Below are 144179 nucleotides of genomic sequence, written 5' to 3'. Positions count from 1 at the left end.
AGGAAATGCTGTAACCTAGTCCTTAAAAGGACTGCAATCACAACTATTCCCTACTCCCAAGCTATCTGTATATTTGTGCGAAAATTGGCTTGAAATTAACAAGGTATAGCGCACACAGCAACAGCGGTGCCGTCTAACACGCAGCTGCAGCAGTGAGAAAATGGTGGCGACGGGGAAAATGGCTTGGTCTTATAGGGCAAGGACATGTGACATACACTGACATGCCCTTGCTTGTGTGAAAAAAAGCACTTCGCTCCGTGTGTGCGCTGCTGATAGGCTGACAGATTGCACCTCCCCACTGCAATAGCGGGAAAGAGAAAAAAAAATGGAGATCTTCATTGTTCCTGCAGAGATCCATCCCCTGCCCCTCCCCCCGCCCCGCTGTACACTCAAACTGCGTATTAACATTAATTTTCATCATTACTGAGAAAAAATCCAGTTATGATTTTGGTGCACGAACAGTTATCGAACATAACCTCGAACAGCCGAATTTTTCTCAAATTGTTCGTGTTCGCCGACCGGCTCGAACACCGCCCAAAACAGCTCGAATTTGAGATTGGCGAACAGTTCGAGTAGAACAACGCTCATCTCTAGTGACTACCTCTTGAAGCTCATCAAGAGAATGCCAAGATTGTGCAGAAAGATCTCATCAAAGCAAAAGAAACTAGAATATAAGACATATTTTCAGTTGTTTCACACTTTTTTGTTAAGCATATAATTCCACATGTGTTAATTCATAGTTTTGATGCCTTCAGTGTGAATGTACAATTTTCAAAGTCATGAAAATACAGAAAAATCTTTAAATGAGAAGGTGTGTCCAAACTTTTGGTCTGTACTGTATATGTGATCTGTGTGACGGAGAAAACAGAGTTTTAAATAGCTGGATTTCTAGCGCTCTAATATGGAAAGGACCTGGCTGTATTCTGCAATGCCAACAAGCAAATGGCGCAGAAAAAACGGGGTTCTCTGGAATGCTTTTTAAGCAAATAATGAGGATTAAGATCCAAAGAAAAGTGTTCCTGGCCCCTGAGACCTGGGCCTTTGTATAGAAATATCTAACATCAGCAGAAGGCTGAATTGGAATGGAGCCTCATGTGCTATATGCACTGCAATCTGATATATACACTGCCTGCCTATACACCCTGCCTGCCTGATGTCTCTGTAGATGGATTAGTCCTCAGAAGGACTGTTTGTTAAGATGGATATGTGTAATGTATGGTTTTTCTCCCTACACTACCTAATACACAATCAAATCTCTCCCTAATGCAGCAGCAGCTCTCCCTACACTGTCTGATCCGGAGTGACTGTGACGAGCATGGCGGCGCCAGGTCTGATATAGACCTGATGACGCTGTGCGGCCAGCCTATCGCTGAAATGCCCACAACCAACATGGCTACGGCATTACAGTGCATGGCAGGCAATCCCTGCATGTTCTTTGGCTCTCTAAAAAGCGCCAAACATGCAGGGAGGGGACCCAAGTTCCCGCCCCCGAGCTACCCGGAAATACTCGGCGAGCGCCGAGCATCTCGAGCATTGAGATGCTCGGGTGAGCACCGAGCAGTAGCGAGTATGCTCGCTCATCACTAATACTTATATACTGTAAGTATATACATACAGTTGTGGGGGGAAAAGTGTTGAACATGTCACTAATTTTCTAAGTAAATATGTTTCTAAAGGTGCTATTGACATAAAATTATCATTAGATGTTAATAACATTCCATACAGGAAAGGAAATCAAACCATAAATGTCGATAAAGTTATGTGTAATAATGAGAAATGACACAGGGAAAAAAGTATTGAACATACTAAAATTTAATAAATGCATCATTCAAAAGCCTTTGTTGGTGATGAGAGCTTTAAAAAGCCTCTTGTATGGAGAAACTAGTCGCATGCACTGCTCAGGTGTGATTTTGGCCCATGGTTCCACTCCATCTATGAACTCTGAGCTTTATTTCCTTCCATAAATTTCCTATGGGATTCAGGTCAGGAGATTGGCTGGGCCATACTAGCAGCTTTATTTTCTTTCTCTGAAACCAATTGAGAGTTTCCTTGGCTGTATATTTGGGATCATTGTCTTACTGAAATGTCAACTTTCAGTTCATCTTCAACATCCTTGTAGATGGCAGCAGATTTTTTTCAAGAATGTCTATGTACATTTGTGAAAATCTTGTGTGTGCCGCGCTGTGCGACCTCGAGCGCTCCACGAACATGGCCAGCGCTGATGATGCCATCATCAGCGTTACTATCCCACTTCTATGACTCCTTGAAAAAATGATTCAGGCGATGATGGATGAGGTGGTGACACAGGAGGAAGCAGAAGAGGAAATGGATTATTCACACCATTATCAGGCCAGTCATCCACACATGGCTTTGAGGATGGGTTCCTGTACCAACAGCAGCCAGGTCCAGAACTGTCCAGCCAAGGGAAAGTGTTGGAGGATGAGGATGATGATAAGGAGGTGGAACCATATTCACAGCAGGAACTCAAAGCAGTTCATAGGCATCACTGAAGCATTGTTCGGGGATACAGAGGCCACAGAAGATACACCTCCCATCGAAAACAGCTTATTGTTGCTTCTAGGCAGCCTGGCACACATGAGCAAATGCATGCTGCGGGGCCTGGGCAATGACCGCTGAACTGCCTGGATTGTTACCAGTGCTGATTATTGGGTGGCCAACCTGCTGGATCCCCACTACAAGGACAATGTGCCATCATTACATCTGTCACTGGAGCGTGATCTGAAAATGCTGGAATACATGTGCCCACTGGTAGATTAACTACTGACAGCGTTCCCACCTGACAGTGGGGGCTCAGTGGAAGCATGAGGCAAAGGAGGAGGAGGAAGTCGCCAACACAGCTGGGGCACTGGCACCACCTCAGAAGGGTTGGTTAGCCTGGCCAAAATGTGGAAAACCTTCCTTAGCACGCCACAACATCCAGCACCATCATCTGATATGGTCCGTATTAGTAAAAGGCAGCATTTCAACAACATTGTGGAAGAGTTTATGTACACACGTCTCCATGTACTGAGCGATGGGTCTGCCTCATTTAATTTCTGGATCTCCAGATTCGACACAAGGCCTGAGCTTATTCTCTACCATTTGGAGGTGCCGGCAGGGGATGTGATCACAGACAGGCGCATTTGTCTGTCCACTGAAATCGTGGGGAAGCTAACAAACATAAAAAATGGACCTGGCATGGATCTTTGGCTGCCTAGACAACTATGCCAGCCAAATCCAGCCATTATTATACTCTATTTGCCATTTTTAAATTTTGGGGCCTCCCCAGATAAAAAAAAAACATCAAAAACAAAGAACAAAACTAAAAGCAAAATAAAAAAAACAAAAACAGTTTTGGCGACCTCCTCCACCTCTTCCACCTACACCGCCACTTTCACGTCCACCTCCAACGAAAAAAACAAACATGGCCTGAGCTTGCCCTTTACACCATGGAGGCACTGGCCTACCCTGAGGCAAGTGTTAGAATATGTTTAGCACGGCATGGTGGTGATCACAGACAGGCATATCCGCCTGTCCACAGCTAACGTGGGTAAGCTCACATCTATTAAAATTAAATAGGCATGGATCCCACAGGACTTGTCTGTACTTTTGGCTGAATAAAGAAGTATACCAGCCATACCCAGCCATTTTTATACTCCATTGCCATTCCCAATGTTTTGGCGCCTCCCCAAATTGAAACAAAAACAGTGTTGGATACTTCCTCCTCCCCCCGCCTCTTACACCTACCTCGTCACATCCACCTCCACCTCCTCTTCAACCTCCTCCTCCGCTTGGACCTTTAGCTCTGGCAGTATGTTTAGGATTGTTGTCCTGCTGGAAGTTGAACTTACCCTCCAGTCTCAAGTCTTTTGCTGCCTCTAACAGGTTTTCCTCTAGGATTGCATTGTATTTAGCACCATCCATATTCCCCTAAACTATGAACAGCTTCCCTATCTCTTCAGAAGAAAAGCATTTCCAAACATCATGCTGCCAACATGTTTGATGGTGGAGATGGTATTTTCAAGGTGACGTGCAGTGTTAGTTTTCTGCTACACATAGCGCTTTGTATTTAGCCCAAAAAGTTTTATTTTGGCCTCATCTGACCAGTGCATTATATATGAGGGGAGATATATAGCACTGAGATTGTTAGCTCTAGTAATATAATAATTACTGAAAAAAGAATATTATAATAATAGGAAAAATGTTCCATCACACAAAGTGATGAGGGTTTAATCAGCCATGTTTAGTGCTAGTGTGATTAAACACCAGTAGAGAGAGAGGAGGTCAGGAGCCTTTTAGAGCATTAGGTGTGGAGTGGGATTGGAGGCACAAGCTCTTGAGCGGTTTTGTCATGTGAAGGAAAACTAAACCTTTGGTTGTTTGTTGCTGAAGCAGCGGTTACCCGTAGCAATAAGAACTGTGCCATACTTGTTTTGATTTTCCTGTTTGGCCGGGAAGGCCATATTTGTTTTGCTAACATTGCCGTGGTTTATGCACTGCTCTTAAAAAAACACAGAAGATTTAAAGAAACAGTGTTCCTCTGTCTACATCTATGTGCAAACAAATGAGCCAATTTACCACAGTATATACACTGTATGTATATACAGTGGGGTGAAAAAGTGTTAGCCTTCTTCCTGATTTCTTATTCTTTTGCATGTTTGTCACACTTAAATATTTCAGATCACAAAAAAATTTTAAATATTAGACAAAGATAACACAAGTAACACAAAATGCAGTTTTTAAATGAAGGTCTTTATTATTAAGGGAAACAGAAATCCAAATCTACAGGGCCCTGAGAGAAAAAGTGATTGTCCCCTAAACCTTAAACTTTTGTCTTGTCAGTCCACAGAGTATTCTCCCAAAAGTTTTAGCGATCATCAAGAAGTTTTCTGGCAAAGCTGAGATGAGCGTTTATGTTCTTTTTGCTTAGCTGTGGTTTTCGTCTTGGAACTCTGCCATGTATGCCATTTTTGCCCAGTCTCTTTCTAATGGTGGAGTCATGAACACAGATCTTGACTGAGGCTAGTGAGGCCTGAAGATGTTTGGATGCTATTGTAGTGTCTTTTATGAACTCTTGGAAGAGTCATCACTGTGCTCTTGAGCTAATTTTGGTCGGCCGGCCACTTCTGGTAAGTTTTACCCCTGTTCCATGTTTTTGCCATTTGTGGATAATACCTGTCACTGTGGTTTGCTGGAGTCCCAAGCTTTAGAAATGTCTTTATAACTAGAGATGAGCGTTGTTCGACTCGAACTGTTCGCCAATCTCAAGTTCGAGCTGTTTTGGGCATAGTTCGAGCCGTTCGGCGAACATGAACGATTTGAAAAAAATTTGGCTGCTCGAGGTTATGTTCGATAACTGTTCGTGCACCAAAATCATAACTGGATTTTTTCTCAGTAATGATGAAAATTAATGTTAATATGCAGTTTGTGTGTACAGCGGGGCGGGGGGAGGGGCAGGGGATGGATCTCTGCAGGAATAATGAAGATCTCCATTTTTTTTTCTCTTTCCCGCATTTACAGTGGGGAGGTGCAATCCGTCAGCCTATCAGCAGCGCACACATGGAGCGAAGTGCTTTTTTTCACACAAGCATGGGCATGTGTCATTGGCAGTGTATGTCACAAGTCCTTGCCCTATAAGACCCAGCCATTTTGCCCGTCGTCACCATTTTCTCACTGCTGCAGCTGTGTGTTAGACAGCACCGCTGTTGCTGTGTGCGCTATACCTTGTTAATTTCAAGCCAATTTTCGCACAAATCTGCAGATAGCTTGGGAGTAGGGAATAGTTGTGATTGCAGTCCTTTTAAGGACTAGGTTACAGCATTTCCTACGAAATTATCAGGCAGGTCTGTGCTCTTAAATAGATAGGTTGTGGGAGTAAAGACTAATTGTAATTGCAGTCCTTTTCAGGACAAAGTTACATCAGTTCCTATTAGTTTTTGCCAGACAGGTCTGTGCCAGTGCTGTGCACGTTTTTTTCACAGCATTTGGCTAAATCTAGCAAAGCTAATCCTTTTTGGCCTATTGCAGAGTGTGTTAGTCAGTGGAGTAGCCTATCTGTGTTGCAAGCTACACAACCTGTGTATAGAATACCAATTTTTTTACTGCACCTAGTGAAGTAAAACCTTTTGGGCAGAGCATCATTCTATTAGTCCATCTATACTAACCTCCATCAGGTTGCAAATTGAATATAATTATTTTCTGCTTCTAGCTCTGAAAAAATATTTGGGTTTCTAGCAGTGTGTGGGACTTGTTCTATTAGTCCATCTATACTGACCTCCACCAGGTTGCAAATTTAATATAATTTTTTCTGCATCTAGCTCTAAAAAAATATTTGGGTTTCTAGCAGTGTGTGGGACTTGGTCTATTAGTCCATCTATACTGACCTCCATCAGGTTGCAAATTAAAAATAATTTTTATCTGCATCTAGCTCTGAAAAAATATTTGGGCTTCTAGCAGTGTGTGGGACTTGGTCTATTAGTCCATCTATACTGACCTCCATCAGGTTGCAAATTGAATATAATTTTTTTCTGCATCTAGCTCAGAAAAAATATTTGTGCTTCTAGAAGTGTGTTGGACTTGTTCTATTAGTCCATCTATACTGACCTCCATCAGGTTGCAAATTAAAAATAATTTTTATCTGCATCTAGCTCTGAAAAAATACTTGGGCTTCTAGCAGTGTGTGGGACTTGGTCTATTAGGCCATCTATACTGACCTCCATCAGGTTGCAAATTAAAAATAATTTTTTTCTGCATCTAGCGCTGAAAAAATATTTGGCCGTCTAGCAGTGTGTGGGACTTGGTCTATTAGTCCATCTATACTGACCTCCATCAGGTTGCAAATTGAATAAAATTTATTTCTGCATCTACCACTGAAAAAATATTTGGGCTTCTAGCAGTGTGTTGGACTTGGTCTATTAGTCCATCTATACTGACCTCCATCAGGTTGCAAATTGAGTATAATTTTTTTCTGCATCTAGCTCTGAAAAAAATATTTGGGCTTCTAGCAGTGTGTGGGACTTGGTCTATTAGTCCATCTATACTGACGTCCATCTGGTTGTAAATTGAATATAATTTTTTTCTGCATCTAACCCAGCCAATAGTTTTGGCCTAATACCACAGTTTGGCCACTCAGCTCTGCTCGGTTCCCATCCATTGTTTTTTTGTGCAAACAACTCCAGAGTTGTGAATTAGTTAACCACCAAAAATGAGTGGAAAAAGGCCTGCTGCTGGTGGAAAGGGGAATAGGCGTGTTGGGAAGGGGAAAAAAGGTTGTGTCCGTGGGGTAGGTGTTAAAGCAACAGTAACATCTGCAGAAGAAAGACCATCTTCCAGCCAAACTAAAATGTCTACTTCTTTTAGCGGACAATGTGATAAGATCCCTTTCTTATGGCCACGCCAATCGCTACAAATTCCAGATGAGGCACAAAAACAGCAGGTGCTTCAACGGATATCAAGTGCTCCTTTAAGTGGGCTCTCCTCCACATCAACTTCAACATCACAAATACTCCAGTCCTCAGAGGTGTCACCTCAATCGCACTTGCTTCCTCACAGCTCCCAAATCTCCAGCTGCCCTTCTGAGTATGAGGTAGAACAGATGGTTGAGTCTGCAGAGCTGTTTACTCATACTATAGCCTGGGAATCAGAGGTCGGCTCCAGCGCTTCTGTGAATCCAGACGAGGAAATGATCTGCACTGATGCCCAGAATCTTTATGAGTAGGATCCAGGACCAGACGCAGAAGGCTCTGACCATAATGTAGACCCTCATTCCCAAACTGTAACTTCTGTTGGTGGAGACAATGAGGAAGACGATGATGAGACTCAAATACCTGATTGAAGCCACAACTTTAGTTTTTTGTCAGGGCAGGAACAGGTTGGCTCTGAGGACGACGGGTGTGATAACACACAGGTTGATGATAATGAGGTTGGAGATCCCACTTACTGTCAACCCACAGTCAGCCAAGAGATGAGGTCAGCATAGGATTTGGAGGAGAATGCTAGTGATGACGAGGTCAGGTTGAGCCTTCCTGGACAGAGACGTAGTACTGGAAGCACGTCAACAACTGCATCCTCAAACACAACTCTGCCTCTCACCACAAGTCGTGGTGGCTCTTGAGGTCGCATGGGTGCTAAGCCTTGCATAGCCTGGGCATTTTTTCAGATGGATAAAGATGACCCAACTCGTGTTATCTGTAACATTTGTCAGCAAAAGCTAAGCAGAGGCCAAAAAATGCATAGTTTGAGTAGTTCATGCATGAAACGACACATGGACATGAAGCATAAGTTGCAGTGGGAAGCTCACTGTGCTACAATGCGGCCTAGCCGGACGGGCCAACCACCGTCTGCCACATCTTGTGCATCCGCGGCCTCTTCATCCTCTGTGACTGGGGGGACAGCAGTCACACCTGTTTTGGGACGCAGACCTGCCACCTCTTTACCCGCAACAGCCAGGCAGGTCATCATTTTCTTTGGAGGTGGTAACACCAGCTGGTGTTGAGCGCTGTCCGACATCGATAGCACCACCTTTGGATCAAGGCATCTTAACCAACTGCATCTTCCTCACAGACCGGCAGTTTGCTGGGGATACCCTTATCAACCCCGTCTAAGCACAACTGCCAGCCCTCGGTCCCTCAGATACGGACAAGTAAAAGACCATATCCTCCTAGCCATGAAAAGCTAAGAGGTTGAATTTCACCATCTGCAAGCTCTTGGCTACAGAAATGCTGACTTTCTGCCTGGTGGACACAGAGGATTTTCGAGACCTTATTTCCGTCGCAGTGCCCCAGTACCAGATGCCCAGTCGGCACTACTTCTCAAAGAAAGGTGTGCCTGCGCTCCACCAGCATGTCGCACACAACATCACCGCTTCTTTGAGAAACTCTGTGTGTGACAGGGTGCATTTCACCACAGACACTTGGACGAGTAGGCATGGACAGGGGCGTTACATGTCGCTGACTGGGTACTGGGTAACTATGGTGACAGCAGGACAAGGGTCTGTTGTCCAAGTCTTGCCGTCCCCACGAGTTGTGCGTCAATCCTCTTTATCTCAAAGTTACTGCACTGCTTCTGCCTCCTCAACCTCCTCTCGGTCCTCCACCTGCACCCAAAGCCTGTCTGGTCATGCCACAAGCTTTCTAACTGCGCAGAAGGGATCCTGCACACCTCCTTACTATGCTGGCAGTAGGGCTCAACGTCATCAGGCGGTTTTTACTTTGAAATGTCTGGGAAATGTGAGTCACACAGCTGAGGAGTTGTGGTCAGCTCTGGAGTACCAATTTCATGAATGGTTGTCTCCACTGGACCTGAAACCAGGGAAGGCCGTGTGCGACAATGCTGCAAACCTGGGTGCGGCCCTTTGCCGGGGCAATGTCACACACGTGCCTTGTTTGGCTCACGTGTTGAACCTGGTTGTCCAGCAATTTTTAGCCCACTATCCCGGACTAGATGGCCTTCTGCAGAGGGCACGGTCGCTGTGTGCTCACTTTCGCCGTTCGCATCCCGCAGCTCAGCGACTTACATCTCTACAGAAGTCGTTGGGCCTGCCACTTCACTGGCTAAAATGCGATGTGCCTACCTGCTGGAATTCAACTCTTCTCATGTTGCAGCGACTGTGGCAGCACTGACAAGCCCTGGTGCAATACGCTCTGACGTATAGCCTGGGCCAACGAGATCCAGAGGTGGGGCAAATCACGCTGGAGGAGTGGTCTCAGATCAGGGACCTATGCACCCTACTGCACAGTTTTGAAATGGCGACGAAGATGTTTAGTGCTGACGATGCCATTATCAGCATGACTATTCCGGTGATTTACAAGCTGGAGCACATGTTAAACAGAATTTGGAGTCAGGTGGTGGCACAAGAGGAGGTGGAGGAAGTAGAGGAGGAGGAGTTGTATGCGGAAGGGCTAACATCTGCAAGGTCCAGACGGTCGGCAGCACCAAGGCGGCAGGCATGTGAGGGTGGGGGAGATGGTTTTACCAGGGCGCATGGTAGCAGCCAAACTAGTGAGGAAGTTGCAGGAGCCCAGGAAGAAGTGGAGGACGAACTGATGGAAGACTCATCAGATGAGGAAGACCTTGATCACAATTCTGTTGTGCGAGGTTGGGGGGAGAGGGCAGAGGAAGGAAGAATGATTGTTACCTCGCCACCAACACAACAGGGACTTGGTGCTCCTGGATGCGAAAGACACATGAGTGCCTTCTTGCTGCACTACCTGCAACATGACCCTTGAATTGTGAGAATTAGAAATAATCCTGACTACTGGGTTGCCACACTGTTAGATCCCCGGTACAAAAGTAAATTTGCAGAAATTATTATAGAAAGGGATGCACGCATGCAGAAGTATCAGCAGAGACTGTTGCAGAATCTTACATGTCCTTTTCCACAAAACCCCAGTGGTGCACGTAGTGAATCTCACAGTTCCAACTTGCCAACCGTGGGACCGTCGAGTGTTCAGCACTCAAACCGTAACAGAAACACAGTATCTGCTGGTAACATCAATTTTGCGGAATCATTTCACCACTTTTTTAGCCCATACTTTGCAAGGCCACAGGAGACAAGAAGTCTGACACATAGTCAACGCCTAGAGAGGATGGTACAGGAGTATCTCCAAGTAAACATTGAAGACATGACTGTGTCACTGGACCCTTGCTCTTTTTGAACTTCCAATCTGGATAAATGGCCGGAGCTAGCCACTTACGCCTTGGAGATATTGTCATGCCCCGCAGCCAGCGTTCTGTCTGAACGTGTGTTCAGCGCTGCTGGTGGTGTGCTGACAGATAAGCGCACGCGGCTCTCCACTGATAATGTAGACAGACTCACGTTCATAAAGATGAACAAATCATGGATCCGAAACGACTTTTCTACACCTGTGTCATCCTGGGGAAAGTAAAAGCTTGATGATTGGTTAAAATTACCTCACCAACCGTTTTAAGCTTTCAAATTACTAATCATGTTTATCTGTATCTTGGCTGGAAAATAATTTGGGCTTTGTAGCAGTGTGCAGCACTGATTCTATTAGGCCATCTATACTAAGCTCCACTAGATTTAAAATTATTAATAATTTTTACCTGCATCTAGCCCGGAAAATTATTTTGGGGTTCCAAGATGCGCAAGACACATAAGTGCCTTCTTGCTGCACTACCTGCAACATGACCCTCAGATTGTCAGAATTCGAAGTAATCCTGACTACTGGATTGCCACACTCTTAGATCCCCCACACTCTTCGATCAACCTTTTCATTTTAATAAAGACCAAAAAAATGGTCATTTTTGAAATTATAAGCATTAGCAGGTTATTAGAAACTGAAATCAAACAGTTTTCAACTCAAAACTTTATTCTAGGTGATGTTACATTTGCACATAGGACCCCTTGTTCGAAAGGAGCTTCTGAACTCTCTCGTTCATTGAATTTGTCAGGTTTTGGATGGTTTCTGCTTCAATTGTTTTGCAGGAGGACAGAATACCCTCCCAGAGCTGTTGCTTTGATGTGAACTGCCTCCCGCCATTATAGACACTCCTTTTGATGATGCTCCAGAGGTTCTGAATGGGGTAGAGGTCAGGGGAGCATGGGGGTCATACCATAAGTTTGTCCCCTTTCATGCCCATATCATTCAGAGATGCAGATGTGTTATGTGCAGCATGAGATGGTCTATTAGCATGCATGAAAATGATCTTGCTGTGGAATACACGGTTCTTCTTCTTGAACCATGGCAGGAAGTGTTGTTTGAGAAACTCCACATACATTATGGAGTTCATCTTTACCCCTTCAGGGATCCTAAAGGGGCTGACAATCTCTCTCCCCATGATTCTACCCCAAAACATTACTCCACCTCCTCCTTATTGGCGCTGTAGCCGTGTTTACGTTGGGTGTCCATCAACCAGCCATCCTCCACTCCAACCATGTGGACCATCGAGCGTTGCACGGCACTCATCCGTGAAAAAAACAGTTTTGAAATCAGTTTTCATGTAATGTTTGGCCCACTGGAGCCATTTCTGCTTGTGTGCAGTGGATAGAGGAGGTCGACAGGATGGCGTACGCACAGCTGCAAACCTCTGAAGGACCCTGCATCTTGTTGTTCGGGTGACGTTGGAGGCAACAGCAGCTTCAAAAACTTGACTGCTGCTATGACAAGGCTTTTTTGCCGCTGCTCTTTTAACCTGACGTAATTGCCTGTAGGAAAGAGTCCTCAGTTTGCCCTTATCAGCACGCACACGTGTGTACTGTGAATCAGCTACATACTTCTTGATTGCCAAGACACTTCATCCTGATCATCGCACAATGTTGATTGTAGTCATGCCTTGACCTAAACACTCCACAATTTGTTGCTTCTCAGCTGCCGACACAGCCTTTTTCTTTCCCATTTTGGCAGAAAATGTAGGCTGCTTAATAATGTGGGACAGCCTTCTTAAGTAGTCTTGCCGTTCATTGGACATACCTGCCAAACTAATTAGCACAGGTGTCTGCAATTTCTTACAGTGATATAAAGAGCCCTGACACACATCACCATCAATGAGTTTAACTGACAAACAAACAAATTCTTCCCTTATCACTCCTAAACACTTTTTGCATAATAATTTGGAACACAGTGTACATGTGCTTTTCCACAAAACACCAGTGGTTCACGTAGTGAATCTTACAGTTCTAACTTGCCAACCGTGGTCTGTATGGAGTTGTTCAATAAAGAGCCCAAAATTAAGATAACATAGACGGGAGAGGACTCTATGAATAGGAATTCCTAAGTATTTGATACCCTGTGAGGGCCAGGCAAAGGGAAAGTTGGACTGGATGGAATCCTGTATGGATTTGGGGAGGGAGACATCGAGGGCCTCAGACTTCGCTGCATTGATTTTAAAATTTGACCATGTAACAAAGTGATCTATTTCAGCCATAACAGCAGGGATGGATATATGTGATTGAGTGATATATACTAGGACATCATCAGCAAATAGAGAGCACTTGTACTCGGTGCCTCCCACCTCAATCCACCTAATATTGGGGTTATAACGAATTGATGAGAGCAGGTGCTCCGTCTCTAGGATGTATAAGAGAGGAGACAGAGGACATCCCTGCCTTATCCCATTGGTGATTATGAAAGGTGATGAAAATGTTCTGACGCGCCCCCTGGGCCTCGGGACACCCGGAGCCGGACCCTTTTTGGTGGATGCTGGTGTTTGTAGTCTCTGTGGCGGCGACCCGGTTCCGTGGCTCAGGGCGGTCAAACCAGTGGCGGAACTATTTATGTGGTTTTGATGTTTAAATGTCCGACTACGCCACCCATGGATTACGGTCAGAGTGAACCGCCTCTGCAGGGCAGACCGCTGAGGCTGGTGTTGTGGGTGCAGCAGAGCATAGCATAACTCCCCACAGGAGGAGTATAGCCTCAGGGCAGTGTATGCGGAGGATGGGGGTGATGGTGCAGGGCAGCAGCAGTAAAGACACGGAGTCAGTGATGCAGTCCAGGGCATTTTCTCACAGTTCTTATTATCCAGACCACTTCTGCAGGTAACGGCTGCCCACGGCGTACTGTGCTCACCAGGTGAGGGGCTCAGACAACTCCCAGATAACTTTGCAGCGCTTCACAGGACCCCCTTTGTGTGTCCTTTGTCTGGCCTTTCTTACCAACCCTTCTGTCCGGCTGCCTCGGGCCTCCTCTTCGTAAACTTGGCGCCAGTTTCCCTGACACTATGTGGTGCCTTCCTAGCAGGTGTAGCGAGGGGCTGCGCCACATAAAATGTCACAGCCTCCGGTTTGAGGCTGAGGGTCGTTTCCCGCATCCACTTGTTTCGGGGACCGGTCTCCCCCTTTGGCCTGACCCCTCCACGCAGCTGGATTCCGGCGTGCGGTGGCGACTCGCCCCTCCGCACCCCTGGGATCCCTTTGTTCCTGGTTCCTGGAGCCTTCTCTGCTCCTCTTCCTTCCTTCTCCCTCTTCCAGGCCTGGGCCTCTGTTACTAGGCCCGCCTCCGGAGCAGAGCTCTTGCAGAGTCCCTGCTCCTTGTCACTTCTGCTCAGACTTCTCTGCACTGACCTAAGATGGTGCCCACCTTTTATACTCCCTTCTCAATGCACCCAGGAACTGCTTCCTCCCTGCTCCTGCACTACAGGGTTCCCCTTCCTCTGTGTTCTCTCCCCCCACTCCAGCCAGGGACAGGGACTGTCATGCCCATCTCAGGGGCATATTGGTCGCCCTGCCCCACGGCAATGTGGTGTAAAGCATGCAGGTGTCGGGTCCTGATCCACACTCCATCCTTACCTGAGAGTGAGATAGCACACCTCTGGGTGAGGTGCATTACCTCTGTAGCAACCGAGCCCTCAGAGTGCTACAGTTCAATTTATCTTCAGCCTAGGTGACGTATTGCGATACAGGGCCGTGATTTGGGCTATAAAAGGGTCCCCTAGACCCCTACCCCAAGCTTTTTAAGAGAATAATATATGGCGCGCCAGGAGACTCTATGGAATGCTTTCTCAGCATCCAACGAGAGTATCTAATTACAAATTTTTAACTGCATCTAGCCCAGGAAATACTTTGTGCCTAGTAGCAGTGTCTGCTAGTCAGCGGATTATCCCGGCTGTTAAGCAAGCTACACCACCTGTAGTTTGGACACTTAATTTTTTCAAAGGAAATGCTTCGGGACCACGGGATACTCAGTGAAGAGCATCAGGAGGCACCCCAAGGCATAGGGGCTTGGACTGGCGGTAGGATGCCTTGCGGTGGACAGCCGAGCTCGATCCTTATAAAAGCTTTTTAACTGCAGCAGCTTTAGTGGACGCTACTGGAGCTGGAATTACGTGGCTGCTGGCATGAGACTTGCCCTCCAATAGATCCTTGTAAATGGATTTAAAGTGTATTCATTCAAATTAGAGAGACAATTTAAATTAAAAAGCTTAGAGCTGCCTCCACCACAGGGGGGCTCGCTCGACCCACCAGTGGACTGGCACCAATATTGGGAGAGGGGGGCTGGCCGTCAGGGTTCACCGCGGCTCTGGCACAAACCCGGCGACACGGAGGTGGCACGGGGAGGAACGGACTGGCCGTGTCGGCTTCTCACTTTTTGGATTTTAGAAGGGCATGACATGCCTATATCTGTGTCTCCCCCTCCTTTTACTCCTCCACCTCTTTTCTTTTCGCATGACTATATGTACTTCTCACTTTTCCATGTGCTAGTTATGTCTTCTGAGCAGTTTGACAGCTTTTGGACACCTTTGAAGGTGTTTTCTCTGTGTTTCTAAGTGTTTTTGTTAGCCTGCCATTGGTTTTAACGGTGTTAAAAGGTGTTCGACGAACAGTTCGACGAACAGTTCGGCGAACACACGGGTGTTCGACGAACCGAACTGAACTCGAACACTACGGGGGTCGCTCAACACTATTTATAACCTTTTTCAGACTGATAGATCTCAATTACTTTATCATTTGTTCTTGAATTTCTTTGGATCGCAGCATAATGTCTAGCTTTAGAGGATCTTTTGGTCTACTTCACTTTGTCAAGAAGTTCCTATTTAATTTAGATTTCTTGATTGAGAGTAAGAAGTAGTTTAGAAAAACTCCAGCACCTTCTCCGTAACCATCACAAGAAATGTAAAGTTAAAACGTCCATTTTATTAGTTCGATTAAAAAAGCGCCATATGTAAGGCAGACCTTACGCGTTTCGAACCAAACAAGGGTTCTTAATCATAGGTTACATTGCTATAGATAAAAGACATATATATACATATGGACTGAAAACAAAAGAGAAAATAGGGTGGAGACAACAAAGAACAGGAAGTTTATTAGTGAATGAAAATCCTCCTGAGGATAATTGCTCAGTAATATACATAAATTAAACTTATGTGCATGGTATGCTGGCAAATTAAGTACATCATTAGAAAAAAGTATCAAAAAATGTATATTAAATCGTTGTGAAATTTGAGAACATTGGGAATACGAGAGTTAAGTTTAAGAATCCATGAGGCTTCTCTGGCTAGGAGAAGCTTGCCTCTATCTCCTCCACGTATTTGTCTTTGCACCTTGTCTATACCAATAACCTTAAATGTGGAAAGATCACCACAGTGAAAATCAGCAAAATGTTTGCTGAGCCCTGACATGGAGCGACTCACTGCATTAGGATTCGCAGTCGCTCCAGTAACATGCTCTGCAATGCGTCTTTTGAGCATGCGGCTGGTGCAACCCACATAAGTTTTTTTGCAAGATGTGCACAGTGCTTGATAAATGACATATGTACTAGAGCAATTAATAAAGTGCTTGATATTATATATTTTGCTTGCACTGTCAGTAAATGTCTGGGTCTTAAACATAAATTTGCAAATATTACACTTGGTGCCTCCACATTTATAGGATCCATTAATATGAAGCCATGTGTCTGACCTTGGGCTTTTGGTGGACAGAAAACTTGGAGATAATAAATTTCCTATATTGGGGGATTTTTTAGCAACAAAATTAATTCCTTCCTTAAGGATGCTCTGAAGTGTTTTTTCCTGATGTAATATACAAGCATATTTTCGAATTAAATCTGTAATAGCCTGGTAGTCTGTACTATAATGTGGGGAGAAAGTATTTCTCTTACATACTGTGTTATTCTCCAGTAAAGATGTCTGTGCTTTGTGAAAGGCTATATTACGGGCTCTGCAAATATGTGCATTTGAATAACCTCTATGTTTAAACCTGCGCTTCAGTATGTCACATTCATAAATATAGCTCTCATCCGTAGAGCATAGACGTCTGGCTCTAATGTGTTCACCTAGTGGTAAGTTTTTAATAGTATGTGCTGGATGACAGCTGTTTGCCATCAACGTTGCATTGCCACTGGTTGGTTTTCTGTACAGACATGTGTGGATGCAGTTATTGCTGCTATCTCCTGTTAAATATACATCCAAAAAGGTGGTCTCATTATGACAGATGTTAATGGTAAATTGTAAATTAAATGTATTGTCATTTAAAAACTGTAGAAATGTGGATAGCATGTAAAGTGCCTCATCATCAGGGGTACGCCAGATCATGATGACATCATCTATGTATCTGGAGTACCACCTGATGTAAGGCAAAAAAGGATTGTCGAGAGTGTGAATATGAAATACTTCCCACCAAGCTACATATAAATTAGCTAATGATGGGGAAAAAGACGCACCCATGGGGCAACCGCAGATTTGCAGAAAAAAATCTCCATTGAAGTAAAAAAAATTATTTTCAAGTAAGAATTGTATCAAATTTTGTATAAACTCATTTAATTCTTTTGTATAGAGATTGGTGCTGTTAAGGTGATAGGAGATAGATTGTAATGAGAGATGGTCTGGAATGCAATTGTATAATGACACAATATCTGTGGTGACCCATCTATCATTACATTCTCACTCAAAAGATTTCAAAGCAGATAATAAATGCTTGCTGTCCCTGATATATCCTGTAGTGACCAAAACTATAGGCTGTAGTAGCTGATCAATCCATGCTGCAGTTCTTTCAGTAAGTGAACCAATTCCAGCCACAATGGGGCAGAATGGGGGTGGAAATGTTTTTTTGTGCAGTTTAGGAAGGGCGTGCAGTATTGGGCACACTGGTGACTCAGTTAATAGATATTCATACAATTTTTGATTAATGAGTCCCTTTTGCATGCCTCCTCTTAGGATAACATCCAATTTTCCTTTTACGTGACTGGTTGGATCTTCAGCTAGTTTACTATAGGTTTTTACATCCGATAGCATGGAGTTAATTTCTCTGATGTATAATGCCTTATCAAGGTTTACAAGAGAGCCACCTTTGTCAGATGCTCTAATGATAATATTATCATTGTTTTTTAACAATTTTAGTGCTTGTTGTTCTTTGGTGGTCAGATTATCCATTGTGACTGATTCACTATCCAGTATTTTTATGAGTTCTCTTTCAATTATATTTTGAAAACTGTCCATCCTAGGTGTTCTAGAGGCTAATGGATAGAATAGTGGATTTGGAAACAATGTTGTGAATGAGTCTTTTGGTATATCTGTTGCAAAATCAGCTTCCAAAGATTCCAAGGTTTTTACTGATATTTGTTCAAGTAAATTCCTAGAAAGGTCAATGGGAGGTGCTGTGGAGAAAGATTGATCCACAATATGTTGTTCTTTATCCATGTTCTCTGCAAAGAAGTGTCTCTTGACTGTCAAAGATCTTACAAATCTGTTGACATCCTTTGCTTAATAAACGTAATTGAGGCAGAGAAATAATATTCGCAGAGCGTTTAACTACAGCAACCTCCTCATTGTTGATTTTCATTTTAATTTTCTGGTTGGATACCTCCGATATTTTGCAGATTTGTGTTTCCTTCCCGCTCTATGAAGCCCCTGTTTTTTGACAGGTTTCTTTTGGAAATATCATGATTTTCAGCATGAGACTGTTCAGGTGATAAGGAGTAATCAGTGAATTCTCCTGTTGTATCCAAATCAGCCTGTGGAAATCCAACCTATTTTTTCTTATTTGGAGTTTTCAATTTTCGTGCTCGAGTTTTTTTAAGGATTGACTTCAGTTTGTGCAATTTCCTGGTGTAAACCTGGTTAGACTCATAATCTGCACAATCACGAGCAAATTTCTTCCTCTTCACATCAGTGATAGTTTACTCCAGAGAATTAATATGTTTGGAAAGCTTTTCATTCCATTCTTTAAAATTTGTTGAATTCACATGTTCTTTGAGTGACTCCTGTAAGTGGTGATTTGTTCTTCCAATTTATTCAGCTTTTTGTTTTCTTCCTTAATAATAAGTTGCATTAGTTTAGATGAAGATTGGGACAGAATGCTGTTCCTTTCAGCAGTGAATTCCTCTCCATAATTAAAATTTGCAATTTTCTTTAGGCGTAACCCTCTAGGGATCATATCACTATGATACATTTCTTGTGATGGATACGTAGAAGGTGCTGGAGTTTTTCTAAACTACTTCCTACTGCTTCTTATCCCTGGACTTGCTACCAAGGATTTCCGTGCACCAGTGGACCCTTATGGCACATGCATGGTAGGCTGAAATTTCCCTTTTTTCCCTTATATTCTTGATTGAGAACCAAAGTGACAGTAATCAGGCCTGTGTGTGGCTAGGGAAATTGAAATCAGCTTCCCAAAGATGTGATAGACCACCGTTTATTTATGTTTTAAGGGGGGAGCAATCACTTTTTCACACAGGTCCCTGTATGTTTGTTTTTTTTTTTCCCTTAAAAATAAAGACTTTCATTTAAAAACTTAATCTTGAGCTTACTTGTGTTATCATTGTCTAATATTTAAATTTGTTTGTGATCTGAAACATTTAAGTGTGACAAACGAATATAAAATCAGAAAGGGGGCAAACACTTTTTCAAACCACCGTAGATATATATGTAGATATGTGAACACTGCCGCCTTACAGCTTGGTGGAGAATGCGGGCATTGTGACTGAGGCATACCCAACTGGCAGCTGCATGACCACAATCCGGCTTGCCACCTTTCAGCCCCACCCCGTGAACAAAATGGAGGAGCTGTTAAAGCAGTTGGTACTCACCCAGCAGCAGCAGCTGCAGTCTCAGTGGCAACAGTAGGAGCGGGAACAGCAGCATAATCAGCAGCAGCTACTGTTCCAGCAGCAGCAAAAAACGAATGAACTGATGCTACAACAGATTGCTGCCCTGAGGGAAAGAGCCACAATGCCGAGCCCGGAACGTCGAGAGGCCCGGGACAAGGATCGCTCAGCGCTGAGGAAGATGGGACCGGAGGACAACGTGGAAGCCTTCCTGACCATCCAAGAATGCACGGCAGAGCGGGAAAACCTACCAGCCGGCCAGTGGGCAGAAGTGGTGGCTCCATTTTTGGTCGGCGATGCCCAGAAGTCCTATTTCCACCTCAGTCGGGAGGACGCCCAGGACTACCAGAGGCTCAAAGGTGAGATCCTTGCCCGGCTGTTGGTCAATACGTACATGAGGTCTCAGCGCGTATTTTCATGGGCCTTTGTGCAGACCCGACCCGCCTGGTCTCAGGCTTATGACCGTTTTCAGCTGGTCAAGAGGTGGCTCCGGCCTGAGTTTTTGACTCCAGCCCAGATGGTGGAGAGTGTGGTGGTCGACTGGCTGGTGAGGAATCTGCCGGCCACTAGCCAATGCTGGGTGGGGCAAGGGGACCCCAGCACCCTCGAACAGGTGGTCCGCCTGATCTAGCGCTACTCGGCCACTCAGGACTTTATCCGGGACTCTGCCCCATCGCTGCTGTCACGCCGATCCCTGCCAACCCAGGAACCGGGAAAGGGGTCACGTCCCTATGCTGAGGACAGTCAGCACCATAACCCATGCTGAAGGGGTACCCTGGAGTGAGAGTAGCAGGAGACCGGTTCCCTCGCAAATGACCATAAGAACTAACAGTACCCCATTAGGTGCTGGCGGTGTCAGGGGCCGGGACATGTGGTTGCTAACTGCCCCTGACTACGGAGCCCAAGGACTGCGGGTATAACCGCCGGGTCTCAATATATGCCCAGACCATCTTCACTGCGAGTGCCAACCCCTCAGACAGAGAACCCCAACTGTGCCAGGTACTGGTTAATGGGTACTCCACGGAGGCCCCCCTAGACTCGGGGAGCCTAGTAACTTTGGTACATGGGTCGCTGGTGGCAGGAGACAATCCCAGTGGAGGGACAGTCGGGGTTGTGTGTATCCATGGAGACCTCTGAGAGTACCCAACCGCGGAGGTAGTTTTGTCCACGCCATGTAGCGACATAAAACATGTGATGGGGGTGGTAAAACTTATTCCCTATGGGACTGTGTTGGGAAGAGACTTGCCCCTGTTCTGGACTCTGTGGAAACACAAAATCCATTCTCCCCCAGTAAAATTTGTTACAGGTGCTGTACCCGACGAACTCGAGTCAGGAGTACCTGCTGTAGGGGTGTCCAACCTAGGGACAGAGTGTGACCCCGATAGGTCTCCCCTAGAGGTGCTGGCAGGAGAGGTTGAGGAGACCCCATCGATCCCCGAGCTGGAAGTGTTCTGGGACAGGTTTGGGACAGCTCAGCTACTGGATCCCACCCTGACTTGGGTGCGGGAAAGGGTGTTAGAGGTAAATGGCATAGCTCAACAGCCCAGTGCAGATACTGTATTTCCACGCACGGTAGTCAACGGTGAGTTGCTCTATAGGGTAGACAGAATCAGGGACGAGGTCATGGAACAGTTAGTGGTACCTCAGTCGTACCATCGGGCGGTTCTGGAGATGGCACACACACACCTGCTGGGTGGACACTTAGGGGTTAAAAAGACGCAAGAACATATCTTGCAGCGGTTATTTTGGTCTGGGATTTATGCGGAGGTCAAAAAGTACTGCGAATCCTGCCCCGAATGTCAACTGACCACACCCACCGCCAGTTTCCGTAGCCCATTGGTACCTCTGCCAGTGATAGAGGTATGTTTTGAACAGATTGCAATGGACTTGGTAGGGCCCATTGTAAAATCCGCTCGTGGCCACCAACATATACTTGTGGTCGTCGACTATGCTACCTGGTACCCGGAGCCTGTACCGCTACGCCACACCTCGGCGAAACTGATTGAACGGGAGCTGTTTGCCATGTTCTGTCACCTTGGGCTACCTAAGGAGATCCTGATGGACCAAGGGACCCCTTTTATGTCCAAGGTGATGAGGGAACTGTGCAAACTGCTAAAAACAAAACAATTGCGCACCTCGGTGTACCACCCTCAAACCGAAGGGCTAGTAGAACGGTTCAATAAAACCCTCAAGTCCATGTTAAAAAATGTGGTTTCTAAGGACAGAAGGGATTGGGACATTTTGCAACCCTATTTGATGTTTGTCGTCCGTGAGGTACCCCAGGCTTCCATGGGGTTCTCTCCCTTTTAGTTATTGTATGGCAGACACCATAGGGGTCTGTTGGACGTAGCCAAAGAGATGTGGGAACAAGAGCTGACTCCACATATGCGTATAATTGAACACGTGGCTACTATGCAGGACCGGATCGCGGTGGTCATGCCCATCGTGAAAGAACATCTGTTAGGCAGCACAGAAGCGTACATATAAAAAAAGAGCCACAGTCAGGTCTTTTAACAAGGGCGATCGGGTGTTAGTACTGGTACCCACAGCCGAGAGTAAGCTCATAGCCAAGTTTCAAGGGCCATATGAGGTTCGAGAAAAGGTGAGGGAGGTAAATTACCGGGTATATCAGCCCCTAAAGAGGAAACCAGAGTAGCTTTGTCATGTAAACCTGCTAAAACCTTGGAAAGATCAAGAGTGTTTAGTTACAAATATCACTTCGGACATGCCACCAGAGAGTTCTCTACCTTCAGCCAGGGATGCGTCCGGGGGAGAGGTCAGGATAAGTGATGCTCTCACTAAACAGCAGCGACGGGAGGCTCGCTCGCTGGTGCAGCCGAATACCGTTTTCTCAGAGCTACAAGGTAGGGCTACGGTTCTCCAACATGACAGTGTCACCGAACCTGGGTAAGGGTACGAATGAGACCGTACTGGGTACCCAAAGCCTGGAGGCAAGCCATCACAGCTGAGGTAAAACAAATGCTCCAGTTAGGCATCATCGAGGAATCACAGAGTCTCTGAAGGATGACATGCTGGATGGCAGCGTTCTGCTACCATCCAGCCTGCCATCTCAATGCGGTCCCAGCGTGGGAGAATTCTCCTATTCAAGCTGTGACTTCATTTGCCGGCACCGCATGCACAGGAGAATTCTCCCACGCTGTAAGTGACGTGCATGAGGTGAGCTGAGTTCATTGGACATGAACTCGGCTCATCTGGAGCTTCTCAGTGTCTGCGGCATGGCAAGCTGGATGGCAGCATTCTGCTGCGATCCAGTCTGTCATGTCAAAGTAGCAGAGCTGAAGTGGTCCTGGGAACCAAGGAAAGGTAAGGATGAGGTTGGTTTATTATTTTACTTTTATTGCAGGAGATCGTTGGCTTCAGCTGGAATGGGCGTGACACTAAGTAGAGTTTAATTTAGAACATTAAAGAATTGTGTGTTTATTTCAATTAAAGGACTTTATTCTGGGTGTTTGTGTTTTTTTTAACTTTCACTATGGGGTTAGTAATGGGGGTGTCTTATAGATGCCTCTCCATTACTAACCTGGGCTTGATGTCAGCTGGCATTTTAAGCTGACATCAACCCCAACCCTATTACCCCACTGCCACCGCTACAGGGCAGTGGGAAAAGCGAGGCTAAGTGCCAGAATTTGCGAATCCTATTGATGCTCCATTTCTGGGGCGGCTGACGGCTGGTGTTTCTAGCCTGGGAGGGGGCCAATATTCATGGCACCCTTCCTGGGCTATTAATATCAGCCCCCAGCTGTCTGCCTAGCCTTTGCTAGTTATTAAAATAGGTGGGACCCCACGTCATTTTTTTTGTGTCCCCCATTTTAATAGCTGGTAAAGGCTGGATGTTCAGCTGGGGGCTGATATTAGTAGCCTGGAAAGCTCCATGGGTATTACCCCCTTCCAGGATTCAAACATCTGCCCCAGCCATCTACTTAACCTCCGCTAGAGACTAAGATTACTGGGAACCCCATGCCAATTTTTTTTTAATAAATCCTTTATTTTAACACTAAATGACAAGTACAGTAACCAACACTGTCACTTTACTTATTATATATGTGACTGACATTGTTCTATCTATCTAATCTATGTGTGATGCTCTATGCTTTCCTTTCTAAATTGTCGGGTCCCGATGTATGCCGCTGATGAATAGACGGCCGTTTTTTTTAAAGAGACGGGTGCATGAAAACACTATTAATATTTTTTTAGTAAATCCTTTACTTTAACACTAAATAACAAGTACAGTAACCAACACTGTCACTGTGCTCATTATACACTGTGTTCCAAATTATTATGCAAATAATATTTTCTCAGATTTTCCCAAATTACCTATATGAATTGCAGTCATTGTAATTTTCCAGTCAAATAACTATTAGAGTACAATTGAAAGGTTTTTGTACAAACTGCCTATGATAACAGTATATTTTTATAAAAATAAAAAACTCAAACTGCACTCAAAATGCATGTTCCAAATTATTATGTACAGCAGAGTTTTCAACCTTTTCATTTTAATAAAGAACAAAAAAATGGTCATTTTTGAAATTATAAGCATTAGCAGGTTATTACAAACTGAAATCAAACAGTTTTCAACTCAAAACTTTAATCTAGGTGATGTTACATTTGCACATAGCACCCCTTGTTCGAAAGGAGCTTCTGAACTCTCTCGTCCATTGAATTTGTCAGGTTTTGGATGGTTTCTGCTTTAATTGTTTTGCATGAGGACAGAATACCCTCCCAGAGCTGTTGCTTAGATGTGAACTGACTCCCGCCATCATAGACACTCTTTTTGATGATGCTCCAGAGGTTCTCAATGGGGTTGAGGTCAGAGATAGCAGCCAGAGATGCAGATGTGTTATGTGCAGCATGAGACGGAGCATTATCATGCATGAAATGCATAATAATTTGGAACATGTATTTTGAGTTCAATTTGAGTTTTTTATTTTTTTAAAAATATACTGTTATCATAGGCAGTTTGTGCAAAAACCTTTCAATTGTACTCTAATAGTTATTTGACTGGAAAATTACAATGACTGCAATTCATATAGGTAATTTGGGAAAATCTGAGAAAATATTATTTGCATAATAATTTGGAACACAGTGTATATGTGACTGACATGTTTCTATCTATCTAATCTATGTGTGATGCTCTATTCTTTCTGTTCTAAATTGTTGGGTACCGGTGTCTGCTGCTGATGAATTGCCGGCTTTTCATGTTTCACTGTGAGCACTGTTCCCATCGATTTGGGCAATCACTGTAATGCCACAACCATCAGGTGGCCTTTACTATTCTTAAAGGGCCAGCAGTCGGACCTCACTAATCTTAGAGAGCCATCAGCCGGCTATGGTTTGTTGTTCCCATTACTAAAGAGTGGGCCTCCTATACTGTATGCAGTGAGAGGCAGGGCAGCCCAAAATTTGGACGCACCCCAATACCCCTTTGAAAATTTGGATGCACCCCAATACCCCTTTGAAGAGACTTAGAGGAGGGCCTCCTGAAAACAATGTTCCCATTATTAGGAAGTGGGTCTCCCATTATGTTTGCCTATGCAGTGAATGCAAGGGTTGCCAAAAATTGGGAGGCACTCCAATGCCCCTTGGAAGAGACGTAGAGGAGGGCCTCCTGAAAAAATTTTCCCATTATTAGGAAGTGGGTCTCCCATACTGTTTGCCTATGCAGTGAATGCAAGGGCTGCCAAAAATTTGGACTTACTCCAATGCCTCTTGGAAGAGACGTAGAGGAGGGCCTCCTGAAAAAAAATGTTATCATTATTAGGAAGTGGGTCTCCCATTGTATCTGCCTATGCAGTGAATGCAAGGGTAGCTAAAAATTTGGAGGCACTCCAATACCCCTTGGAAGACATGTGGAGGTCAGAAGGCCTCCTGAAAACAATGTTCCCATTATTAGGAAGTGGGTCTCCCATTGTGTTTGCCTGTGCAGTGAATGCAAGGGTTGCCAAAAATTGGGAGGCACTCCAATGTCCCTTGGAAGAGACGTAGAGGGACTCATGAAAAAATATTCCCTTATTAGGAAGTGGGTCTCCCATAGTGTTGGCCTACGCAGTGAATGCAAGGGTTGCCAAAAATTGGGAGACACTCCAATGCACCTAGGAAGAGATGTGGAGGAGGGCCTCATAAAAAAATGTTCCCATTAGTGGACTGACAAACATTTACCGCTGGGCGGTATATATGAACATACTGTATAAAAAGTTTTTTTACGGGCATCATAAACACCCTTTAAAAAAATTATGTGGGTGTTGCATCACGGACCACGGTCACCCTGATGATTTGGTGGTGGAGAATGAGGATGAGGAGAAGGAGGAGGACAAGAGCAAATACCCAAAATCAAGAAGCGTATACCCATGTGTGGGTGTGAAAAGGTGCATGGGAATACACCTCCCAAAAAAAGACACTGGATTTGAGTTTATGTTATGCTGCTATCATTCGGTGGTGTTAAGAAGTCTTGCCCAATCCAGCCCTTGTTCATTTTTATAAGAGTCAGCCTGTCAGCCTTTTCGGTTGACAGGTGGATGCGCTTATCAGTTATAATTCCACCAGCAGCATTAAAAACCCGCTCTGAACCTCCAAGGCATAGAGAGCCAGTTCATTCCACGTATCCAGCTTAGATACCCAATAATTATAAGGCATAGCGGAATCATGTAAGACGCTGTTATGGTCGGCAAGGTACTCCCTCAGCATCTTACGAAACTTGTCCCTCCTTGTCAGAGTACCCCGTGCCTCAGGGTATGTGCGGTGGGAGGGACTGAGAAAATTCTCCCTGGACTTTGATAGTGTTCCCCTGCCTCTGCTGGATTGGAGTGTCTCTCTCGCCTGTAGTCCTTGGTTGTCCAACAAACTATGACCTCTGCCACCAGAGTTTTCAGATGGGAATTTTTTTAATAGTTCCGAAACAAGGGCCTTCTGGTACTGCCACATTTTTGTAGACCTGTCCACCTCAGGAATAAGAGATATAAAGTTCTCCTTGTAGTGTGGGTCTAGAAGTGTTACCAACCAGAAATGACTGTCACCCAAAATTTTGAGAATGCGAGGGTCATGGGAAAGGCATCGTAACCTAAACTCTGCCATGCGTGCCAGAATGCTAACAGGCAAGACTTCCGTGTCATCACCAAGAGGACGACTGACCATGCTCTCCTCCTCCTCCTCTCTGTCCTCAGGCCAGCCACGCTGAATAGACGGTATGACAGTTGTGCAGGTAGTAATGTCTATAGCTCTTGAAACTAGCTCCTGTTCTTCCTCCTCCTTTTTCTCATTGTCACCCAATCCACCTTGGGATGAGATGAGGCTGGGCTGTGTGTAATCACCCTGTATGGTTCCTTGCTCCATCTTATCGTGCTCCGCCTGCAATGCATCCTCTTTGATTGTGAGCAGAGAGCATTTCACCAGGTTCCGGCCATTGTCACACACAACCATGCCTGGCTGTAGGTTAAGCGGTGTGAGCCACAGATCTACCTGCTCTTTCAGAGCTGATAACATCTCTTCAGCATTGTGTGGTTTGTCACCTAAGCATATTAACTTCAGCACAGCCTGTTGCCGCTTGGCCGAGGCAGTGCTGCAGTGCTTCCAGCTTGTGACTGATGTGGTCATTTCGAAGATGGAAGCTGAAGAGGAGGAGGAGGCTGAGGAGGACGAGGCGCGGGAGCTGTAGACTGTGGGGGCAACCCTGATTGACCTAGGGCCCACTATCCTTGGCGTCGGGAGGACGTGTTCCATCCCAAGGTCTGACTGGGTCCCAGCTTTCATGCTAACCCTGTTTTCCATCACTTGCCGTCCCTGCCCACAAGTACTTGTCCACGAGTCCGTGGTTAGGTGGACTTTCCTGATATCTGCGTTGTTCAGGACACAGCTAATGTTTTGGGACATGTGCTTGTGTAATGCGGGGACGGCACACCAGGAGAAATAGAGGCGGCTGGGGACCGAGTACCGAGGGACGGCTGCCTCCATCAGGTTGCGGATTGCTTCCGTATTCACAAGCCTAAATGGCAACATTTTGAGCGCAAGCAGTTGTGAAATGTGAGAATTTAGTAGTGTGGCCTGTGGGGCGATGGCTGCTTATTTGCGCTTGCGTTCCAAGGACTCAGGTATGGACAACTGAATGCTACGCTGGGACAAGGACGTGGATGTGCTCCCTGATGCTGCTACTTGAGAGTGTGCAATGACAGGTGCAGGGCAGGAGGCATCTTCACATGCACCATGGATAGGGGATTGTCTTGAATGCATAACAGGGGAAGAATCAGTGGTACAAACCTCAGACACTTCCTGGATCCTGGGGATCTGCCAACAAAGTCTGGGGCTTTGGTCCCATGTGACTGATCATGCTGGTTTTGGTCAGGCTTGTAGCTTTGCCACCCCTGCTGATGCTGGCATGGCAGGTGGTGCAAATGGCCTTTTTGGGGTTATTGGTAGTGTCTTTAAAAAACAACCAGACTCGGGAAGACCTAACAGATGTACTGGAAACTTCCTTCGTGTTGGTGTTACGGGGAACGGTTGCCTGTCTTCTTTCTGCGGCCACCACACTGTTTCTTCCTGCCTGTTGGGGTGCTCTGCCTCCCTCCCCCTGTGTGCTGATTGTCATTGGCTTTCCTCCTTATGACCACATACACCTTGTCTTCCCAGTACAAACAAAGTTTTCCTGGACCACATTTCTCACGTACAGTGGTGGCCAAAAGTATTGGCACCCCTGCAATTCTGTCAGATAATACTCAGTTTCTTCCTGAAAATGATTGCAATCACATATTCTTTGGTATTATTATCTTCATTTAATTTGTCTTCAATAAAAAAAAAATAAAGAATTGTCCTAAAGCCAAATTGGATATAATTCCACACCAAACCTAAATAAGGGGGTGGACAAAAGTATTGGCACTGTTTGAAAAATCATGTAATGCTTCTCTAATTCGTGTAATTAACAGCACCTGTAACTTACCTGTGGCACCTAACAGGTGTTGGCAATCACTAAATCACATGTGCAGCCAGTTAACATGGATTAAAGTTGACTCAACCTCTGTCCTGTGTCCTTGTGTGTACCACATTGAGCATGGAGAAAAGAAAGAAGACCAAAGAACTGTCTGAGGACTTGAGAAACCAAATTGTGAGGAAGCATGAGCAATCTCAAGGCTACAAGTCCATCTCCAAAGACCTGAACGTTCCTGTGTCTTCCGTGCGCAGTGTCATCACGAAGTTTAAAGCCCATGGCACTGTGGCTAACCTCCCTAGATGTGGACGGAAAAGAAAAATTGATGAGAGATTTCAACGCAAAATTGTGCGGATGGTGGATAAAGAACCTCGACTAAAATCCAAACAAGTTCAAGCTGCCCTGCAGTCCGAGGGTACAACAGTGTCAACCCGTACTATCCGTCGGCGTCTGAATGAAAAGGGACTGTATGGTAGGATACCCAGGAAGACCCCACTTCTTACCCCGAGACATAAAAAGCCAGGCTGGAGTTTGCCAAAACTTACCTGAGAAAGCCTAAAATGTTTTGGAAGAATGTTCTCTGGTCAGATGAGACAAAAGTAGAGCTTTTTGGGAAAAAACATCAACATAGAGTGTACAGGAAAAAAAAAGAGGCATTCAAAGAAAAGAACACGGTCCCTACAGTCAAACATGGTGGAGGTTCCCTGATGTTTTGGGGTTTCTTTGCTACCTCTGGCACTGAACTGCTTGCCCATGTGCATGATATTATGAAGTCTGAAGACTACCAACAAATTTTGCAGCATAATGTAGGGCCCAGTGTGAGAAAGCTGGGTCTCCCTCAGAGGTCATGGGTCTTCCAGCAGGACAATGACCCAAAACACACTTCCAAAAGCACTATAAAATGGTTTGAGAGAAAGCACTGGAGACTTTTAAGGTGGCCAGCAATGAGTCCAGACCTGAATCCCATAGAACTCCTGTGGAGAGATCTCAAAATGGCAGTTTGGAGAAGGCACCCTTCAAATATCAGGGACCTGGAGCAGTTTGCCAAAGAAGAATGGTCTACAATTCCAGCAGAGCATTGTAAGAAACTCATTGATGGTTACCGGAAGCGGTTGTTTGCAGTTATTTTGGCTAAAGGTTGTGCAGCCAAGTATTAGGCTGAGGGTGCCAATACTTTTGTCTGGCCCATTTTTGGAGTTTTGTGTGAAATGATCAATGATTTGATTTTTGCTTCATTCTCTTTTGTGTTTTTTCCTTGCAAGCAAATTAAATGAAGATAATAATACCAAAGAAATTGTGATTGCAATCATTTTCAGGAAGAAACTGAGTATTATCTGAAAGAATTGCAGGGGTGCCAATACTTTTGGCCACCACTGTACATTCTTGACTAGCACTCGGCTTCCCAGTGCCAATTCTGCTCCATAACATTTTCAATCATAGTTCTCCTTACTCTTGCTCTGTCCTTGCGTAACCACTTTGAACGCTATGTTGTATGTCACTGCCATCCATTCCTTCCATTTCCAAACGTACTCCGGATATGTTCTGTAATTCTCTGACACCGGAGTATCGAACATGATGTTGATTGGCAGTCTTGGCGATCGTCCACACCATAGGAAGAAGGGTGAGCTCCCCGTTGCATCCAGTTTGGCTGTAGTGAAGACATAGGTCAAAGGGTTGTTGTCAGTGTACACCTCAAACTCTTTGCTTCAGTAGAGATAATCTCTAAATCGTTCACAGATAGCCCATTTCAATGCCAGAAACTACAATTTTACGAAATGTAGATGGAAATTCTTCTCAGCGTCTGTCAACAACCTAGAACCGTAACTGATAACTTACAATTTTCCATTTTGATGCTGATACAGGACAGCTCCCAATCCAACCTGAGAAGCATGACAATGAAGAGCAAATGGTAAGTTGAAATCAGGATATCCCAAGATGGGTGGTTTTACCAGGTAGTCTACTAGTTCTTCCAATACCTCCTGGTGTTATGATCTGCTACAAGCACTAAGGAAAGAAAGGAGATCTGTCCCTACAATAGAACTAAGCTAGATCCCTACGATGTAACGGGGAACCTGATCCTGCGATCAGACCCGCTAAAGTCCTCGGCTAGTCTGTACGAAGACCTATAGATGCAATGGAGGGATCCCTACAAGAACTAGGGACTGGAATAAAGTTGGACACCTCCTAGCAGAAATTGTAGCAGTAAAAGACAAACACACAACATAGAACATAAAGGTCCGAAGACCTAGCTAAACTGACTGAGAAAGGTAACTAAGCACCAGGCTAGCTTAAGAGTAGAAATTACAATGAAGTCCAGCAAGGCCAGGAGGGCGGAGCAGGATTAAATAGGCTAAAAAGGTCATGTGACCAGCAAGATAGAAAAAACCTAACAGGAGAGTTCTAACACCTGGTGGTCTGCTGTCCAGGGAAAGGGCTTTTGGTACGAAATGGTGTTGTTTCTTTTAAGCCTGTTCCTACTCGCATTCTTCTTTTTCTCTTGTGGGTGTTGAGGACTCTGTCATCCCCCAAGAGGAGGTATAGTGCGGCGGCAATCTTGGAGAAGTTCCGAATGTAAGTACGATAGAACTAGAGGAATCCTAAGATCTGTCTCAACTCCCTGACAGTAGAGGGCCGCTTGCTTTTTAAGGCCAGTACCGGATCGATTTCTGCAGAGTCCATGGTATATCCTTCTCCGGTCACAATTTTCCTTAGAAATCGGACTTGCCTTTTGAACAGTTCACACTTCTTTGGGGTCAACTTAACTCCATGTTGTTGATACCGCTGTTATATGGTCCTCACGTGTTCAACATGCTCCAGGAAGGTTTTGCTGTGTACTACATTGTCATCCAAGTACGGCTGGCAGATTTCGTCCGTCAATCCTTCTAAACAGGTCTCCATGCTCCTCTGAAATTCTGCTGGAGCTGAACTGAGCCCAAATGGTATGCGGATCCACTCATATAACCCCCACGGTGTGATGAATGCTGTCAAAGGGCTACTGGACTCTTCAACAAACCCTTGATGGTATGATTTACCCTGATCGAGGACAGAGAAGCAGGTACTTCCTGATAGGCTATCCAGCATATCTTGAATCTTTGGTATTGGGTGCCAATCAGGTACTGACTTTTGGTTAGTTCAGGGAGTTTATCTGACCCGTGTTTAGTTTCTCTCCTGATCTGAATCCTGTTCAGTTGCCTTCTGTCAGATACAGATAACACACTACCTTTCTCTTCGGCTTCAGCCAGACTACAATAACAAGTTCCCCACAATCCCCCTGGGGCTCTACTAAAACACTCCCTGTCTCCTGTGACTGTGTTAACCCCTCTAGTTGCTGGATGTTTCTGAAGCACAACACTTCATGTATGTCACACATAGGATAGCAGATATCAAGGTATCATTTTATTCAACTTTCTATGACTTACATGCCCATATAGACGGTTTAGTAGGATAAAGTACACATAATAAAGACACATAGATGCCACATCTATATTAGGGCAGTCTGCTGTTAAACTCTTTTTTATCTTTGACATGAACCCTGCCTAATATTTCAAGGTGATTTTTTTTTTGATGGAGGTGAGCCATATATGCAGGCATCTCGAATATGGGAGTTCTTTTGCATGTTGCTGCCAAATGATTCTTTAAGTCTACAGGCTTTGAAAAAGAAAATTAAGTCATGGATGTCCCGGCTAATACAGACAAGTAACTACTGCACATAAAGCAACATCAGGAGCTTATTTGGCAAAGTGCAGTCAGCCAGCAATTAAAGTCTCAAGATACGACCACTGGAGGAGAAAAAGAAAAAAGTCGGCACCAGAAAACATTTCACGCTGACACAATCAAGCCTACTCTGGACAAGTGGATCAGACTATGGCTCTGGGAACTTACCGTAGGTTCTCACCATGAAAAAAAGTACAAATAGCATAGTTCATTAAAAATACAAAAAAAGAGGCACTTGCCATCCTCTTAAAAAACCTTTATTTCTCTTCCTTAAAACAATGCAGCGGTGTGATCATGTGGATGCTGGACGGATGATGGCCGTTTCGCTCTAGCTGCGCTTCAACAGGACTCGATGAAGCCCAGCTAGTGTGAAACGGCTGTCGTCCATCCAGCATCCACATGATCACACTGCTGGAATGTTTTAAGGACATGAAATAAAGGTTTTTAAAGTGGACAGTGAGTGCCACCTTTTTTCTATTTTTCATTGAAAGTTTCAAGATATTCTTTTCACGATGTTTGTCTTTTTGTCTGCCAGTCTTCAAACTCTAGTAGTTCATGGTGGATATCATCATCCCATCCATTATCATTGTCATCCATTACTACTGCATGTTTTACTCCGATGATGCCTCCTCCTCTTTCTCTGTTGCAATAGCAAATATCCATCCTCGATTGTGTGTTGCAGAAACAAGTGTATATTCCGTGTCATCTGCCAGTTTGCCAACTAAACACTCAACACTCAACTAAACCCATCCACCACTATTTCTCACAGAAAGGGGTGTCCCATTTTTTGTTCTCATGTGCAGGAAAATGTACACTGCTCACAGGACTTGTCTTTGGACATGATAGTGCACTGCACTGTAGATATCAGGAGCAACAACTATGGGTAGAGGCAATACGTGACTTTCATAGCTCACTTGTTGAATGTTTTTAGTGGCAGAGATGCAACACCGCAACTGAAATAGATAGTGCAGCCTCTGCGACTGGGAGCTACATTTGTTTACACCATCAGGCAGTGGATATATGTCTCTCAGAACTATTTCTCAACATTCAATCCTGTGTCTCAAAACACAGACAGCCACCCTATGCCCTCTCCTGCTCCCACCTGCTAACACTTTATCTGCTCCTCCTCACTGCCGACGACATCTCTCCAAATCCTGTCCTCCTCACCATATCCCCACAGTCATTTCTACCTCCTATTCACGATCTACCACAAGCTCTCGCAAACTTTCTAATCTCGTACCCATCCACCTAATCCCCACTACCCCAGTTGCACTAACAGGAGCTCTATGGAACACTCTCTATGTCTGCAACAAGCTTTCCTACATCCATGACCTTTTCATTACTAACAAACTTTCCTTCCTCGCCTTCACTGAAACCTGGCTCACCCCCTCTGACACAGCCTCCCCAGCTGCACTTTCATATGGTGGATTCCACCTTTCCCACACAACCCCAGTGGCAAAAATGGTTGAGGCGTAGGTTTCCTCCTGTCAGATACTTTCTATATGCCTTCACCAAATCCTACACCACCCTTCATCACTCTCCCGTCTTTTGAAGTGCACTGTGTGCGCATATACTCCCCCTCCAACCTCCAACTGGCTGTCATTTACCGCCCCCCAGGGCCAGCCACCACTTTCTTGGACCACTTCACCACCTGACTGCTTCACTTCCTTTCCGCTGACATCCCAACTATTATCATGGGTGACTTCAACATCCCCATTGACACATCCCACTCATCTGTCTCTAAGCTCCTATCCCTCACTTCCTCCTTCGACCTTTCTCAATGGTCTTCCGCAGCCACTCATAAAGATGGCCACACACTAGACCTCAACTTCACCCGCCTCTGTTCCCTATCTAACCTCTCTAACTCTCCTCTCCCTCTCTCTGACCAGAACCTACTTACATTCTCTGCCCTCTCCTCTCCAAGTCCAAAATCCCCACTCCACAAACTTGTACACCCTCGCAGAAACCTCAAAAACCTTGACCTACACTCACTCTCTGAATCCCTCTTCCCTCTTAAAGACATAAATACCTTACATGACGTGGATGATGCTTCTTTATATAAAACCACAACAGCTGCAGCTCTCGACTCAGTCACCCCTCTCACACATACCAAAGCTCGCACATTCAATAGACAACCCTTGCACACTAACCTCACTAAAGAACTGTGACAGGCCTCCAGGGTTGCTAAGCGGAGATGAAAAAGGTCACACTCCATCGAGCACTTCTTCAAGTTCACTATCTTCAAGTTCACACTCACAGCAGCAAAACAAACCTACATCTCATTATTATTATTATTATTTATTATTATTGCGCCATTTTTTCAATGGCGCTTTACATGGGAATAAGGGATATACATTAGTGTTGAGCGAACATGCTCGACACTGCTCGGTACTCGCCCCAGTATCACGTTAATCGGGATGTTCGGCGAGCCCCGAGCATTTCCGGGTTACTCAGACGGGAGCTCGGGTCTCCGCCCTGCATGTTTGGCGCTCTTTACAGAGCCAATGAACATGCAGGGATTGCCAGCCAGTCACTGTTATGCTGCAGCCATGTTGGTTGTGGGCATTACAGTGATTGGCTGGCCGCACAGCGTCACCTCGAGTATTTAAAACCGGGCGCCGTCATCTTGGGATCAGACAGTGTAGGGACAGCGCTGCTGATTTAGGGAGAGATATATACTGCGAAATAGTTAGTGTAGGGTCTGTAAAGGCTGCCAGATCAAACAAACAGTCTTTCGCAAGACTAATATCTATCCCAGATATCAGGCAGGCAGGCAGGCTGTATAGGAGATGCAGTGGTTATACCAGCAAACGTTGCATTACAGTCCTGTGTGCTCCTGTTGCTGAAATTGCTGGACTTAGCTCCAGGTCTCGGGGGCCAGGAAAAATCCGTTTTTTACATCTAAATCCTTTTTTTTATTTCCTCCTTCACAATGTACAAATACCCGTCTTATTAACCTTTTGGTGTCCCCCCCCCCAAAAAAAATAAATAAATAAAGTGTGTCTGTGACAGTTCAGACACAAATATATCTGTTGAAAATAGTCTGGTGTAGGCCAGAGAAACAGAAGTATGGTTTTGCAGTTCCACGGTTCAGACCTCTGTATTATCCACTTTTGGGCCATTAGTATCTAAAAAAAAAGAGTTTCAGTGTGTCGCTCACTGTTCAGCCGCAAATATATATATTTAAAAAAGTCTGGTATACACGAGTAAATTATAACTGTGGTTTTGCTATTCCACGGTAAAAAATCTCTATTATCCTGCTTTTGGCATTTTTTGCCGTAAAAATAAAAACTAACAGTGTCTTCCTGATTTTTCAGACACAAATATATCTGTTGAAAATAGTCTGGTGTAGGCTAGAGAAACAGAAGTGTGGTTTTGCAGTTCCACGGTTCAAACCTCTGTATTATCCACTTTTGGGCCATTTGTATCTAAAAAAAAACAGTTTGAGTGTGTCGCTCACTGTTCAGCCGCAAATATATATATTTTAAAAAGTCTGGTATACACCAGTAAATTATAACTGTGGTTTTGTCGTTCCACGGTAAAAAATCTCTATTATCCAGCTTTTGTTATTTTTTCCGTGAAGAAAAACAGTAATAGTTTCTCCCTGATTGTTCGGATTGTTTAAAAGAGTCGGGTGTAGGCCAGAGAAATAGAACTGTGGTTTTCCTCTTCCATGGTTCTAATCTACTTTTTATTACCCCTTTTCCATTGATAGTGCGAGTGTAAGCTATTTTACTTCCTATACAATGGGCAAGGCGCGTGGCAAGGGACGTGGAACTGGACGTTCTGGTGATGGTGCGTGCAGAGGACGGGGCCGTGGCCAAGGTGAAAATGTGCCCGAACCAACAGCCACATCTTCTCGCTCCCACTTCTTGACCGAATTACTAGGGAAGCATAGAACAACACCAGTATTGCAAACTGATCAGTGTGAACAGGTTATTAATTGGATAGCAGATAATACTTCCAGTTACCTGGGCACCACCACCTCCGGTCTGTCTTCCACATGGACAAATCTTAGTAGTCATGAGTCTCGACCGCACACTCCTCCTCACCCTGATGCTCCTTCCTCCCACCATGCCGAGTGTCGTCAGACAGCAACTGATCCCACAGTTGGACACTCTGAAGAGCTGTTCACTGGTCCATTTCCAGATTTGTGCCCCTCGCCTGCTCCGCTTGAAGTGGTGGAAGAGGAGATCCCATGTAGCGATGCCCAAATATTTGAACAGCCACGGCCAACAGGAAGTCGACGCTGGCAATTTGTCACAAGAGGTGGACGATGACGAGACACAATTGCCACGAAGTGAGGAGAAGGATCATGGTGCGCAAGTGGAAGAGGAGGAGGTGGTGGATGACCTAGTAACTGACCCAACGTGGCAGGAGGACATGCAGAGTGAGGCCAGCAGCACACAGGGTGAGGGAGGCAGAGTACCCCAACAAGCAGGAAGAAGCAGTGTGGTGGTCGCACACAGAAGGCAAGCAACAGCTCCCCGTAACACCAACACGAGGGACGTTGCCAGTACAACCTATAGGACTTCCAGAGTCTGGAATTTTTTTAAAGACTCTGCTGATAACCCCAAAAAGGCCATTTGTACCACCTGCCATGCCAGCATCAGCAGGGGTGACAAAACCACCAGCCTGACCACCACCAGCATGATCAGGCACATGGCAGCAAAGCACCCGACTTTTTGGGGCGAACTCCAGGGTCCACGACCAGGGTCAGCGGCTGTCACCACTGCTTCTTCCGCTGTTGTGCGTGCAATAGAACCCCCTGTTGTGTGTGCAAGGCAATCCCCTGTCCATACTGCCTGCAAAGATGCCCCCTCTTCTCAGTCTTCACTTGTTATGGCAGTTTCTCAAGAAACAGCATCAACGTCCACGTCCATGTCCCACCGCAGCGTTCAATTGTCCATATCCCAGACCTTTGAACAAAAGCGGAAATATGCAGCTAACGCCCCACAGGCCACAGTCCTAAATTCACACATTTCACGACTGCTTTCGTTGGAAATGATGCCTTTTAGGCTGGTGGAGACGGAATCCTTCCGCAACCTTATGGCGGTGGCCGTCCCTCGGTTCTCGGCCCCCAGCCGTCACTATTTTGACCGGTGTGCCATCCCCGCACTACACAAGCACGTGTCCCAAAACATCTGCCGTGCCCTCAACAACGCAGTTACTGGGAGAGTCCACCTGACAACGGACACGTGGACAAGTGCTTGTGGCCAGGAACGGTACATCTCCCTGATGGCACACTGGGTAAACATAGTGGAAGCCGGGTCCCAGTCGGACCTTGGGACGGAACAAATCCTCCCCACAGCGAGTATTGCGGGCCCTATGTCAGTCAGAGTTGCCCCCACAGTATACAGCTCCTGCACATCATCCTCCTCCTCATGTTCAGCCTCCAAATCAGATATCACCACATCAGTTACAAGCTGTAAGCACTGCAGTACTGCCTCAGCCAAGCGGCAACATGCTGTGCTGAAACTCAAAAGCTTAGGTGAGAAACCTCACACTACTTTTGAGTTGTGGACAGCTGTGCAAGAGCAGGCAGATCTGTGGCTGAGACCGCTGAACCTACATCCAGGCATGGTCGTGTGTAACAATGGCCGTAACCTGGTGGCGGCTCTGAGGCGAGGCGAGATCATACACGTACCATGCCTGGCTCATGTGCTTAACCTCATAGTTCAGCGGTTTCTTAAATCGTACCCCGAGTTGCCAGATCTGCTTGTCAAAGTACGACGCCTGTCAGCTCATTTTCGAAAGTCGGCTACAGCTTCCGCCGCCCTTGCTGTGTTGCAGCAGCGTTTGCAGCTTCCGTCACACCGACTGGTGTGTGATGTCCCCACACGTTGGAACTCTACCCTCCACATGTTGCAAAGGATTTGTGAGCAGAAGAGAGCAGTTGTGGAGTGCCAGCTGCAACAAGGCCATCGATATTCAGGTCAGACTCCACACATAAGACCTCAGGAGTGGACCTGGATGTCTGACATATGTACCATCTTGACAAACTTTGAGGAGTCCACGAAGTTAGCGTCAGCATTCCACTTGTCTGTCTTTTGCAGCGCTCTCTGCAGAGAACTAAAGAGGAGGCATTGCAGCCAGAGTATGATGAGATGGATCAAGAAGCCATAGCGGTCGATTACACACAGCCCAACCTCATCTCATCCCAACGTGCATTGGGGGGACAATGAGGGAGAGGAGGAGGAGGAAGAACAGGAGCTTGTATCATGCGCTGTAGACGGTAGTACCTGTACAACTGTCATACCGTCGGTTCAGCGTGGGTGGCCAGAGGACAGGGGGGAGGAGGAGGAGGAGGAGAGCATGGTCAATCGTCATCTTGTTGAGGACATGGAAGTCTTGCCCGTTACCACTCTGGCACGCATGGCTGACTTTATGTTACGCTGCCTTAACAGTGACCCTCGCGTTGTCAAAATGTTGGGTGACAGTCATTACTGGTTGGTGACACTTTTAGACCCCCGCTACAAGGAGAACTTTCACTCTCTTATTCCTGAGGTGGAGAGGTCTACAAAAATGGGGCAGTACAAGAAGGCCCTTGCTGCAGAACTGTTAAAAAAATTCACATCTGAACACGCTAGCGGCAGAGGTCACAGTTTGTTGCCCAACCAAGGCGTACATGCGAGAGAGACGCAACTCCAATTCAGCAGAGTCAGGGGAACACTGTCAACATTCTGGGACAGATTTCTCAGACCCTCCCTTCGGACAGACCCTGAGGCGAGGGGTACTCTCACAAGGAGTGGAAAATTTCAAAAGATGGTGAGGGAGTACCTTGCCGATCGTACCAGCGTCCTCCGTGATTCCTCTGTGCCTTTTAATTATTGGGTATCCAAGCTGGACACTTGTAATGAACTCGCTCTTTATGCCTTGGAGGTCCTGGCATGCCCTGCCACTAGCGTGTTATCGGAGCGTGTTTTTAGTGCCGTTGGGGGAATTATAACTGATAAGCGCACTTGCCTGTCAACTGACAGTGCTGACAAGCTGACCCTTATCAAAATGAACAAGGGCTGGATTGGGCCAGACTTCTCATCACCACCAAATGACAACAGAGCAACATAAAGTCAAATCCACTGTGTTATTTCGGGAGGTGTTTTCACATGCACCGCTTCACACCCACACATGGGTATACGCTTCCTTATTTCAGCTGTCTTATGTTCTTCTCCTTTTCCTCAGCCTCCACCACCACTATACCACCAGGGTGACCGTGGTCCGTGTTGCCATTATTGAAAGTTCCTCCGTCCTTATTTTTGTCAGCTTTTGCTTGGAAGGCATAAGCAAAGACTGTGGGAGACCCACTCCCCAATAATGGGAATAATATTTTTAAGATGCTGTACTCTATGGCTCTTGTAAGGGGCATTAAAAAAGTCTTGTTAAGCTACTGCGACCTCCAAATCTCTTCCGATGGGCATTAAAACTGTCTTGTTAAGCTACTGTGACCTCCACGTCTCTTCTGTGGGGCATTAAAACCGTCTTGTTAAGCTACTGTGACCTCCACGACGTTTCCAAGGGGCATTAAAACCGGCTTGTTAAGCTACTGCGACCTCCACCACTTTTCCCATGGGCATTAAAACCGTCTTGTTAAGCTACTGGGACCTCCATGTCTCTTCCAACGGGCTTTAAAACCGTCTTGTTAAGCTACTGGGACCTCCACGTCTCTTCAGAGGGGCATTAAAACGGTCTTGTTAAGCTACTGTGACCTCCACCACTATTCCAAGGGGCATTACAACAGTCTTGTTAAGCTACTGTGACATCCACCACTTTTCCAAAGGGCATTAAAACCATCTTGTTAAGCTACTGCGACCTCTACTACTTTTCCAAGGGGCATTAAAACCATCTTTTTAAGCTACTGGGACCTCCACGTCTCTTCCGAGGGGCATTAAAAACATCTTGTTAAGCTACTGCGACCTCCACGTCTCTTCCGAGGGGCATTCAAACTGTCTTGTTAAGCTACTGGGACCTCCACGTCTCTTCCGAGGGGCATTAAAACCATCTTGTTAAGCTACTGTTACCTCCCCGTCTCTTCAAAGGGGCATTAAAAGCGTCTACTTAAACCACTCTGAACTCCACAGCTCTTCCAAGGGGCATTGAAATGTTGTTTTTAATTACCTCTAATCTCCACGACTCTTCCAACGGGCATTGCATTTCCTCCTAATTTTAGTCAGCTTTTGCTTTTCAATGCAAAGGTGAAAACTAAGGGAGACCCACTCCCGAATAATGGGTAGACGGTTTTTAGTACGCTGTAATCCACATCTGTTTCAAGGGGCATTGCAGTTCCTCATAATTTTTGGAAAGCCTTCCATTCACTGCTTAGGCCAACAGTGTACAGGAGACCCAGTTGCTATAAATGGGAAAAACGGTTTAGTTAAGGCCCTCTGACCTCCATGTCATTTCCAAAGGGCATTGGAGTGCCTCGAAATTTTTGGTAGACATTGCACTCACTGTATGCCCTATAACTGTGTAGCCGATCCGCTCCTTTTGTTACAGAAACATATCCTACAAGACATATGTGGTTGACTGGCCTGATATTGATGTGAATGGTCCCTGTTCCTCCTGCTCTTTCTCCTTTGCCACCACCTCATCCATCATTTATCACCTGAAGCTTTGTTTTAACGGGAGTCATAGAACTGGGATAGTTGCAGGAAAACATCCAGCAATCCTTGGAGGAGGTAGGATATGCGCCAAAACGCTGACCACCTCAGGCCTAGCCGCTACTACATACATGCGCTTGCATTCCATGAAAACAAAGCAGATGCTAACTTCTATCATCATCATCATGCTCCTCACCTTGCCACTCTCAACTCCTCTGATGGAGAAGTCAGGGCCCACCGGAAGAGTCTCTGTTTTTCTGGTGGGCTCGTCCAATGCTGCCCTAAAGTAGGCCAGGCTAAGAAAAGTGTGGGGAATGTTCCCGGGACAAATAGTGGTGGCTGGGGACTGAGTATGGAGACCTCGCCGCCGACGCAGCCTTGAGGTAGTGGCCAGCTTCGGCCTCCTCCAAACTAAAAGGCCCGATTTCTAGTGCAAGCTAGCAGTATGGTATTGCCGCCTGGGGGAGGGTGGGTGGCAGGCTGCACACTTACGCTTGCATTAAAAGAAAACAAAGCAGATGCTAACTTCTATCATCATCATCATGCTCCTCACCTTGGCACTCTCAACTCCCCTGATGGAGAAGCCAGGGCCCACCTGAGGAGTCTGGTTCTCTGGTGGGTTCGTCCAATGCTGCCCTAAAGCAGGCCAGACTAAGAAAAGTGTGTGGGAAGGTGACAGGAGAAATGGGGGCGGCTGAGGGCCATTTATGGACACCCGGCCGCCCCCAAGTGGCTGGGGACCGTGTGTGGACACCCAGCCGAGGGGCGGCTGGGGACCGAGTATAAATACCTCGCTGCTGAAGCAGCCATGAGGTAGTGGCCAGCTTCGGCCTCCTCCAAAGTAAAAGGCCCCATTTCAAGTGCAAGCTAGCAGTATAGTATTGCAGCCTGCGGGTGGGTGGGTGGTTGGCTGTATATTTGCGCTTGCATTGCAAGGAATGGGGGAGGTACAATTGAACTCTGCCATGGGACAAGAACTTGCACGGGGATAGTTGCAAGTCTGCATCTTCTGATGCGGCAAGGATCACTTCTGATGGGCACACTTTTAGGCAGTGACTTTGGTGTCAGAGATGCTTCCAGGGGTCTTCCCCATGCTGTTCCCATGTCTTTTCAGCACTGTATGCATGTGTCATACAGCACATGGCCAGATAAGGTTGTAAAATGTTAAAATGACATTTCCTGGTGAATGCATTTGTCACGGTTGAAAGCAATACGAAAGTGCAAAAACGCATAAAAAATGCTACTTGTGAACATAGCCCAAGGTGTGGAGGAGTATTTTTTTGAACGTTTTATTGTGAGCCCTTAAAAGTGACTTAATACCTCTGACCACGTTGCTGACAGCAGTGACCTGGGGGTCAGAAATGCTTCCTGGGGTGATCCCCATGCTGTCCCCATGTCATTTGAGCACTGTCACTATCATTTTGGCACTTGTAAGGCTATTAAAAGACGGCTGGGTGTGCCGCCGCAAAAATGCTCGGGTCTCCCATAGACTAACATTGGGCTCGTTGCTCGGGTCGAGCACCTGAGTATCACGGCGAGCTCGGCCCGAGCTTCGAGCACCCAAGCATTTTAGTGCTCGCTCAACACTAGTATACATACAAGAACAATTACAATAATCTTGAACAAAACATGACAGTGACTGGTACAGGAGAAGCGAGGACCCTGCCGGCAAGGGCTCACAGTCTGCAAGGAATCTCTCATATCCTCTCTGTCTCACAACCCTAAAGAGCTATTCAACACTTTCAACTCTCTCCTCCATCATCCAGCACCTTCTCCCTCTCCCCTCATCTCAGCTGAAGAGTTTGCCTCATTCTTCAAGCAGAAGATGTACAACATCAGACAAAGCTTTTGCCTAAATTCCCCACAGCCCCTCCTCATATCTACTCAACCTTCCTCCTCCAAACCCCTCTTCTCCAACATTACAGAAGATCAAGTCTCCTCTTTACTCTCCAAATCACACCTCACCTCCTGTGAACCTGACCCAATCCTGTCCCACCTCATCCCTAACCTTACCACAGTCTTCATCCTAACCCACCTTTACAACCTGTCACTAACAACCGGTGTCTTCCCCTCATGTTTCAATCATGCCTCAATCACACCCATCCTCAAAAAGCCCTCCCTATACCCATCCTTTCCGACTAACTATCGCCCCATATCACTTCTCCCCTATGCCTCAAAACTACTGGAACAACATGTCCACCTTGTACTGTTCTCCCACCTCTCCTCATGTTCCCTCTTCAACCGCTTACATTCTGGCTTCCGACTGCATCACTCCACTTAAACTGCTCTGACTAAAGTCACCAACGACCTACTAACCGCCAAATCCAAGCGACACTACTCCGTCCTCCTCCTCCGGGACCTGTCATCTGCCTTCGATACAGTGGACCATTCCCTCTTACTACAGACTCTCTCATCTCTTGGCATCACTGACTTGGCCCTATTTTGGATCTCTTCATACCTAACATACCAGACATTCAGTGTCTCCCACTCACTCACCACCTCCTCATCTCACCCCCTATCTGTCGGTGTCCTCCAATGTTCAGTTTTAGGAGCCCTGCTCTTCTCCATCTACATCTTTGGCCTGGGACAGCTCATAGAGTCACACAGCTTTTCAGTATCACCTCTATGCTGATGACACACAGATCTACCTCTCTGGACCTGATATCTCCTCCCTACTAACCATAATCCCACAATGTCTGTCCGCTATCTCATCCTTCTTCTCTGCCAGATTTCTAAAACTTAACATGGATAAAACAGAATTCATCATCTTTGCACCTTCTCATTCACCCCCCCATCTGACCTATCCATCAACATCAATGGCTGTTCACTCTCCCCAGTCCCGCAAGCTCGCTGCCTTGGGGTAACCCTTGACTCTGAACTCTCCTTCAAACCACATATCCAAGCCCTTTCCTCTTCCTGCCGACTACAACTCAATAATATCTCCCGCATCCGCACGTTCCTCAGCAAAGACTCTGCAAAAACACTAGTACATCCACCTGTCCCCCTGCTATTCCCTGGCCTCTCCTCCCAGTCAATCCCTTCACTGGCTCCCTATTGCCCAGAGACTCAAGTTCAAAACAGTAACCCTGGCATACAAAGCCATCCACAACCTGTCTGATACATCTGTGACCTAGTCTCCCGGTACTTACCTGTACGCAACCTCTGATCCTCACAAGATCTCCTTCTCTACTGCCCTCTTATCTCCTCCTCCCACAATCGCATACAAAATTTCTCCAATGCATCCGCCCTACTCTGGAACTCTCTAACCCAACATAGCAGACTTCACCTACCGTGGAAACCGTCCAAAGAAACCTGAAGACCCGACAAGCCTACAACCTGCAGTAACCACCGCTCCACCATATAGCTGCATGACCAGCTCTACCCCCACCTACTGTATCCTCACCCATCCATTGTAGATTGTGAGCCCTCGCGGGCAGGGTCCTCTCTCCTCCTGTACCAGTCGCCGACTCATTTTGTTATGATTATTGTAAGTGTTTTTGCTATGTATACCCCCTTTTTCACATGTAAAGCACCATGGAATAAATGGCACTTTTATTAACATTCTCCAGTGTAGAACAGTAGTTTCCCAAATTCTGGCATCTATACAGTAATATTGTCCCCAGTTGGCTCAATAAAGTAATAATGTCCTCCAATAGACATCCTATAAAAATTACAACCCCCACTTGCCACAATAGATTAATAATGTATATTTCTTATTCTAGCCTGCATACAGTAATGATGTCACCCTTTCTCTAATTATGTCCCTAATACTGGCCCTATTCTTCATGCCCCCTAATGTATTAATGTTCTTCATCCTTTCCTTCATCCATTGATAATAACCCTGATTCTGGTCTCTTTCTTTAATACTTTCTTACCTTCTGGCCCCTATTTTTAATAATGTCCTCCATCCACTCTTTTTTAATGATATACTCCATTTTGGCCTGCATTCTTTAATAATGTCATCCATCAAGGACCCTGACCTGTATAATGTTCTCTATCCTGGTCCCTTTCTTTAATAAAGTCCCCCATCCTGCCCCATCATGTAACAAAGTCCTTCATCCTGATGCCCATCCTTTAATGCCCTCCGTCCTTTTCCCCATTCTTTAATAATGTCCCTCATCCTTTCCACTATCCTTTATTATTGTCTGCAGTCTGGCACCATCCTTTAATAATTTCCAACATCCTGGCCTCTTACTTTGATAATGTCACCCATCTTGGTCCATTTCATTATCAGGGTCCCCTGTCCTGACTCTTATCCTTCAATAATGTCCTCCATTTTGTCCCATATCCTTTAATATTGTCCCATGTCCTGACCCATTTCTTTAATAAGTCTCAGATTCTGGCTCCTTTTTTTAATAATGTTCTCTGTCCTTGCCAGAATTCTCTCTCTGTTCTGCCATCCTGCAGTCTGCTGTCCGAGGCTCCGCACCTGTTTTTCTCATATTTTTCCATTACAAGCATTCTCTACAGCCTTGACTTCTAGCACATCTAGGTTTTCCAATGTCACTACACACCTAACTTTCACTAAGGCATCGCAAATCATCATAATGTGCACCATATGAGAACTGCACGAAGAGACATCAGAAGGCATAGAAAGCTAGAGCATGGAGTCTAGAGGCTAAAAAAAATGTGTGTGATGGGGTAAATGAAAAGAATAGGCATGCACAGTGTATATACTGTATGTAAAATATAACAATAGTATATGAATACATATATTCAAATATTCAAATATCTTAATTTAATAAAAACATTTTTCAATTGGCTTAAAAAATTGTATAATTTAGCACCAATTAATTATTATATATGCCATGCATAGCCTTTTAAACACAGTCCACTATGATCAATTTTAATTTTTTGTGCTTTCAGCTTTCCTTCTCTTCTTCCACAAGATATAACTTATTCTTCCTGCCATCATTTTTTCTGCCAGACAAGTTGTAGCTTTTAACAATACCATACATTTTATTTTGTAATGTAGTAAAAAACGAGGGAACAAGATTCCAAGAGGGGTGAAATGGAGAAAAAAAATGCAATTGTTTTTGCGTTTTATTTTTATAGCATTTATTGTTGGGGCGGACATACCAAGAGGTCATGGGGCCCACTTCCACTCCCAAGGCAGGTGTATTTGTGAATTATGGCGAGCTATTGGACTGCAAAAGACCTATGAATTGTTCTCCCACAGGAACCTTCTGTTTGTGTGCGCGCTCCTGATTCACTTGGTTATAAAATGACCTAGCAACATGATTCTTCAGGTCAAATATTGCAGTATCAAACTTGTATATGGTTTTGTATTTTAATAGTGAAAAAAATGCAGTATTTAGCTAAAATCATGAATTGTGGCTGGGTTACACAAGAGTACCAACATTGCAGACATTCAGCTGCCACGACAATCCATTGGTACCCCACAAATCATATCACAAGAGGGTCGACTAGTGCTTGGCGTGGTGCTCCTGTGACGGTGCATTTTAAAAGCAACTGTCAGAATTTAACAGCTGCATTGGTAAAATGGAAGAGAGGTACAGAACAAATAGATGTAATTATATATCAAATAAAAAATGAAAAAACGTAAATGACAATAATGTAACTACATACAGTATAGTAATGTAAAGTATATGAAATAGCAAAATAAAGTATGGAACATAAAGCTAAATATGTATTTGCTGTTTAAGAAAGTCTGTTAGCACAAACTGAGTGCTTAAACCATGCATTCACCTTGTAAGAGACATAGCCCCAATAAAAATTTAACCTTTAGTGCCCCCCCAAAAATCATAATTTTATTACCCTAATCTATCTACATTTGTCAGCAATGTTTCTTTATTAAATATAGTAACGAGGAGTTCAGTGCATCATGGGTATAGCAGTTCAGTGCACTATTACACACACTTTTCCATCTATATCCTCCCTTTCCTGGCTCATTTAAATCCAAAGCTGGCAATCAAGGATGAGGGAGGTGCAGATAGATGCAATAGAAAAATGGAAGCAGTGTTAGTAATGCGTGCTGATCCAGAGACTAAATCAAGCTCAAAATGAATATAATTCCAAAAATGGCAGCCCTTCAAAAGTCCAGGTCAGGAAAAAAATGTCTGTCTATCTAGGTATGTATAAATTATCTATCTATCTACAATCTAAATCCCACACACATGCATTCACATACTAATGACATCAAAACTGTCAGATTCTTCATCTCTCCAGAGTTTTTATTTACTATGTGTAATCTCTATAGAAAGTGATGCCTTCAACAGTAGAAAACTTGATTGAAATTCAGAAGAACCTGGAGAGCAGTAAACCTCAATATTTCATGAAATGAATAGGATGAGAGCCAAAGCAGGTGAATTGCAAATCAATTTCTGCATATTCCATGTATATGTTTATAGTACAATATGCAGCAAACTGTCACTAGAGAGCGTATGTTGGTAAAGCTTTAAAAGCCTGTTCCAGATTTCCTGCCATAAACCTTTCATCTTTTCTCTAGGCCTTAAAGGCAGTGTTTGACAAACTTCCACTTTGGAGCCTGATAGATTTGTGTCATTTCTGAATAAATGGCTAGGAAGAAAATAAATCAGTAATGACTGGGGGTTAAATGTTGTTCCTGTGATTAATAATGCCATACCAAATGTCAAGAATTGTATATCAGCATCATACAGTGACATAAAAATGCATTAGCAGGACATCCCGATAGCACAATATAGGTTTATATGACTTGTACATATAGAGTTGGAGAAGTAAATGGGCAGTGACAGGATTTTTATACTTTTACTCTGTATAATAGTACATTGCATTTCATATAAAGCCATAAAGATGCAACTAAAAATTAGACTTTCAGCTCTAATTACTGCGATCTAAGGGGTAACGTTTCTCCTTATGGAGAGTGATAAGCCAGGCCTGGCATGCCAGAGTGAGGAGACTTATATGCCGTGCATGCTCCTTTGGGAAATTAAATATGAAAATTGCTTCTTCAGAGAGGAAAAGGACTTGAACTCTAGTGCTACCTGTGGAGACATGGGGGGTCAGTGGTCGCTCTCATCCGCTGGCCCAAGACCATATGGACCAGGGCTCTTCCCACTGAACACCCGCTCTTCTTTCTCGTGAGTATAATACTACTCAGAAAATCCAGGGTGAGGGTAAAACAGTGTGGCAATATTTTATTGAACCACTAACAGACAATAACATATAGAACAGTACATTATTAGTTTGTTGATACTAAACAAGTATAGGTGCTTTTTTATTTAAGTAGTGAAAAAAAATCTAAAGTTTCTAAAAAAGACCCGTAGCATCTCCATTTTCCATTTTTCTGGATCTGGTGCTGAATTAGGGCTTATTTTTTGCGTGCCAACCTAACATTTTTATTGATACCATTTTGGGAAAGATATAATGTTTAGATCGGCCATTATTGCATTTTATTGCAATGTTGCTGTGACCAAAAAAACTTAATTCTGGCGTTTTTGATTTTTTTTCTCATTACGCCATTTACTGATCAGATTTATTCTTTTTTATATTGATAGTTCGGGCGATTCTGAAAGCGACAATACCAAATATGTATATATTTTTTTTATTTTTATTGTTTTATTTTGAATGGGGGTGAATTGATCTTTTATATTTTTTAAAAAATGTTATATTTTTGCAATTTTTTTTTTTACTTTTCACATCCTTCAATAGTCTCCTTAGGAAACTTTAAGTTGCAATCATCTGATCGCTGAAGCCATGCTATGTGAAACAAAAGTGCTCATCTGAAGAGTGCCGACCATGGGGAACAGTTCAGCAATGACAACTACAGGGGTCTCCTGCAGACCCCGTTTGTCATTACAACCCATCTGTGCCCCGAGATCATGTCACAGGGGCGCAAATAGGTGGAGCTAAGGAGGCGCATCCAGTTTAAATGCTGCTGTCAGAGATTGACAGTGGTATTTAACTAGTTGACAGCCGCGGGTGGATCGCAATTCCACCCGCGGCTGTTAAGGTCATATGACAGCTTACCAGATCATCATCCGTCATAGGTCGCCTCCCCCTCTTTGGTGCAGGCTCCTGCGATGACCACACACCAAAGACGGGGAGGCGACCTATGACCGATAATCATGTCATAGGTAATTAAGGGATTAAGTAGAGGATGATAGTGGTGGTAGTTTGTGCAACCAAGCCTCAATCATGAAGAACCTTTATGAATTTAACCAGAAATCTCTTTAAAAATTATAAATGGGGCAAGTAATTATATACAAACAGGGGCTCTCAATGTGTTTACAATGTACAGGTTACACAAAAATCACAGCATTTGTATGGAATACACTATACATCCGGTATGCAATGGAAATAGCCACTTTATAGAATACCACATGAAAAAGATAATAATTTTGATGGGATTGCTTTTTTAATTGTAAAGCATCACATAAAATTTAATGGACATGTGCTTTTTTGGCTTTTCCAAGAAAATGGTGAATTGATTTTACACTCAACTTTGTGGGATTCTGGTATACAGACTTTCGGCTTCAATAGATGCTGTTAGAAAGATTACACACCAGGTAACCTCTTGTAGTGTGTTCAGGAAGACATTAGTATCTTTTACATAAGACGGAAAATCTTTTAAAATAGAGTTCAACAGCCAGTCCAAATAGCTGGATAGCTGGATAGTGGCTAAGTGACAGAGAAAATTTCAGTTATAATGGGTCTGTCAAGTGAGTTGAACAGAACTTTATTTACCTTGGGTAGGAAGTATCTGACTGTGTTTCTAGGAAACATCGGGTACAGTTTTTCTGCTTCTTTACTTATGTAACATCTAGTGATGAGCGAGCACCAAAGGGCTTGGATGCTCGTTGCTCAGGTCTAGCAAATCGTAATGCTCAGGTGCTCGACCAGAGCAACGAGCCCAATGTAAGTCAATGGGAAACTCGAGTATTTTTCCAGCAGCCCCCCCGGAGGTCTGGAGGGGGCCTATAAATTGGTCAAATCGATGGAAACAATTCTCAAATTACATGGGAACAGCATGGAGAAGACCCCATGGAAGCATCTCTGACTCCCAGGTCACTGCTGTGAACAATGTTGCCAGAAAAGGAACATTCTTTTCAGGGTAATGACTTGTATATAAGGTAAAATAAATAATCATAAAACAAAAATGCTCCTCCACATCTTGGGCTATGTTCACACGTAGCGTTTTTGATGCATTTTTGTACTTTTGCATTGCTTTCAAAGTTGAAAAATACATTCACCAGTAAATTTAATTGTAACATTTTCCTACCTTATCTGGCCATGTGGTGTGTGAGACATGATCAGAGACATCCAGAATGAAAACTAATTTCCAGCTGATAATGCAATCTAGCACGTGTCCCTATTCTAAAAGCAGCTAACAATGTTATCAATAGGGAAAATATTTTTTTTTTTTCAGCACAGAATATAATAGAATAATCCTTGACTAGATGCCTGTAAGACGCTATCCCAACTGCTATAGGTCAACCCTACACAAATCTCAGATAAGAGAGGTACTATATTACAATAGATAATAGAATTTCAGCAGCTCCACAGAGGTTATTTTGGTATGTTGTACCACCAAACTGTGGAGGAAGACAAGCAACTCAGTCTGCTTTCATCATTTTCTAATTACAGATCACCGCTAAAAATTATGACTCGGTCAGCGAGTGCATGGAAAAAAGCTATCAAGTTATGGATTGTTGTACGGATGTATGCGACCAAAATGAACACTCATTTCCAGCTGATATTACCATCAATCCAGCGTTATCAATAAGGATTTTTTTTCAGCACAGAGTATAATACAATAATCCATGACTAGATGCCTGAAAGACTCTATCCCAACTGTTAGAGATCACCCCTACAGGAATCTCAGATAAGAGAGGTAATATAGTACAATTGATAATAGAATTTCCCCGGCTCCAAAGAGGTTTTTTTGATACGTTGCATCACCAAACTGTGAAGGAACGCAAGCAACCCTGTCTGCTTTCATCATTTTCTAATTACAGATCACCGTTAAAATTGTGAATCGGTCAACGAGTGCATGGAAAATATCTACTAATGCACTGTGGAAGAGATGCATTCGACGAAAATGAACAACACTCATCTCCAGCTGACGATACCTTGCACCTGCCCTATTGTAAATGCAGCTAACAGCAGTATCAATAAGGAGTAGAATAGATATTTTTTCTTGCAGCATCAGCAGTACACAGTATAAGGCAATAAAACCTTGCTGGACAGGTGTAATACGCTAGCATACTGTGATAGCTCACCCATAACCAAATTTCAGATAAGAGAAGTAATATTGAAGAATATAGAATCGATTTGAATTTGCCTTCCCATTATTAAGGCACGGCTCTCCTATACTGTTATTGTGTATATATTATAATACTCCCGGTGGCACTAAAACCCATGTCTGACAAAACGCTAGCGGCCAGGACTGATTTGTTTCTCCCTCGCCTGTATTCCTTGGTTGACCAAGAAACTGTGACTTTTGCTGTCAGTTTTGTCAGATGGAATATTTTTTTAATAATTCTTCAACAAGGGCCATCTAGTACTGCAACATAAAACATAGGAGTGGATCTCTTATACTGTTATTGCGTATGCAGTAAGTGCAAGGGCTGCCAAAAATTAGGACGCATTCCAATACCACTTTGAATAGATGTAGTGAATGGTCTCAGTACTTTTTTTTCCCACTTATTAAGAAGTTGGTTTCCTATACTGTTATTGCGTATGCAGTGAGTGAGTGCAAGGACTGGCAAAAATTAAGACGCACTCCAATATCCCTTTGAAGAGATGTAGAGGAGGTCCTCACTAAAAAAATGTTATCATTACTAAGGAATGTGTCTCCTATACTTTTAATGCACATGCACTGGGCATAAAAACATTTACCCCTAGGAGCTATAAATGAACATACTGTATACAGGAATATACCATATAACATACAAAATGTTAGAGGTAGATCTCTAAAAATATTTTCTACGGGCATCATGAACACCCTTAAGAAAATTATGTGGGTGTTGCATTATGGTCACCCTGTTGATATGGTGGTGTAGGATGAGGAGAAGGAGAAAGAGGAGGATTACATAAAATAAACAAAATTATGAAGCGGATACCCATGTCTGGGTGTGAAGAGGTGCATGGGAGTAGACCCCCAAAAAATAACCACTGAATTTGACGTTATGTTCCGCTGCTATCATCCGGTGGTGTCAATAAGTCTATCCCAATCCAGCCCTTGCTCATTTTGATAAGAGTCAGCCTGTCTGCATTTTCAGGCGGATGCACCTATAAGTTATAATACACCCGGCGCACTAAAAACCCGCTCTGACAAAACGCTAGCTATAGGGCAGGCCAGGACCTCCAAGGTGTAGCGAGCCAGTTCATGCCACATGTCAAGCTTGGATACCCAATAGTTATAAGGCACAGAGGAATCACAGAGGACATTGGTATGGTCGGCAAGGTACTCCTTCAGCATCTTCCAAAACGTTTCCCTCCTTGTCAGAGTACCCCGCATATCATGGCCTGGGCACTGGGAGAGTCTGAGAAAACTGTCCCATACCTTTGAGAGTGTTTCCCTGCCTCTGCTGCATCTGGTTTGTGTCTCCCTTGCCTGTACTCCTTGGTTGTTCAAGGAACTGTGACCTTTGCTGCCAGTGTTGTCAGCTGTGAACTTTTTAAATAATTCTTCAACAAGGGCCTTCTGGTACTGCAAAATTTTATTAGTCTGCTCTGCCATGGGAAGGAGAGATAGCGCGGGTCTAGAAGTGTGACCAACCAGTAATTATTGTCGCCCAAAATGCATACAACGCAAGGGTCACGGAAAAGGCAGCAAAACATAAAGTCAGCCATGTGTGCCAGACTGACAGAAGCCAATACTTCCTTGTCCCCACCAAGAGGACAACTGTCCATGTTCTCCACCTTATCTTCCTCTACCTCATTCTGCCTCTCCTCAGGACATCTACGCTGAGCAGATGGTATGAATGTTCTGTGGGTAGTACCGTATGCAGCACAGAAAACCAGCTCCTGTTCCTCCTCCTCCTCATTATCACCCAATCTGCATTGAGATGAGGCTGGGCTGTTTAGCTTCACCCTATAAAGTTCCCTATTCCATCTCATCGTGCTTCACCTGCAATGCCTCCTCTTAAATTGTGAGCAGCGAGCATTTCAGTAGACAAAGAAGCGGAATAATGACGCTAATTATGGCGTCATCGCCGCTCACCATCTTGGTTGAGTCCTCAAAGTTATGGAGGATGGCCCAGATGGCAGACATCGATGCCCAGTCTTCAGCTCTTATGTGTGGAGGCTGACATGAATACCGACGGGCATGTTGAAGCTGGTACTCAACAACTGCCCTCTGCTGCTCGCAAATCCTTCCCAACGTACGCAACGTTGATTTCCAATGCGTGGGGACATCACACACCAGTTGGTGAGCTGGAGGCTGCAAATGCTGCTGAAGCACGGCAAGGTTGGTAGAAGCTGTAGCTGACTTTCTGAAAAGGGCACACACCACTAGGTTGAGCACGTGGACCAGGCATAGTTTGTGTGTGAGGTCACCAAGCTTCAGAGCCGCCACCAGATTCTGGCTATTGTCACACATGACCATGCCTGGCTGTAGGTTCAGCATGGACAGCTACAGATCTGCCTGCTTTGTTACAGCTTTCAACAACTCTGCACTGGTGTGAGGTTTGTCACCTAAGCATATTAGCTTCATCACATCCTGTTGCCGCTTGGCCGAGGCAGTGCTGCAGTGCTTCTAGCTTCCGACTGATGTGGTCATTTTGGAGATGGAGGCTGCAGAGGAGGAGGAGATGCAGGAGCTGTAGAACATGGGGGCAACCATTATTGACCCAGTGCCCACAATCCTCGGCGTCGGAAAGACATTTTCCGCCCCAGGGTCTGACTGTGTCCCGGCTTCCACAATATTAATCCAGTGTGCCGTCAGTGAGATGTACTGTCCCTGGCCACAAGCACTTGTCCACATGTCAGTGGTTAGGTGGACCTTCCCAGTAACTATTTTGTTGAGGGCATGGGTAATGTTCTGAGACACGTTCTTGTGTAAGGCGGGGACAGCACACCGGAAGAAACAGTGATGGCAGGGGACCGAGTACCGAGGGACGGCCGCAGCCATCAAGTTGCGAAAAGCTTGCGTCTCCATGAGCCTAAAAGGCAACATTTCAAGCGGAAGTAGTTGAGAAATGTGCCAGTTTAGTGTTGTGGACAGTGGGTGGTTGGCTGCGCATTTACGCTTGCATTTAAAGGACTGGTGTAGAAACAACTGAACGCGAACGTGGTTGCTGACAGTGATGGTGAAGCATCTTCGCCTGCATCATGGATGGAGGCTTGGCATGCATGTACAACAGGGGAAGAGCCAGTGGTGTCACCCACAGACACTGTTTCTTGACCCTGGCGTTCGGCCCAACTAGTCAGGTGCTTTGCTGTCATTAGCCTGAGCATGCTGTTGGTGGTCAGGCTGGTAGTTTTGCTGTCTCTGCTTATGTCGGCATGACAGATGTTGCAAATGGCTTTTTTTGAGTTAATTGGACAATCTTTAAAAAAGAGCTAGACTCGGGAAGACCTAGCAGTTAGACTGGCAACTTCCCTCGTATTGGTGCTTTGGGGAACAGGGCGAAGAATATGTGGTCCAGACTCATGGCTACTGAGACTGGGCCATGTGGAAGACAGGGTGGTAATGGTGGTGGTAAACTGACTGGAAGCATTATGTGGTGGTGTTCTGAGGCCCCCTAGAAATTGGGACTGGAAGGTAGTTCGACATGATGTGGATGTTAGTTGTGTTCCCTCAGCAGGCACTGTTTCGTTTTGCCCATGGCCTCAGTCTCTGCGTGCGCCATTAGCGTCACATCCAGTTTATGGACTAAAATATTTTGCAGCTTGCAAAAAAAAATTAGGATTAATACCACAGTATGGCCAATTATTTTGCCTAGTGAGGTTATAGCTATGCTAATGGTTATTGAACAAGTGTGAATATATTTTTGACACGCCAGTACCAGACTTTAAATGCAGTATAATATTTTGCAACTTGCAAAAAAAATCAAGAATAATACCGCAGTATTTGATCCCATCTGATGACTAGTGATGAGCGAGCACTAAAATGCTCGGGTACTCGTTGCACGGATCGAGCAAATTGAAATGCTCGATGCTCGGTCTGGGCAACCAGTCAAATGTAAGTCTAAGGGAAATCCGAGCATTTTTCTGGCTGCCCGCCCTGCAGAGGGCCTAAAAATTGCCCATATTGGGAACAGTGCTCAAATGACATGGGAACAGCATGGGGAAGACCACTGGAACCATCTCTGACTCCCAGATCACTGCTATCAACAATGTTGTCAGAGTATTACGCCACTTTTACGGACTTACAATAAAACATACAAAAACAAAACCAAAATGGATTTTCCTGGGAAAAATGTTAAGGAACATCCTTTCCAGGGTAATGCCTTGTATATAAGGCAAAATAAATATAGAAAAACAAAAATGCTCCTCCACACCTTGAGCCATGTTCACACGTAGAGTTTTTGATGCATTTTTGCACTTTTGCATTGCTTTCAACAGTGAAAAATACATTCACCGGTAAACGTCATTTTAACATTTTACAACTTTATCTGGCGATGTGGTGTGTGAGACATCATCAGACACATCCTGTTTCATTTATGATGGACGGACTCTGAAAGTCACAAACACTATTTTTATAGTGCCATAAGGCAGCCCTTACTATTGTTAGAGGGCCATCAGTTCTCTATGCTTTGTTGTTCCCATTATTAAAGAGTGGGTCTCCTAAACTGTTATTGCATATGCAGTGACTGCAAGGGCTGCCAAAAATTTGGATGCACCCCAATACTGCTTTGAAGAGACATACTTTTTTTTTTACTGAGGAGGGCCTCAGTAAAAAAAATGTTGCCATTATAAAGGAGTTTGCCTCCTATAGTGGTAATGCCCATGCATTGACTGCAAGGGCTGCCACAATTTGGGAAAAACGACAATAACAATTTAAAGACAAATAGAGGTGGGCCACAGTAATAACAGGTTCCCATTAGAAAGGAGAGGGTCTGTTATATAGTTATAGGGTATGCAGTGAGTACAATGGCTGCCAAAATTTGGGAATAACAATTTAAAGACATATAGAGGTGGGCCTCAGTAATGACATGTTCCTAGAAAGGAGCATTTCTCCTATCCAGCAATAGGGTATGTAGTGAGTACAAGGGCTGCCAAAATTTAGGAAAAAAACCCAAAGCAATTTAAAGACACGTAGAGGTGGGCCACTGTAACGACATGTTCCCATGAGAAAGGAGTGGGTCTGCTATCCACTTATAGGGTATGCAGTGGGTACAAGGGCTGACAAAATTTAGGAAAAACTCCAATAATAATTTAACCCCTTTACAACCCAAGGTGGTTTGCATGTTAATAACCAGGCCAATTTTTACAATTCTGACCACTGTCAATTTATGAGGTAATTACTCTGGAACGCTTCAACGGATCCCCCTGATTCTGTGATTGTTTTTTCGCGGCATATTGTACTTCATGATTATGGTAAAATTTCATCGATATCACTTGCGTTTATTTGTGAAAAAAATGGAAATTTGCCAAAAATTTGGACAAGAAAAATTGACCCCAAAACTTGTTGTGCAATTTCTCCTGAGCACACAGATACCCCATATGTGGGGAAAACCATTGTTTGGGCACACTGCAGGGTTCGGAAGGGAAGGAGCGCCATTTGACTTTTTGATTGTAAAATTTGCTTGAATAACTAGCGGACGCCATGTTGTATTTGGAGAGCCCCTGATGTGCCCAAACGGTGGAAACCCCCCATAAGTGAAACCATTTTGGAAACTAGACCCCTCTGGGAACTTATCTAGATGTGTGGTGAGCACCCTGAACCCCCAAGTGTTTTACAGAAGTTTATAACATGGAGCAGTGAAAATAAAAAAATCAAACTTTTTCCACAAAAATTATGTTTTAGCCCCAATTTTTTTATTTTCACAAGTGTAAGAGTAGAAAATGGACCACAAAAACTTTTGTGCAATTTCTCCTGAGTACGCCAATACCCCATATGTGGGGAAAATACAGTGTTTGGGCACACATCAGGATTCTGAAGGGTAGGAGCAATGTGTGACTTTTTGAATGCAAAATTGGCTGGAATCGAGAGCGGACGCCATGTCGCGTTTGGAGAGCTCCTCATGTGCCTAAATAGTGGAAACCCCCCAACAAGTGACCCCATTTTGGAAACTACACCCCTCAAGGATTTTATCAAGGGGTATAGTGAACCTTTTTGAACCCAGAGGTGCGACACCGAATTTGATAACATTAGGTCATCATATTGAAGAAGTTGTCATTAGTCTTGACACCCAAAAAACTCAAAATTGACACCATTATAAAAACTGAACCCCTCAAGGTACTGAACCCCCCAAAAAAACATGTGGGGATCGCTCGTGCATGGCAGGCAATCCCCGCAAGGTTTTTTTGGCCGCGAAGCACATCGGGCGGAGACTCGAGCATGTCACTTGAGCACCCGCGATACACAGTACATACCGGAGCACCCAATTCAAACTCAAGTAGCGAGCACTTGCACTCAACACTAGTTGCCATATCGTCATCTTTTTTTCTTTTACTTTGGAAAAAAATCCCTACCCTAACCCTAGCCCAACCTTAGCCTAACCCTAACCCTAGCCCAACCCTAACCCCAACCCTAGCCCAACCCTAACCCCAACCCTAACCTCAACCCTAGGCCCAAGCCTAACCCTAGCCCAACCTTAACCCTAGCCCAACCCTAACCCTAACCCTAGCCCAACCCTAACCTTAACCCTAGCCCAACCCTAACCCCAACCCTATCCCTAGCCCAACCCCAACCCTAACCCTAGCACAACCCTAACCCGAGAGTTTATTTTTTATGCCATTCCTCGTGTGGTATAAGTGATTAGACGACTTTATTCTTCGGGTCGGTGCGATTATAGCGATTCCAGAATCATATCGGTTTTTATGATTGACAGCTTTCACACACTAAAAGACGCATAATTTGTAAAATCTAGTTTTTACATCGCCATATTTTGAGAGCTATAATTTTTCCATATTTTGGCCGACAAAGTCATGTGACAGCTTGTTTTTTGAGGGATGAGTTGACGTTTTTTATTGGTGCCATGTTCAGGCACGTGGCATTTTTTGATTGCTTTCTATTCCGATTTTTGGGAGGCAGAATAAACAAAAACCAACAATTCAGGAATTGTTTTTTTTTTGTTTTTTTTTTATGCTGTTCCGCATGTGGTAAAATTGATAAGGTAGCTTTATTCTTCGGGTCAGTACATTTACAGAGTACCGCAGAGTATATATTTTTTCTATGTTTTGGCGGTTTTATCCAATCAAAGCTATTTTATAGAAAAAAATTTTTTTTTTGCATCGCTCTCTTCTGAAAGCTATAACTTTTTAATTTTTCAGCTGTTGGAGCTGTATGGTGGCTTGTTTTTTGCAGGACAAGATGTCGTTTTCAGCAATACCATTTTTCTTTATATTTGTCCTTTTGATCGCGTGTTATTCCATTTTTTTTTAAGGTAAAGCATTGTTTTTTGCTTCGTTTTTTATTTCTTTTTTTTACCGTATTCACTAAAGGAGATAACTAGTGGGACAGTTTTATAGGTCAGGTCGTTCCAGATGCAGCGATACCAAATATGTGTACTTTTATTGCTTTTTTTTTCATAATAATATTTATTGAAGGGTACATTATTTTTTTTATTTTTGGTGGATTATTTTTATTATTTATTTTTTTATATTTTTTCAATATTTTTTCACTTTCTGACACTTTTTTTCATTTTTATTCTTTGTCCCACATTGTGACATTCACTTTTTTTTATTCTGATCGCCTGTATAGCACAGGGGTGGAGCACCATACCTGGCTATACAGGCTGTCAACGCTGCAGATGCAGAAGATATTTTGGTCATGCACTGCTCATGACCAAAATATCTTCCTGCTGTCTGGTGACCCGTATGTTGTCATGACGACATTGGGTTATCATGGCAACATCCAGAAAGCCACGGCAGACAGCACTGGAGGCTGGAAGGAGAGGTGAGTATCCCAATCACCTCCCCTTGCCACCGCAATGCTGCAATCGCCTTCGATCTCAGCATTGCGGGGGTTGATGTGTTGGGAGAGGTGGCGGGACCGGGACATAGCACATAGGACATAGCACTGGGTGTCAGCTGTGACAATCAGCTGACACCCGGCGGCGATCGCGCCAGCAGAGCCTGTGTGTGGGCGCGATCGCATAGACGTATTAATACGTATCAGGCTCTTAAAGCCCAGGGCGCAGATAAATATTAATACGTCTTGGTTTTTAAAGGGGTTAAAGACATATAGAGGTGGGCCTCAGTAACTACATGTTTATAGAAAGGAACCGTTCTGCTATCCAGTTTTAAGGTATGCAGTGAGTAAAAGGGCTGCAAAAATTTAGGAAAACCCCCAATAACAATTTAAAGGCACATATGGGTGGACCTCAGTAACGACATGTTCCTAGAAAGGAGCGGTTCTGCTATTGAGTTATAGGGTATGCAGTGAGTATAACGGCTGCCAAAAATTTGGACACACTCCAATGGCCCTTGCAAGAGACGTAGAGGAGGGCCTCCTGAAAAAAATGTTTCCATTGTTAGGAAGTGGGTCTCCCACACTGTGTGCCTATGCAGTGAATGCAACGGCTGCCAAAAATTTGGAGGCACTCCAATGCCCCTTACAAGAGACGTAGACGTTGGAGGGCCTCCTGAAAACAATTTTCCTGTTGTTAGGAAGTGGGTTTCCCATACTGTTTACCTATGCAGTGAGTGCAACGACTGCCAAAAATTTGGAGGAACTCCAATGCCCCTTGCAAGAGACATAGAGGTCGGAGGGACTCCTGAAAACAATGTTCCCATTATTAGGAAGTGGGTCTCCCACATTGTTTGCTTTTTGCAGTGAATGCAATGGCTGCCAAAAATTTGGAGGAACTCCAATAACCCTTGCAAGAGACATATATATGGTGATATGGCAGATATAGTGGTGATATGGTGGTGAACAATGAGGATAAGGAGGACAAGAGCAAATAGACAAAATCAGGAAGCATGTCTGGGTGTGAAGACAGAGGTGCATGGGAATAGAGATAGACCTCCATAAAAAAAGACACTGTATTTGAATTTATGCTATCATTCAGTGGTGTTCAGAAGTCTGGCCCAATCCAGCCCTTGTTCATTTTTATAAGAGTCAGCCTGTAAGCATTTTCAGCTGAGAGGCGGATGCGCCTATCAGATATAATTCCACCAGCGGCTCTGACAAAACACTAGTGGCAGGGCAGGCCAGGACCTCCAAGGAGTAGTGAGCCTCAGAGCCTGTGCGATGGGAGGGTCTGAAAAACTGTCCCAGAAGTTTGACAGAGTTTCCCTGCTTATGTTGGATTGCATTTGTGTTTCTCTCGCCTGTACTCCTTGGTTGTCCAACGAAATGTGACCTCTGCCGCCAGCATTTTCAGATGGGAATTTTTTTAATAATTCTGCAACAAGGGCCTTCTGGTACTGCCCCATTTTATTAGGCCTGTCCTGAAAGGGAATAAGAGACAGAGACTTCTCCTTGAAGCATGGGTCTAGAAGTGTCACCAATCAGTAATGAATGTCACCCAAAATTTGGACAACACGAGGGTCACGTGAAAGGCAGTGTAACATAAACTCATCCTTGTGAGCCAGACTGCTAACAGGCAAGACTTCCTTGTCCTCACAAAGAGGATGAATAACCATGCTTTCATCCTCATCCTCCATCTCCTCCCTGTCCTCAGGCCATCGATGCTGAACAGACAGTATGACAGTTGTGCAGGTAGTACCGTCTATAGTGCAGGAAACTAGCTCCTGTTCTTCCTCCTCCTCCTCTTCCTCATTGTCATCCAATCCATGTTGGGATGAGATGAGGCTGGGCTGTGTGGAATCACCCTGTACAGTTCCTTGCTCCATCTTATTGTGTTCTGTCTGCAATGCATCCTCTTTAATTGTGAGCAGAGAGCATTTCAGAAGACAGAGAAGCGAGATGGCAACACTAATTATGGCATCATCATCGCTCACCATCTTGGTGGAGTCCTCAAAGTTTTGGAGGATAGTACATGTGTCTGACATCCATGTTCACTCCTGTGGTTTTATGTGTGGAGTCTGACCTGAATACCGATGGACTTGTAGATGCTGGTAGTCAAGAACTGCCCTCTTCTGCTCACAAATCCTTCCCAACATCTTCAGTGTAGAGATCCAATGCGTCGCAGATCAGTCGGTGAGCTGGAAGTTGCAAACATTGCTGAAGCACGACAAGGGCAGCGGAAGCTGTAGATGACTTTCTAAAATGGGCACACATGCCGCCTACTTTTACAAGCAGCTCTGGCAGATCCGGGAAGGTTTTGAGAAACCGCTGAACCACGAGGTTAAGAACATGGGCCAGGCATGGTATGTATGTGAGATCACCTTACCTCAGAGCCGCCACCAAGTTCTGGCCATTGTCACACACGACCATGCCTGGCTGTAGTGTCACCAGTGTGAGCCACAGATCTGCCTGCTCTTTCAGAGCTGACAACAACTCTTTAGCATTGTGCGGTTTGTCACTTAAGCACATTAGCTTCAGCACAGCCTGTTGCCGCTTGGCTGAGGCAGTGCTGCAGTGCTTCCAGCTTGCGACTGATGTTGTCATTTCGGAGATGGATGCTGAAGAGGAGGATGAGATGCAGGAGTTGCAGTATGTGGGGGCAACACTGATTGACCCAGAGCCCACAATCCTCAGCGTCAGGAGGACTTTTTCCATCCCAAAGTCCGACTGAGTCCTGGCTTTCACTATGTTAACCCCGTATGCCGTCAGCAAGGTTTGTACCGTCCCTGTCCACAAGCCCTTGCCCACGTGTCCGTGGTTAGGTGGATTTTCCCAGTAACTGCAATGTTGAGGGCACAACTAATGTTGTGGGACACAAGCTCGTGTAACACGGGGATGGCACACCGGGAGAAATTGTGACGTCTGTGGACCGAGTACCGAGGGATGGTCGCAGCCATCAGGTTGTGGAAAACTTCCATCTCCACGAGCCTAAAAGGCAACATTTCAAGCGCAAGCATTGGTGAAATGCTTGAATTTAGTAGTGTGGCCTGTGGGGCATTTACTGGGTATTTGCGCTAGCGTTCCAAGGACTGAGGTAGGGACAACTGAACGCTGCTCTGAGATAAGGACGTGGACCTGCTTACTGATGGTGCTGGTTGAGAGTGTGCAATGACACATGCAGGGCGGGAGGCATCTTGACATGCTCCATGAATAGGGGATTGGCGTGCATGCAAAACAGCGGAAAATGCAGTGGTGTCACCTGCAGACATTGTTTCTGGACCCTGGGGTTCGGCCCACTTAATCGGGTGCTTTGCTGCCATGTGCCTGATCATGCAGGTGATTGTCAGGTTGTTAGTTTTGCTACCCCTGCTGATGCTGGCCTGGCACGTGGTGCAAATGGCCTTTTTGGGGTTATCTGCAGAGTCTTTAAAAAACAACCAGACTCTGGAAGACCTAACAGTTGTACTGGCAACTTCCGTAGTGCTGGCGTTACGGGAACACTTTCTCGCCTGGTGTCTGCGGCCACCACACTGCTTCTTCCTGCCTGTTGTGGCGCTATACCCCCCCTGTGTGCTACTGTCCTTGCTCTGTATGTCCCCCTGCCAGGTTGGGTCAGTTACTATATAATCCACCCCCTTGTCTTCCACTTCGGCACCTTGGTCCTCCTCCTGACTTTCTGGCAATTGTGTCTCATCATCACCATCCCCCTCTTGTGACAGTAATTCCACTTTCCCACCATTGCCTTCGTGTGACCGTGGCTTCTCCAATATTTGGACATCGCTACATGAGTTCTCTTAACTCGCTTGAAGCTGGCCCGGCGAGATGCCCGAATCTACAAATGGAAAAGTGAACAGCTCTTCTGAGTGCCCAAGTGTGGGATCAATTGTCTCCGGGCACTCAGCATGGTGGGACGAAGGAGGATCAGGATGAGGAATATGCGGTCCAGACTCACAGCTACAGAAACTTGACCGTGTGGTAGACAAAGTGGTGGTGGTGGTGGCAAAGTGACAGGAAGCATTATCTGCTATCCAACCAGCAACCTTTTGAAACTGCTCTGGGTTCAATAGTGGTGTACTGTGGTCCCCTAGTAATTGAGACAGGAAGGTCGAGCAAGAAGATGTAGGTGTTTGTTGTGGCACAATTTCAGCTTGCCCACAGCCATGTTCACGGCCTTGGCCTCTGCATGCACCATCACTATCACGTCCACTTCCCCGTTCCTTGCTACGCACCTTGCCCATTTTAAATGGAGGGCAATATGTTACACATTCACTAGAAATGACTGATTTTGGACGTCTGTTATATGTGATATGTCTGACAGAAAACCACGATTTTAAATAGTAGGCCTGTAATTTACTAATATTATTCTTCACACAGACCTAGTGTGTATAGCTTGACCAACACACTGCAACAAAATGGAAGGCAGAAATGGCTGATTTTGGAATGCTGCTATATGTGATATGTCTGACAGAGAACCACAGTTTTAAATAGCAGGTCTGTAATTTACTAACATTATTCTTCACAGAGACCTAGTGTGAATAGCTTTACCTACACACTGCAACGAAATGGAAGGCAGAAATGGCAGATTTTGGGACACTGTTATATGTAATATGTCTGACAGAGAACCATGGTTTTAAATAGCTGGCCTGTAATTTACTAATATTACTCTTCACAGACCTAGTGTGAATAGCTTGATCGACACACTGCAACAGAATGGAAAAGGAGGCCAATATTTTCCAGGTTCAGTTCAAATTTCTGGATTTTTATCGTTGAAATAAGGAGCAGAACTGGCTATATTCAGCAGTGCACTGCCTGCCTGCCTAACTCCTGTAATCACCTTCACCACTGAAAACATGCACCTGCATTAGTCCTCAGAAGGACTGTTAGTTCAAATGGATATATAAATATATGTTGTGGAATACCTATACAAACTCTAAACAAGCAAATATTTCCCTGACTCAGCAGCAGCTCTCCCTACTCTGCCTGATTCCGGGGTAGACTGTGACGAGTATAGTGGCTCCTGGTCTTATGTAGACCTGATGACACTGTGCGGTCAGCCAATCACTGTAATGACCACAACCAACATGGCTACGGCATTACAGAGCGTGGCAAGCAATCCCTGCATGTTCATTGGACACACCCCTTGAGAAAGCACTTCTGGTGTGTGCGAAACATGCGTCGGGGCGGCTTGTGGTGGTTTCCCAGCAATATGGGTAAGTCAGATTAAGATATGAATTGTGCTCAAATTTATGGTCTAAATCGATATGGGCTTATTACTAGCAAGCTGTGCTGGCTGCCATTGCTTTGTATGAATATGACTTTAAAATTTGATGCAATGAATGTATACTGACTGTTTTACTACCACTACCATTAATTATTTGGATAATCCTCTTTGCACAACTCTGTTTGTTTCTGTGCCTTTGTTTATGTGTGGCACTCTATGGTTTTAATTGAATATGAATAAAAATAGATTATTTTTAATTAACATGGCCTTTTTTGTCAGTGGCTTTTTCTTGGTATTATGTACCCAGATGTAGGTATATATGTTAAATGTCTGACAAAGAACCATGATTTCAAATAGCATACCTGTAACTTATTAATATTATTCTTCACAGAGACCTAGTGTGTATAGCTTGACCAACACACTGCAACAAAATGGAAGGCAGAAATGGCTGATTTTTTAATACTGTTATATGTGATATGTCTGACAGAGAACCACGGTTTTAAATAGCAGGCCAGTAATTTACTAATATTATTCTTCACAGACCTAGTGTGAATAGCTTGACCGACACACTGCAACAGAATGGAAAAGGAGGCCAATATTTTCAAGGTTCAGTTCAAATTTTGGATTTTTATTGTTGAAATATGGAGCAGATCTGACTATATTCAGCAGTGCATTGCCTGCTTGCCTAACTCCTGCTATCACCTTCACCACTGAAAACATGCACCTGGTTAAGTCCTCAGAAGGACTGTTAGTTCAGATGGATATATAGATATATGTTATGGAATACCTATACTAACTCTAAATAAGCAAATCTCTCCCTGACTCAGCAGCACCTCTCCCTACTCTGCCTGATTCCGGGGTAGACTGTGATGAGCATAGTGGCTCTAGGTCTTATATAGACCTGATGATGCTGTGCGGCCAGCCAATCACTGTAATGCCCACAACCAACATGGCTGCGGCATTACAGAGCGTGGCAACCAATCCCTGCATGTTCATTGGTCCTCTAAAGAGCGCCAAACATGCAGGGCGGGGACCCACGTTCCCGTCCGAGCAACCCAGAAATGCTCCCTGGGTGCCAAGCTTGTCGAGCACCGTGATGCTCGGGCGAGTACCGAGCAGTGGCGAGCACGTTTACTCATCACTAATCTTTATACATTGTCTCATAGAAGGATTGTAAAAAATTTTGTGTAAATGCAGATGGGATTTTGATAGTATCTCATACTATTTCTTTAATCCTTTATTTCTAACATTTTGAGGTACAGAGGAATTGTAAACATAACTTGTATGATAAAATTGCTACTTTTATTTTTCATGCAGGATTAGACATATTTGTTTTCAAGAACAGGTTTTTATGGCTGTGGCTATACTACCACTATCAGCCTGACGGGCAGACACGGAGATCAGATATGTGGGTCTATACTAAGCCCCCTGGCTACCATAGAAACTCATTTTCACTCTGTGCTCACATCACGGGAACATCTGTAGTGTAAATGGAACCTCCTGCCTCTATCTAAGCACTTAGATGTTGTAGTCACTTTTGACTGAGGCATCTGAGGTGTTAAACACCTGACACCTGAATGACATCTGATTGCAGCCATTGCAGTAGATTGCCAGTTGACACCTGTGATGTGAATTTGTGAACTTGTGAATAAAAAAACATGATGTGAGCTACAGGGTATAAGCTACAGATACTCCAAGCAAGGTTTTGTTGAGTGGAGCAAGGTTTGCAAAAAAACAGAAAATTAAGGTCTAGTAAGTTTTATCATTGCTGTGTATAGAGATGAACGGATTATTAGAAATTAAAATTTGTTGACTTTCTACCAATTTTACTCAAGAAAATTGATTTGTAGTGAATACATTTCAATACTGAACAGTATGGAAGGTGGGTGGATGGAAATAGAAGAGAGAGACAAAACATTTTAATATGATTTGTCAACTCCACTTACTCGGTGAATCTGGAGAAGGAATCCAACTCTCCTCCACAGCGTTGTAAAACACTCAGTTGTTACAAATGCTTGATTGCAGTTGTTGCTGCTAAGGGTGGCCCAACCAGTCATTAGGTTTAGGGGTCAATCACTTTTTCACACAGGGCCCTGTAGGTTTGGATTTCTTTTCCCCTTATTTATAAAGACCTCAATTTAAAAACTGAATTTTTTGTTTACTTGTGTTATCTTTTTCTAAAATTTAAATTTGTTTAGTGATCTGAATCATTTAAGTGTGACAAACATGGAAAAAGAATAAGAAATCAGGAAGGGGGCAAACACTTCTTCACACCACTGTGCATATACATATATATATATATATATATATATACATATATATATATATATATATATATATATATATATATATATATAGTTGCAGCGTCCAGTAATTTTGTTTTTACTGAGGTCAGTTGCAGCTTTTATTTAATGGAGCTTCAGAAATTTACTGCAGTAATTATTTTACTACAGATTTTTTCAACCAATCCATAGAATTAGTTAGCATTGTTTGCGTACATCCAGTAACTTTTTTTACTGACATCCGTTCACTGCGGTTTATATTTAGTGTAGCTTCAGCAATTGTCTGCTGTAATTACTTAGCTACAGTTTTTTACTACTAATTGATAGAATTAGTAAGCCTAAGTTGCAAGTATCCAGTAACTACTGGTGTCTGTTCACTGCAGCTTATACTTAAAGTAGCATCAGAAATTTTCTGCAGTAATTATTTACTACAGTTTTTGTCTACTTATCCATAGAATTAGTTAGCATCAGTTGTGTGGGTCCAGTAACTTTTTTTTACTGACGTCTGTTCACTGCTGTTTATATTTAGTGTAGCTTCACAAATTTACTGCAGTAATTATTTTATTAGTTTTATACTACTAACTAATCCATAGAATTACAGTAGTATCAGTTACGTGCAGGCTTTCAGTAATTGTCTCTACTGACATCCACCCTGTTCAATTTCCTTCTTTATCTTATTCATTTTTTTCTATTTTCATTTTTTTATACTCTTTTTTTATTCTTTCCTTTTTCTTTATTCTCTTCTATTCTTTTCGTATTTTCGCGAAAAAAATATTTCTCCCACAAAAATGTTGTTTTAGCCCCATTTTTTTTAATTTTCACAAGGATAGCAGGAGAAAATGAACCCCAAAATTTCTTCTGCATTTTCTGCTGAGTACACTCATACTCCATATGTGGGGGAAAACTACTTTGAGGCACAGTATAAAGCTCAGAAGGGAAGATATTGGAGTTCAGATTTTTCTGGAATGGTTTGAGGGGACCATGTCACATTGGTAGAGCCCCTGCGGTGCCAGAACAGCAGGAACCCCCATAAGTGACCTCATTTTACAAACTACACCCCACAATGAATTCATCTAGTGGAGCTGTGCTCATATTAACACTACATATGCCTCACAGAATTTTATACCATTGGGCGGTGAAGAAAGAACAATTATATTTTTACCACTGAAATGTTGTTTTAGCCCCAAGTTTTTAATTTTTCTAAGGGCTAGTAGGAAAAAATGGACCTCAGTTTGTTGTAAAAATTTCTCCTGATTGCGCCAATACCCTACATTAAGGCTGTATGCCAACAATGCGGTTTTTAAGCATTTCCGCAGTGGCAATTCCGCTGCAGAAATGCTTAAAAAACACTTGGTAGAAGGTCTGCCATGTTCCCCAATGATAATCCGCATGTGCTGTGCATATGTTGCGGAAATTTCCCCTGCGGATTATCATTGCAGAAAAAAATGCAGCACTACCAATTATTTTGCGGAAGCGCTGCATTTTCGCCGCCAATGACTTGCATTGGAACGCATGTAATCCGCATCACTGGATCTGTACAAGCGGATTACATGCGTTTCAATATGCGGATGGTACCCGGGTCTGGAGAAGAGGAGACTCTCCTCAGGACCCGGATACCATAGAACCTGTAAAAAAAAGAATAAAATAAAAAATAAACATTATACTTACCTTCTGACGGCCCCCGGTGTCTTTGTCCTGGCTTGCCGGCAGATCGCGGTGGACTCAAGGACCTGTCATGACGTCATTTAGTCTTGAAGAGGTACAAAGGAGGGCAACAAAATTAATAAAGGGAATGGAGGGACTGCAATACCCAGAGAGGTTGGCAAAACTAGGACTATTCTGCCTGGAAAAGAGAAGGTTGAGGGGGGACATAATAAATGTGTACAAATATGTTAGGGGACAGTATAGAGATCTTGCCCGGGATTTGTTCAAAAGGAGGGATATTACGGTAACAAGAGGGCATTCACTAAGACTGGAAGAGTAAAGGTTTCAGCACCAGCATAGGAAGGGGTTCTTTACGGTAAGAGCAGTGAGAATATGGAATTCACTGAGTGAGGAGACGGTAATGTCGGATTCACTACACCAGTTCAAGCGGGGACTGGATGCATTTCTAGATACCAGGCAGATTTCAGCGTATACTTAAAAATAAAATAAAATAGTAGGTTGATACAGGGATTTATTCTGACTGCTGGTTTCAGAGTCGGGAGGGAATTTTTCCTCAGGTGAAGATTGGCCAAATCATTTGGGGTTTTTGCCCTTCTCTGGATCAACTTTAGCAATTACAGAACTAACAGGTCGAACTTGATGGACGCAAGTCTTTATTCGGCTTTACAAACTATGTTACTATGTTACTATGTGACGGGTCACGCGACCATTGACATCGGCAGGTCCTTTCAGTGTACTGCGAGCTGCCAGCAAGCCGAGTCGCATCGAATAAAGACTCCGGGGGCCATCAGAAGGTAAGTATATATTTATTTTTTATTTTTTAACATTCTTTCGGTCACACTATTTAAATCCATGCCGGCTGCATGGATTTATATAGTGTGACCAAGTTGTCAAGCACTTTCCAAGTGATGCTAAAATCACTTGGAAAGCGCTTGTCAACCCGCATGCAGAAATGCATGTGAAGAACGCTTCACATCCGCTTGTCCCTGGCTGGAAAAAAGCATGTACAGTCCGCATGCGTTTTTTCTGCCAGGGAGATGCAGAAACGCTCAGGAAAAAATCCGGAGCATTTCTAAATCGTGAGCACATAGCCTTAATAGGGAACTACTTTTCAGGCTCAGTGCAAAGATCAGAATGGAAGGAGCATCTTATTATAGTGCATATTTTACTGTTCTGGTTTGCTGGTGTCATAATAGAAGTGTTGATAATATCAATGTCTGCTTCCGAATGAGATGAGTCTTGCAAATAAAACAGGTAAATTAGAGACTGTAATGACAGACATAGATTATGATGTGGTGGCATAACAGAAATTTTTCTAAATGAAAGCCATGACTGGGTGACAAATTTAGAGGCGGATAGTGTGTCTAGGAATTATTATTATTATTAATTATCATAGCGCCATTAATTCCATGGCTCTTTACATGTTTAAAAGGGGTATACATAACAAACAACAAGTTCCATAATTTGAACAAAAATGAGTCAGCGACTGGTACACAGGAGGAGAAAAGACCCTGCCCGCGAGGGCTCACAATCTACAAGGGATGGGTGACGATACAGTAGGTGAGGGTAGAGCCGGTCTTGCAGCAGTATGGTGGAGCGAGTGTTATTGCAGGTTGTAGGCTTGATGGAAGAGGTGGGTCTTCAGGTTGCTTTTGAAGGTTTCCATGGTATGCGATTATGGGAAGAGGAAATAAGAGGGGAGTAGAGAAGGAGACCTTGTGAGGATCGGAGATTGTGTGCAGGTAAGTACCGGGAGACTAGGTCACAGATGCATGGAGGAGACAGTTTGTGGATGGCTTTATATGCCATGGTTAGAGTTTTGAACTGGAGTCTCTGGGCAATGGGGTACCAGTGAAGGGATTGACAGAGAGGAAATGCCGGGGAATAGCAGGAGGACAGGTAGATTAGTCAGGCAGCAGAGATTAGGATAGATTGGAGGGGTGCAAGAGTGGTAGAAGGGAGTTCACAGAGCAGGAGGTTGCAGTAGTCAAAGCAGGAGACGATGAGGGCATGCACTAGTGTTTTTGCAAATTCGTGGTTGCGGAATGTGTGGATCAGGGAAATATTCTTGAACTGCAGTCGGCAGGAAGTGGAAAGGGCTTGGTTATGATGTTTGAACGAGAGATCAGAGTCAAGGGTTACCCCGAGGCAGTGAGCTTGCGGGACTGGGGAGATTGGACAGCCATTGACTTTGATAGATAGGTCAGATGGGGGGTTGAGCGATGTGGTTAGTAAGGAGGTGATATCAGGTCCAGAGAGGTAAATCTGTGTGTCATCAGCATAGAGGTGATACTGAAAGCCGTGAGACTCTATGGGCTGTTCCAAGCTGAAGGTTTAAATGGAGAAGAGCAGGGGTTCTAGAACTGAACACCAACAGATAGGTGTCGAGGTGACGAGATAGTGTGTGAGTGGAAGATGCTGAATGTCCGGTCTGTTAGGTATGAGGAGATCCAAGATAGGGCCAAGTCTGTGATGCCGAGAGATGAGAGAGTCTGTAGTAGGAGGGAATGGTCTACAGTGTCAAAGAAAGATGACAGGTCCAGAAGGAGAAGGACAGAGTAGTGTCACTTTGATTTGTTGGGCAGTTGTTCCAGTAGTTTTGAGGCATAGGGGAAAAGTGATATGGGGCGATAGCTAGTCAGAGAGGATGGGTCAAAGAATGGCTTTTTGAGGATGGGTGTCATTGAGGCATGTTTGAAGCATTAGGGGAAGACACCAGTTGCTAGTGACAGGTTGAAGAGGTGGGTTAGGGTTGGGATGAAGACTGCAGTAAGGTTTGGGATGAGATGGGACGGGATTGGGTCAAGTTCGCAGGTGGTGAGATGTGACTTGGAGAGTAAAGAGGAAAGTTGATCTTCCTTGATGGCGGAGAAGCTGGTTTTGGAGGAGGAGAGTTGAGTAGATATGAGGAGGGACTGTGGGAACTTATGGAAAAAGCTTTGTCTGATGTTGTCAATCTTCTGCTTGAAGAATCAGACAAAGTCTTAAGTTGAAATGAGTGGAGAGGGAGTAGGTGCTGGGGGCCGGAGGATAGAATTGAAAGTACTGAATAGCTGTTTAGGGTTGTGAGACAGGGAGGATATGGGAGATGAGAAGTATGATTGTTTTGCTGCAGCGAATGTGGACCTGAAAGTAGTGAGGGCTTATTTGAATGCGATAAAGTGCTCGTTGGAGTGGGACCTTTTCCTCCTCATCCCAGCAACCCTGGAAGCCTTTCTCAGTTCTTTAGTCAGGCTGGTGTGCCAGGATTGCCTGTTGATTATGATTGTGCAAGGTTTGGTATGAATGAGGGGGGAGACCGATTCAAGAGCTGCAGCTGTTGTGGTGTTATATAAGGCAGCAGCATCTGCATCATGTAAGGAATTTATGTCTGTAATAGGGAGGAGGGATTCGGAAAGTGAGTGTAGGTTGAGGTGTTCGAGATTTATGTGAGGATGTACAAGTTTCTGGATGAGAGATTGTGGACCTGGAGAGGAGAGGGGAGAGAATGTGAGTAAGTTGTGGTCAGGAAGAGGGAGAGGAAAGTTAGAGAGGTTGGATAGGGAACTGAGTCGGGTGTAAATGAGGTCCAGAGTGTGCCCATCTTTGTGAGTGGGGGCTGAAGACAATTGAGCAAGACAAAAGGAGGAAATGAGGGATAGAAGCTTAAAGACAAATGGGTGGGAAGTGTCAATGGGAATGTTGAAGTCGCCCATGATGATAGTAGGGATGTCAGTGGAAAGGTAGTGAAGTAGCCAGGTGGTGAAGTGGTCTAAGAAGGAGTCGTCTGGCCCTTGGGGGTCGTAGATGACACCCAGTTAGAGGTTGGAGGGGAAGCAAATGCGCACACAGTGCACTTCAAAAGAGGGGAGAGTAATGGAGGGTGGCAGTGGGATATGTGAGAAGGAGCAGTTGTCTGACATGAGAAAGCCAACTCCTTCACCATGCTTGACGCTGGGCCGGGTGTTATGGGAAAGGTGGAGTCTGCCATATGAAAGTGCAGCAGGTGAGGCTGTGTCGGGGGGGGTGAGCCAGGTTTCATTGATGGCAAGGAAGAAGAAAAGTTTGTTAGTGATGAAAAGATCATGGATGTAGGAAAGTTTGTTGCAGATGGAGCGAGCGTTCCACAGAGCTTCTGTTAGTGGGACTGGGAAAGTGGGGGCTGGGTGGATGGGTATAAGGTTAGACAGATTGTTGAAATGTGTGCTAGATCTAGGATGAAAGGTAAAAGTGACTGTGTGGATGTGGTGGGGGGGCTGGGATTTGGTGAGATATCGCCAGCAGTGAGGAGGAGCAGAGAAAGTATTAGCAGGGGGATGCAGGAGATAGCATAAGGTGTCTGTCTGTGCTTAGAGATGCAAGATTGTATGTTGAGTAATAGTTCTGAGGAGCATGTGAGGTGGATGGGGAGGATGGAGGAAGAGATGACCAGTTCCTTACTAGGTGTAGGGATTAGGGGGGTTAGTAGAAAGTGAAGGATTATAGAGGAGAGAGTGAAACAAATAGGAACATTGTTTACTGTGACTAAGTATCCAGTTACCTTCACTTCCCTTCCATTCCAATTCAGGACTAATTCAGAGCTGTACACTTCTATGTTACACTTGTATGGTACACTGGCAGGCGACACGTCCTGCAGACGTAAAGCTCACACATATATTTGCTGCAAAGTGCAGGCATCTGTTAAATAGAGGCAAGTGGCCTCTGCTCATCTATATCAGATAATTAACACTGGGCCACATGCAGGATATTTAAGCCAGAGTAAACAAGGAGGTCATAAATAAGGGTAGAGGTAGAACAGTGAGTAGGTGAAATGCATACCAGAGACTAATGCCAGCAAAGAAGGGAGAAATCACAGCATAGGGAAAAGTTGAGTTGCATACCAGAGACTAATGCCAGAAAAGAAGAGAGAAATCACAGCATAGGAATAGTTGGGTTGCATACCTGTAGAAGAAAAGGATAAACAGAGATGTTGATTAGAATGCGATGGTTATTACTTTAGGAAAATAAAGTGGAGCAAATATACAAACTTGAGGAACTGGTTAGCTGGGAAGACAAAAAGCACAAACAATTCTCGATGTCATGGTGTCCTTGGCGCAGATAGATTACAGATCGTACAACGTTACCTCAACAACTTAGACCATTAACCTAAACCAACCCAACCCCCGCCCCACTACCCCTCTTTAAAAATCTCCAAATAATCTTTCACTTTCCCCTCCTTACTGCGTCTCCCCCCCCTTCCTATCCCTACTTATTTATTCCCTGCTTGTTTTATCTCAGGTTATCACATTAAATTTACATGATATATTGTTACCATACCAAATGATCGCAGTTTTTGACTATTGTATGTTTTGGATACTCACCGCTCTCTTTTATATCCAACTGTATACCTGCAATCCACATTTGATTGTCTGATTTAATGAATACTGTTCAATCATTTTTTGCGTTCTTTGTAACAATATCCTATTGAAATGTTTACCAAACTATGTTATATTTTTCAAACTGTTACTCCTTTTTATAAAACTCCAATAAAAAGTTGTTTAAAAGAAAAAGAATGCGATGGTTATAGATGATCAAGTGCAGTCTGTATACATCATATTAAATTCAGGACTAATTCATAGCTGTACACTTCTAAGTTACACTTGTATGGTACACTGGCAGACGAAACGTCCTGCAGACGTACAGCTCACAAATATTTTTGCTACAAAGAAATGACAAAAAAATATAAAAAGGGTAAGTTAGATTTTATAAAATCTAAACACCTGTGCTGAATGACACATGAAATTGCAGGTGGCTGTGATAATCTAGATGCTTTATAGGTAAATATAATATCCATGGTACTATCAATAACCGTGAACTACTGGTTGGAGTTTGCTATAAGCCAACAAGCATAACAGGGTGAAGATGAATGCTGCGATGAATTAAAAAGCAGAATAAAATATTTGGATCTTTTTTATGGGGGGCTATTTAAGAATCTGGTCATTAAAAATAACCTATCCTTTTTTTCCAAAAATATATTTAAATAATCTGTAAACATCTTGAACTCCCCTAAATCGACTGCACTTTTCCATTTTGCATGGCTTTAATCCATTGCAGAACTATTCCCATTTCTTGCTTTTGGATCATGTCAGACTTTTTCTACTTGCTTATAATGGTCATCGGGTCACCATACCTTCAGGGTCAAAATGCTACTCCAATTACTTGCATTGTACCGCAATGTAGCAGGAACACACAGCAAAGTTTTGCCACACAACATATCCGGAAACAAAAATCGCTGAATAGCTCAAGCTTAAATGCTACATTCTCCTAATGTCAGTTAGCAATCTAAATAAAATAATCTATTTTTTCATAACTAGAACAGTTCATGTCACAACAAAAGTGAAAAACTGTAAGAGCATTGCAGTCTCATAAATAGTAATATGGAGAATAATCTATTTTGGGTGGAGATATTTTAAGCCTAAAAATATGTAACACTCAAGATCACTCTTAAGAGAGCTCTTATCTACATGATCAAAAAGAATATTAATGAAGGTAGAAATAAATGAATAATAAAAGGCATTTACATATTTTCATTTTGTGATAATGTTTGCACTTATTCTTTAAATAAATGGAAAACAGTACAGGAATACAAAGTGAACTTAACTTGACTCTTCTCAGTCCCAATTAATATTAATCAAAAATAGATAGGAAAGAGAAAAAACAACAACCCTGCAATTATATATAAATGCATCCAGCAAATATTTCTATTTTCCTGCATATATACAGTAGCACGATCTTACTCTACAGCACTGTACATGGATGTTTGGTTTTCCCACCAGACTACCATGGGATTTTCTGCTGGATCCAGGCTCAGAGCCAATAATAAGTTCCTAATACTATAGTCTCTAAAACAGGGCAGAAGATTTCCACATTCTATTCCCGTCACTGGCCACTTAGGTCTTTTGTTTAATGTGCGTAGATATTAAACCTTGCTGATGATATCTATCAGTGTGTCATAACAGTAGCAACGTAAAAGGGAAAATGACAGGTGATACATGATCTATGGGCAGCATGTATAAGACACTGGATGCACGATTTCAGCCAGGTGTGATTGACTCTGAAACGCTGCAGAATTTACGGGAAAGACATTCTGTAAAAGCCTGATCCCCCAAGTACTTCAAAGAAGTTTATATCATTGAATTGTGAAAATGAAAAAAAAAATTCCCTCAAAAATTTTAGTTTTACAAATTTTTCCTTTTCAGAAGAGTAACGGAAGAAAGTTTACCATGCAATTAGTTGTGCAATTTTCATAAGTAGACCGATACCCAATATGTGGTCGAAAATCACTTTTGAGACACAATACAAAGCTCAGAAGGGAAGAAGTGCCATATTGCAGTTCAAATTTTGCTGGAATGCTTTTAGGGTGCCATGTCACATTGATAGAGCCCCTGAGGTGCCAGAAGAACAGAAACCGCCATACGTGAAGTCATTTTACAAATTACACCTCTCAATGAATTCATCTAGGGGTGCAGTGAGCATGTTGACACAACATCTGCCTCAAAGAAATTTATTCCATTGGGTGGTGAAGAAAGAATAATTCAATTTTTACCACTAAAATGTTGTTTTAGCCCCAAATTTTTAATTTTATAAGGGCTAAAAGGGAAAAATGGATTTCTCAGTTTGTTGTGAAATTTCTCCTGGATGCGTCAATGCCCTACATGTAATCGGGAACTTCCTTTGAGGCACAGTGCAAAACTCAGTAGAGGAGAACCATAATTTAGTTCAGATTTTACTGCTAAGATTTGCGGGTGCCATGGCCCACTGGAGAGCCCCTGAGGTGTCAGAACAGTAGAACTCCATATAATTGACTCCATTTTACAAACTACACATTTCAGTGAATTTATCTTAGGGTGCAGTGATCATGTTAACACCAGGGTTACATTTTTACAGCAAAAGTTTTGTTTTAGCCCCAGATTTTGCATTTTCACAAGGGAAAATGTGTAAACATGGCACCAAAATTTGTCACACAATTTCTGCTGAATGTGGAAATATTTGACTGTAAAGTACTGCTTAGCCACATGACAACACTTGGGAGGGAAGGAGTGCTATTTGGCTCCTGGAGCCCAGATTTTCCTAGAATAGTTTGCAGACTCCATATACAGTGCCTCTACATGATAGAAGAGGAAACCCCCTTTAAGTGACCTCATTTTTGGAAATTATACCCCTGCGGGAATTTATCTACGTTTGTAGTGATGATTTGACTCCATGGGTATTTTCCAGATGCACGAAGCAGTAGATATTGATGAATAAAAATTCCAAATCCGCTATTGTAGTGCACGTATGTTGTAGTGCCCAGGACATTATGCCTAGCTCGTGCTTCCAGAGACATGCACCTGTAAATTAGGCGGACTCTCATTGCTACAGAAATGCTTGTAAATTGTTGGGCTTAGAATGGAAGGGGGCATTTGGATTTAGGAGTGCAGAATTTGCTGGATATCTTTTGGGGGGTGAGGAGTCATAGCGCTTTTCCATAGCCTTTGTACTACCAGTAATGTGGAAGGTCCCTATATTTCGGTTAACAGATGAAGGGCCTGAGTGGGGATTTGCTTTTTTTGTAGATTGATTTGCAGCTTTTATTGGGAACATTTTATATAACTTTTGGGATCACTTTTATCTGGCGCTCTAAGCTGAGCACTTACATTGTGGTTTCCATCTAAATCTCCAAATGACGTGATTCAGATGAAACCCCCGAGGGATCCATTCACTGTAATGAGGCAGCAGAGTTACTCCCGATTCCTTCTGGCGTCTGTTCCATGGTGTCCTTCTTTTCAGAGGTACACAAAACTGTGGCCGATGGCACTTTCATGCACTGCTAAAAAACGGATACCACCGGATCAAAGGCCAGACATTGTCAAAAGTAACTCCACCTGCCTCATTATAGGGAATCTTCCATTGTGGTGTTCCATCTGAATCAAGTATTTCAGAGATTTACACAGAAACCCGATGCAAGCGCTCAACAAAGAGTGTAGGATAAATACGTGCGGAGAGCGCAGGAGGCAGAATGAACAAATCAACTGCAGGTGTAGAATTTTTTAAATTTATTTTTTATGCCGCTCCTCGTCCTTTATAAGTGATTAGACGACTTTATTCTTTGGGTCGGTGCGATTACAGCGATACCAGATTTATATTGTTTTTTTTGTTTGGCTATCACAAACTAAAAGACACTTTTTTTTTCAAAACTAGTTTTTGCATCGCCATATTTTGAGAGCTAAGATTTTCCAAATTTCTGCCGACAGAGTCTTGTGAGTGCTTGTTTTTTTGTGGGACGAGTTGACATTTTTATTGTTTCCATTTTCGGACACAACATTTTTTGATCGTTTTCTATTACGATTTTTGGGAGGCAGAATGAACAGAAATGAAGCAATTCAGGAATTGTTTTTCTGGGGTTTTAAATGCTGTTTTGCATGTGGTACAATTGATAAGGCACCTTTATTCTTGGGGTCAGCACGATTACAGCGATATCACATTTATAGCATTTTTTAATGTTTTGGCACATAATAAAAACTATTTTATTGAAAGAAAAGAAGTATTTTTGCATTGCTTTACTCTGAAAGCTATAACTTTTTTACTTTTATGCTGATGGAGCTTTATGGCAGCTTGTTTTTTGTGGATTTTATTCCACTTTTTGTTCAGCGGTATGATGAAAAAGCATAGTTTTTGCCTTTTTTTTTATGGTGTTCAATGAAGGTGTGTTAACTAGTGGGACAGTTTTATGGATTGGGTCATTCCAGAAGCAGTCATATGTGTACTTTTTTTGTTTCTTTTTCTTTCATAAAAAGATTTATTTATGGGTACAACATATACAGTACGGACCAAAAGTTTGGACACACCTTCCCATTTAAAGATTTTTCTGTATTTTCATGACTTTGAAAATTGTACATTCACACTGAAGGCATCAAAACTATGAATTAACACATGTGGAATTATATACTTAACAAAAAAGTGTGAAACAACTGAAAATATGTCTTATATTCTAGCTTCTTTAAAGTAGCCTCCTTTTGCTTTGATGACTGCTTTGCACAGTCTTGGCATTCTTTTGATGAGCTTCAAGAGGTAGTCACCGGAAATGGTCTTCCAACAATCTTGAAGGAGTTCCCAGAGATGCTTAGCACTGGTTGGTTCTTTTGCCATCACTCTGCGGTCCAGCTCACCCCAAACCATCTCGATTGGGTTCTGGTCTGGTGACTGTGGAGGCCAGGTCATCTGGCGTAGCACCCCATCACTCTCCTTCTTGGTCAAATATCCCTTACACAGCCGCTGCAAGATGCTGTGGTAGCCATGCTGGTTCAGTATGCCTTCAACTTTGAATAAATCCCGAACAGTGTCACCAGCAAAGCACCCCACACCATCACACCTCCTCCTCCATGCTTCATGGTGGGAACCAGGCATGTAGAGTCCATCCGTTCACCTTTTCTGCGTCGCACAAAGACACGGTGGTTATAACCAATGATCTCAAATTTGGACTCATCAGACCAAAGCACAGATTTCCACTGGTCTAATGTCCATTCCTTGTGTTCTTTAGCCCAATCAAGTCTCTTCTGATTGTTGCTTGTCCTTAGCAGTGGTTTCCTAGCAGCTATTTTACCATGAAGGCCTGCTGTACAAAGTCTCCTCTTAACAGTTGTTGTAGAGATGTCTCTACTTTTAGAACTCTGTGTGGCATTGACCTGGTCTCTAATCTGAGCTGCTGTTAACTTGCGATTTCTGAGGCTGGTGACTCGGATAATCTTCTCCTTAGAAGCAGGGGTGACTCTTGGTCTTCCTTTTCTGGGGCGGTCCTCATGTGAGCTAGTTTCTTTGTAGCGCTTGATGGTTTTTGCAACTGCACTTGGGGACATTTTCAAAGTTTGCCCAATTTTTCAGACTGACTGACCTTCAATTCTTAAAGTAATGATAGCCACTCAATTTTCTTTACTTAGCTGCTTTGTTCTTGCTATAATACAAATTCTAACAGTCTATTCAGTAGGACTATCAGCTGTGTATCCACCTGACTTCTGCAGAACACAACTGATGGTCCCAAGCCCATTTATAAGGCAAGAAATCCCAGTTATTAAACCAGACAGGGCACACCAGTGAAGTGAAAACCATTTCGGGTGACTACCTCTTGAAGCTCATCAAGAGAATGCCAAGAGTGTGCAAAGCAGTCATCAAAGAAATAGGTGGCTACTTTGGAGAACCTAGAATATAAGACATATTTTCAGTTGTTTCACACTTTTTTGTTAAGTATATAATTCCACATGTGTTAATTCATAGTTTTGATGCCTTCAGTGTGAATGTACAATTTTCAAAGTCATGAAAATATAGAAAAATCTTTAAATGAGAAGGTGTGTCCAAACTTTTGGTCTGTACTGTATATATATATATATATATATATATATATATATATATATATATATTTGTGTATGTGTAAATATATAATTATATATATATGTACAGTACAGACCAAAAGTTTGAACACACCTTCTCATTTAAAGATTTTTCTGTATTTTCATGACTATGAAAATTGTACATTCACACTGAAGGCATCAAAACTATGAATTAACACATGTGGAATTATATACTTAACAAAAAAGTGTGAAACAACTGAAAATATGTCTTATATTCTAGGTTCTTCAAAGTAGCCACCTTTTGCTTTGATGACTGCTTTGCACACTCTTGGCATTCTCTTGATGACCTTCAAGAGGTAGTCACCGGAAATGGTTTTCACTTCACAGGTGTGCCCTGTCAGGTTTAATAAGTGGGATTTCTTGCCTTATAAATGGGGTTGGGACCATCAGTTGTGTTGTGCAAAAGTCTGGTGGATACACAGCTGATAGTCCTACTGAATAGACTGTTAGAATTTGTATTATCGCAAGAAAAAAGCAGCTAAGTAAAGAAAAACGAGTGGCCATTATTACTTTAAGAAATGAAGGTCAGTCAGTCCGAAAAATTGGGAAAACTTTGAAAGGGTCCCCAAGTGCAGTAACAAAAACCATCAAGCGCTACAAAGAAACTGGCTCACATGAGGACTGCCCCAGGAAAGGAAGACCAAGAGTCACCTCTGCTTCTGAGGATAAGTTTATCCAAGTCACCAGCCTCTGAAATCGCAGGTTAACAGCAGCTCAGATTAGAGACTAGGTCAATGCCACACAGAGTTTTAGAAGCAGACACATCTCTTTAATAGTGTTGAGCCACCCCCGTAGTGTTCGAGTTCGGTTCGGTTCGTCGAACACCCGTGTGTTCGCCGAACTGTTCGTCGAACACCTTCGAACACCGTTAAAACCAATGGCAGGCAAACAAAAACACATAGAAACACATAGAAAACACCTTCAAAGGTGTCCAAAAGCTGAAAAACTGCTCAGAAGACATAACTAACATATGGAAAAGTGACAAGTACATATAGTCATGCGAAAATAAAAGAGGTGGAGGAGTAAAAGGAGGGGGAGACACAGATATAGGCATGTCATGCCCTTCTAAAATAAAAAAAGTGAGAAGCCGACACGGCCAGTCCGTTCCTGCCCGTGCCACCTCCGTGTCGCCGGGTTTGTGCCAGAGCCGTGGTGGACCCTGACGGCCAGCCCCCCTCTCCTAATACTGGTGCCTGTCCGCTGGTGGGTCGAGCCCCCCGCGGTGGGGGGGAGTAACATCTGCAGAAGAAAGACCATCTTCCAGCCAAACTAACATGTCGACTTCTTTTCGTGGACAATGTGATACGATCCCTTTGTTACGGACACGCCCATCGCTACAAATTCCAGATGAGGCACAAAAACAGCAGGTGCTTCAGCGGATATCAAGTGCTCCTTCAAGTGGGCTCTCCTGCACCTCAACTTCAACATCACAAATACTCCAGTCCTCAGAGGTGTCACCCCAATCGCACTTGCTTCCTCACAGCTCCCAAGTCTCCAGCTGCCCGTCTGAGTATGGGGTAACACAGATGGTTGAGTCTGCACAACTGTTTACTCATACTATAGCCTGGGAAACGGAGGTCTGCTGTAGTGCTTCTGTTAATCCAGACGAGGAAATGATCTTCACTGATGCCCAGAATCTTTATAAGTCGGATCCAGGACCAGATGAAGAAGGTTCTGAGCATAATGTAGACCCTCGTTCCCAAACTGTAACTCCTGTTGGTGGAGACAATGATGAAGACGATGATGAGACTCAAATACCTGATTGGAGCGACAACTTGACTTTTCGGTCAGGGCAGGAAGAGGTTGGCTTTGAGGACGACGGGTGTGATAACACACAGGGTGATGATGACAAGGTTGGAGATCCCACTTACTGTCAACCCACAGTCAGCCAGTCGATGAGGTCACCCGGGCCTTTGACTGGCCTTTGGGATGTCGCGGTGGTCGGCTCCCTGGCCGGTACCCTGGGGTCACTCTTTAAAAGGGTGGATAATTGTTAATTTTATAAGAGTTTGTGACACCACCTGTGGTATCTGGTGAGAAGCACCAGCGCTGCAGCAGTCCACTGAGGCCCGTGATAAGGCAGCTCGATGGTATAGCTCCCCACAGGTGGAGCTAGGTCTCAGGGCAGCGTATGCAGGGGGAATGCAGGACAGGCGAGACCCAGCTGGGTCAGAGCAAGAACGGAAACGGACACGGTAGTCACTTCAGTACCTTTTACTGGAGGAAATTCAGGCACATCCTGGAGCACTGTAGGGTGAAGGGTGCATATCAGGATCCTCCCCAATGAGCGGGTGTAGGGCCTCCTGTTTCTTGCCTCTGCGCAGTAAGTTTCTGACCTGCCTGGAGCTAGGCCTAACTTTGTCTCTGTCCTGCGCTGGCTGACCTTGTGGTAGGGCCTTCTCTTGAAGTTCACGCTCCCAGTATGCGGGGCCTAAGCGTCTCCTGGCTCTGTTACGTATCAGCACCTTAACGATCCTGGGACTTGTAGTTCTCCAGGGATTCCGGTTATGCCTTACTGGGTCATAGAGATCCCGGTAAGCTCGGATCCGGTGTCCGGTAAATGCTTCGGGGTGAGCTGGTTAAGCTCCTATGCCCCTTATGTACTAACTCGCCACTCGCCTTTGGCCTACTCGGGCCCTCAATAGGCTATACACACTAACGGCAGCTTGCCGCGCTTCACCGATCTTATGACGCTGGCACACCTTAAGCTCTATCTGGGCTCCCTGAATCTAGCTAGCAGGAGCCTCGTGCTCCACTGCTGAACTATTAACTGAGTTCTCTAGACTAGACTGAGCTCCACTGCAGACTGACCTCTCTTAGGCTTCTCTACTGCAGGAACTCTTCAGAGGAACTGAACTGCCTAGCTCCACCTTCCCTATTTATATCCCTAACGGGCTCCCTCTGCTGGTCTGAGGTGGAAGGTGGAGATGTGTGAATGTTTATGGGGGCCTCTTGTGGAGGATTCCATCAATACACTCTTCTAGGATCTGTGATACCAAGCGCAGCGGGGCGTCACAGATGCTATTGACGACGAGGTTAGGTTGCGCCTTCCTGGACAGAGACGGAGTACTGGAAGCACGTCAACAACTGCATCCTCAACCACAACTCCGCCTCTGACCACAAGTCGTAGTGGCTCTTCAGGTCGCATGGGCTCTAAGCCTTGCATAGCCTGGGCATTTATTCACATCGATAAGGATGACCAAACTCGTGTTATCTGTAATATTTGTCACCAAAAGCTAAGTAGAGGCCAAAAAATCCATAGTTTGAGTACTTCATGCATGTACCGTCACATGGATATGAAGCATAAGTTGCAGTGGGAAGCTCACTGTGCTACAATGCGGCCTAGCAGGCTGGGTCAACCACCGTCTGCCCCATCTTGTGCATCCGCGGCCTCTTCATCCTCTGTGACTGGGGGGACAGCAGTCACACATGTTTTTGGATGCAGACCTGCCACCTCTTTACCTGCAACAGCCAGTGTGATTGGCAGGTCGTCAGTTCATTGGGAAGTGGAAACACCTGCTGGTGTTGAGAGCTCTCTGACATCGAGAGCACCACCTTTGGATCAAGCCAACCTAACATGTCCGCCTGCATCTTCCTCACAGACCGGCAGTTTGCCAGGGACACCCTACTCAACCCCGTCAAAGCACAACAGCCAGCCCTCGGTCCCTCAGATGTGGACAAGTAAAAGACCATTTCCTCCTAGCCATGAGAAAGCTAAGAGGTTGAATTTCACCATCTGCAAGCTGTTGGCTACAGAAATGCTGCCTTTCCGCCTGGAGGACACAGTGGATTTTTGAGACCTTATGTCCGTCGCAGTGCCCCAGTACCAGATGCCCAGTCGGCACTACTTCTCAAAGAAAGGTGTGCCTGCGCTCCACCAGCATGTCGCACACAACATCACCGCTTCTTTGAGAAACTCTGTGTGTGACAGGGTGCATTTCACCACAGACACTTGGACGAGTAGGCATGGACAGGGGCGTTACATGTCGCTGACAGGGCACTGGGTAACTATGGTGACAGCAGGACAAGGGGCTGCTGTCCAAGTCTTGCCGTCCCCACGAGTTGTGCGTCAATCCTCTTTATCTCAAAGTTCCACCACTGCTTCTGCCTCCTCAACCTCCTCTCGGTCTTCCACCTGCACCCAAAGCCTGTCTGGTCATGCCACAAGCTTTCTAACTGCGCAGAAGGGATCCTGCACACCTCCTTACTATGCTGGCAGTAGGGCTCAACGTCATCAGGCGGTTTTTACATTGAAATGTCTGGGAAATGTGAGTCACACAGCTGAGGAGTTGTGGTCAGCTCTGGAGAACCAATTTCATGAATGGTTGTCTCCACTGGACCTGAAACCAGGGAAGGCCGTGTGCGACAATGCTGCAAACCTGGGTGCGGCCCTTCGCCGGGGCAATGTCACACACGTGCCTTGTATGGCTCACGTGTTGAACCTGGTTGTCCAGCAATTTTTAGCCCACTATCCCAGACTAGATGGCCTTCTGCAGAGGGCACGGTCGCTGTGTGCTCACTTCCGCCGTTCGCATCCCGCAGCTCAGCGACTTACATCTCTACAGAAGTCGTTGGGCCTGCCACTTCACCGGCTAAAATGCGATGTGCCTACCCGGTGGAATTCAACTCTGCACATGTTGCAGCGACTGTGGCAGCACCGACAAGCCCTGGTGCATTACTTTCTGACGTATAGCCTGGGCCAACGAGATCCAGAGGTGGGGCAAATCACACAGCAGGAGTGGTCTCAGATCAGGGACCTATGAAGTTGACGCGCCCCCTGGGCCGTGGGGTACCCGGAGCCGGGCCGGTAGACGCTGGGGGTTGTAGTCACTGTGGCGGTGACCCAGTCCGTGACCCAGGGCGGTCAATCCAACGGTAATTTGTATATATGGATTTTATAATGTCCGACTACGCCACCTGTGGAGTGCGGCCAAAGGGGCCGCCGCTGCGGAACAGTTCTCTGAAGCTGGTGGTTTTGCTGCAATGGTATTATTACTCACCACAGGAACAGTGTAGCTTCAGGGCAGTGTGGGTGGATGATGGTGGTTGTAGTGCAGGGAGTCAGTAATGAACACAGAGTCCGTGTGATGCAGTCCCAAGATCTTTACTCACAGTTGTTGCAGTCCAGATTACAGGTACCAGAGCTATCTCACCCGTCGTGCTGTGCGTACTCAGTGAGGGGCTCAGTCCACCCCCAGATAGCTCCAGAGTACTTAGCAGGACCCCCTTCTGTGTGTCCTTTCTCTGGCCTTCTCCCTGCACCTCACACCCAGTGACACTTCTATCCGGTATCCTCGGGCCTTGGCGGGCGACTTGTGTTCCGTCCCCTGGGTCCTATGTGGCTACCTTCTTAGTGAGACTGGTGTGGACTTTTGCCTGCAGTACATGAAATGCTGCAGCCTCCGGTTTCTAGTTGAGCCTTGCTGTTTCTCCTCTGGTTGAGGGACCGGTTCCCCTTATCTGGCCTGACCCCTCTACCTCCTGGTAGCAGCGGGAGTACAGGTGGCCTTCTGCACGGCCCGTAGCCCTAGGGTCCCTTCGGTTCCTGGAGCCTTCCTGCTCCCACTCCTCTCTTCTCTCCTTCAGTCCTGGGCCTCCCAGGCTAGGCCCGCCTCCGGAGCAGAGCTCATGCCGAGCCTCTGCTCCTGTCACTTTTCCTCCTCTGACTGGCTTGCTCTTTCTAAGATGGCTTCCTATTTATACTCTCCCTGTCATGTGGTCCCCTAAGCTGCTCCCCTAAGCACCCACTACATAGGATCCTCCCACCAGCTAGGGACCTGGGACTGTGCTCTCCCTTAGGAGCAATCTCGCCCTAACCCCACTGTGGGTATGTGTTGGATGCAGGTGTTAGGGTCCCGAGCCATACGCCTTCCTTACCTGAGGGTGAGATACCACACCTCTGGGTGAGATGCAGTAACTCTGTGGTGACTGCACCCTCAGGGGCGCCACACACCTTTCTGCACAGTTTTGAAATGGCGACGAAGATGTTTAGTGCTGACGACGATTCCATTATCAGCATAACTATTCCGGTGATTTACATGCTGGAGCACACATTAAACAGAATTCAGAGTCAGGTGGTCGGACAAGAGGAGGTGGAGGAAGTAGAGGAGGAGTCATATGCGGAAGGGATAACATCTCCAAGGTCCAGACGGTTGGCAGCACCAAGGAGGCAGGCATGGGAGGGTGGGGGAGAGGGATTAAACAGGGAGCATGGTAGCAGCCAAACTGTTGAGGAAGGTGCAGGAGCCAAGGAAGAAGTGGAGGATGAACTGGCGATGGGCATGGAAGACTCATCAGATGAGGGAGACCTTGATCACATTTCTGTTGTGCGAGGTTGGGGGGCGAGGGCAGAGGAAAGAAGCATGATTCTTACCTCGCTACCAACACAACAAGGACTTGGTCCTCCTGGATGCGCAAGACTCATGAGTGCCTTCTTGCTGCACTACCTGCAACATGACCCTCAGATTTCAGAATTCGAAGTAATCTCGACTACTGGGTTGCCACACTCTTAGATCCCCGGTACAAAAGTAAATTTGCCGAAATAATTCCTGCCATAAAAATGGATTGACGCATGCAGGAGTATCTGCAGACGCTGTTGCAGAATCTTACATGTGCTTTTCCACAAAACACCAGTGGTGCACGAAGTGAATCTCACAGTTCTAACTTGCCAACCGCGGGACTGTCGAGTCTTCATCACTCAAACCGTAACAGTAACACAGTATCTGCTGGTAACAGCAATTTTGTGAAATCGTTTCACCACTTTTTTAGACCATCCTTTGCAAGGCCACAGGAGACAAGAAGTCTGACACATAGTCAATGCCTAGAGAGGATGGTGCAGGAGTATCTGTAAGTGAACATCGAAGCCATGACTGTGTCACTGGACCCTTGCTCATTTTGGTATTCCAATCTGGAAAAATGGCAGGAGCTCGCCACTCACGCCTTGGAGATCTTGTCATGCCCTGCAGCCAGTGTACTCTCTGAACGTGTGTTCAGCGCTGCTGATGGTGTGCTGACAGATAAGCGCACGCGGCTGTCCACTGAGAATGTAGACAGACTCACGTTCATAAAGATGAACAAATCATGGATTCGCAAGGACTTTTCTAATCCTGTGTTATCCTTGGGAGGCTAAAAGCTTGAGGATTTGGTAACATCATCTCACCAACCATTTTAAGCAACTGTGGGGCAATTGATGCCACTTAACCCTAGAACGCATGACCATAAAAATTTACACTTTCATATACCAGGGGCCTTTTAGGCCCGTGTGCAAATAACATTGAATAACTCAAACTCAAATGACAAACAACTATATACATGAAGAATACCTAGAGTTTCAAAATTCTAACTAAAGTAATCTTGCAGAAAATAGAAAACAATTAACAGGGCGGGACTGCGAGGCCCCAGGTATGCGTTCTAGGGTTAAGTGGTGTCTGTGCCACAATTTTGGGAAAAAATAGAAACTCTTTTTGGAGTCTCCTTGCTGTGTCTTACGTGACGTTGGCATCGTCAATTCCAGGTGGGTTGGGTCGCTCCCCCCCCCTTTTAACTGTAAGAAACTACATACACTATGGCTTGGGGTAACACAGATGATTGAGTCTGAAGAGTTGTTTACTCAGAGGTCTGCTCCAAATCTTCAGTGTCTGCTAGTCAGCGTAGAATTTTTAACTGCATCTAGCCTAGGCAATACTTTGGGCGTAGCAGCCCAGCTGCGAAGCAAGCTGCACCGCCTGTGTATCTAATAAGAATTTTTAAATGCATCTAGCCTAGGCAGACTGTGGGGACCCCCAACCAAACCCAGACGCTCAGCCCCCCTACCGCCCCCCTTTCCTTGACAATACAATAATGTAACTCTTACAACTGGATGGGTGAGGATCGGTCACAGCTTTATTAACTCTTTATACTCATTCCATTAGAAAGACATTTTATTTCTAAAATAATTCAGCTTGTTGCAGCATTCCCTGGGTCTCTACTCCGGCAACTTGGCCAACAAGTGTAACTCTCCAACATGTCCTTTCTATTTCCAGGCCACGGAGGATCCTGCGTACTCGTATGCAGGACTCTGACCCCCACCCATCACTCTTAACGCTTGTTCCACTCCGTCCTGGAGTCCTGACAGGAATATGTCCAGTCCAATATCCATTAAGTGAACACCGTCGGGCCGTATGAGGCCTGCTTTATCTCCTTCCAGTTGTCGGTGTCGTACCACTACACCGCCTCTGTCTCTTCTAAATTTTGCCATCCGAATATTTATTACCCGCCTTGTCCGTTCGATGGCCGTGATGTCTCGCGCACCTTGCCATACCGCTATCGGCACAATCTCTCACCATACTATAGCTAGTTTTGTGAAAAATTCTCTGAAGTGCTCAGTGTCTAGTTTCATTATTGCCATTAGTTATGCGCTCTTGTGATGACCTAGGTTGTTTACCCCGGCCTGTATAACTAAGATGACCAGACATCTTGCCTCTCTCCCTACCTTGATTACCTCCATTAGTACCTGTAGCCATAGCAGGCCTCTAATACCTCTTCAGTTGAAATATGTGTTATGAAACTCTAATTTCCTCCCGCCTGGGCGGACTTTCGCCCTTTAATCTGCCCAATATATATACGAGTGGCCTATCACCCACACTGTTGGCTTAGCGTCACCTGTAAAAGAAACAAACCACGTTAGGATAACAAGTCCGGTCTTATGTATCTTGCCAAACACGTGGATCGCCATCTCTCTATCCTCTGAACTTCCGTTTCTGACAGTCCTGCTCTAGCTGCTTCTGTGGCCGTGCCTATGCGGAATGAGTGTGTCCCGTAATCTTTGGGGTGGTTCCCTGCCGATGTTATGCATTTATTAAATATAGCTTGGAACTGGTATCTTGCTAATGGCGTCCCATCAATGTGTGATAGGAACAAATTACTTTGTGATCTGATGGTTAGATATGGTTTTACTATTGTTACCCGACTCAGTGTACCATTTGTAGGTTGTAGAAGTACCCAAGTGCCCCTGCCCGCTGTTACCATTTTCGATTTGTGTATGCGTAGACGTATTGCATTATTGGCTATGACTACGTCCTGGTGTAATAAGCCTCCACTGGTGCTAATTTTGGATTGAGGGACTAATTCGCTTATGCATAGCGCCCCGAAGAAGGCGATCACAAATGCAGCAGACAGTAGTGTTGCTTCAAATTGTGAGTGTCATGTTAATGGTGTTAGGGATTAGAGATGAGCGTTGTTCTACTCGAACTGTTCGCCAATCTCAAATTCGAGCTGTTTTGGTCGGTGTTCGAGCCGTTCGGCGAACACGAACAATTTGAGAAAAATTTGGCTGTTCGAGGTTATGTTCGATAACTGTTCGTGCACCAAAATCATAACTGGATTTTTTCTCAGTAATGATGAAAATTAATGTTAATACGCAGTTTGAGTGTACAGCGGGGTGGGGGGAGGGGCAGGGGATGGATCTCTGCAGGAACAATGAAGATCTCCATTTTTTTTTCTCTTTCCCGCATTTACAGTGGGAAGGTGCAATCTGTCAGCCTATCAGCAGCGCACACACGGAGCGAAGTGCTTTTTTTCACACAAGCAAGGGCATGTGTCATTGGCAGTGTATGTCACATGTCCTTGCCCTATAAGACCAAGCCATTTTCCCCGTCGCCACCATTTTCTCACTGCTGCAGCTGCGTGTTAGACGGCACCGCTGTTGCTGTGTGCGCTATACCTTGTTAATTTCAAGCCAATTTTCGCACAAATCTACAGATAGCTTGGGAGTAGGGAATAGTTGTGATTGCAGTCCTTTTAAGGACTAGGTTACAGCATTTCCTACGACTTTTATCAGGCAGGTCTGTGCTCTTAAATAGATAGATTGTGGGAGTAAAGACTAATTGTAATTGGAGTCCTTTTCAGGACTAGGTTACATCAGTTCCTATCAGTTTTTGCCAGGCAGGTCTGTGCCAGTGCTGTGCAAGTTTTTTTCACAGCATTTGGCTGAATCTAGCAAAGCTAATCCTTTTTGGCCTATTGCAGAGTGTGTTAGTCAGTGGAGTAGCCTATCTGTGTTGCAAGATATACCACCTGTGTATAGAATACCAATTTTTTTACTGCACCTAGTGAAGTAAAATCTTTTGGGCATAGCATCATTCTATTAGTCCATCTATACTGACCTCCATCAGGTTGCAAATTGAATATAATTTTTTTCTGCATCTAGCTCTGAAAAAATATTGGGCTTCTAGCTGTGTGTGGGACTTGTTGTACTAGTCCATCTATACAGACCTCCATCAGGTTGCAAACTGCATATATTTTTTTCTTAATCTACCTCTGAAAAAATATTGGGCTTCTAGCTGTGTGTGGGACTTGTTGTATTAGTCCATCTATACTGACCTCCATAAGGTTGCAAACTGAATATAATTTTTTTCGTCATCTACCTCTGACAAAATATTTGGCCTTCTAGCTGTGTGTGGGACTTGTTCTATTAGTCCATCTATACTGACCTCCATAAGGTTGCAAACTGAATATAATTTTTTTCTGCATCTACCTCTGAAAAAATATTTAGCCTTCTAGCTGTGTGTGGGACTTGTTCTATTAGTCCATCTATACTGACCTCCATAAGGTTGCAAACTGAATATAATTTTTTTCTGCATCTACCTCTGAAAAAGTATTTGGCCTTCTAGCTGTGTGTGGGACTTGTTCTATTAGTCCATCTATACTGACCTCCATCAGGTTGCAAATTGAATATAATTTTTTTCTGCATCTAGCTCTGAAAAAATATTGGGCTTCTAGCTGTGTGTGGGACTTGTTGTACTAGTCCATCTATACTGACTTCCATCAGGTTGCAATCTGCATATATTTTTTTCTTCATCTACCTCTGAAAAAATATTGGGCTTCTAGCTGTGTGTGGGACTTGTTCTATTAATCCATCTATACAGACCTCCATCAGGTTGCAAACTGAATATAATTTTTTCTGCATCTACCTCTGAAAAAATATTGGGCTTCTAGCTGTGTGTGGGACTTGTTCTATTAATCCATCTATACAGACCTCCATCAGGTTGCAAACTGAATATATTTTTTTCTGCATCTACCTCTGAAAAAATATTGGGCTTCTAGCTGTGTGTGGGACTTGTTGAATTAGTCCATCTATACAGACCTCCATCAGGTTGCAAACTGAATATATTTTTTTCTGCATCTACCTCTGACAAAATATTTGGCCTTCTAGCTGTGTGTGGGACTTGTTCTATTAGTCCATCTATACTGACCTCCATAAAGTTGCAAACTGAATATAATTTTTTTCTGCATCTACCTCTGAAAAAATATTTGGCCTTCTAGCTGTGTGTGGGACTTGTTCTATTAGTCCATCTATACTGACCTCCATAAGGTTGCAAACTGAATATAATTTTTTTCTGCATCTACCTCTGAAAAAATATTTGGCATTCTAGCTGTGTGTGGGACTTGTTCTATTAGTCCATCTATACTGACCTCCATAAGGTTGCAAACTGAATATAATTTTTTTCTGCATCTACCTCTGAAAAAATATTTGGCCTTCTAGCTGTGTGTGGGACTTGTTCTATTAGTCCATCTATACTGACCTCCATAAGGTTGCAAACTGAATATAATTTTTTTCTGCATCTACCTCTGAAAAAATATTTGGCCTTCTAGCTGTGTGTGGGACTTGTTCTATTAGTCCATCTATACTGACCTCCATAAGGTTGCAAACTGAATATAATTTTTTTCTGCATCTACCTCTGAAAAAATATTTGGCCTTCTAGCTGTGTGTGGGACTTGTTCTATTAGTCCATCTATACTGACCTCCATAAGGTTGCAAACTGAATATAATTTTTTTCTGCATCTACCTCTGAAAAAATATTTGGCCTTCTAGCTGTGTGTGGGACTTGTTCTATTAGTCCATCTATACTGACCTCCATAAGGTTGCAAACTGAATATAATTTTTTTCTGCATCTACCTCTGAAAAAATATTTGGCCTTCTAGCTGTGTGTGGGACTTGTTCTATTAGTCCATCTATACTGACCTCCATAAGGTTGCAAACTGAATATAATTTTTTTCTGCATCTACCTCTGAAAAAATATTTGGCCTTCTAGCTGTGTGTGGGACTTGTTCTATTAGTCCATCTATACTGACCTCCATAAGGTTGCAAACTGAATATAATTTTTTTCTGCATCTACCTCTGAAAAAATATTGGGCTTCTAGCTGTGTGTGGGACTTGTTCTATTAATCCATCTATACCGACCTCCATCAGGTTGCAAACTGAACATATTTTTTTCTGCATCTACCTCTGAAAAAATATTGGGCTTCTAGCTGTGTGTGGGACTTGTTGTATTAGTCCATCTATACAGACCTCCATCAGGTTGCAAATTGAATATAATTTTTTTCTGCATCTAACCCAGCCAATAGTTTTGGCCTAATACCACAGTTTGGCCACTCAGCTCTGCTCGGTTCCCATCCATTGTTTTTTTGTGCAAACAACTCCAGAGTTGTGAATTAGTTAACCACCAAAATGAGTGGAAAAAGGCCTGCTGCTGGTGGAAAGGGGAATAGGCGTGTTGGGAAGGGGAAAAAAGGTTGTGTCCGTGGGGTAGGTGTTAAAGCAACAGTAACATCTGCAGAAGAAAGACCATCTTCCAGCCAAACTAAAATGTCTACTTCTTTTAGCGGACAATGTGATAAGATCCCTTTCTTACGGCCACGCCAATCGCTACAAATTCCAGATGAGGCACAAAAACAGCAGGTGCTTCAACGGATATCAAGTGCTCCTTTAAGTGGGCTCTCCTCCACATCAACTTCAACATCACAAATACTCCAGTCCTCAAAGGTGTCACCCCAATCGCACTTGCTTCCTCACAGCTCCCAAATCTCCAGCTGCCCATCTGAGTATGAGGTAGAACAGATGGTTGAGTCTGCAGAGCTGTTTACTCATACTATAGCCTGGAATCATAGGTCGACTCCAGCGCTTCTGTGAATCCAGACGAGGAAATGATCTGCACTGATGCCCAGAATCTTTATGAGTCGGATCCAGGACCAGACGCAGAAGGTTCTGACCATAATGTAGACCCTCATTCCCAAACTGTAACTCCTGTTGGTGGAGACAATGAGGAAGACGATGATAAGACTCAAATACCTGATTGGAGCGACAACTTTAGTTTTTTGTCAGGGCAGGAACAGGTTGGCTCTGAGGACGACGGGTGTGATAACGCACAGGGTGATGATGATGAGGTTCGAGATCCCACTTACTGTCAACCAACAGTCAGCCAAGAGATGAGGTCAGCAGAGGAGGTGGAGGAAGATGCTAGTGACGACGAGGTCAGGTTGCGCCTTCCTGGACAGAGACGTAGTACTGGAAGCACGTCAACAACTGCATCCTCAAACACAACTCTGCCTCTCACCACAAGTCGTGGTGGCTCTTCAGGTCGCATGGGTGCTAAGCCTTGCATAGCCTGGGCATTTTTTCAGATCGATAAAGATGACCCAACTCGTGTTATCTGTAACATTTGTCAGCAAAAGCTAAGTAGAGGCCAAAAAATACATAGGTTGAGTACTTCATGCATGAACCGGCAAATGGACATGAAGCATAAGTTGCAGTGGGAAGCTCAGTGTGCTACAATGCGGCCTAGCCGGCCGGGCCAACCAGCGTCTGCCATATCTTGTGCATCCGCGGCCTCTTCATCCTCTGTGACTGGGGGGACAGCAGTCACACCTGTTTTGGGGCGCAGACCTGCCACCTCTTTACCCGCAACAGCCAGCGTGATTGGCAGGTCATCATTTTCTTTGGAGGTGGTAACACCAGCTGGTGTTGAGCGCTGTCCGACATCGATAGCACCACCTTTGGATCAAGGCAACCTAACATGTCCGCCTGCATCTTCCTCACAGACCGGCAGTTTGCCGGGGACACCCTTATCAACCCCGTCTAAGCACAATAGCCAGCCCTCGGTCCCTCAGATGTGGACAAGTAAAAGACCATTTCCTCCTAGCCATGAGAAAGCTAAGAGGTTGAATTTCACCATCTGCAACCTCTTGGCTACAGAAATGCTGCCTTTCCGCCTGGTAGACAAAGAGGATTTTCGAGACCTTATGTCCGTCGCAGTGCCCCAGTACCAGATGCCCAGTCGGCACTACTTCTCAAAGAAAGGTGTGCCTGCGCTCCACCAGCATGTCGCACACAACATCACCGCTTCTTTGAGAAACTCTGTGTGTGACAGGGTGCATTTCACCACAGACAGTTGGACGAGTAGGCATGGACAGGGGCGTTACATGTCGCTGACTGGGCACTGGGTAACTATGGTGACAGCAGGACAAGGGGCTGCTGTCCAAGTCTTGCCGTCCCCACGAGTTGTGCGTCAATCCTCTTTATGTCAAAGTTCCTCCACTGCTTCTGCCTCCTCAACCTCCTCTCGGTCCTCCACCTGCACCCAAAGCCTGTCTGGTCATGCCACAAGCTTTCTAACTGCGCAGAAGGGATCCTGCACACCTCCTTACTATGCTGGCAGTAGGGCTCAACGTCATCAGGCGGTTTTTACATTGAAATGTCTGGGAAATGTGAGTCACACAGCTGAGGAGTTGTGGTCAGCTCTGGAGAACCAATTTCATGAATGGTTGTCTCCACTGGACCTGAAACCAGGGAAGGCCGTGTGCGACAATGCTGCAAACCTGGGTGCGGCCCTTCGCCGGGGCAATGTCACACACGTGCCTTGTATGGCTCACGTGTTGAACCTGGTTGTCCAGCAATTTTTAGCCCACTATCCCAGACTAGATGGCCTTCTGCAGAGGGCACGGTCGCTGTGTGCTCACTTCCGCCGTTCGCATCCCGCAGCTCAGCGACTTACATCTCTACAGAAGTCGTTGGGCCTGCCACTTCACCGGCTAAAATGCGATGTGCCTACCCGGTGGAATTCAACTCTGCACATGTTGCAGCGACTGTGGCAGCACCGACAAGCCCTGGTGCAATACGTTCTGACGTATAGCCTGGGCCAACGAGATTCAGAGGTGAGGCAAATCACGCTGGAGGAGTGGTCTCAGATCAGGGACCTATGCACCCTTCTGCACAGTTTTGAAATGGCGACGAAGATGTTTAGTGCTGACGATGCCATTATCAGCATGACTATTCCGGTGATTTACATGCTGGAGCACATGTTAAACAGAATTCGGAGTCAGGTGGTGGCACAAGAGGAGGTGGAGGAAGTAGAGGAGGAGGAGTTGTATGCGGAAGGGCTAACATCTGCAAGGTCCAGACGGTCGGCAGCACCAAGGCGGCAGGCATGTGAGGGTGGGGGAGATGGTTTTACCAGGGCGCATGGTAGCAGCCAAACTAGTGAGGAAGGTGCAGGAGCCCAGGAAAAAGTGGAGGACGAACTGATGGAAGACTCATCAGATGAGGGAGAACTTGATCACATTTCTGTTGTGCGAGGTTGGGGGGAGAGGACAGAGGAAGGAAGCATGATTGTTACCTCGCCACCAACACAACAGGGACTTGGTGCTCCTGGATGCGCAACACACATGAGTGCCTTCTTGCTACACTACCTGCAACATGACCCTCGAATTGTGAGAATTAGAAATAATCCTGACTACTGGGTTGCCACACTTTTAGATCCCCGGTACAAAAGTAAATTTGCAGAAATTATTCCTGCCATAGAAAGAGATGCACGCATGCAGGAGTATCAGCAGAGACTGTTGCAGAATCTTACATGTGCTTTTCCACAAAATACCAGTGGTGCACGTAGTGAATCTCACAGTTCCAACTTGCCAACCGTGGGACCGTCAAGTGTTCAGCACTCAAACCGTAACAGAACCACAGTATCTGCTGGTAACATCAATTTTGCGGAATCATTTCACCACTTTTTTAGCCCATCCTTTGCAAGGCCACAGGAGACAAGAAGTCAGACACATAGTCAACGCCTAGAGACGATGGTACAGGAGTATCTCCAAGTAAACATTGAAGCCACGACTGTGTCACTGGACCCTTGCTCTTTTTGGGCTTCCAATCTGGATAAATGGCAGGAGCTAGCCACTTACGCCTTGGAGATCTTGTCATGCCCCGCAGCCAGCGTTCTGTCTGAACGTGTGTTCAGCGCTGCTGGTGGTGTGCTGACAGATAAGCGCACGCGGCTCTCCACTGATAATGTAGACAGACTCACGTTCATAAAGATGAACAAATCATGGATCCAAAACGACTTTTCTACCCCTGTGTCATCCTGGGGAGAGTAAAAGCTTGATGATTGGTTAAAATCACCCTACCAACCGTTTTAAGCTTTCAAATTACTAATCATGTTTATCTGTATCTTGGCTGGAAAATAATTTGGGCTTTGTAGCAGTGTGCAGCACTGATTCTATTAGGCCATCTATAATAAGCTCCACCAGATTTAAAATTACTAATCATGTTTATCTGTATCTTGACTGGAAAATAATTTGGGCTTTGTAGCAGTGTGCAGCACTGATCCTATTAGGCCATCTATACTAAAGCTTCACCAGATTTAAAATTAATAATAATTTTTAGCTGCATCTAGCCCGGAAAATAATTTTGGGGCTCCGAGATGCGCAAGACACATAAGTGCCTTCTTGCTGCACTACCTGCAGCATGACCCTCATATTGTCAGAATTCGAAGTAATCATGACTACTGGGTTGCCACACTCTTAGATCCCCCAAACTTTTCGATCAACCTTTTCATTTTAATAAAGACCAAAAAAATGGTCATTTTTGAAATTATAAGCATTAGCAGGTTGTTAGAAACTGAAATCAAACAGTTTTCAACTCAAAACTTTATTCTAGGTGATGTTACATTTTCACATAGGACCCCTTGTTCGAAAGGAGCTTCTGAACTCTCTCGTCCATTGAATTTGTCAGGTTTTGGATGATTTCTGCTTCAATTGTTTTGCATGAGGACAGAATACCCTCCCAGAGCTGTTGCTTAGATGTGAACTGCCTCCCGCCATCAGAGACACTCCTTTTAATGATGCTCCAAAGGTTCTGAATGGGGTAGAGGTCAGGGGAGCATGGGGGTCACACCATAAGTTTGTCCCCTTTTATGCCCATATCAGCCAGAGATGCAGATGTTTTATGTGCAGCATGAGATGGTGCATTATCATGCAGAAAAATGATCTTGCTGTGAAATACACGGTTCTTCTTCTTGAACCATGGCAGGAAGTGCTGTTTGAGAAAATCCACATACATTATGGAGTTCATCTTTAGCGCCTTCAGGGATCCTAAAGGGGCCGAAAATCTCTCTCCCCATGATTCCAGCCCAAAACATAACTCCACCTCCTCCTTGTTGGCGCTGTAGCCGTGTTTGCGTGGGGTGTCCATCAACCAGCCATCCTCCACTCCATCCATCTGGACCATCGAGCGCTGCACGGCACTCATCCGTGAACAAAACAGTTTTGAAATCAGTCTTCATGTAATGTTTGGCCCACTGGAGCCGTTTCTGCTTGTGTGAAGTGGATAGAGGAGGTCGACAGGATGGCGTATGCACAGCTGCAAACCTCTGAAGGACCCTGCATCTTGTTGTTCGGGGGACGTTGGAGGCACAAGCAGCTTCAAAAACTTGTCTGCTGCTATGACCAGGCTTTTTTGCCGCTGCTCTTTCAACCTGACGTAATTGCCTGTAGGAAAGAGTCCTCAATTTGCCCTTATCAGCACGCACACGTGTGTACTGTGAATCAGCTACATACTTCTTGATTGCCAAGACACTTCATCCTGATCATCTCACAATGTTGATTGTAGTCATGCCTTGACCTAAACACTCCACAATTTGTTGCTTCTCAGCAGCCGACACATCCTTTTTCTTTCCCATTTTGGCAGAAAATGTAGGCTGCTTAATAATGTTAGAGAGCCTTCTTAAGTAGTCTTGCCTTTCATTGGACACACCTGCCAAACTAATTAGCACAGGTGTCTGCAATTGCTTACAGTGATATAAAGAGCCCTGACACACATCACCATCAATGAGTTTAACTGACAAACAAACAAATTCTTCCCTTATCACTCCTAAACACTTTTTGCATAATAATTTGGAACGCAGTGTACATGTGCTTTTTCACAAAACACCAGTGGTTCACGTAGTGAATCTTACAGTTCTAACTTGCCAACCGTGGTCTGTATGGAGTTGTTCAATAAAGGGACCAAAATTAAGATAACATAGATGGGAGAGGTCTCTATGAATAGGAATTCCTAAGTATTTGATACCCTGTGAGGGCCAGGCAAAGGGAAAGTTGGACTGGATGGAATCCTATATGGATTTGGGGAGGGAGACATCGAGGGCCTCAGACTTCGCTGCATTGATTTTAAAATTTGACCATGTAACAAAGTGATCTATTTCAGCCATAACAGCATGGATGGATATATGTGATTGAGTGATATATACTAGGACATCATCAGCAAATAGAGAGCACTTGTACTCGGTGCCTCCCACCTCAATCCACCTAATATTGGGGTTATGGCGAATTGATGAGAGCAGGTGCTCCGTCACTAGGATGTATAAGAGAGGGGACAGAGGACATCCCTGCCTTGTCCCATTGGTGATTGTGAAAGGTGATGAAAATGTTCTGACGCACCCCCTGGGCCTTGGGACACCCGGAGCCGGACCCTTTTTGGTGGATGCTGGTGGTTGTAGTCTTCGTGGCGGCGACCCGGTTCCGTGGCTCAGGGTGGTCAAACCAGTGGCGGAACTATTTATATGGTTTTGATGTTTAAATGTCCGACTACGCCACCCGTGGATTGCGGTCAGAGTGAACCGCCGCTACAGGGCAGACCGCTGAGGCTGGTGTTGTGGGTACAGCAGAGCGTAGCATAACTCCCCACGGGAGGAGTATAGCCTCAGGGCAGTGTATGCGGAGGATGGGGGTGATGGTGCAGGGCAGCAGCAGTAACGACACGGAGTCAGTGATGCAGTTCAGGGCCTTTACTCACAGTTCTTATTATCCAGACCACGTCTGCAGGTAACGTCTGCCCACGTCGTACTGTGCTCACCAGATGAGGGGCTCAGACAACTCCCAGATAACTTTGGAGCGCTTCACAGGACCCCCTTTGTGTGTCCTTTGTCTGGCCTTTCTTACCAACACTTCTGTCCGGCTGCCTCGGGCCTCCTCTTGGTAAACTTGGCGCCAGTTTCCCTGACCCTATGTAGTGCCTTCCTAGCGGATGTAGCGAGGGGCTGCGCCACATAAAATGTCAGAGCCTCCGGTTTCTAGCTGAGGGTCGTTTCCTGCCTCCATTAGTTTGGGGACCGGTCTCCCCCTTTGGCCTGACCCCTCCACGCAGGTGGATTCGGGCGTGCGGTGGCGACTCGCCCGTCCGCACCCCTGGGATCCCTTCATTCCTCGTTCCTGGAGCCTTCTCCACTCCTCTTCCTTCCTTCTCCCTCTTGCAGGCCTGGGCCTCTGTTACTAGGCCCGCCTCCGGAGCAGAGCTCATGCAGAGCCCCTGCTCCCTGCCACTTCTGCTCAGACTTCTCTGCACTGAACTAAGATGGTGCCCACCTTTTATACTCCCTTCTCAATGCACCCAGGAACTGCTTCCTCCCTGCTCCTGCACTACAGGGTTCCCCTTCCTCAGTGTTCCCTCCCCCCACTCCAGCCAGGGACAGGGACTGTCGTGCCCATCTCAGGGGCATATTGGTCGCCCTGCCCCACGGCAATGTGGTGTAATGCATGCAGGTGTCGGGTCCTGATCCACACTCCATCCTTACCTGAGAGTGAGATATCACACCTCTGGGTGAGGTGCAATACGTCTGTAGCAACTGAGCCCTCAGGGTGCTACAGTTCCATTTATCTTCAGCCTAGGTGACGTATTGTGATACAGGGCCGTGATTTTGGCTATAAAAGGGTCCCCTAGACCCCTACCCCAAGCTTTTTAAGAGAATCATATATGGCGTGCCAGGAGACTCTATGGAATGCTTTCTCAGCATCCAATGAGAGTATCTACTTACAAATTTTTAACTGCATCTAGCCCAGGAAATACTTTGTGCCTAGTAGCAGTGTCTGCTAGTCAGCGGATTATCCCGGCTGTTAAGCAAGCTACACCACCTGTAGTTTGGACACTTAATTTTTTCAAAGGAAATGCTTCGGGACCACGGGATACTCAGTGAAGAGCATCAGGAGGCACCCCAAGGCATAGGGGCTGGGACTGGCAGTAGGATGCCTTGCGGTGGACAGCCGAGCTCGATCCTTATAAAAGCTTTTTAACTGCAGCAGCTTTAGTGGACGCTACTGGAGCTGAAATTACGCGGCTGCTGGCATGAGACTTGCCCTCCAATAGATCCTTGTAAATGGATTTAAAGTGTATTCATTCAAATTAGGGAGACAATTTAAATTAAAAAGCTTAGAGCTGCCTCCACCACAGGGGGGCTCGCTCGACCCACCAGCGGACAGGCACCAGTATTGGGAGAGGGGGGCTGGCCGTCAGGGTTCACCGCGGCTCTGGCACAAACCCAGCGACACGGAGGTGGCACGGGCAGGAGCGGACTGAACGTGTCGGCTTCTCACTTTTTGGATTTTAGAAGGGCATGACATGCCTATATCTGTGTCTCCCCCTCCTTTTACTCCTCCACCTCTTTTCTTTTCTCATGACTATATGTACTTGTCACTTTTCCATGTGTTAGTTGTGTCTTCTGAGCAGTTTGTCAGCTTTTGGACACCTTTGAAGGTGTTTTCTATGTGTTTCTATTTGTTTTTGTTTGCCTGCCATTGGTTTTAACGGTGTTCGAAGGTGTTCGACGAACAGTTCGACGAACAGTTCGGTGAACACACGGGTGTTCGACGAACCGAACCGAACTCGAACACTACGGGGGTGGCTCAACACTATTAGGGATATGATGTGAGAAATCAGTTTTAGTGACACGGGACGGGACGTCTACACTCCTGACTTGGCTGACCCCTTTTCCACCCTTTTATGGATTGTCTGATGATGAATCTTTGTCACATCTCCCCAATTCAGTAGTTGGAAATGAAATGCTACTCCGGTCCGACACCGCTGCGCTGACGCCCCTGATATGCCCCTCATCATTAGCTGGTGGAGAAATTCTATGGTGACTTGTGATCTGGCTTGTTCACATTGGTCAACCCGTCTGCCTGCTACTAGTCGTGTCCACTCTTCCCATGCCTTACCGTATGCTTGCCACGTCGACGGGGCAACTGACGCTCTGATTAATGGCATCAACTATTCGCCACTAGATCCCATAGGGAAGGTGGGCAACTGTTGTCCCGATGGGTGGGCATTGTGGAAGAGCTCTGTGAAAATCTGCCAATTGAATTGTTATAAAGCGTTAGCAGCAGCTTTAGACCCCTCAGCATAGTGGCTAGCGTGGACCCATACATTGTGTTTTGGCACAGGAATGCTAGCCTGGGTAGTAGGCCTAGCACTGGGAGAGACGATGATGCCATCTTATTAATGCAGTGCGCTAAGCTGGTGTTTTTTGTTATGAAGCGTATATTTTTGTAAGCCAGGAGCGCGCCCCATATTTCTATTGCTACCACTATTGGGAAGAAAAATTATTTTCAGGGCTAGATGCAGCGAAAAATTATTATTAATTGAAAAGCTGGTGGAGCTTGGTATAGATGGCCTAATACAATGAGACCCACACACTGCTAGAAGGCCAAATATTTTTTCAGAGGTAGATGCAGAAAAAAATTATATTCAGTTTGCAACCTTATGGAGGTCAGTATAGATGGACTAATAGAACAAGTCCCACACACAGCTCGAAGCCCAAATATTTTTTCAGAGGTAGATGCAGAAAAAAATTATATTCAGTTTGCAACCTTATGGAGGTCAGTATAGATGGACTAATAGAACAAGTCCCACACACAGCTAGAAGGCCAAATATTTTTTCAGAGGTAGATGCAGACAAAAAATTATTTTGAATTTGCAACCTGATGGAGGTCAGTATAGATGACTAATAGAACAAGTCCCACACACAGCTAGAAGGCCAAATATTTTTTCAGAGGTAGATGAAGAAAAAAATTATATTCAGTTTGCAACCTTATGGAGGTCAGTATAGAGGGACTAATAGAACAAGTCCCACACACAGCTAGAAGGCCAAATATTTTTTCAGAGGTAGATGCAGACAAAAAATTATTTTGAATTTGCAACCTGATGGAGGTCAGTATAGATGGACTAATAGAACAAGTCCCACACACAGCTAGAAGGCCAAATATTTTTTCAGAGGTAGATGCAGACAAAAAATTATTTTGAATTTGCAACCTTATGGAGGTCAGTATAGATGGACTAGTAGAACAAGTCCCACACACAGCTAGAAGCCCAAATATTTTTTCAGAGGTAGATGCAGAAAAAAATTATATTCAGTTTGCAACCTTATGGAGGTCAGTATAGATGGACTAATAGAACAAGTCCCACACACAGCTAGAAGGCCAAATATTTTTTCAGAGGTAGATGCAGACAAAAAATTATTTTGAATTTGCAACCTGATGGAGGTCAGTATAGATGACTAATAGAACAAGTCCCACACACAGCTAGAAGGCCAAATATTTTTTCAGAGGTAGATGCAGAAAAAAATTATATTCAGTTTGCAACCTTATGGAGGTCAGTATAGATGGACTAATAGAACAAGTCCCACACACAGCTAGAAGGCCAAATATTTTTTCAGAGGTAGATGCAGACAAAAAATTATTTTGAATTTGCAACCTGATGGAGGTCAGTATAGATGGACTAATAGAACAAGTCCCACACACAGCTAGAAGGCCAAATATTTTTTCAGAGGTAGATGCAGACAAAAAATTATTTTGAATTTGCAACCTTATGGAGGTCAGTATAGATGGACTAATAGAACAAGTCCCACACACAGCTAGAAGCCCAAATATTTTTTCAGAGGTAGATGCAGAAAAAAATTATATTCAGTTTGCAACCTTATGGAGGTCAGTATAGATGGACTAATAGAACAAGTCCCACACACAGCTAGAAGGCCAAATATTTTTTCAGAGGTAGATGCAGACAAAAAATTATTTTGAATTTGCAACCTTATGGAGGTCAGTATAGATGACTAATAGAACAAGTCCCACACACAGCTAGAAGGCCAAATATTTTTTCAGAGGTAGATGCAGAAAAAAATTATATTCAGTTTGCAACCTTATGGAGGTCAGTATAGATGGACTAATAGAACAAGTCCCACACACAGCTAGAAGGCCAAATATTTTTTCAGAGGTAGATGCAGACAAAAAATTATTTTGAATTTGCAACCTTATGGAGGTCAGTATAGATGGACTAATAGAACAAGTCCCACACACAGCTAGAAGCCCAAATATTTTTTCAGAGGTAGATGCAGAAAAAAATTATATTCAGTTTGCAACCTTATGGAGGTCAGTATAGATGGACTAATAGAACAAGTCCCACACACAGCTAGAAAGCCAAATATTTTTTCAGAGGTAGATGCAGAAAAAAAATATATTCAGTTTGCAACCTTATGGAGGTCAGTATAGATGGACTAATAGAACAAGTCCCACACACAGCTAGAAGGCCAAATATTTTTTCAGAGGTAGATGCAGACAAAAAATTATTTTGAATTTGCAACCTTATGGAGGTCAGTATAGATGGACTAATAGAACAAGTCCCACACACAGCTAGAAGCCCAAATATTTTTTCAGAGGTAGATGCAGAAAAAAATTATATTCAGTTTGCAACCTTATGGAGGTCAGTATAGATGGACTAATAGAACAAGTCCCACACACAGCTAGAGCGCCAAATATTTTTTCAGAGGTAGATGCAGAAAAAAATTATATTCAGTTTGCAACCTTATGGAGGTCAGTATAGTTGCACTAATAGAACAAGTCCCACACACAGCTAGAAGGCCAAATATTTTTTCAGAGGTAGATGCAGACAAAAAATTATTTTGAATTTGCAACCTTATGGAGGTCAGTATAGATGGACTAATAGAACAAGTCCCACACACAGCTAGAAGCCCAAATATTTTTTCAGAGGTAGATGCAGAAAAAAATTATATTCAGTTTGCAACCTTATGGAGGTCAGTATAGATGGACTAATAGAACAAGTCCCACACACAGCTAGAAGGCCAAATATTTTTTCAGAGGTAGATGCAGACAAAAAATCATTTTGAATTTGCAACCTGATGGAGGTCAGTATAGATGACTAATAGAACAAGTCCCACACACAGCTAGAAGGCCAAATATTTTTTCAGAGGTAGATGCAGAAAAAAAATTATTTTGAATTTGCAACCTTATGGAGGTCAGTATAGATGACTAATAGAACAAGTCCCACACACAGCTAGAAGGCCAAATATTTTTTCAGAGGTAGATGCAGAAAAAAATTATATTCAGTTTGCAACCTTATGGAGGTCAGTATAGATGGACTAATAGAACAAGTCCCACACACAGCTAGAAGGCCAAATATTTTTTCAGAGGTAGATGCAGACAAAAAATTATTTTGAATTTGCAACCTTATGGAGGTCAGTATAGATGGACTAATAGAACAAGTCCCACACACAGCTAGAAGCCCAAATATTTTTTCAGAGGTAGATGCAGAAAAAAATTATATTCAGTTTGCAACCTTATGGAGGTCAGTATAGATGGACTAATAGAACAAGTCCCACACACAGCTAGAAAGCCAAATATTTTTTCAGAGGTAGATGCAGAAAAAAAATATATTCAGTTTGCAACCTTATGGAGGTCAGTATAGATGGACTAATAGAACAAGTCCCACACACAGCTAGAAGGCCAAATATTTTTTCAGAGGTAGATGCAGACAAAAAATTATTTTGAATTTGCAACCTTATGGAGGTCAGTATAGATGGACTAATAGAACAAGTCCCACACACATCTAGAAGCCCAAATATTTTTTCAGAGGTAGATGCAGAAAAAAATTATATTCAGTTTGCAACCTTATGGAGGTCAGTATAGATGGACTAATAGAACAAGTCCCACACACAGCTAGAAGGCCAAATATTTTTTCAGAGGTAGATGCAGAAAAAAATTATATTCAGTTTGCAACCTTATGGAGGTCAGTATAGTTGCACTAATAGAACAAGTCCCACACACAGCTAGAAGGCCAAATATTTTTTCAGAGGTAGATGCAGACAAAAAATTATTTTGAATTTGCAACCTTATGGAGGTCAGTATAGATGGACTAATAGAACAAGTCCCACACACAGCTAGAAGGCCAAATATTTTTTCAGAGGTAGATGCAGAAAAAAATTATATTCAGTTTGCAACCTTATGGAGGTCAGTATAGATGGACTCATAGAACAAGTCCCACACACAGCTAGAAGGCCAAATATTTTTTCAGAGGTAGATGCAGACAAAAAATTATTTTGAATTTGCAACCTGATGGAGGTCAGTATAGATGACTAATAGAACAAGTCCCACACACAGCTAGAAGGCCAAATATTTTTTCAGAGGTAGATGCAGAAAAAAATTATATTCAGTTTGCAACCTTATGGAGGTCAGTATAGATGGACTAATAGAATGATGCTATGCCCAAAAGATTTTACTTCACTAGGTGCAGTAAAAAAATTGGTATTCTATACACAGGTGGTATATCTTGCAACACAGATAGGCTACTCCACTGACTAACACACTCTGCAATAGGCCAAAAAGGATTAGCTTTGCTAGATTCAGCCAAATGCTGTGAAAAAATCTTGCACAGCACTGGCACAGACCTGCCTGGCAAAAACTGATAGGAACTGATGTAACCTAGTCCTGAAAAGGACTCCAATTACAATTAGTCTTTACTCCCACAATCTATCTATTTAAGAGCACAGACCTGCCTGATAAAAGTCGTAGGAAATGCTGTAACCTAGTCCTTAAAAGGACTGCAAACACAACTATTCCCTACTCCCAAGCTATCTGTAGATTTGTGCAAAAATTGGCTTGAAATTAACAAGGTATAGCGCACACAGCAACAGCGGTGCCGTCTAACACGCAGCTGCAGCAGTGAGAAAATGGTGGCGACGGGGAAAATGGCTTGGTCTTATAGGGCAAGGACATGTGACATACACTGCCAATGACACATGCCCTTGCTTGTGTGAAAAAAAGCACTTCGCTCCGTGTGTGCGCTGCTGATAGGCTGACAGATTGCACCTCCCCACTGCAAATGCGGGAAAGAGAAAAAAAAATGGAGTTCTTCATTGTTCCTGCAGAGATCCATCCCCTGCCCCTCCCCCCACCCCGCTGTACACTCAAACTGCGTATTAACATTAATTTTCATCATTACTGAGAAAAAATCCAGTTATGATTTTGGTGCACGAACAGTTATCGAACATAACCTCGAACAGCCGAATTTTTCTCAAATTGTTCGTGTTCGCCGAACGGCTCGAACACCGCCCAAAACAGCTCAAATTTGAGATTGGCGAACAGTTCGAGTAGAACAACGCTCATCTCTACTCTTTAACAACTGTTAAGAGGAGACTTTGTGCAGCAGGCCTTCATGGTAAAATAGCTGCCAGGAAACCACTGCTAAGGACAGGCAACAAGCAGAAGAGACTTGTTTGGGCTAAAGAACACAAGGAATGGACATTAGACCAGTGGAAATCTGTGCTTTGGTCTGATGAGTCCAAATTTGAGATCTTTGGTTCCAACCACCGTGTCTTTGGGCAATGCAGAAAAGGTGAACGGATGGACTCTACATGCCTGGTTCCCACCGTGAAGCATGGAGGAGGAGGTGTGATGGTGTGGGGGTGCTTTGCTGGTGACACTGTTGGGGATTTATTCAAAATTGAAGGCATACTGAACCAGCATGGCTACCAGAGCATCTTGCAGCAGCATGCTATTCCATCCAGTTTGCGTTTAGTTTGACCATCATTTATTTTTCAACAGGACAATGACCCCAAACACACCTCCAGGTTGTGTAAGGGCTATTTAACCAAGAAGGAGAGTGATGGGGTGCTACGCCAGATGACCTGGCCTCCATAGTCACCAGACATGAACCCAATCGAGATGGTTTGGGGTGAGCTGGTCCGCAAAGTGAAGGCAAAAGGGCCAACAAGTGCTAAGCATCTCTTGGAACTCCTTCAAGATTATTGGAAGACCATTTCCGATGACTACCTCTTGAAGCTTATCAAGAGAATGCCAAGAGTGTGTAAAACAGTCATCAACGGAAAAGGTGGCTACCTCGAAGAACCATATTTTCAGTTGTTTCACACTTTTTTGTTAAATATATAATTCCACATGTGTTAATTCATAGTTTTGATACCTTCAGTGTGAATGTACATTTTTTATAGTCAAGAAAATACCGAAAAATCTTTGAATGAGAAGGTGTGTCCAAACTTTTGGTCTGTACTGTATATTTTTTATTATTATTTTGTGATTTTTTTAAAAAATATATTTTTTCATTTTTTTTTACTTTTTTATAACTTTTTTCTTAGTACCTTTATGACGCTTTAAATTTTTGCACTCTGATCGCAGTAATAAAGCATTGCAATGCACTTGCATTCCTATGCTTGCATGGCAATGCACTTGTATTCCTATGCTTTATAAACTGTCATTGCTGCACTGACACAAGCTTGTTAGACCTTGCACTGTGCATGATCTAGTAAGTTTGCTAGACCTGGTGACCCTGATGTTGCATTGACAGCGTCGGGTAACCATGGCAACAATTGGCCTCTCGCGATGATATATAGCGGGTGCGCCGATTGGAGGGGAGAGGGAGCCTCTCCCTTTCCTTGCCTTCTAAATGCTATGATCAATATCTATTGCACCATTTAGGGGGTTTAACTGCCTTGAGCAGTGCTGCCACCGCTCTTGGCAGTGAGAGCTGGGTTTCAGCTGTCAGATCCGCTGAACACCTGGCGACAATTGAGCGCGTACAGCTCCTGTGAGCACAAAATTGCCTGGCCATATCCATACTTCCAAGGTCAGGAAGTGCTTCCCAACCAGGACGTATAGATACATCAAAGGTCTTGAAGGGGTAAAAGTATGTTTTTCTCTGAAGTGCTGCAACATTTCAGAGTCAAACATACCTGACTAAAATTTTGCAGCTAGTGTTTGATTCTTGCTACTCGTGGATTGGGCAGCATGTATCAGCTGTCAGGTTACATTTAATTATAAAAATGTGAATTTTTGCATGTTCTTTATAGATGGAGTGTATGGTTTCTGAGACTCTCAGTCCCTCAAGGAGGCTCACAGAGACATGAACAAACAAGCCCTATAAAGATGTTTGCCTAGGTCACATTCCAAAATTATTTTTGCAAGAAAACAATATTAAACTTTAAGCTATAATCATGTCCTTTTAAATGCAAACACTCAACCCTCTTCAGGTACAAAAAATTAGTTCAAATATAGTTAACCTACTGCTGAAGAAGCAGCATAGTGTAGTTTTTTTTTACTTTACATTTTACATTCATGATTTTGTATTTTTGCTCTGATTCATGCACAACAACTGATAGGGAATAAGTCAGAAGGATCAACCCTCCTAAGCTATCTACATTGTATGTATATAATAGAAAATTGAATAAAATATTTCAATGATATCTGTGATCGTACAGTATCTTTTATTCAAGAGTAATAAACATTTTCTTAAAATGTAAAAGAACCGTTAAGATCTATGGGCCGGACATAGATCTCCCTGAGAATCTGCCTCCAGAGCTTATTTTAAATTAAAGGTGGCATTACCAGTGTCAGACATGTTGATCAAGAGAGTAGACTTTAAATCATTACATGTCTCACACTGGTAACGTCCACTTTCATTTCAAATAAGCTCTGGAGGCAGGTTCTCAGGGAGATCTTTGTCCGGCCCTTAAATTTTAACAGCTCATTTACACATTAAGAAACATGTGAATTACTCTGGATCGGATTGCAGGACTCAAGGCATCATTTTCTTCAACCTTCTATGGTCTGCATTCTCATATAGACTGCTTAGGATGGTTGATCCTGTTGACAAATTCTCTTTAATAGATAATTTATATGATATTTAACATGTTTATAGCTATATCATGGTCTTAGTTCCCATATTTATTCCTTTTTGTTAAGTCACTGTGTTGTTTTTTCCTTTTATGTCATCCCTGCAATTTTTAAGAGTTTGTGATTCATGTACTCAGTATTATATAGATATTTATTGCAATGATTCATTTATATTCATCATTCTAATATGAGTGTAGATTTTGTCTTAAGCAGAATATGGTTACCAGAGAACCCTGATTTATTATAATTTCAGTTCAGAAGAACTGTTGGTGGTCCAGATGTTGTGCTTGTAATAAGGGCATAAATATACATTGTGTGAAACTGTTTATTTACTAAATGACTAGGACTGAATTTATACAACATAGTACATTACAAGTTTTTATTATATCTATAGCACTTGCAACAATTTAGTACCACATACTCCAATAGGTTGGACTGTATAAACTGTTAAAATGACAATGCAGCTCGAAACAGAGATTTCATAATAAATGTATTACTCATAGCTAAAATATCCGATGTACTCCTTTTTAATCCTTCTAGCATAGTTACTTTAATTCCCAGCTCCCTCTGTAAAATGATTGCCTAGACAACATTAAACATTGTGATTTGGTAGCTAGAAATATCCCTCTTGCACTTATCTTGAGCGAATTGAGAGAGTGGGTGTCTGAATTTAAAGCCCATTTTGACAGGCTATTCAGACTCCACTGTGCAAGCTATACAACTTCAATCATTTTGGAAAAGTCATGGCTGCATGAGTTATTTCTGGGCCAGCTCTGTTACATCAGTGTTCACTATTCCAGCTTGGCTATGTGAGTTTGGTATTTGCTCTACAGCCCTTTACTTCCCCAACTGAACCATTCTTCTGTACTAGCACTGTCCGTGCTGCTCAAGAACTGTCTATCTGGATCTGGGACTTTGTGGATCCACCAGATGAGGAAGGTGTGCCTCAGACTGCAAAAGCCCTGTGTGCATGAAGTAGTATGAGTAACTGGAAATCAACTTATGAAAATGAAGAGAAATCTGTCATAAAGCTAGAAATATTAAAAAGAAGGTCACTAGATAACTCAGCTATGCATTATGCATTTATGGTGAAATTGTTAGTGTGATAGAAGATGGGTAAGGCTTTGTATTTGTCTAAATATATTCATAAAAGTGTTGTCTTTTTATGACAATTTAGAAAATATTTTCTTATGTACAGATCATTAAAGGAAACCTGTCAGCAGGATTTTGCTAAGGAAACTACATGTTGTCATGTTGGGGCTTTTACACTGACTATAATGATACCTGAGGTGAAGAAATCTGTCTTGTGGTTCTTGTGTAATCAGTGTTTGCAGTTTTGAGTTAATAAGATGCTTGTGCTTTGGGGCGGGAGAAACAGACAGAGAGAGAGACAGACAGAGAGAGAGAGACAGACAGAGAGAGACCGACAGACACAGAGAGAGACAGACACAGAGAGAGAGACAGACACAAAGAGAGACAGACACAGAGAGAGACAGACACAGAGAGAGAGACAGACAGAGAGATACAGAGAAAGAGACACAGAGACAGACACAGATAGAGAAAAAAATACAGAGAGAGATAGGCACACACAGAGAGAGACAGGCACACACAGAGAGAGACAGGCACACAGAGAGAGACAGGCAGACAGAGAGAGAGACAGACAAAGACAGAGAGACAGACACAGAGAGAGACAGACACAGAGAGAGACAGACACAGAGACTTCTCTCTGTCTGAGTCTGTCTATCTCTCTGTCTCTTTCTCTGTCTTTCTCTGTGTCTGTCTCTCTTTTTCTGTCTATCTCTGTCTCTTTGTCTCTCTCTCTGTCTTCTCTCTGTCTCTCTCTCTCTGTATCTCTCTCTGTGTCTGTCTTTCTGTCTCTCCCTATGTTTCTGTCTCTCTCTGTGTCTGTCTGTCTCTCTGTCTCTCTGTCTGTCTCTCTCTCTGTCTTTCTCTATGATGTGGAACATACTTGTTCTTCAGGGCGGCTTGTGTGCAGGTCTTTTCTTGGTGATCTGGCCTAGAGCACCTGGATAAGACCCTGCCTACAGTCCCGCCCCGGAGCACGAGCAAATCATTAACTCAAAACTGCAAACACTGATTACACAAGAACCACAAGACGGATTTCTTCACCTCAGGTATCATTTTAATCAGTGTAACGGTGCCAACATGACAATGAATGTAGTTTAGTTAGCAAAATCCTGCTGACAGGTCTCCTTTAAAGGGATGTTCTCATGTCTAAAAGTTATCCTCTATGCAGAAGATAGGGGATAACTTTCCAATTTTCTGGAGGTCTGACCACCGTGGCCCCCACCGATCTCGATTTTGGGCTTTGAATAGGAGATAACTTTCAAACTTGAGAACATCCCTTTTAACCTATCTAAAAAAAAAACAATCCTTTCCCTCTAGTTTATATTTACACATGTATATTATATATTCAGACCTTATTGTGGTCACTCCATCACTCTATTTTCTGATTTTGCAATTATTGTTACCTACAATTTGTAGTTACAATTATAATTAGTAATTTTGATTAACAACTGATTATACACTCATGGAAAACAATAACAAATACATTTACATTTCATATTACAAGAGTATCCTATAATTGTTCCATTATACAATAAATCACTATGGGAGAACTCTCAAATTTTTCTTTAGTCTATAAATGTGAAATTGCTTTATATGACACCGCTTCAGGTTGTCTTCTTTGGCTATTAGCTATAAATAACAATTTGCATTTTATGCCCTGTAAGCATGATTGTATACTATGGAGGAGCCTGTCTATTAAAACTACCCTTGAGATATTCTACAAATCTTTCAGCCATCTAACTGTATAAAGTTAAAATAACTAGAATAAAGTGGAAATATATGTTGCATGACCTTGAAAGTTTTATATCCTCTTATTTCAATCTCTCTCTACATTCTGACACAGTATAACATTTCCAGACTGTGGAAACTAATATTGCTCAGTTTTTAATTACTTACCAGAATTTCTGGATTAATTTTAGATTCTCCATGTAATCCCTTCAACCTAATACATATTAAAGGTTTTAAGTTAAGAAAAGGTACTGTAAATAATTTTCTGCTAGAGGTTAAAGAGCAAATAAAAATATATTGTTGTAGAAAAGTCAACTTTTTTATTTAACTTTTTGCGGCTGTAGCGTTTTAGCATCTTAATATATTAGAGAACTTTGTATATATGTCATATGAATCCAACAGTAAGTTGTTATATTTATATACTAAAGAAATCATTTATTTCTGTTGACATTAAACTTCCTGTTAATAAAACCAGAAGACTTAAACCCTCATCCTTGGTGAGTGCACATTTCTAATATACAGCCTTCTTTACCACCTGTGGATGAAAAAAGAGGGTTGGCACAGCTATTAAAAGCAGCAGTCAGCCAGCCCCTTTCATATACTGTATCGATCATGTGCTGACATCAGACATATTCTCCTGTTTTGTACACAGAACCAGAAGTTGAGTTACCATATCTTTAAAGGGATCAGATACATAATGATCGGAGCATCAGGCATGTATTTTACCTACATTAGTTGGTAATGGTATATAACTTTTTAATTCTCATTTTTTTACTTTTTTGGATGGGCAAAACCTTGAACCTATATTGTTAGATAACAGGCCAGTGTAAAAGAAGATGATTAAAAGATGTTTCACACCAATAACAGTAGATGGATATAAAAATGTTTTAGTCAATTTCTGAAAACAAATTATCATTGGATGGGTAAGTCCACAGGAACAATTAACACCTATTCACATTGCATGCAACTACTTCATTGCAATGGAGTTCTCAAGATTGGTGGGGGTCGTAAAGATCAGATTCCTACCCATCTGCACGTTGTCATCTAGATAGGTGCACATTTAGGTCTTGCAAAGACAATTTCATCCATACCTTTAGCTTGCTGGTTCATTCCTCCATTAATGAGAAATTACCAATTGAATCAGAGGCTGAAGTGCTTTGCGCATATGGAAGCTCATCCCAAGTCTGTATCTCCAGTGATATTTTCTGCTCACTGCTGTCTTCTACTTTGCTTTCAAGCAAAGGAGGTTTCAGTCAAGCAGGGGAAGGCAGCACTGGGCATGAAATGAAGACTATGGCTTGGGAAGTGCTTTCACATACCCAAAGCACTTCAGCCTTTTTGCATATTGATTCAAATGACGATTTCTTATTAATGGAGCAACAGATGGCTAGCTAAAGTTATGGATAAACTTGTCTTTGCCAAAGCTACATGGACATCTAAACAGATTGAAGAGTAAAGTCATGGTGATAGATTTGTTTTAGTCTCGTTGTGCTCCTGATTTCAAATTTTTCATTGAATATGCTTGAGTGGAGGACCCTGGTCCACAGACCTAAAAATCAGTCTCCTTACATGCTCACCACCATGCGTGCCAAGAATATCACCTTTTGAACCCCTTGTTATCCTCAAAAAGACTGGTAGAATGTATACTTTTACATGTAGAAAGCTCTATATATTATACATATGATTATAGGAGTTATCCTGGACTTTTATTATTTTTGTCTAAAGAACTAATGTAGGTTTGTAAGTACCTGCCTGCCAGCCCAGTCAGTGACTCTCCTACTTTATTTCATCTCTCATCAACAGAACAGCTCTTCCTCTTCAAGTGTGCTCTGTTGATGGGGCTGTAATCTAGACATCATGCTCACCTTTTGAACCCCTTGTTATCCTCAAAAAGTTTGGTAGAATGTATACTTTTACATGTAGAAAGCTCTATATATTATACATATGATTATAGGAGTTATCCAGGACTTCTATTATTTTTGTCTAAAGAACTAATGTAGGTGTGTAAGTACCTGCCTGCCAGCCCAGTCAGTGACTCTCCTACTTTATTTCATCTCTCATCAACAGAACAGCTCTTCCTCTTCAAGTGTGCTCTGTCGATGGGGCTGTAATCTAGACATCATGCTCACCTTTTGAACCCCTTGTTATCCTCAAAAAGTTTGGTAGAATGTATACTTTTACATGTAGAAAGCTCTATATATTATACATATGATTATAGGAGTTATCCAGGACTTTTATTATTTTTACAAAAGACAAAAAATATATATTGCTTTACATTTATATATAATGATGGTAGGGTATGAGATATATATTTTTTGTCTTTTGTAGGTTTTGCTTCTTTTTGCTAGTGTGAACATGCTCCTATTTCTTGCATGTGTACCATCTTAGACCTCAGTTCACATTGCTTGGTTTTTTGTCTTGTTTGCATTCTGTGCAAATTAAGGGTGTGGCATCCCCTTTGTTGAGCTGATTATTATATATGTAGCTTACCACGGGCCTAGGTGGTCTGAAGTTGGGATCCGGTCCTATTTGTCTACCCTTTTATATGCATTACTTCAACTTTGATATACAGTAAGGTTTTTAATATAGACAGTGTAGGTACCGTCCCAATTTAGGGTCACCTTGTCGCTGGTGGGACGGCTTGTATACTTTTTTTGATCAAAAATAGTTCACTAAGTACCCTATATTTAATATGCAACTTTGCTTTACATTTATATTATTATTTTTACAAAAGACAAAAAATATATATTGCTTTACATTTATATATAATGCTGGTAGGCTATGAGATATATATTTTTTGTCTTTTGTAGGTTTTGCTTCTTTTTGCTAGTGTGATCATGCTCCTATTTCTTGCATGTGTACCATCTTAGACCTCAGTTCACATTGCTTGGCTTTTATTATTTTTTGTCTAAGGAATTAAAGTAGGTTTGTAACTATCTGCCTGCCAGCCCAGTTAGTGACTCTCCTACTTTATTTCATCTCTCATTAATAGAATAGCTCTTCCTCTTCAAGTGTGTTCTGTCGATGGGGCTGTACTCTAGACAGATTGAGAGCTGACACCCCACAGTTTGGCAGCGGGGAGTCAGCTGTAAATCAGCATGACATCGGCAGAGACACTTCTCCAACAGAGCAGAGTGGAAAAGAAAATGCTGCTTTAATGACAAGATGTCAGATCAAACAAGGGAATCACCAGCAAGAACTACCTGCCTGTTCTTAGCCCCTTATGCAAAAATAATAAAAGTCCCAGATGACCCCTTTAATGATTTAGATATTTTATTAATTTTTTTAAGAGGTTACATGAAGGCTAATAAATAATGACCTTTTCTGTCATTGAGCCCAAATAACCTTTGAGCCGCACTTTTTGTCAACTATGATGGGTACTGTAACTTCCTTGTGTAACTGCTCATTTTGCAAATCTAAAAATTTCTAGTTCATAACTTTAAAATTCACAGAACTCAAGTATTTTTTTATTGTATTGTCTGAGAAGGATACCAGTGAGCCTTTAGTTTTGTATCAACTTAATCAAGTTGGATTTAAGAATGTATTAAGTCGAGTAAAACTAGCAAAGTAGTATCAACAGTGTTAAAGCTCTGGTGTGATTTAAAAGCTCCTCACAATGAATTTTGATTCCTCTGTGTAGTCACCGAAAAAGACACATGAATCTGGAAGAAAAAAGCAAGATAGTATAATAGCCATCTGGGCTTTAAAAAACAGCTGTTACAGAAAATGAATATAGCATCCGCTGAATATAGCATCCGCTGCATTATTATATGTACAAACACAAGTTGAAATAGTATTACCAAGCCTTACTTCAACAACTCAAGAGAATGCAGTGATATATTAGACCCTTCAGGGTCCTGCTTGACAGGAATGATATCAGAAATAGTGTTTTAGGAGGCTATGGAGTAATCACCAAGACAGGATTCATTGCTACAAAAAACCTAATCTAATTTCTTATATGCCCCAGTCTTTCTTTACTGCTTGTAAAGAAAACCTGCAGTATTTTTGTTACAACAAAGGAAACAATTCTGCATCATATAATAGAGAAAATCTCAATCGCCAGATCATAATATTGGTCTATAAAGTTTCATTAAAGGGGTTATCCAGCATTTTAAAATTGTTAGCTTACCCTTAAAAATAAATCAGTGTGGGTATGACTATCCACATCCCCTCTGAACAGTTGTTTGAGAAGGATGCAGTGCCCTTGAGAGCACTGCAGCTTATTCTATGTTTGCAAGCTTTTTTCGTATGAGCCTGAGCTGTATTTTTATTTTAGAGGCCATTCAATAAATTTCAGCATTTCTCCATTTTACTCAGTGATCGAAAGAAATGTCAATAGCTGACCACATCAATTTTAAAAGGTTTCAAGTAAATTAAATGTGTAAATTAAAAGTGAAAAATGTATTAATTACATATATAAGGAAAGCCAAACAGCTTAAATATTTATACTTTCTTTGATGGGTAAGGTTCTGTTAACGGCTTTGGATTCCCAATTGACAAATTTTTATAACATGCGTGATTTTTTTTTTCACTGAAAAATATATTTTCTGTTTGTTTATGGATGTAGAGAGGTTTCCTGCCATATGTTGTGAAGTTCAGACTTCAGTGGAAATTCCCTGTAAAGAATTTTTAGCATTGCTACCTCCTTTCTTATGCATCTAGCCTATGAATCTGTGTCCCTTTTATCTGTCTCTCTAAGAGCTTGTGCAGATGACCATAGTGTCGGTCTGAATGTGATCCGTGAAAATATCAGATTGCACTCGGACCAGTGTTATTCAATTAGGCAGTGCACATGTTACATTTTTTTTCTGGACAAAGTGGTTCAAGGAAAAAAAATCACAATATGCACAATTTGCCTTCGATAATTGGATAGCACTCGCCCATTCATCTCTATGGGTCAATTGAAAACATTGAACTGCAATTGGATGACATCCGATTTGCACTGACAGACAGAATAGAGAAGATGAAGAAACTTTTTATTTTTTTAATTCTCCACATTCAAGAAAAGTGGATCACACTCTGATCAAGCTCTGGACAAACTCTTATCAGAGTGGAATTAGCATAATCGGACTGTTTTTCTCAGATGGAGATCATATGGTCGTGTGACCCTTACTAACATGTTGTCATTCCTGCAACACATTTCATCTCAGAATTCCTTCAGGGATATATTACATGTTTTCTGCATGTGTAAATTACTGTAAAACACTGATTACAGAAGCATCTCCACTACAAGGAAAAGAAGTAGAAAGCATATAAAAGGAAGTAGGAGAGTGACCGTACATTTTGCACATAATGAGCCAACAGCAATACCTCATGATCACCTCATACATGCATACATATTAATGTGATAAGAAAGTATCAGACAAGTTTAAATTCAACAACTCCTCAGGATGAGATGAGCCAAATCTGGTTCTTAGCCTCTGCTTTTCCCACTTGCCCTGGAGAAGGTGGAGAAGCCATTGTCACCTACAAAAAAACAAAAATAAAAAAAACCATATACCTTAATTCTCCGAAGAGATGAAATAATGCAGTGTCCCATGACGATCTGGATCACTTGTAAAGCAGTCAAATCAACAGTCATTAATGTGACTCCTCTTCATGACAGCAGGCTACACAAAGACACAGGCAGTGTGTAGCGCTGAGCTGCCAAGAGAGAGTTCACAGCTGATGAACCCCGATGACCTCACTTATGGCATCGCTGCTGCATGAGAACTTTCTCGCGCAGTGGCAGTGCTGTAAGTGAGATCACCTGAGCTCATTAGCTGATGAACTCCTGTAAACTCTCTCACGGCATCTCAGCGCTATATATTTTAGGAGCAATTACGCTCCTGTCACTGTGTAGCCAGCTGCCGGGTAGAGCAATCACATCTGCTGATGTGACTGCTCTACAAGTGATCTGGATCATTGTGGGACAGTATGGATTATGGCAGATAGGTATTATAGTGGTTTATTATTTTTTCTCTTTTACAGCTGACAATGGCTTTGAGGATTAAGTGTTAAGGTGAGTTTTAAGATGTTTTTTCCTTTTTGATTTTTTACAGGGGACAATGACTTCAGGAATTAGGCAATAAGATGAGTATAACTGTGTTTTTTAATTTCATTTCAATATTTTATTTATTTTTTTACTTTTTTTTCTTTACTTTGAGCACAGGCACCCACTGATGACTACTCCCATCAGAGCCACCTGCTTTCGCTGTCATTAGCGACAGCACGCATAGGCTGATGGGAGTAGTACTCTCATCAGCCAATGCCTGTGAGCAGTGGTAAGCTTTATACCGCTGGTCACAGTCACAGCTGTGGGCTCAAGCTGTCATCTGAGCCCATTTCCTGTGTGGTCACGCAGATGACAGTGTTGGAAACATCCAGTGTTCAGGTTCCCCATTCATACAAATTTGGTCTGGGTTCGGGTTTGGGTATTGATCTGGTACCTGAACCAAATTTTTAATAGATGTTGAGCCGAACTCGCTGGACCCGAACATCAAGGGGTCCGCCCATCACTATCAAAGAGAACCATGGAGCGACATCTACATGAAGGCTGCTGAAGGTGGGGACATTTTACCATACTGTTGAATCCAAAAAAAAATGATGAATTTTCCCCCATTCTAAGGAAAATATTAGTCAATATCTTTTAATGTCTACTCAACCTCAATTAAGCATTGTAAAAAAAAGACTCAATTTCAAAGCCCTCTTATTCATACTGAATGTGTGACCATAACAGGTCAAAAAAAAATGTTGGAACCCATTTATTGAGAGTAAGGTTGCATAGTAAATGTTTTATAGTGCAAATTCCCTTTTCTGCGAGATAAATTACTTGAACTCTAGTGCCACCTATTAGAAGTAGCTGTCCTGAATGTCAGTATCGACCCTTTTTCAAGCCTTGTCACATGACATAGGATAAAAGCCAAACCAAAATCTGAATTTGTCGACATGTGATTTGGAGTGTTGCTGCTCCTCAGTGCAAAGCATGAGATCTGATTTGACATTATGAGAAGCCTCTGACAGGGGTATACGAAGTATCATCTCTCCTTGTGGATAGTAACATACTAGGGTACTTCTCTAGAGTAGCATTGCATGGCCTATAAGCCTTTTTTTGCCCTGGTATGTCAGGCATGTCACTATCCACAAGGAGAATTATTACCCCTTAGACTTTTAGTCTAAAATAACCATTACAATTTATTCTTACTCTCCAAGTTTGCAAACTAAGATTTTTACATTTTGCTAAATACTTTTGTGAAAGAATATTGGTGAATTTTTAGGATTGTTGAAGACTGCAACATCTTTTGGGCCAGTCTTTGTCAGTGCCGAGCACTGCACCATGTGCAAGTGACATCAGGTGTAACATCACAGTCATGTCACATACCACAAAGATGTCCAGTGCAGAAAATTCATTTACCATATGTTATAAAATATTGTATTTCAAATTCAAAGGGCACCTTTGTGCAATACAAACATTGCCAATAAATACAACAAATAATTAATAAATTTAAAGTTATGCATGGCATAACAAGTTAAACTGAAAGTAAAAAAAAAAAACAAAAGTAGAAAAATGCAAATAAATCGCAGCATAGAATAAATATCCATGATACACCAATGTAAATGAAAAAAACAACTAAGTAAGATTATCCTGGGTGGAGCTAAACATGCTATGCAATGAATCTGCTGAAGTCAGAATTTCAAGTGAGGGTGCCGATCCCACTGATGGATATAGCCAACATAAGAATACAGGGTGTTTTTTCCAGCACATCCATATATGTAATAAAATGCAAACATTTATTAAGTGAACATTAACCCGTTTCTGATGTGAGACATATCAATACGTCATGATGACATCCGGGTCACCAGACATTAGCATGGTAGTTAGATTGTGCACAGTTGATGATCTAACTATCTTGTGACTGCAGGACTGACAGCTACAGTATAAGGCATCCTGCACTGCTATGCCTTATAGCAGCGATCAGACTGCAGAAAGTGAAAATCCCATAGTGTGACTAAGAAAAAAGTGAAAAAAAGTTGCAAAAACATTTTTAAAAAAAACACAAAATAATAATAAAAAAATATATATATATATATATTGCACCCATAAATAAATATTATTATGAATAAAACAAACAAACAAAAAACAATAAAAGTACACATACTGGTGCATCTCACTAAATTATAATATCATCAAAAACTCAATTTATTTCAGTTCTTCAATACAAAAAGTGAAACTCATATTATATAGAGTCATTACAAAGAGAGTGATCTATTTCAAGTGTTTATTTCTGTTAATGTTGATGTTATGGCTTACTGCCAATGAAAACACAAAAGTCATTGCGCTCCAGGAGGCAAATAGTGCTCCATCCCTTCCAAGTCTCGACGTATGGCCAAGCAGTACTGTACAGCCATATATGGGGTATTTCTACATTCAAAAGAAATTGCATGACACTTTTTGGTGCAATTTTTAACCATTTCCCAGTGCAAAAATGTAAAATCTGGGGCTAAAACATCATTTTGGTGTTAAAAATGTAATCATTTTGTTCTTCACTAACCAATGGTATAAAAATCTGTGATTCGCCTGTGGTGCCAATATGCTCACTGCATCCCTGTATTAATTCATTGAGAGGTGTAGTTTGTAAAATGGGGTCTCTAATGGGGGGGTCTGCTGTTGTGGCACCTCAGGGGCTCTGCCAATGTGACATGGCACCCTCAAACCAGTCCAGCAAAATCTGAGCTCCAGTATAGTGCTTCTTAATTCTGAGTATTTCACTGTGCATCAAAGGTAGTTTTCAACCACATATGGGGTATCGGTGTACTCAGGAGACATTGCAAAACAAATTTTGGGGTCCATTTTCTCCTGCTATCTTTGTGGAAATGAAAAAAAGTTGGGGCTAAAACAACATTTTTGTGGGAAAAATATATATTTTTTCATTTTTACAGATTCTCATTGTAAAAATTCTGTGAAGCACCTGTGGGTTCAAGATGCTCACCACACATCTAAATAAATTCCTTGAGGGGGTCTAGTTTCCAAAATGGTGTCACTTGTTTTCCACTGTTTAGGCACATCAGGGGCTCTCCAAACGCGATATGATGGCCAAAATGATAGCAAGATGTTCCAAAATGTCAGTCCTTCCATTCTGAGCCCTGCCGTGCACCCAAACTGTGGTTTCCCCCCACATATGGGGTATCTGCTTACTCAGGAGAAATTGCAAAACAAATGGTATGGTGCAATTTCTCCTGTTCCCCTATGAAAACACAAATTTTGGCTCTGAAAATCTTTTTTCTGGGAAAAATGCGAAAATTTTATTATTACGGCTCAATGGTATAAACTTCTGTGAAGCATCTGAGGGTTCAAGGTGCTTACCACAAATCTAGATAAGTTCTCTGAGGGGTCTAGTTTCCAAAACCGTGTAATTTGTGGGAAGTTTCCACTGTTTAGGCACATCATGGGCTCTCCAAACACGACAAGGTATCCGCTAATTATTCAAGCAAATTTTACTTTCAAAAACTCAAATGGCGCTCCTTCCCTTCCAAGCCATGCCATGTGCCCAAATAGAGGTTTTCCCCCACATATGGGGTTTCTGCATCTTTAGAATAAATTGCACAACTTCCTAACAAAAACATTTGGTTCCAAGATTGTACTGATGAAAAGTACACATGTGGGAAATGTTATTTATTAACTATTTTGTGTGACATGTCTCTCTGATTTAAGGGCATGAAAAAAAAAGTTTGGAAATTGCGAAATTTCAAGATCATGAAGTACAATATGTCACAAAAAAACAATCTCAGAATCAGTGGGATCCATTGAAGCGTTATTACCTCATAAAGTGACACTGGTCAGGATTGTAAAAATTTGCCTGGTCATTAACGTGCAAACAGCCTTCGAGGCTAAAGGGGTTAAAATAGCATTGATGAAAAATGAAACCTCAAGCCTTTCTGGTGCACACAGATGCCCCTTAGTCATAGGATTAGGCTGGACAACTTCTAGAGCTTAGATGTAAAGAGAAAGAGGTAAGGAAAGGTGGTGGCACAATTACTATACCTTCAGTGGGTAAGATCAATCCCATTAGTCCACTTCTGAGGTTGAAACATCTTTTATACAGCAAGGAGATGGAAGTGTAGAACTTAAATCATTGTGATCTACAATGACTGCTGAAAGTATTTAAGTGCCCCTGTATATGGTGGAAGATATCCCCATGAGATGGTCTGAGTTAGCTTGCTGCAATAATTGACTGTGGTGTCAGAGGGGCAGCAGTGTTGAGCAGAATAACAAGGAGGAGAGAAAGTCAGTATAAAAAGTTTAATAACACAATATGGTAGGCACACAACTGCCAGTGTGAAATGGGTGCTCCGTGGTAAATTATAGGTGTTGAAAGAAAACGAGGCACTCCAATTCAAAATGAAAATTAAGTGTTTATTTTTGATTGGCTCATTGTTTCATACTGATGATATGAAATAAACACCAAATTTTCATTTTGAATTTGAGTTCCTCATTCTTTTTCTGCACCTAGCATAACATGTATGTCACAGTGTGGCACAAGCAGCATGTGTTATCGTTCCCCTACTGGGGACATGCCTTGGAACCTGAAGGCAGACTAGACTGTCCAACTGACATCAATTTAAGTCTAGCTGGTAGGATAAGAAGGGTTCCCATCAGACAATATTAATGATTAAGGCCTGAAAGCACTGGTATTAGAGTGGAAGAAAACACAAATAGTTTAATTCATAGCAAAGGCTGATGGTGAAAGAGAGCGGGCCTGAAACTATGCTGCGGTAGAGAGCTGAGATTCTAAGCTGAATAATGACCAGATCAAAATTAAACTCTAACACAGTATAAAAATATTCTTTCTTTTACATAAAGAACGTCCTCTAAATGTGGTTAGTAAATGTGTTTGTTTTGTTTAAATCTGCTTAGTTTTGCAAATTCTTATTTGAACACATGAAATTACAATAGCAATTTTATGAGCTGTAAAGGACAAAATAATAAAAGATGGGGAAGACTATAAGCACGGAAGAAAATATTTGAATAAAGTATAATATCTATAGGAAATAATATTACTTTTGTAGAATAAACAGATGGTACGCTGATGTAATGAACCAATCTGCAGTTTACTTTTTATTGTTGCCATACATTGTGTAAATCCACTGATATATATACAGTTGAAACCAGAAGTTTACATACACTATATAAAAAAGCACATATACATGTTTTTCCTCAATATCTGACATGAAATCAGAATAAACCTTTTCCGTTTTAGATCAATTAGGATTACCATAACTCATTGAAAAAAAATCATCTCAAATTCATCTAGGTAAAAGTAAGTAAGACAGCCTGCAATAGCTTACATCTCATATTAAACTCTATAAAGAGGGAAGGGAAAATGGAGTGAGAAGCAGAGTAAGAAAACGAGCAATGGCAGAAAGAGACAGATTGTCTTGAAGTAAATGAGTGAGCTTAATCCAGAGCTGGATTCACAGTCACACAGTCTAGTATTACAGAATAATTTCTTCCATGCTTCTACTGCTCCTTCTGAACATGTGCTTATCAGAAAAAGAAGGTTAAATATTAGAAAAGCAAGCACTGTATGAAATACTCACGCACCACCTCCTCATCTCGCCCCCTATCTGTCGGTGTCCCCCAAGGTTCAGTTCTGGGACCTCTGCTCTTCTCCATCTACACCTTTGGCCTGGGACAGCTCATAGAGTCTCACGGCTTTCAGTATCACCTCTATGCTGATGACACACAGATCTACCTCTCTGGACCCGATATCTTCTCCCTACTAACCAAAATCCCACATTGTCTGTCCGCCATCTCATCCTTCTTCTCTGCCAGATTTCTAAAACTTAACATGGATAAAACAGAGTTCATCATCTCTCCACCCTCTCATTCATATCCCCCATCTGACCTATCCATCAACGTCAATTGCTGTTCACCCTACCCAGTTCCACAAACTCGCTGCCTTTGGGTAACCCTGGACTCTGATCTCTCCTTTAAAACACATATCCAAGCCATTTCCACTTCCTGCCGACTCCAACTCAAATATATCTCCCGGATCCGTGCATTCCTCAGCAAAGACTCTGCAAAAACACTGGTGCATGCCCTCATCATCTCCCGCCTTGACTACTGCAACCTCCTGCTCCGTGGCCTCCCTTCCAACACTCTCGCACCCCTCCAATCTATCCTAAACTTTGCTGCTCGACTAATCCACCTGACCCCTTGCTATTCTCTGGCCTCTACCCTCTGTCAATATCTTCACTGGCTCCCCATTGCCCAGAGACTCAAGTTCAACAGCTTAACCATGGCATACAAAGCCATTCACAACCTGTCTCCTCCATACATCTGTGATCTAGTCTCCCGGTACTTACCTGCACGCAACCTCCGATCCTCACAAGATCTCCTTCTCTACTCCCCTCTTATCTCCTCTTCCCACAATCGCATATAAGATTTCTCCCGTGCATCCCCCCTACTCTGGAACTCTCTACCCCAACAAATCAGACTCTCGCCTACCATGGAAGCCTTCAAAAGAAACCTGAAGACCTGTCTCTTCCAACAAGCCTACAACCTGCAGTAACCACCGCCCAACCACATTACTGCATCCCCTGCAGTAACCACCCATCCCTTGTAGACTGTGAGCCCTAGCGGGCAGGGTCCTCTCTCCTCCTGTACCACTCGCTGACTTGTTTTGTTAAGATTATGTAAATGTTTTTGCTATGTATATCCCTATCACATGTAAAGCGCCATGGAATAATAATAATAAATAATAATAATAATAATAATAATAAATAGGAGACTTTGGGGTTGAGGAAAATCAAATTAGTCCCTGTTTCTTTGCTAGACACTATGAGACGCTTACAAGTCTATGGGTCTTTGAAAATCACAGTCTGCACTCAAATGGTATCTATGTGCAATCGGTTTGCTGTCTTGGATTAACATTGCAATGTGTAGAAGAAGACAAAAAGGCTACGTGGCACTTACTATGAGGGAGCACAATTAGAATTCCACTCAAATAATTTGTAAGAAAAAAATTGGCACTCCAATCGTATCATTCAGAAAAAATATATTTATTTTGAAAAAAAGAATCCAATTTGTTGCCAGTTCCCAAATTTTAACGTTTCGGCCATTAATTGGTCTTCCTCAAAACTATAAAGAAAATAATATATTGCTATAAGTATATTATACAAAAGAGAAAAACAAAATACATAATCATGTGGCAATATTCAAGAAAATTAGCAATTTTGATAAAGTAGAAAATTTGTACGAATAACAATTCATTCATATAGTAATACATAGTAGATTGGACAATTCATATCCCACAATGAAGTATACTATCTTATATACTGGTATAAAACCAAGATACTATAAATCATCAAGAATAATAGGAGAAAGGAAAAACTGCAGGAATCACCATTACCAAGATGTTGAAATATTGTGGGTATGGTTGAAGGCAAACTACAAGGAAATATAAGACCATATTAGTATGAAGAAAGCAAGGAATGTTATAAAGTGTTCACACTAAAATAATGGAAAGAGGTAAGTACAGAGATAATCACTTGCTCAATGCATGCTATTAGGGTATGCCCACAGTATGCTATATGGCGCACAGGAGAGCACACAACAGTGCTGCAGGAATGGTGCTAATGTCTGGAGAGCCCCCTCTGCTTTATATGGTGTGCATTATACTGAGAAACATATGTGAAGGACCTGCCATTAGCTCACTTCCTGTTGCAGCATATGCTGAGATACATCATGTGTGAAGGACACTTCTGATCATGTGACCGGATCATGAGCTCGCATTCCAGGAAGTGACTAGTGTGAAGTTACATGTCGCTCCCAGGAGCCAGTGGCGTCTCAAACAATTATTTTTTTATTGCATGAAGTAGCAAGGAGAAACTGTGGTCCATATTGAGAGTCATTCATTTGTGAGGCTGTCCAAGTTGTTCTGTAATTGTCTCCCTAGAATACTTGAGCTGAGTTTGTGAGTAGTGAGTATAGCCTGTTATTGCCATAAAGATTGTTTTGCTTATACTAAAGCCATTTGTGCTTCATTATTGAAGTGTAACCTAAGGCTATGCGCCCACGATGCAGAAATGAAGCAGAAAATTTCTGCAGCATTTCTCCATCTCCCTAACAGAAAAAACGCATGCAGATTGTGCATGCATTTTTCCTGCCAAATACATGCGGATTTGAAGCGTTATTCACATGCGTTTCCACATGCGGATTGACAAGCGCTTTCCAGGTGATTTTAGCATCACTTGGAAAGTGCTTGACAACTAGGTCACACTATATAAATCCATGCAAACAGCATGGATTTATATAGTGTGACCGAAAGAATGTTTAAAAAAAAAAAAAAAAACCTATACTTACCTTCTGATGGCCCGGGGTGTGTAGCTGCGCTCGTTCCTGGCTGCCGGGATATCGCGGGACACTGCAGTGAAGGGCCTGCAGTCACATGACTGTGACATCACCGAAGGTCTTTCAGTCCTGCCCGCAAGCACAGGAAGGTGAATATAATCTTTATTTTTTATTTTATTCTTTTTATTACAGGTACAATGGTACCCAGGTCTGGATGAGAGTCTCCTCTCCTCCAGAACTGGGTACTTTCCGCACATTGAAACGCATATAATCCGTGAGTACAAATGTACTGAGTCAATGGCGGCGATTACGCCGCGCTTCCGCAAAATTAATGGACATGCTGCGGATTTTTGAGCGCAACATAAACGCTGCGGAAAAAATGCATGGGCATTGACAGTGCGGCTTGTCATTGGGGACCATGGGGGGTGGATTACCAAGCGTTTTTGAAGTGTTTACGCTGCAGAAATTCCGCAGCATAAACGCTTGAAAAATGCATCGTGGGCACACAGCCTAATAGTCAATTCTAAAGACTGTCCTAAATGTAGCACAATTGTGACTTGTAACCAACAAGATAAATGACTGCAAATTTAAGTGAAACCACTAAGCTTTTGCCCTCACTGAGAAACTGTATCTATTACATTTAGCAGCTCAGGAGGCCGGGATTTGCTGGGTATGAAGAATCATCCACGTAGGTATTTTTTTTCTCAAGTGTGCTGCTTGTCTTCAGGAAAATCTCCAGCAAGTTCTTCATGAATTTGTGTTGATATGCCACTAATGGTTAACCTGCAGAGATTTGCGGATTTTCTGCAGAAAGAATCAACAGCAAATCCCCAATTCGTAAGCTTACCTTTAGAGTGATGACTTTTTAAGATTTTTAACACTATAGAAAGTTTGGGAAGTTTTGCGTGCTATCATCTTTTACATTTCTTTCTGTCTTTGAATCTGTAGAAACATGTCAAATAGATGAAAAGCCTACTGTTTCCATTATGGCAGTCATATGGATATGATAGCGTCATGAAAGAAGTACTAATACAAAAAAACTGTGTGCACTTTCAAACAAACATTACAGAAAAATGTCAGCTCATATAAATTCTGATTGCCTTCACAGTTCTTTAACTAAAGCTCTTTTACTGTCTCATTATCTGTGCAAACACGCTAGTTCCAGCTTTTGGCCTCATGTATATGTCAAGCTATCAGTCATCTTATGTTGCAGGTTGCTTTAATTAGTGTGCCAGTGATAGGAAAGAGCCACCATTTGTCCTATAACCCATTTTTATTAACATACAGGTAAAGTAAAAATGAAATGCTAAAGTTCAGTGAGTTCTACATATATATGTCATGTCATGTTCATTGAAACCTTGAGAATTGTTTTTAAATATAAAGAGCAAGTAAATCCAGTTAAGCTTTCTGCATAAATTGCCAGCAATGGCTGTACAGGATCGGTACACACAGCATTAGTTTTACAATTAACTAATGCAGTTTTGCTAGCTTGTTTTAGATTTACATCTTGAACTTGTAAAGCATGTTTTACCTGTACAAATCGCATAGCCAAAAACTCAAGACAAAAAACTCATGCACCTTTAAGGAAGAAAATTAGCACAATAGTTTGATCTAAAGCAGCACTCCAGTATTTTTCTGTATTTTCTCACCAGAGTGTTATTACAAATGAATATTCACTGCCCCTAGTAATATACTTACCAGCCATTGTCTTCTGTTCTCGGCAACAATCTGGTTGTCTTCTGCTATTTGTGATCTGCCGGCTCGCTCCAGTATTTGCTGGGCTAGCTGGAGGTCACTTCTCAATGTAAGTCTAAAAGCCACACTAAGAGCTCGCTCACACGACCATATAACACGGCTGAGTGCTCTCTGATTTTTTTTTGGATAGCACTCAGCCCAATATTATACTATGGGGCAGTGCCAACTACCACTTTTTTTTTCATGTCGACTCAGCATGAGAAAATGATCACAGCATGCTGTGAGTGCATCTGATAATCAGATCACTCACACCCATAATTGTCTCAGGGTGCGTGTGTTAAACTTCAGACTGTACATGGATGTCATCCGAGTGCAGCCCGATTACCGTGGACAGAGACAATAGAGAAGATTAAGAAATTAAGTTCTCCATCTTTTCCTCATGTGTGATACAATTCTCTCATGCGAGAGAATCAGATCACAGTAAACTGAGTTAGAGCAAAGTGTCATTAGCATAATCAGCCCGATTCTCTCGCATGAGAGAATCGACGGCCATATGACCCCAGCCTAAAGCTCCCATAAACTTACACTGAGAGCTTGTAACTGTTATCTTTGGCTTTGGTCAGTCAGGAGCTATGATCACAGAAAGACAAAACAGAACTGGAGAGACGCCGAGAAGAGAAGAAGATGGCGGCTACTAAGTATATTACTCGGGCCAGGCTACCTGCTTCATCAATACACTCCACCAGTGAAATAGAAAATGAAAAAAATGCTGGTGTGGTGCTTTAACACTAAAGTCTCATTGGCAAAGTCATGCTCTTATTTTCCCCAACACATGAGTGAAATCTTACTATATATTGTTTTATTATCCCTGTTGCAGTGGGTAATATTTTCTGTCTATTGAAACAGTTGATTACTTTCTAAATTATGTTTATCCTATTATGTATTCTGTGTTTCAGCAATGTCATGCTTTAAAATATATACAGTGAAGGAAATAATTATTTGATCCCTTGCTGTTTTTGTAAGTTTGCCCACTGACAAAGAAATGAACAGTCTATAATTTTAAGGGTAGGTTAATTTTAACATTGAGAGTCAGAAAATCCTCCCCAAAAAATCAAGAAAATCGCATTGCATAAATTAGATACATTTATTTGCATTTTTCAGTGAGAAATAAGTATTTGATTCCTCTGGCAAACGACACTTAATACTTGGTGGCAAAACCCTTGTTGACAAGCACAGCAGTAAGACAATTTTGTAGTTGATGATGAGGTTTGTGCACATGTCAGGAGGAATTTTGGTCCACTCCTCTTTGCAGATCATCTCTAAATCATTAAGATTTTGAGGCTGTCACTTGGCAACTCGGAGCTTCAACTTCCTCCATAAGTTTTCTATGGGATTAAGGTCTGGAGACTGGCTAGTAGTGTTGAGCCACCCCCGTAGTGTTCGGGTTCGGTTCGGTTCGTCGTACACCGGGATGTTCGAGGAACTGTTCGTCGAACTGTTCGTCGAACACCTTAGAACACCGTCGAACACCGTTAAAACCAATGGCAGGCAAACAAAAACACATAGAAACACATAGAAAACACCTGCAAAGGTGTCCAAAAGCTGACAAACTGCTCAGAAGACACTCTCTTTAAAAAAGCCGGCCGGCAAATTCAGCAGCGGCATACACCGGTACCCGACAATTTAGACAAGAAGGAATAGAGCATCACACATAGATTAGATAGATAGAAACATGTCAGTCACACATATAAGAAGAACAGTGACAGTGTTGGTTACTGCACTTGTCATTTAGTGTAAAGGATTTATTAAAAAAAATATTAGTGTTTTCGTGCACCGTCTCTTTAAAAAAGCCGGCCGGCAATTCAGCATCTGTACCCGACAATTTAGAACAGAAAGAATAGAGCTTCACACATAGATTAGATAGATAGAAACATGTCAGTCACATATATAATAAGTACAGTGATAGTGTTGCTTACTGTACTTGTCATTTAGTGCAAAGGATTTATTTAAAAAAATAATAGTGTTTTCATGCACTGTCTCTTTAAAAAAGCCGGCCGGCAATTCAGCAGCGGTACCCGACAATTTAGAACAGAAAGATAGAGCATCACACATAGATTAGATAGATAGAAACATGTCAGTCACATATATATGAAGTACAGTGATAGTGTTGGTTACTGTACTTGTCATTTAGTATTAAAATAAAGGATTTATTATTAAAAAAATTGGCGTGGGGTTCCCCTTAATTTTAGGCTCTAGCGGAGGTTAAGCAGACGGCTGGGGCAGATGTTTGAAGCCTGGGAAGGGAGTACTACCCACGGAGCTTCCCAGGCTACTAATATCAGCCCCCAGCTGAATACATAGCCTTTACTAGCTATTAAAATGGGGGACCCCCCCAAAAAAATGACGTGGGGTCCCCCCTAATTTAATAGCTAGCAAAGGCTAGGCAGACAGCTGGGGGCTGATATTAATAGCCCAGGAAGGGAGCCATGAATATTGGCCCCCTCCCAGGCTAGAAACACCAGCCGTCAGCCGCCCCAGAAATGGCGCATTCATAGGATGCGCCAATTCTGGCACTTAGCCTCGCTCTTCCACGCTGCCCTGGTGCGGTGGCAGGGGGTAATAGGGTTGGGGTTGATGTCAGCTTATAATGCCAGCTGACATCAAGCCCAGGTTAGTAATGGAGAGGCGTCTATAAGACACCCCCATTACTAACCCCATAGTCAAAGTTAAAAAAAACACAAACACCCAGAATAAAGTCCTTTAATTGAAATAAAGACACAATCCTTTATTGTTCTAAATTAAACCATACTTACCATCACGCCCATTCCAGCTGAAGCCAACGATCTCCTGCAATAAAAGAAAAATAATAAAGCAACCTCATCCTTACCTTTCCATGGTTCCCACGACAGCTTCAGCTCTGCTACATCGAGATGACAGGCTGGACCGCAGCAGAACGCTGCCATCCAGCCTGTCATCCCGCAGACACTGAGAAGCGCAGGCTTGCTTGCGCTGCTCAGCGTCTCTCTGTGACGACATCCAGATGAGCCGAGTTCATGTCCAATGAACTCGGCTCACCTCATGCACGCTACTGACAGCGTGGGAAAATTCTCACGCTGAAGCGCTGATTGCAGGAGAATTTTCCCACGCTGTCAGTGACGTGCAGGAGGTGAGCTGAGTTCATTGGACATGAGCTCACCTCATGCACATCACTGACAGCGTGGGAGAATTCTACTGCACTCAGCACTTCAGCGTGAGAATTTTCCCACGCTGTCAGTGACGTGCATGAGGTGAGCCGAGTTCATTGGACATGACCTCGGCTCATCTGGATGCCGTCACAGCGAGACAGTGAGGAGCGCAAGCATGCGTGCGCTTCTCAGTGTCTGCGGGATGACAGACTGGATGGCAGCGTTCTGCTGCGGTCCAGCCAGTCATCTCGATGTAGCAGAGCTGAAGCTGTCGTGGGAACCATGGAAAGGTAAGGATGAGGTTGGTTTATTATTTTTCTTTTATTGCAGGAGATCGTTGGCTTCAGCTGGAATGGGTGTGATGGTAAGTATGGTTTAATTTAGAACAATAAAGAATTGTGTCTTTATTTCAATTAAAGGACTTTATTCTGGGTGTTGTGTTTTTTTTAAATACTTTACTAGAAATTCATGGCGGTCATGTCTAATACTGGCGTGACCCCATGAATTTTGGGCTTGGGGCCAGCTGATAATACCAAGCTGGCCCTAACCCCTTTATTACCCAGTGAGCCACCGCACCAGGGCCCTGGATGAGTTGGGTACAGCGCCAGAAGATGGCGCTTCTATGAACGCGCCATTTTCCGGGGTGGCTGCGGACTGCAATTTGTAGCGGGGGGGGGGCCCAGAAAGCTTGGGCCTCCCTGCGCTGCAGATTCCAGCCCCCAGCTGCCTAGTTGTACCTGGCTGGACACAAAAATAGGGCGAAGCCCCACGTACTTTTTTTTTAATTATTTCATGAAATTCATGAAATAATTAAGAAAAAAAGGGCTTCCCTATATTGTTGTGTCCGGCCAGGTACAAATAGGCAGCTGGTGGATGGGGGCAGCCCGTTCCTGCCTGCTGTACCTGGCTGGACACAAATATAGTGCGAAGCCCCACTTCAATTTTTTTTAATTATTTCATGAAATTCATGAAATAATTAAGAAAAAAAGGGCTTCCCTATATTGTTGTGTCCGGCCAGGTACAAATAGGCAGCTGGTGGATGGGGGCAGCCCGTTCCTGCCTGCTGTACCTGGCTGGACACAAATATAGTGCGAAGCCCCACTTCAATTTTTTTAAATTATTTCAGGAAATTTATGAAATAATTTAAAAAAAATTGACGTGGGGCTTCGCACTATATTTGTGTCCAGCCAGGTACAGCAGGCAGGAACGGGCTGCCCCCAACCACCAGCTGCCTATTTGTACCTGGCCGGACACAACAATATAGGGAAGCCCTTTTTTTCTTAATTATTTCATGAAATAATTTAAAGAAAATTGACGTGGGGCTTCGCCCTGTTTTTGTGTCCAGCCAGGTACAACTAGGCAGCTGGGGGCTGGAATCCGCAGCGCAGGGAGGCCCAAGCTTTCTGGGCCACCCCCGCTGCAAATTGCAGTCCGCAGCCACCCCGGAAAATGGCGCGTTCATAGAAGCGCCATCTTCTGGCGCTGTACCCAACTCATCCAGGGCCCTGATGCGGTGGCTCACTGGGTAATAAAGGGGTTAGGGCCAGCTTGGCATTATCAGCTGGCCCTAAGCCCGAAATTCATGGGGTCACGCCAATATTAGACATGACCACCATGAATTTCTAGTAAAGTATTTAAAAAAAACACAACACCCAGAAAAAAGTCCTTTAATTGAAATAAACACACAATTCTTTATTGTTCTAAATTAAACCATACTTACCATCACGCCCATTCCAGCTGAAGCCAACGATCTCCTGAAATAAAAGAAAAATAATAAAGCAACATCATCCTTACCTTTCCATGGTTCCCATGACAGCTTCAGCTCTGCTACATCGAGATGACAGGCTGGACCGCAGCAGAACGCTGCCATCCAGCCTGTCATCCCGCAGACACTGAGAAGCGCAGGCTTGCTTGCGCTCCACAGTGTCTCTCTGTGAGGGCATCCAGATGAGCCGAGTTAATGTCCAATGAACTCGGCTCACCTCATGCACGTCACTGACAGCGTGGGAAAATTCTCCTGCACTCAGCGCTTCAGCGTGGGAGAATTCTCACACTGAAGCGCTGAGTGCAGGAGAATCCTCCCACGCTGTCAGTGACGTGCAGGAGGTGAGCTGAGTTCATTGGACATGAGCTCACCTTATGCACGTCACTGACAGCGTGGGAAAATTCTCCTGCACTCAGCGCTTCAGCGGGAGAATTCTCACGCTGAAGCGCTGAGTGCAGGAGAATTCTCCCACGCTGTCAGTGACGTGCATAAGGTGAGCTCATGTCCAATGAACTCAGCTCACCTCCTGCACGTCACTGACAGCGTGGGAGAATTCTCCTGCACTCACCGCTTCAGCTTGAGAATTTTCCCACGCTGTCAGTGACGTGCATGAGGTGAGCCGAGTTCATTGGACATGAACTCGGCTCATCTGGATGTCGTCACAGAGAGACGCTGAGCAGCGCAAGCAAGCCTGCTCTTCTCAGTGTCTGCGGGATGAGAGGCTGGATGGCAGCGTTCTGCTGCGGTCCAGCCTGTCATCTCGATGTAGCAGAGCTGAAGCTGTCGTGGGAACCATGGAAAGGTAAGGATGAGGTTGCTTTATTATTTTTCTTTTATTGCAGGAGATCGTTGGCTTCAGCTGGAATGGGCGTGACGGTAAGTATGGTTTAATTTAGAACAATAAAGGATTGTGTCTTTATTTCAATTAAAGGACTTTATTCTGGGTGTTTGTGTTTTTTTTAACTTTGACTATGGGGTTAGTAATGGGGGTGTCTTATAGACGCCTCTCCATTACTAACCTGGGCTTGATGTCAGCTGGCATTATAAGCTGACATCAACCCCAACCCTATTACCCCCTGCCACCGCACCAGGGCAGCGTGGAAGAGCGAGGCTAAGTGCCAGAATTGGCGCATCCTATGAATGCGCCATTTCTGGGGCGGCTGACGGCTGATGTTTCTAGCCTGGGAGGGGGCCAATATTCATGGCTCCCTTCCTGGGCTATTAATATCAGCCCCCAGCTGTCTGCCTAGCCTTTGCTAGCTATTAAATTAGGGGGGACCCCACGTCATTTCTTTTGGGGGGTCCCCCATTTTAATAGCTAGTAAAGGCTATGTATTCAGCTGGGGGCTGATATTAGTAGCCTGGGAAGCTCCGTGGGTATTACCCCCTTCCCAGGCTTCAAACATCTGCCCCAGCCGTCTGCTTAACCTCTGCTAGAGCCTAAAATTAAGGGGAACCCCACGCCAATTTTTTTAATAATAAATCCTTTATTTTAATACTAAATGACAAGTACAGTAACCAACACTATCACTGTACTTCATATATATGTGACTGACATGTTTCTATCTATCTAATCTATGTGTGAAGCTCTATTCTGTCTGTTATAAATTGTCGGGTACAGATGCTGAATTGCCGGCCGGCTTTTTTAAAGAGACGGTGCATGAAAACACTATTATTTTTTTTGATAAATCCTTTACGCTAAATGACAAGTACAGTAAGCAACACTGTCACTGTACTTCGTATATATGTGGCTGACATGTTTCTATCTATCTAATCTATGTATGATGCTCTATTCTGTCTGTTATAAATTGTCGGGTACCGCTGCTGAATTGCCGGCCGGCTTTTTTAAAGAGACAGTGCATGAAAACACTATTATTTTTTTAAATAAATCCTTTACACTAAATGACAAGTACAGTAATCAACACTGTCACTGCACTTCTTATATATGTGACTGACATGTTTCTATCTATCTAATCTATGTGTGATTCTCTATTCCTTCTATTCTAAATTGTCGGGTACCGCTGCTGAATTGCCGGCCGGCTTTTTTAAAGAGATGGTGCATGAAAACACTATTATTTTTTTTGATAAATCCTTTACGCTAAATGACAAGTACAGTAAGCAGCACTTTCACTGTACTTCGTATATATGTGGCTGACATGTTTATATCTATCTAATCTATGTGTGAAGCTCTATTCTTTCGGTTCTAAATTGTCGGGTACAGGTGTATGCCGCTGCTGAATTGCCGGCTTTTCATGTTTCACTGTTGGCACTGTTCCCATCGATTTGGGCAATCACTGTAATGCCACAACCACCATGGCTGTGGCATTACAGTGAGTGGCAGACAATCCCTGCATGATTGGTGCTCTAAATAGCGCCAGACATGCAGGACACGCTTTTGGTGCACGAACAGTTATCGAACATAACCTCGAACAGCCGAATTTTTTGCAAATCGTTCGGGTTCGTCGAACAACTCGAACACCGCCCAAAACAGCTCGAATTTGAGATTGGCGAACAGTTCAAGTCGAACACCGCTCATCTCTACTGGCTAGGCCACTCCATGACCTTAATGTGCTTCTTTTTGAGCCACTACTTTGTCGCCTTGGTTTTATGTTTTGGGTCATTGCCTTGCTGGAAAACCCAGCCGTGACCCATTTTTAATGTCCTGGCGAATGAGGGAAGGAAGTTGTCACTCAGGATTTTACGGTACATGGCTCCATCCATTCTCCCATCGATGCCGTGAAGTAGTCCTGTGCCATTAGTAGAGAAACACCCCCAAAACATAATGTTTCCACCTCCATGTTTGACAGTGGGGATTGTGTTCTTAGGGTCATAGGCAGCATTTCTCTTCCTCCAAACATGGCGAGTTGAGTTAATACCAAAGAGCTCAATTTTTGTCTCATCTGACCACAGCACCTTCTCCCAATAACTCACAGAATCATCTAGGTATTCATTGACAAACTTCAGATGGGCCTGTACTTGTGCCCTCTTGAGCAGGGTACCTTGCGGTCACTGCAGGATTTTAAACCTTTAAGGCGTAATGTGTTACCAATGGTTTTCTTGGTTACTGTGGTTCCAGCTGCCTTGATATTATTAACAAGTTCCCCCCGTGTAGTTTTAGGCTGATCTCTCACGTTTCTCATGATCAAGGATACCCCACGAGGTGAGATTTTGCATGGTGCCCCAGATCGATGTCGATTGACAGTCATTTTGTATTTCTTCCATTTTCTTACTATTGCACCAACAGTTGTCTCCTTCTCACCCAGCGCCTTACTTATGGTTTTGTAGCCCATTCCAGCTTTGTGCAGGTCTATGATCTTGTCCTTGACATCCTTAGAAAGCTCTTTGGTCTTACCCATAGAGGTTAGAGTCTGACTGATTAATTGAGTCTGTGGACAGGAGTCTTTTATACAGGTGACTATGTAAATCAGCTGTCTTTAATGCAGGTAATGAGTTGATTAGGAGCATCTAACTGGTCTGTAGGAGCAATAACTCATAATGGTTTGAAGGGGATCAAACACTTGTTTCTCACTGCAAAATGCAAATAAATGTATCTAATTTATACAATGTGATTTTCTTGATTTTTTGGGGGATATTCTCTCAATGTTGAAATTAACCTACCCTTAAAATTATAGACTGTTCATGTCTTTGTCAGTGGGCAAACTTACAAAAACAGCAAGGGATCAAATAATTATTTCCTTCACTGTAATTCTTATTGATTGTCACCTCTAACGCTAGTCATCGTTCACGGACAAGCTGTGAGGCAGGATAGTCAAACGTTCTGAGATCAGATACCAAGAGAGCTTGTCATAAGCAAAAGGCAAAGAGAAAGGCAAACTCAGGTCATGGTCTGAAGTAAGAACACCAGAAGAAAAGTGGATCAGAGCAGAGGGGTTGAACAAGTGGATAGTCAGAACCAGGTACTAAATCAGGCAGCAGCAAATCAATAAACAGAGCACAGAACCAGGCAAATAGCAACACAGAACAAATGCTACAATTGGCAGAGATCTGGGCTGAGAGCTCAGCTAAGTAGCAAGGAATTAAATAGAAACAGGGGGCATCTGCAAGAAACCCAGCTCCTCCCTGTCTCTGAGCTTTCAATCAACACACCAACAGCTCAGTATGTCCCTGCACCCGATTGGATCACTGAGCTGTCATTTACTCTGCCCATGACACGCTAAGTGGAGGAATCGTGACATCACCACCTTTAGTGCAAGCTTAGAAGCATGCTGCAGACGCTTTATGCATAGAACTTAAAAAAGTTGGCCACTTTATCTTTATTTTAAGAAATGTGTTGGGGACATGATTGTGACATTTACCAATATGTAGTTATCACAAGTATTACAGTTTTTCTTTTTGAACTTTTTTAGTACAGCCTTCCTCACAGACTACACAGTTCTCCTGTTCTCAAATTGGCTGCCAGTGGAGGAGCATGTGATCAGTTCTAGTCATCATTAGTCATCTCCAAATACCTAAAAAAATACATATGGTAAACCTGTTTTTCAATTGGAACAGGCTAATGGACAGTTCTTGTCAGAAGGCATCTCCACCAGCTGACATTTTTAGAACAGAAGAACAATGCAGATTGTGAGGGTGGCTGTAATAATAAGTGGAGGAGGAGAACCTGTAATAGTTACAGTGGGGAAAATAAATATTTGATACACTGTCGATTTTGAAAGTTTTCCCAACTACAAAGAAAGGAGAGGTCTATAGTTTTTATCAAACATGCACTTCAACTGTGAGAGACAGAATCTAAAAATAAAAAACAGGAATCACATTGTATTATTTTTACATAATTATTTAGCATTTTATTGCGTGAAATAAGTATTCGATCACCTACCAACCAGCAAGAATTCTGTCTCTCACAGACCTGTTAGTTTTTCTTTAAGATGCCCTCCTACTCTGCACTAATTGCACTTGTTTGAACTCGTTACCTGTATAAAAGACACTTGTCCACACACTCAATTAATTACACTCCAATCTCTCCACCATGGCCAAGACCAAGGAGCTGTCTAAGGACACCAGGGACAAAATTGTAGACTTGGACATGTCTCGGATGGACTACAGGAAAGTAGGCAAGCAGCTTGTTGAGAATGCAACTGTTGGTGCAAATATTAGAAAATGGAAGAAGCACAAGATGACTACCAATCTTCCTTGGTCTTGGGCTCCATGCAAGATCTCGCCTCATGGGGTAAGGAATAGGATGATTCTGAGAAAGATCAGCCCAGAACTACACGGGAGTACCTGGTCAATGACCTGAAGAGAGCTGGGACTCAAACATTACCATTAGTAACACACTACACCATCATGGATTAAAATTCTGCAGGGCACGCAATGTCTCCAGCAAGCACATGTCCATGCCCATTTGAATTTCGCCAATGACCATCTACAGTAGATGATCCAGAGAAGGCTTGGGTGAAGGTCATGATGTCAGATGAGACTAAAATAGGACTTTTCGGTAATAACTCCATTTGCCATGCTTGGAGGAAGAATAAGGTTGAGTACAACCCCAAAAACACTAACCCAACTGTGAAGCCTGGTGGGGAAACATCATACTTTGAGGGTGCTTTTCTGCAAAGGGGACAGGATGACTGCACCATATCAAAGGGAGGAATAATGGGGTCAAGTATCGCAAGATTTTGGCCCACAACCTCCTTCCCTCAGTAAGAGCATTGAAGATGGGTCATGGCTGGGTCTTCCAATATGACAATGACCCGAAGCACACAGCCAGGACAACTAAAGAGTGGCTCCGTAAGAAGTGTTTAAAAGGTCCTGGAGTGGCCTAGCCAGTCTCCAGACCTGAACCCAATAGAAAATCTTAGAAGAGAGCTGAAACTTAATATTGCCCAGCGACAGCCTCGAAACCTGAAAGCTCTGGAGAAGATCTGTATGGAGGAGTGGGCCAAAATCATCTTGCTTCACAGGTCTCTGCTTCCACTAGTGGTTCAGTCTCTCAGCCCTTATCCACGTGTACTGTATGTCACTTGACAAATGGTAAGGTTTTAAATATTAGAGTTAGGACTGTTCCATAAGGGTTGCTGTGACAAGGCGGGATGGCTTTCACATTATTTTGATCCAAATTATGTTAACTAAGTACCCTTTATTATTTTCATGCACTATTGCGGTTTATTTATTTATTGCAGGGTATTTGTGTAGTGTTTCTGTCTTTGGTTTTTCTGTTTAATGGCCATGTGTGAACATGCTCTTACATGCTGCATGCACACCAATTCACATTCCAGTTCAGTTTTTCAAGTTTTTTCAGTCTAATGTGCACAAGTCCATATAAGGGTGTGGCCGCCCTTTCCCTGTGCTGGAAAGTTTATTAATCTTCGGCACTGTATCAAATACTTATTTTCCCCACTGTATACAGTTGTTACCGAAATTATTCAGACCCCTTTACATTCTTGACATTTTGTTTCATTGTAGCCATTTGGTAAATTCTAAAAAGTTCATTTTTTCTCATTAATGTACACTCTGCACCCAATCTTGACTGAAAAAAAAACAGAAATGTAGAAATTTTTGCAAATTTATTAAAAAAGAAAAACTGAAATATCACATGGTCATAAGTATTCAGACCCTTTGTTCAGGAGTAGAAAAACCCTTTTGAGCTAGTACAGCCATGAGTCTTCTTGGGAATGATGCAACAAGTTTTTCACACCTGAATTTGGGGATCCCCTGCCCTTCTTCCTTGCAGATCCTCTCCAGTTCCATCATTTTGGATGGTGATCATTGATGGACAGCCATTTTCAGGTCTCTCCAGAGATGCTCAATTGGGTTTAGGTCAGGGCTCTGGCTGGGCAATTCAAGAATGGTCACAAAGTTGTTCTAAAGCCACTCCTTTGTTATTTTAGCTGTGTGCTTAGGGTCATTGTTTTGTTGGAAGGTGAACCTTCGGCCAATTCAGAGGTCCAGAGCACTCTGGAAGAGATTTTCATCTAGGATATCTCTGTACTTAGTTGCATTCATGTTTCCTTCAATTGCAACCAGTCGTCCTGTCCATGCAGCTGAAAAACACCCCCATAGCATGATGCTGCCACCACCATGTTTCACTGTTGGGATTGTATTGCAGGTGATGAGCAGTGCCTGGTTTTCGCCACACATACCACTTAGAATTATCTCCAAAAAGTTCTATCTTCGTCTCATCAGACCAGAGAATCTTATTTCTCATAGTCTGGGAGTCCTTCATGTGTTTTTGAGGAAACTCTATGAGGGCTTTCATATGTCTTGCACTGAGAAGAGGCTTCCGTCGGGCCACTCTGCCATAAAGGCCCAACTGGTGGAGGGCTGCAGTGATAGTTGACTTTGTGGAGCTTTCTCCCATCTCCCTACGGCATCTCTGGAGCTCAGCCACAGTGATCTTGGGGTTCTTCTTTACCTCTCTCAGGAAGACTCTTCTCCCACGATTTCTCAGTTTGGCTGAACAGCCAGATCTAGGAAGACTTCTGGTGGTCCCAAACTTCTTCCATTTAAGGATTATGGAGGCCACTATGCTCTTGGGAACCTTGAGTAATGCAGAAATTCTTTTAGAACCTTGGCCAGATCTGTGCCTTGCCACAATTCTGTCTCTGAACTCCTTGGGCAGTTCCTTTGAGCTTATGATTCTCATTTGGTCTGACATGCACTGTGAGCTGTGAGGTATTATATAGACAGATGTGTGCCTTTCCAAATCAAGTCCTTTCAGTTTAATTAAACACAGCTGGACTCCAAAGAAGGAGTAGAACCATCTCAAGGAGGGTCACAAGGAAATGGACAGCATGTGACCTAAATATGAGTGTCTGAGCAAAGAGTCTGAATACTTATGGCCATGTGATATTTCAGTTTTTCTTTTTTAATAAATTTGCAAAAATGTCTACATTTCTGTTTTTTTTCAGTCAAGATGGGGTGCAGAGTGAACTTTAGTAAGAAAAAAAAGAACTTTTTAGAATTTACCAAATGGCTGCAATGAAACAAAGAGTGAAAAATTTAAAGGGGTCTGAATACTTTCCGTACCCACTGTATATTGCCTTGTAATAATATCCTTCCGACTTGTTACATTACAACCTGGATCTCAAAATGGATTTTTGGTTGGTTTGTACCATTTGATTTCCATAACATATCTACTAGAGATGAATGCAACCGGCAAAATTCGAATTTGCCAATACACACATTTTTTTCCAGGAAAATTTGATTTGCAGAGAAGTTATTCTCCCCAAATTTAATGTTACTTATTATGCCCTGGGGTCTTCCCAGACCCTAGAGTATAATAAATGTAATATGTAGAAAATTTAAAAAAAAATTGTTATACTCATCTCACCTCTCATAACTCCAACCACTCTACTACCCACGGCCATCTGTCTGGTCCTCATTGCCACATGTTTTAACCCCCCCTCTGCTCATGTTAGAATCTTTGCTACTTTCACAGTGGACTGGACTTCCGGGTGTCATGGCGCCTGGGAGGGTTATGCACAAGTGTGTGGGAGGTCAATGATGCATTTCATGATGTCATTACAGCATTGACCTCCCATAGTTGTACAGAACACTCCAGACTATGACACCTGAAAGTCCTGTACAGTGTGACATGATCAATGTTTTCAAAGAGAGCAGGACAAGATCAGAAAATGTGTCGAGGACCAGACGAATGGTGCTAAGTAACTGAGGGGCCAGTGATGTGAACGGCTAAGAAAGTATAATGATTTTTTACATTTTTTTTAACCATTTGATGGCTCATTATGGCTTAGGAAAATGGTGGCCAGCAGTCACCATTTTGATAAATCCACAGTGAATTAGAAAAAATAAGCATTTTGGTGAATGCATATGTTTATAAAATTTGAGTAGAATTAAATTCCATTTGAATTTATTCACCCATCTCTAATGTCTACCACTTTGAAGGTACAATTTTTTTTTTTTTTTACACAAAACACTTCAACTCCTGGTCAAATGCTAGCTCACTGTCCACTCCAGAATTAGGTCTTACTCATTAGGTCTTACTGCAAAAAATAGATGAACTTTCTTCAGCTCCAAAATCAAAGCTCATTCCAACATACAACATGAGACAGGCTATCTAGTTGTTTATCTAATGCTTTTCTTGTCCTGATGAAGAAGTCTGTAGTACTTCAAAATGCGTTAGGGAGAGAAAAACCGCATGTGCTTTCGGTCTGGAGTTGGATTTATTATATCGGATACCAGCAGCACAGATTATCAGCAAATTCTTCTTTTCTCAAATACGCCTTCAACGACAGCATTGGAGGATGTCATCCACACCCTATTGGGGGACAGGAACACAGAGAATTTAAAAGCCCCTCCCCACCGCCAACCACCAGTGTTTTCCTGTGTAGTAGTAATAAGGTAACACCAGCTCACCTGAGCAACGACATCCTGAAGCAAAGGTGCGATGAACCATTCGCAGTAGTTCCACAGCATAGGGAGAAAGGATTACCAGATTCATGAATAGTTCAAAAAATAGGTTTCTTTATTGTGAAAAAAGCTCTTTAAAAACAGATTCCATAGTCACATAGTATAGCCAGGGCAACACATTTCAAACACTAAAGATGCGTTCTTTGTCAAGACTGGCTTGCAAATGGCATACCCATGGTATATAAACCATTGTTCACCAATCGCATACAAAATGGAAGTCACATGATACATAGATTTGCATACAAAAATATAAAACCAATTTGCAGAGTATATGCATAGTAAAAACAATCACATAACAAAGAAGAAATCACATATGCATAGAAAAATTACTCACTATAATGGAACAGTAGTTCTTTCCGTAAATTTAGTCCATTTGGTTGGCAAGTGTTCAGTTGACACATCCAAAATGCTTCTCGATCAAGTAGGCGTCTCCTATTATCACCGCCCCGAGGATCAAAGGAAAGTTTTTAAATGCCAAAGACCTGAAAGGAGGATGTCTCTCTATTATGCTGCTCAATAAAATGTCTGGAGGCACAAAAAATGTTATGATTAGTGACATTAAGAATATCAGAAAGATGTTCTGCCACTCGCTGTTTTAATTTTCTTATAGTGCATCCCACATATAAAAGATCGCAACTGGCACATCTTATGATGTAAACCACATAATTACTGTTGCAATTCAGATAACTCTTTATATTGTGTGTTTCACCAGAATCAGCATTAGTGAAGTTTTTAGTGATTTTTACATAGCGACAAATGCCGCATCTGGTGTAACCACACTTGTAAAACCCTTTGCAATTAAGCCAGGTATGCCATTTTTGTCGATTATTTGGGCGACTAGATGACAATAGCCCCCTTATTGTTTGCACTTTTTTTGCCACCACCAAAACTCCAGAATCAAGAATTTTAGATAACACAGTATCTTCATATAAAATAGGAAGATGTTTCAGTATTATATTTTTAATCAGTTGAAATTGTGAACTATATCTAAAGGAAATAACATTTCGATTTATATGTGCAGTAATATCATTACGATTAATCCTTGCCCTAGACAGATCAATTAGATCCAGTCTATTTTTATTGTCCACAATTTTCACTGCTCTCTTTAAAGACCAATCCGGATAACCCCTAGATTTCAATTTATTTTTACACCTGATGAATTCTTCATCCAATTTATTTGCATTGTTACAATTACGTTTGATTCTTGTCAGTTCCCCCACAGGTATAGCTTTTATAGTATGGCACGGATGTCCGCTTTTGGCATGTAGAATGGTATTCCCAGATAAGGGTTTGGAAAATGTGGAAGTAGTGATTGAACCGTCAAGAATCTCCAATTTTAGATCAAGAAATGATATACACTTAGAATCAAAGGTGTAAGTGAAAGAAAGATTAAATTCATTGTTATTTAAATACTTGATGAATTCTTGTATGGCAGACACATCCCCACTCCAAATAAAGATCAAATCATCGATGTATCTGCCATACCAGAAAACATCACGAGCCCATGGATTGGCGAAGGTGTACAATGCAACATATTCCCAATGGGACATTACCATATTAACCAACGATTGAGAAAAGCTAGATCCCATGGATACTCCTCTACTTTGGAGATAAAATTCCCGATTGTACATAAAAAAATTATTAGTCATAAGATATTGTGTACAAGACAAAAGATAATTAAATCCAAGGTATAGTTACTATACCTATTAAGATGGAAATCCAATGCTTGCAGAGCGACATCATATAGTATACTTGTGTACAAAGACACTACATCACACCCCAACCATGTATATCCCTTCTGCCATGTGATATTTGTTAATTGGTCCAGGACGTCTCTTGAATCTTTAAGAAAACCTGCAGATCTCTGCACTAACGGTTGAAATAATTTATCCATCCAATTACCAAGATGCTCTGTAACAGAATTAATATTAGAAATGATTGGCCTCATTGGGGGGGGATTGATGCCCTTGTGTGTCTTGGGTAGACCATATAAAAGTGGTAGCATGGGATGCTCAACAATGAGAAAGTCTTTTTGTTTAGCTGTAATAACCCCCAAAACAAAACTTTCGTTTATTATAGCATGGGTTGTTATTTTGTAATCTGTGGAGGGATTTGATGGAATTTTTTTGTAAGTACTTGTATCAGACAAAAGCTCCAACATTTGGTTGTGATACATGTCTGCATCCATAACCACTACTAGTCCGCCTTTATCTGACATCTTGATAATGACATCCTCCATCCGTTTTAGTTCTTGTTATGCCTTCATTTGTTTTTTGTTCAAATTACTTTTTGAGCTGTTATTTTCCACCTGCATGTGGAGATTTTTTAATTCACGTTGAATAGTTTCCTGAAATTTATCCATTACTCCCGTTCTCGATTGTATAGGATAAAAAAAAGGATTCCGCCCTGAAAAAAACTCTGCTGAATTGATGCTAGGTTGTGAGGAGCAATTTTCCTTTTCCAAATCTTGAAGGTGCAGTAATGCTGATTGTTCCTGAAAATTTAGAGTCCGAAATCCATTAGTTATTTTGTCATGATCTATGTTGTTAGGTGCAGATTCAGTCTCATCAAAAAATGTCTTTTTACCGTCAGGTTTCTTACAAATTTATTGACATCTTTCAAGGTCCCAAAGAGATCAAATTTTCTATCAGGTGCAAAATTCAGTCCATAGGATAGAACTTGTATTTGTTCACTTGTGAGCTGGTGTTTGGATAAATTCAGGACATTCTTTATAGGGGATGAATCACATGTTACTTTCTGTAGCGAGTTGTCATTCTTGAGGTGCTTGGAATGTTTCCATCCACCTCGTCTGCGCTTCTTCT

The sequence above is a fragment of the Phyllobates terribilis genome, unplaced genomic scaffold (genome assembly GCF_046119375.1).
Source record: "Phyllobates terribilis strain yellow unplaced genomic scaffold, ASM4611937v1 Scaffold_2__4_contigs__length_985480577, whole genome shotgun sequence".
In the NCBI taxonomy this organism is placed as follows: domain Eukaryota; kingdom Metazoa; phylum Chordata; class Amphibia; order Anura; family Dendrobatidae; genus Phyllobates; species Phyllobates terribilis.
The sequence above is the reverse complement of the archived record's forward strand: the minus strand, read 5'-3'. Positions refer to the sequence as shown.